The sequence below is a fragment of the Heterodontus francisci genome, chromosome 13 (assembly GCF_036365525.1).
Source record: "Heterodontus francisci isolate sHetFra1 chromosome 13, sHetFra1.hap1, whole genome shotgun sequence".
Lineage (NCBI taxonomy): Eukaryota > Metazoa > Chordata > Chondrichthyes > Heterodontiformes > Heterodontidae > Heterodontus > Heterodontus francisci.
The window spans coordinates 9184154-9297889 of record NC_090383.1 but is presented as its reverse complement, the minus strand read 5'-3'; the positions used below and the strand labels follow the sequence as shown (position 1 = coordinate 9297889).

General features: G+C 43.7%; 1 protein-coding gene and 1 pseudogene across 2 annotated transcripts; one reads left to right on the top strand and one right to left on the bottom strand.

The window, feature by feature from the left end:
• The first annotated feature begins 35403 nt into the window (after positions 1–35403).
• On the top strand, positions 35404–112738 carry LOC137376221 (estradiol 17-beta-dehydrogenase 2-like; annotated as a pseudogene).
• ankef1a (ankyrin repeat and EF-hand domain containing 1a) lies at positions 53613–105585 on the bottom strand. 2 transcript variants are annotated; one of them, XM_068044335.1, is made up of 10 exons: positions 105218–105585; positions 104687–105082; positions 83503–83702; positions 82044–82193; positions 77985–78108; positions 76125–76947; positions 73353–73579; positions 66970–67154; positions 63063–63197; positions 53613–53980 (listed from the first exon to the last, which is right to left on the bottom strand). In XM_068044335.1, the coding sequence occupies exons 2-10, from the start codon at positions 105033–105035 to the stop codon at positions 53822–53824; spliced, it is 2352 nt and encodes a 783-aa protein (XP_067900436.1). In that variant the 5' UTR covers positions 105036–105082; positions 105218–105585; the 3' UTR covers positions 53613–53821. The 2 variants fall into 2 exon arrangements, with proteins under 2 accessions (XP_067900436.1, XP_067900435.1); XM_068044334.1 differs by having other exon boundaries at positions 105315–105584.
• Positions 112739–113736: the final 998 nt, after the last annotated feature.

The following is a 113736-nucleotide window of genomic DNA, read 5'->3' as shown; positions in this document are numbered from 1 at the left end:
CATGTGGAGTGAATCAGATTAGCTGAAGTCTGGCATCTGTGATGCTGGGGGCCTCAGGAGGAGGCCGAGGTGGATCATCAACTCAGCACTTCTGGCGGATGCTTCACTAATATGCTGGTCTCCATCATTGTTGAGGATGGGGATATTTGTGGAGACTCCTCCTCCTGTTAGTTGTTTAATTGTCCAATGCCAGTCACAATGTGGCAGGACTGCAGAGCTTAGATCTGATCAGTTGGTTGTGGGATTGCTTAGCTCTGTCTATCGCATGCTGCTTCTGCTGTTTGGCATGCAAGTAGTCCTGTGCTGTAGTTTCACCAGGCTGATACCTCATTTTTATGTATGCTTGGTGCTGCTCCTGGCATGCCCCCCTGCACTCTTCATTGAACCAGGGTTGGTCCCCCGGCTTGATGGTAATGGTAGAGTGGGGTATATGCCGGGCCATGAGATTGTGGTTGAATACAATTCTGCTGCTGCTGTTGGCCCACAGTGCCTCATGGAAGCCCAGTTTTGAGCTGCTAGATCTGTTTGAAATCTATCCCACTTAGCACGGTGGCAGTGCTACACAACACACTTGCAGGTTGATAGGTAAATTGGCCATTATAAATTGCCCCTAGTATAGGTAGGTGGTAGGGAAATATAAGGACAGGCGGGGATGTGGTAGGAATATGGAATTAGTGTAGGATTAGTATAAGTGGGTGGTTGATGGTCGGCACAGACTCGGTGGGCCAAAGGGCCTGTTTCAGTGCTGTATCTCTAAATCAATAAATAAATAACACGATGGAGTGTATCTTTCAATGTGAAGACAGGACTTCGTCTCCACAAGGACTGTGCGGTGGTCACTCCTACCAATACTGTCATGGAAAGATGCATCTGTGACAGGTAGATTGGTGAGGACGAGGTCAAGTAGGTTTTTTCTTGTTGGTTCCCTCAGACCTAGTCTAACAGCTATGTCCTTTAGGACTCGGCCGGCTTGGTCAGAAGTGGTGCTACCGAGACACTCTTGTTGATGGACATTGAAGTTCCCCAGCCAGAGTACATTCTATGCCTTTGCTACCCTCAGTGCTTCTTCCAAGTTGTGTTCAACATGGAGAAGCACTGATTCATCAGCCGAGGGGTACGGTAGGTGATAATCAGCAGGAGGTTTCCTTGCCTATGTTTGACCTGATGCCATGAGACTTCATGGGGTCCTGCGTCAATGTTGAGAACTCCCAGAGCAACTCCCTCCCTACTGTATACCACCGTGCCACAACCACTGGTGGGTCTGTCCTGCCGGTGGGACAGGACATACCCAGGGATAGTAACAGAGGTGTCTGGGATATTGGCTGTAAGGTATGATTCAGTAAGTATGACTATGTCAGGCTGTTGCTTGACTAGTCTGTGTGACAGCTCTCCCAACTTTGGCACCAGTCCTTAGATTTTCATGAGAACTTTGCAGTGTCGACAGATATGGGACGGTAGTTAAGGAGGACACAAGAGTCGGGGTGGGCTATTTGAGGAGGGGGATGATGACAGCAGTTTTGTTGGAGAGGAGAACAGTGCTTGTGCAAGGAGAGCTGTTAATGCTGTCCAGGAGTATTGAGCAAGTTGTGCATGAATTAAATAATTGTGGAGTGTAGTCTTCAGAATCTGGAGTTTTGTGATATCAATACATGTAAGGGCCAAATATAATTTCATATTTTAGTTCTTTTCGGCAGTGCGTAGCAATGGAACTCAATCTCAGCATGTTGGAGTTAATTTTGTTATATAAGGCAGGAAAGATTAAGTGCCATCTTGCCCAATTTAGGATCATAGGCCTCTCAGGACCTAGTGATAGGAGAGCAAGCTGAGGAATACTAATAAACACTTCTTAAAAATAGGTTCACTTCAGACTAGTCCAATTGACCTTGAATCAAGATAGTAAAGCAACACTTTCTTTCATTTTCTTAGAGGACTGGTTTGACTGACTTTGTTGAATTGGCTAAATTGGAAGAAATGGGCCCAAATTTCATGATTGATGACTCACAAAATATAATTATTTGTAAATTTTCCTGCGGCTAACAGCATTTTCCAAGCAACTTTAAAGATCACTGCCTTGGCCTTATTGTATTCCGAGTTCATCTATCAGCCTGGTTGTCTGCTCTATTCTAATTAGCCTTCAATTTCTCAATAGGATACAATATTTGCTTTTGCCAAGTGATAGTTTCAAGTATTTGTTCTGCCGCCTTACAGAATCAAGGTTTACTGAACAGAGTACTGTTGGGAAGACGAGCCATTTTGAAATTATTTCCAGTGACTGTAAAGCCTAGCCAGCAAATTGTAAGCAGCTCCATTTACAATATTTCTTCCACATTTCCCAGCAGGAAGAATTGGTTAGCTGCGAGCTGCAGCATGCATTAGATTACAGAATTTTTCATTTTAATAAGTGAAATGCATTGCTCTACTATTTCTGTATTTATAGATACGAGATATGATTTGAAGATGATTAATATAGTGTGTAGCAGTATTGAACAATTATCTCTGGGGTTGAAAGCTGAGATTAATATGGGGGGGGGGGCTTTGCTTTTACTATTGGCTCCTTTTTAATAATAGGAACTAGAAAATGTGCTTAGAAATTCAAGGGAATGTAAGATCACACTCATTCTCCATCAGTCTTCCAAGTACTTCGCAATAAGCTTTTATCATTTGGAACATAATTGTATCATGCAACTAACTGGCAATATTTGACATTTTGCAATTGGACACAAGTAGTTGCCCATGGTCTGGCTGTGAAATGAATTAGCCCACAGTCAGCTGTAGCCTGGTGCTTTTACCCTGCACCTCTCTGTACCCCACCCCCTCAGACCCATTCCATGGACAATCCATGGCTGCTGTGCTACTAGACGGCCTCAGTCTTGCACTGCAATGACAAGGAGCCTGTGTGATAACGTTATGCTGTCTCTCTCAGAGCCCGTGGATGGGATAGACGAATTTCACTTGGACTCAAGATACCAAAATAGTCTGCCGCATTCTCTAAATCATAGTTTAAGTGAAGCCAAACAGGACTGACTCGAGAGCAGTCATGAAGGTGAGGAGGACTGGACCTGTGGCGGAATTTCAGAGGTTTGGAGAAAGGATCTTAAGGACCTGCAGAAGGTGGAAGCTGAGCTGTCCCAATAATTCTACACATTGTTTTTAAAAAAATGTTTAAAAATTTGCTAGTCCTGAGAAATGATAGTAAAGTGTATTAGGCCATGACATTACTGAGATCATATTTTTCTCCTTTTTGAAAAAGTGTAGTGGACAATTTCATATGATACGATTTTGTTGGCAGGAATGACAGAAAACCTGCCAATCACACCACAGACTGTGATAACTGTGATTTAACATTTCTCTTGCAGGTAGCAAGCCATTTAACTAATATAATTCAGCTGGAGAATGTCGAATGGGAAGAATTCAGCAAGGCCATGCACCTGGCATGGATTTCCGCTAGCAGCAAGCGCTGGTCAGAGAATGACAGTTGTTGTGTTTATATAGTACTATCTCTTGATCCAGAGTGATGCGCCATGTACAGTTGCCCTGAATTTGACCTAATATTTCACTGGAATGGTTCAGCAATCAGGCCATGAATCCTTATTCCTTAATGGAACCCGCTGGGTGGTTGGGAGGGGAATGAAATCCATAGCAAGGGTATGGAGGTTGTGGTGGAAGCCAAAGACGATGGCTTCGGCTTCCCGATGTCTAGCTGCAAGAAATTTTGTCTCGTCCAGGACTGGATGTTGGACAAGCAGTCTGACAACACAGAGACAGTGGAGGGGGCAAGTGATATAGTGGAGAGGTAGAGTTGGGTGTTGGCAGCATATGCTTGGAACCTGACCACATACCTTTGGATAATGTCGCCAAGGGACAGCATGTCTATGAGGAAGGGGAAGGAACTACCAGAGTTAACAGCACAAAGGTGGAAAGAGAAGCCATTGCTGGCTACACTGTGATGTTGATTAGATAAGTAAGAGTGAAATTAAGTTAGGGTAGTCCCACTGAGCTGAACAAAAGTGGAAAGGAATTAAAAACAGAAAATGCTGGTAACACTCAGCAGGTCAGGAAGCAGCTGTGGAGTGAAAAGCAGAATTAAAACCTTATGATGCTATGATCACTGTCTCCTAAATGTTCCCCTACTGACACTTGATTCACATCTCCCACCTCATTCTCCAGAAACAGATCCAGCAATGCATCCTTCCTTGTTGAATTGGAAACATACTAATGTAGAAAGTTCTCCTGAATGCACTTTAGAAACTCTTCCCCCACTCTGCCCTTTGCACTATTACTACCCCAGTCCAAATTAGACTAATTAAAGTCCCCCATTAATACTACTCGATAGTTTTTGCACCTCTCTGTAATTTCCTTGCAAATGTGTTCCTCTATATCAGGGTTGTCCAACATACGGCCCAGGGGCTAGAATCCGGCTCACCAAATGTTTCCATCCGGCTTGCGGATGTCTTTCAGAGAGGAGAAATTTTCCATTGTCTTCCGGCTTTTTAAAAAAAGTTGCGCTGTCACTTTTTTTAAAACTCTGCCGGAAAACCCTGAATCTGTCTGAATTTGGGAAACCGCTGTTCCCGATGTCAGCACCTGTCAGCTGTGAAACTGACAGTGTGATTTTGTAAAAAAAACTGACCAATCACATAGCTGCTGTGCGGAGTGCTCCCGCTATGTATGAAAAGATTTTGTAATTCCTCAATCTTCCTAACCCTCCTCCACACACAACATTAAAAATAAACCAAGGGTTAACCGGAAAAAATGGATATATTGATTTTACAACTCTTTCTTAGGAATAAAATAACTGGGTTGTAACTTCTGGTAGGATATTTCCGGATCGGTGAGGTGTCCCAGAGTCGAATAGTCGGACGCCACTCGAAGTCTCTCCAGGCAGGTTTGATAAACTGTCTGTGATGGTTAGGTGTTCAAGCCAATTCGTCTGCAGCAGGCATCACACAGATCTTTCAGTAACAGGTTGGAGCAACAGGTATACTTAAGTTTTAAAGTCACAGTCTAACAGTAGAACTTGCTTCAGGATTTTCTAAAAACACAAAAGGCAACAGGACTCACTCTTGAGGTAGAGATTTTCCAGAGACTGGAGGTAATATGGATTTTGCTGCCTTCAATAATGCAGGTTTCCTCTCAGCAACTCCTCTTTCTCTGGGTCTTTCCCTCTCTAGGGGTCTTTTTCCTCTTTCCAGGCAGAGCACAGCCCCAACTCAAATGTAATATTTCTTCCTATGAGATGCAAGGCTTATTTTCAAAGAGAGTAGGTCTTTTTCTCTGGTCTATCAGCAAATCACAGCTACAGTTCATTGCTAGCTGCTCCCAGCACCCTGGTCTCTTTTACACTGCAGAACTGAAACTGAAAGCTTTCAACCACAACCAAGTCACAAGACAGTTGTAAATCTTTCTGTTGCTTGGATATGAGTTTTACAGCCTGCATACTTCAAACACCAAGTCAACATTCAGTCACTGGTCACAGAAAATCTTTTTTCTCAGTGTTAAAGGCACACAGACCCCTTGGTTTAAAAAAAAACAAAACTCTTCTGACACTAATCACTCTTCCCCCTCAGAATGCTCTGCAGCTGCTCAGTGACATCCTTAACCTTGGCATCAGGGAGGCAACATACCATCCTGGATTCATGTCTGCGGCCACCAAAACGCCTGTCTGTTCCTCTAACTACCAAGTCCCCCATCACTATTGCTTTCTTAATCTTCCTTCTGCTCCCCCCATACAGCTGAGACAGCTATGGTGATATGGACTTGGCTCACGCTGCACTCCCCAGGGGCACCATCACCCTCACCAGTATTCAGAACTTAATATGGATTGGTGAGCAAGATGCACTCAGGGAACTCCTGCAATACCTGTCTGGTCCTCCTTGACTGCCTTGCAGTCACGCATTCCCTCTCTTCGTGCACATCCTTAAGCTGCAGGGTGACCACATCCAGAAATGTGCTATCCATGTAGCTCTCAGCCTCCCGGATGCACCATAGTGCAGCTGCTCAGTCTCTGAAACCCAGAGCTCACGCTGCTCCTGCTGATGACATGTAGTTTGACAGGACACGGGAAGCGTGCTGGAGTTCACATGTCACAGGATGTGCATTCCACGGAACTGAGAATCCCTGCCTTGCCTCTATTTGTTAGACGAACTAATCGTAACAGATAAACTAAAGATTTATGAAAGACTTAAAAAGAAATCTTGCATGTCAGCTTGTTTTTTTTTACCTTGCTCCTTGACTCTCACTCCACTATGCTGCTGTGTCCCCAACTCCTTTAGCTATGAACTAAGTAAACTTGGTGGCTGGTCTAATCTGCTCAGTTTTCCGCCACGCATGTTAGTTTAAAACGATCGCCGAAATTCAATTCGGCAGCCTATTCTGTGTTCGCCCCTGCCTCAGAATAGCATGTCAGTAACTATTGTGATGGAGAGCTGGATTGTAAACTGAGTAATGTTGCAGACTACAACTGTGGGGGACTGGAAGAGGTGGGGAACATGAATGTGTAGCACTGTTATGATCTTGCCTGTTAACAAGATACTGAGTGGAGATTGTCTTACGATAATAGGTTAATGATGCACACCACTAAGTTTCTAATTAGACACAGTCCTCACCAGCAGCACTTCTCTGAAATGTCAAGGTAGTTTTGACATGGCCATTACATTCACTGGATGGGCCAGTTTATCTTCGATGCAGCCTGATTTCCTCATCCTCAAGTTGCTCCTGCTGCTGATCTTTTTTCAGCTTGATGACGGGGGAAAATCTATATCTAAAGTTGTACTGCCTGGAGAAAATTTGTCCTTTTAGCCTAGACATTATTGTTGATCATAGCAAACCCATGCTTCACATGTTTATGTGACATTCCCCTATCCACTATTTTAAAACAGGCATTAAATCATTTAAGGTAATTGGGTTAAAGGGTCGGCTACCTGAAAATGTGAAGCATTTTCCTCTCATCAGCAACAGTAATTTCCAGTCTTTACTGCAATGCGCAGTATGTGCATGAAGAAAATGTTTGTGTGTTAGCTACAGAGGATGTGACAGTAGATTAGAGATACAGGAAAGATTCTACATCTCTTTTTAGTTATTGGGGTTATTGTGCTTATCCCTTGCTTTCTTGGATAATTTATTCTTAAATTATCTAATTATCAAAACAGCCCTGATTAAAAAAAAATCTCCGGGTAGTGTTTCTGCCTTGGGTCCAGTTGTTGATCCAGGCGCAATTGCACTAGTTTTAAGCAGTGTTTTGTTTTTTCAAATTTCCCCTCAATCTTATTTGCATATCTTTGAACGTAAACTCCGCCATGAACCACTGCAATCGGGCAGCATTTTAGAATGTGTTTTTTTTTTTGCTTAAAAAAATATCCCTTGGCATGTTTAAGAATGGTAACTTGGTGCAGTTTGATTAGTACAACTGAAAATAGGTTTATCAAAAAAATAAGCATTTTACTTAGTGTCTAGTCCACTACCTGTGAGTAACCCAATTTTAAATCACTGAAAATTACTTTAAAAAATGAAACAGAACAATTTGCTCGTTATATCAGAGTACCGTAGTAATGTTTCTCAGTGTAACGACCTAAGAGAGATCGGCAATGTGAAAAATACCAGACTAACTTAAAGAATTATATGACAAGATTTCATGTTTTAATACTTTAATTATGACAAATAAACTAAAAGAAATCCCCAATTAACTAAATGGTACTTTGCAAGTAGCTGGTACCCCAAATTACAAATAAAGGTATTTTATTTACTTATTCAAACGCTTGAAAACCGCACACCACACTTACACATTACATAGCCCTTTTTGATGACAAAATTCTTTGTGGTTAAAAGTCCCAACTCCACCCAGTTGCAATGGGTTGGATTACCCAGACTTTTCAAAAATAAATATTCTCTTCGCTCGCTTCTCCGCGCACTTTCAACCTGGAGCTCTCTGGATAATGTGATTTCTGGTGATCCTGTGGGTCCTTCACTTCTCTGCAAGCTTCAACTCTCAAAATAGTTTCAAGCCTTCATAGCCATTCGCTGTATATCTTCAGAGAACAGGCATACCCCCCCCCCCCCCCCACCTCCTCTCTCTCCCTCTCCAGCTGCCACCGGCGAGTGTCTTCTCTTGAGGCTGCATCCTGATGGGTTCCCTTCTTACAACCTGTTTGCCTTCAGAAAGTCTGTTAAATTTATCTCGACACAGAAGTCAATAGCTTATTGTTCTGCTCCAAAATGCAAGACCAGAAGTTTGGTTTCACAAAGCCACTTGGGCCTTTCCATTGTTCCCAGGTGTTAACACCTGCCTGGTTCATTTGCAATTTCCCAATTACTGACTCCTCGTTTTATGACCCAAAAGTCTGGGAGGGTAAAACCCATTGTTCTTTAGGTGTTAGTGCTGTAGTTTCTGTTTTTCAGAAGACAATCTTTGATCTGTGTTCACTGTTGTCCTGATAACCTTTTGCAAAGTGGAGGTGAGGCCAACTGACCTTCTGGACTCCATCTTGAACTTTTAAAAATCTCAATTTTTGAGACATAATCATGTTACAAGGTCCAGCATTCATAACACTTAGGAAGTTTAAAAAAAAAACTCAAAGGCTTTTAAAACATATCTATTAGTGTTCTTGTGCCCAAAAGGACCTGCTTAACTTTTGAAACCTCCTCAACATCCCACAAATGAGCACAATTAGCGGCAACAGACCATGATGATTAATCCAGCCTGGGGGATGTGTCCAGTATAGTGGGAGGGGCCAGTTTCTAGCACAATTTTTTTTAAGCCAGTGCAAAAGAGTACTGAAACTTGATTTACTCTGGATGTAAATTGCACTTAAAATTCTGTAATTTCTAGTTTAGCCGATTTTGGGTGAATTGCACTGAAAACATTTCCATAGCCTAGTGGAAACCTCAGGCCCTTATACATTTACTCTGGAGTATTTGTTTAACTGCATGTCATTTACTACACACACTGTATTCCAGGCAAGTGGCTCCACTGTGGCTGCCATCTCAATGCCTAGGAGGATGGCTCAGTTCGAGAAAATAATTTCCTCTATCAAGAAAAGTTACGACAAACATGATCACCGTGGGGTAGATTGTTATCTGCATTAGAACACTGCAGGTGTCCAAGTTGCTCAACAGGGCTTTATGACTGTGGACATGGACTTTCCCAATTGGGGGAGCATGCATTCTGACCAACAATGTGAAAATCTTATTGCAGACCCGCCAAATTGGGCTTCGAACTCAGCCTATGTACAGCCAGAATAAAAGGTAGCTCCTGTGCACAGAGCCAGCAGCCTTTCATGCTGGAGCCATGCGTTTTTTGCTCAAACTAGCTATGCCACTCTGCGAGACCACATGTTTTTCCTCTATCTAGTAGCGCCACTTTGTGGGGCCACATGCTTGTGCTCTAACTAGCTATGCCACTATGCCATCTTAACAAAATTCAAAAACCCAAGTTTATGCTAGAAAATCTAAAAGGCCCATTGGGGATTGTCATTCAGGCACATATAGATGCATAAGTGCTGTTAATAACATCGTGTTCTAGCCATAGTCCCAAAGGACCATAAGCATCTCTCCCCATTAGAGAGAGACAATTGGTGATGTATAGCTTGAGGGTAGCCACTCCTCAAGCATGGGGCAAGACAAGGAGGCAGGCCTTCATGAACGACAACAGCCGGCACGGGGATTGAACTCTAGCTGTTAGTGTCCTTTTGCATCAAACAAGTCAATAACATCTACAAACGTTGGAAATCTTGTTTTCTGTAGAAACTGATAATACCTTTTGTTCATTTGCCCCCATCCAGTACCAAACTTAATAAAGTTGACGGCCCTGGCAATCAAATGCATTATGCTAGTATGGAATGCAATCTGACTTATATGAGAGAATATGACAGAACCCTACAGTCACATCATGGAATGAGCCTGTAGCATAAAAAAGTAAGACTGTGGTCGCCTTCTGTGCAATGATAAGTATGGTCATAGCTCCAGATGTGGACATCAGTTTAGCTGCAACAGGGAGCAAAGCTCTTGCAGGGCTTCAAGATTGCTTCAAAGTTCCTATGCCATAACGCCATAGGCAAATTCAGATGAGAAATAATGAGATACCCACTGGAATCACCATTTTTCAGCCTTCAAACAATGTTCCCCTAACCCCTAGCCTTAAAATCTTTTACAGGTGGTCCTAGCTTTGCAGCTGAAGCCTTTAGATCTGCAGTCAAAGTATGTTCCAGTAAAACGCAGCGAAAGCAAAAGTGTATTTGAAATAAAAATAACTTTTCCCTATCAAGCAACTTGTGCAGTTTGCCTTTAAGACTCCACATCGTCCTCTGGCAGGGATGCCTCCTTTGTGCAGACACAATTGAGAAAGGCATCATCCTGTCCTAAACTCATTATTTGCATGATTGGACTGCTTATTAGCCAGGTGCTTCATTATCATGCCCTCCCAACTTAGGATGCATTGTACATAGAGTGGAAAACCGGTGAATCAAGTTTCTGCTCTAAATACTTGTCATCCCCAACGCATAGAAAGCATCACCATTCTGCCGCTCGTCCCCGCTTATTTTTATGTAGTTGCACCAGTTGGAACCCTCAACTTTGCAGCACTTTATCTGAAGAACAATCAAGGGAACACATTTTAATCCTGGTTTATACTAATATGACGGGTACAAACAAAATAAAGCTGCTGATTATTGGCAAGAGGTCAATTGTGATCCTGTCCAAATTCAATACGAAATAACTTCCAATACACAGGTGACCACAATTAGATTGTCAGTGATGCTAAAGGTGATCACTGGGCAGCAGAGGCATTGGTGTCACAAAGTTGACAATCATTGCAGACAACTGCACTTCACAGCCACCTGTTACCTTGACAAATGCCAAATTCATGTTTCTGCCTTCAAACACAACGCCATGTATACAAGTGTTGGACCAAAGTGTGACTTTAAAAACCTATACACAAGTAGAATGGAGTTTGAGCTTTGGTGATGGAAGTGAATGCACAGGATAACAAATAACCTAACAAATTACTCTCCTTGATGTAACGAGACTCAGAGTATCATGGAAATAGTTTGTAAAATCAAATGTTGTATTTTAGCCCTAAAGTCTGTGTGTTGTTCTTCTCCATATGAGCCACCGAGCCTAATCCCACTCTTCCACTTATTCCCCATAGCTTTTACTATTTTTTTTGTTCACATGCTGATTCTTGCCTGGAGTCCAGTGAAACCTGCATCAGGAAAGAACTTTATTGTCAGAGCTAGTTCTGTATTTGTACTTGATGATACAGCAATGGAAAACATGAAGCTGCCATGCGAATTCTTGCTGAAGAATTTAGTTAACCAAATGGACGTTGGCAGCTCAGTAGAGCATACTGAACATGCCAATGATGCTGACACTTGTCCTTGTTTTCAAATCCCTCCATGGTCTCACCCATCCCCATCTCTGTAATCTCCTCCAGCCCCACAAGTCTCCAAGATCTGTAAATTCTTCCAATTCTGGTCTTCTGGTGCATCCCCGATTACCTTTGCTTCACCATTGGTGGCCATGCCTTCAGCTGCCTAGCCCTAAACTCTTGAATTTCTTTCTAAACCTTTACACCTCCTTAGCTCCCTCTCCTCTTTTAAGGTGCTCATTAAAACTACTTCTTTTCCTGTAATAATATCTTCTATGTGGCTTGGTGTTAAAACTTTGTTTGGTAACGTTCCGGGGAAGCACCTAAGGATGTTTTACTGCGCTAAAGGTGCTATATAGATGCAAGTTGTTATTGATTATTGGTAAAAGTGATATAGAAGTTGAAGAATATGATCAAGGTCAAGATTATCCCCCATCACCTTCAACACTTGCCAGAGTCTACATGGAAGAAAGGGGATCTTACAGCATTCTGCATGTTGGACAATTATTCTAATGACTGTCCAGCAGAATTAAAAGACAGAAAAAAGACTTTATTCATGCAATCACTGCATAACCATCTAGTTTATTTATTTTTTACTGGTTTTACAGCACTGTTCTGTACCTGGTTTGAAATTTTGGACCTTACAAAAAAATCAAAGATATTTCATATATTGAATGATATTGCTTCAAGTGAAATACTTAGAATTCATTTTTCTTATAGTTTTCTAGCAATTATAAATAAACAGATTAAAACTATTTCAACATTTTAAAAAAACATTAAATGTCACGTGATAAAGAATCAAATCATCATAAGCAATGAAATTGATGCGCTGTATAACTGATTCATGAAAACTCATAGGGTCAATATAAACGACTGTGAGAAAAGTAATGTTGAGGATTTGAAATACAAACAGAAAACGCTGGAAAGCATAGCAGGCCAGACAGCATTTGTGGGGAAAAATAACAGGCTATGACTTTGAAATCGACACCCTTCATCAGACTGTCTTAAGAATTCACTGGGCTTTGTAGAATATGTAGATTAATTTTAAAAACAGTTACATTCTCAAGATATTTGCAAACAAATATGTGAATGCCTGCAGGGGAATTAAATGAGTTCACTGCATTTTGTGGTCATGTTGGAATCCCAGTAAGCTCAACATTAGATCATATTGCCAATGCTTACCCTGAATATCCCTCCATTGACTAATGCATGTTGAATATAAAGAATACAGAGCTTCTATCCATACACTGCAGTGAGTAAGATGATCCCACCATTCATATCTGTAATTTCTCAGCTGGTGAGTTCCTAATTTCAAGAGTGGCAATGTGCAGTGGTATTAAATGGAGCCTAGCAGCTTCTTCAGAGGGTCAAGGAAAAGCTGAGTGCAATCCATGCTATTCTTGGATACTTCTCAGCTGCCAACTGTAGTGTGGAATTAGCAGATGCTTGAGAGCAGACGCTCTGTCAATCTTCTCAACTAGGAATTGGTGTGCAGCTCAGGAAGGTAACTTTAGAAGGAGAAAGTAAGCTGGGAGGGGAAAAACTTTGGAACATCTTGGACCTTCTGCTTACATCACATGGCACTACTTGCTCAAGTGCATAAATCTGTACCCCGACAGAAATTACAAAAGCATAAAACAATGCTACTTAACCACCAACACAAATTGTACAAAAGCGTCCTTGTTTCGGTTGGCAATTTAGCAATCAGCATCAAACTGTGTGGTCCCCAAGTCTGTTTTTTAAAAATTAAAATTGCTATTAAACATTGACTAAAGCTCTTATTAGTCTGAAACTGATGTTTTAATACTTTAAAGAAGTTTGCTGCAAACTTCTTGTCTTTAAAAGGATGAAATTATTCTATTTTCTTGTGTCTTCTATTATCATTCAATTGGTCTTCCCAGCTCATGCATTCAGTGGTGAATGTGTGACCTAATCTAATGTTGTCACCTACTGAAACAGTGAAGATCAGATAAAGGCACTGTGAGGGCAGGTAGTATGTGAAACAGGAGACAAGCCAAAGCAATGGAACTGATGTTATTGAATATTCCTCTGTTATGACCAGATGAGGAAGTGGTCTCAGGCTCCCCTTTCACCCCTTCTCTGGTTTGACCGCAACAGGGTTTATTCTTTTAACGCAGTGATTTAGCTTACCACTTTGGTAAACACTTGCTCACTCTTCCCCTAATTATAATTGTAAATTAACCAATCAGACAGGTTTTTTTGAGTTTAAACAAAAAAGATGTAAGTTTATTAACCTTATCACTCTAAAATGGTTAAAATTACCAAAATACATGATGCATCCACACTCACATTCATACGAGAGGCACACACACACAGACACACACAGTGGCGGCACAGTGGTGCAGTGGTTAGCACCACAGCCTCACAGCTCCAGCGACCCGGGTTCAATTCTGGGTACTGCCTGTGTGGAGTTTGCAAGTTCTCCCTGTGACCGCGTGGGTTTTCGCCGGGTGCTCCGATTTCCTCCCACAGCCAAAGACTCGCAGGTTGATAGGTAAATTGGCCATTATAAATTGCCCCTAATGTAGGTAGGTGGTAGGGGAATATAGGGGATGTGGTAGGAATATGGGATTAGTGTAGGATTAGTATAAATGGGTGGTTGATGGTCAGCACAGACTTGGTGGGCCGAAGGGCCTGTTTCAGTGCTGTATCTCTAAATAAATAGATACAGAGGGGAAAAGAGTTGGGAGGTTGAAGTAAAGTCCTTGTCCACCATCTACAAAGCACAAGTCTGTTGTGTTGTGGAATACACTTCACTTGCCTGGATGGGTGCAGCTTCAACAATACCAGGACAAAGCAGCCTGCTTGATTGGCACTCCATCCACAACATTCCCTCCCTCCACCACCAATGCACAGTGGCAGCAGTGTGTACTATCTACAAGATGCAATGCACCAACGCTCCGAAGACAGCACCTTCCAAACCTGCGACCTCTACCACCTAGAAGGACAAGGGCAGCAGATGCATGGGAACACCACTACATGCAACTTCCCCTCTAAGCCACACACATCCTGACTTGGAACTATATCACCGTTCCTTCACTGCCGCTGGGTCAAAATACTGGAACTCCCTTCCTAACAGCACTGTGGGTGTACCTACCTCACATGGACTGCAGCGGTTCAAGACGGCAGCTCACCACCACCTTCTCAAGGGCAATTAGGGATGGGCAATAAAAGCTGGCCTAGCCAGTGATGCCCACATCTTACTAATGAATAAAAAAAAATTCAAATACTGAGTTTCAGTGTCCTTAGTTAAAGTCTTGAAGTCCTTGCTGGGCCACATGCATAATTCGGGCTTGCTTCTCTGGTTCCGGTAGGCGGAGGAGAGGCTTTATCCATCCTCTTGGTTGTTGCCTGTGAGGGTCGCTTGATTTGATATTTCATCACAGCCGAGGCTCCCCTGGGACTTCGCTGGAGAAGGAGAGCGGAGAGGTGTTCCTTCTTGGAGTTCAGTTACTGTCTTTCTTCCTTCTGAGTCACAATTCACAAACTCAGAGTTACACAGGCAGATATGTCATGTGACCACCTCTTTGTTTGAAAACAGAAGTTACTGGAAGTTTTTGAAATTCAAAGTTCTTCTCTCAAGCTGTGCGACCATACTTGGTGGGGTGGGGGTGGGGGGTGGTGGAGGGGGCGCAGTGGGAGCAGGTGTTGGCTCTTTCAAAGTCAATGGGTGTCGAAGGCTTTTGACAAAAATCATTCTTGGTAACTGAATCAGAGCACACCCCTATTGTTCTAGCTGGACTGAATAATTACCTCTGTCTTATAGCCAGCCTTTGGCTTTTCATATGCAAATTGTGCCTGGCCATCTTTAGTTGTTCTCATCTGCTTTTTAAAAGTTATTTGTAATAATGTCCAGTAAAAAGTCTCAGGCAGCATTTCATATGACAAAATTAATATTTTTAAATTTGGCATGTGGGATTTCTGTCACAGCCTGTTTGATTAATATTAATTAGGACCCTATTGCAAGCTATTTGGCAAATATATTCAAACAAAATAAGGGACTGCAACAAATTCACATAAAATGAATTGTATGTTTGCAGTTATTCATGAATGCCATACACTATCCAGACTAATTATTGAAGTGAAAGAATTGATCTGAAGAAATGTATGTGATGGGGCAGGAGGAACATTTCAGTACAGATCTCTGTAGAATGTGCAGAGTGGGAGGGGCCACTTTGACACTAGCAATAGATTTAGACAGGAATCAAGTGTCTGATTGTGACAGAAAACACACATGCCAAATTGAAAATATTAATTGCGTCATACGGAACGCTGCTTGAGACTTTTTTTTACTGGACATTATTTCAAATAACTTTTAAAAAGCAAAACAGGACAACTAAAGATGACCACACACAATTTGCATATGAGAAGCCAAAAGCTAGCTGGGAGATGGAGGTTATTGCCCAGTCTAGCCAGAACAATAGGGGTGTGCTCTGATTCAATCACCTGGAATGATTTTGTCAATGTCGGTCATCAAAAGCCATCTACACCCATTGACTTTGAAAGAGCCAACCTAACCCGTCCCCCCTACCAAGTATGCCTGAAGAACTTTGAATTTCAAAAAACCTTCCAGAAACTTCTGTTTCGAACAATGGGGTGGTCACATCAAATGCCTGTCTGTGTAACTCTGAGTTTGTGAATTGTGCCTGAGAAGAAAGACAGTAACTGAACTACAAGGAAGAAAGCATCTCACTCTCTCTCTCTTTCTCTCTCCAGCAAAGTCCCAGGGAAGCCTCGGTGGCAGCGACTGAGCCTCAAGACTACAGATTGTTACAGGCAACAACCAGGGAATGCAGATAAAGCCTCTCTCCTGCCTTCCAGAACCCGGGCAGCAAGCCTGAATTGTGCACATGGCCCAGCGAGGACTTAAAGACTTTAACTTCAACTAAGGACACTGAAACTCAGTATTTGAATTCCATTTATTATGGACTTTACTTCAACCTCCGAAATCTGTTTTTTCCCCTCTGTATCTATTTTTGTCTGTGTGTGCCTATCATATGAATGTGAGCATGGATGCATCATGTATTTTAGTAATTTTAACCGCTTTAGAGTGATAAGGTTAATAAACTTGCATCTTTCTTGATTAAACTCAAGAAAACCTGTCTGATTGGTTAATTTACAATTATGATTAGAGGAGCAGGAGCAAGTACTCACTGACTTGGCAAGTTAAAGCACTGTGTTAAAAGAATAAACCCTGTTGCAGTCAAACCAGAGAAGGGGCGAAAGAGGAGCCTAAGACCCTTTCCTCACCTGGTCATAACACTGATGCATTCGCTCTGCTCCTGAGTCCAGAAAGACCCCTAAGTGTTCCACTCTATCTGTTTGCTTTCCCTTGATCATTGTTACATCCTTCATCACTCCCTTAATCTTGCATTAAAGAGCATTCAAACCATATGAAACTTCTACATCAATGACATATTAACAATGCAGACTTTGAATTTGTTAGAAAATTGTAGACTAAAGTGCCCAATGTCATTAATCAATTAATTTAACTCCCAACACAATAATTGCTTACAATTCAATTCTCACTCAAGCGTCGACCCATGGTGCCTTTCTCATGTCACTCAAAGGTTAACATGTATACAGAAAATTGTTTAATTGACATTTTACAAACTATGTGCAGAAAATATCAAAGGAAATTTGGTAATGTAAAGATTAAAGTCCTGTCAGAAAGATGTGAAGAATTCTTATCTGAAAAATTCAGAGTTGAATCATACTTAAATGTACGTTCTATAATGTTTACATTTTATTTATGAATCTGTCATTCTCTAAATTGTAGGTGATAGCACAGTAATCTATTTCTGCAACAGGATTTTAATATGAGTTAAATCTAATCCCTCACGTTTCTATTTATAGCAAGTAGTATTCTTTAATATACCCTTCAAATAGTAGAAAATTCACACAATAGAGAAGTCAATATATTTAGTTCAACAGAGATCGACCTATAACTATTCCAAGAACTGTAATCTGCCAGTGTTACTGTTTCCCAACTTGTAGCATGGATATTAACTCAGGTACTTTTTTTTATTCGTTTATGGAGTGTGGTCGTCACAATGTCAGCATTTATTGCCCATCCCTAATTGCCCTTGAGGAGGTGGTAGTGAGCTGCCTTCTTGAACCGTGTGGTTTAGGTGTTGCCACAGTGCTGTTAGCACAGTGCTGACACAAAGATAGGTTGGAAAATAAGTTGTGAAGAGGACATAAGGAGGCTACAAAGGGATATAGATATGGTAAGTGAGTGGGCAAAGATCTGGCAAATGGAGTAGAATGTGAGAAAATGTGAAATTATCCATTTTGGCAGGAAGAACTAAAAAGAAGCATGTTATCTAAATGGTGAGAGATTGCAGAGCTCTGAGCTGCAGAGGGATATGGATGTCCTAGAGCATGAATCGCAAAAGGTTAGTATGCAGGTACAGCACTTAATTAGGGAAGCTAATAGAATGTTATCATTTATTGCGAGGGGAATTGAATACAAAAGTAGGGAGGTTATGCTTCATCTATACAGGGTGTTGGAGAGACAACATCTAGAGTACTGTGAACAGTGTTGGTCTCCATATTTAAGGAAGGATGTAAATATGTTAGAAGCAGTTCAGAGACGGTTTACTAGACTAATACCTGGAATGGGCGGGTTGTTTTATGAGGGGCACTGATAGATTAGATAGGAAGAAACTTTTTCCCTTAGTGGAGGGGTCAATAACCAGGGGGCATAGATTTAAGGTAAGGGGCAGGAGGTTTAGAGGGGATTTGAGGAAAAGTTTTTCACCCAGAGGGTGGTTGGAATCTGGAACGCCCTGCCTGAAGAGGTGGTAGAGGCAGGAACCATCACAACATTTAAGAAGTATGTAGATGAGCACTTGAAACGCCATAGCATACAAGGCTACGGGCCAAGTGCTAGAAAATGGAATTAGAATAGGTAGGTGCTTGATGGTCAGCACAGACATGATGGGCCGAAGGGCCTGTTTCTGTGCTGTATGACTCTATGACTCTATGAAAGGTTGGACAGGCTAGTCTTGTTTCCACTGGAGTTTAGAAGAATAAGAGGCGACTTGATTGAAACATATAAGATCTTCAGGGGTCTTGATAGGATGGATGTGGAAAGGATGTTTCCCCTTGTGGGAGAACCTAGAACTAAGGGTCACTGCTTAAAAATAAGGGTCACCCATTGAAGACAGAGATGAGGAGAACTTTTTTCTCTCAGAGGGTTGTGAGTCTTTGGAACTCTCTCTCAAAAGGCAGTTTAAGCAGTCTTTGAATATTTATAAGGCAGAGATAGATAGATTCTAGTTAAGCAAGGGGGTGAAAAGTTAACGGGGGTAGGCAGGACTGTGGAGTAATCAGTTCAGCCATGAACATATTGAATGGCAGAGCAGGCTCGAGGGGCCGAGTGGCCTACTCCTGCTCCTAATTCGTATGTTCTTATGTTCCCAAATAACTCTGAATGAAAACAAATAGAAAATGATATAAACAACAGCAACTTGCATTTATACAATGCCTTTAACAGAGAAAAATGACCCAAGGTGCATGTAGAATCATAGAATGGTTACACCAGAGAAGGAGGCCATTTGGCCTGTCGTGTCTGTGCCAGTTTGCAAGTTCAACTTACCTAGTCCTACTCCACTGCCTTTTCCCCATAGCCCTGCAAATCTTTTCTCTCCAGATAATTATCCAATTCTCTTTTGAAAGCCACAGGGAGTGCATTCCAGATCCTAACCACTCGCTGCATAAAGAAAGTTTTCCCTCACATCACTGTTGCTTCTTTTGCCATTCACCTTAATCAGTGTCCTCTGGTTCCTGATCCTTCCACCAATGGGAACAGTGTCTCCCTCTCTACTCCAGACTCCCCATGATTTTGAACACCTCTATCACATCTCCTCTCAACCTTTTCTTCTCCGCACAGAGCAGCCCCAGCTTCTGCAATCTATCCATATAACTGAAGTTCCTCATCCCTGGAATCATTCTTGTGAATATTTTCTGCATCCTTTCTAATCCCTTCACCTTCCTCCTAAAGTATGGTGCCCAGAACCAGGCACAATACTCCAGTTGAGGCCAAACCTATGCTTTATACAGGTATAGCATAACCTCTTTGCTTTTGCCCCTACTTATAAAGTTCAGAATCCCATATGCTTTATTGACAATGCTTGGGGGTTGGTTAGCTCAGTTGGCTAGACAGCTAGAGTATATTGCAGATAGATACCAATAGCATGGGTTCAATCCCTGTACTAGCTGTGGTAATTTATTGAGGCCTGCCTCCTCACCTTGCCAGTGGTGACCCTCAAGCTATACATTACCAGCCACCTTTCTCTAATGGAGAGAGATGCCTGTGGTCCTTTGGGACTATGGCTAGAACAATAAAATTAACTGCTCTCTCAACCTGCCTTGCCACCTTCAATGATTTGTGGACATATATCCCCAGATCCCTCTGCTCCTGCACCCCCTTTAGAAATGTACCCTTTAGTTTATATTGCCTCTCCTCATTCTTCCTACCAAAATGAATCACTTCACACTTCTCTGCATCAAATTTCATCTACCACTTGTCAGCCTATTCCACCAGCCTATCAATGTCCTTTTGAAGTTTCACACTATCCTCCTCCACAGCTCACAATAGTTCCAAGTTTTGTGTCATCAGCAAATTTTAAAATATGTATGTATGTGTGTGTGTGTGCATAATCGATGACATACAATTCTATTAGACCAATCCTGCAAGCACATTTGGGAATTATAAATACAGTCACTTCTTCGTCCTACCTATTGCTTATTCAACTGAACTACCTGTACCTGATGGGAACCAAACTGCAGGTTAAAATGGGTTACAAAATAGAGCAAGTTGACATAAAATGCAAATGCTGACTGGATTTAACACAAATGTACAATTAATATGTGAATGAGCTCTTTGCACTTTAAAAGAAGAATATTGTGCAGACCTTTGTGTAGATGTTTTGCTCTTGTTAAGTAAGTCAATCAGTAAATTATATCGTAGTTACACAAATAAGAATGACATTATTTTAAGCACAGAGAACACAGGAAAGTACAAAACATTTTCCTGCAGCAAAGAATTTGCTTTTGATTTTATAGTTTTCAGTATAACTCCTAAAAAAATCCAGAAATGCAGCAAGAATACCAACTTGCACCTTTAATGTTGTAAAACATCCCGAGGCGCTTCACAAGAGCGTTAACAATCAATAGTTTGATACTGAGCCGCAAAAGGAGATATCAGGACAGGTGACTAAAAGCTTAGTCGAAGAGATCGGGTTTAAAAAGCATCTAAAAGAAGGAAAGAGAAATATAGAGGGGGAGAGTTTTAGTGAGGGAGTTTCAGAGTTTAGAGCCTAGGCAAGTGAAAGCATGGCACCAATGGTGGAGCGATTACAATCAGGGATGCACAAGAGGCCAAAATTGGAGAAGATTAGAGATCTCAGAGGGTTGCAGGGTTGGATCAGGAGAAGTGTGGTCATGGAGGGATTTGAAAACAAGGATAAGAAATTTAAAACTTAGGCATTGCAAGGCATCCCCTTTCAAACAAGCAGCTCCACAATTCTTTCACCTTGCAATGAACTGGAATAAGCAAACTATATCCTTGCTCCAGCACAGATATGCAAGAATCAAATCTACTGATTTGTGGTTTTCACAAAAAAAAATGGATGAAGTTGTGGTTCCCAAGACACCACTAAAAATTGAAGAAAATCTTGTAATCCCATGTAATAAAAATTGAACTTGACTTATTCAGTCACCATAAACCACTATTCCTAATTATGAATGTTCAGCATGTGCACAGTATGATCCTCCAACACTGGTAAAAACCCATATCTCTAGTTATGAAAACAGAATTTGACTTATTCAGTCACCATAAATCAGTGGCCTTGATAATAATGATAATCTCATGCTGAAATGAATCCTGTTTTTAAAACTGGAAAGTGTGCAAGAGCAAATAATAGAATTCAAATAGTTTCCACTCAATAAGTACCTTTTTAATAAATATTTCAGAATGGTTTCACATTTCAAGGTCTCAGTCATTTTAATGTATATTTTAACAGCAGTGCTTGCTGTATCTCTTCTAATTTCGGAGTTTCTCACTTATTGTTCTTACCTATAGCAAACCCACTGTGATGCTTGATTTATTTGTCAAGTTTGTTTTCTATCAGATATACTTTACTAAATCCAAAATCTTTGATCTCCAGAAAGCACTTCTATTGCTGGATTTTTCAGAGTACATCTACTTTGTACATGGAAGAAAATACAATCCCAAAATTTCATCCATTTTTGAAAATAAGCAATATCCATTTTTGCTATATGGTTTAGTCAGCTTTTGCAAAAGAAACTATTTATAGATCTGAAATGCTATAGAGATGTAATAGTATGGAATAGTTTTTTGCACATCTCGGTTTGCTGATAAAAGATTAAACTGTCTGTCATGAATTCTTGATGAGAAAATATCCCCAAACCATCAAAGCCTCTTAAATGAAACAAGCTGAATATTTTTCTTCAGTATAAGCAGTGGTAATAATCCATAGTTGCCTAATTTCAAACTAACTAGAATTAGATTCTCAAAATCTCCTAATTACTTATGGATCTTACTCATTGTTATTGAAGAAAAGATAGCGGCATTTGTATCATCCAAATGGAAGTACTTGTTTAGCCATCACTGAAGTTACTAAATAATAAAATTCAAATCTCACAGAGCACTGGCATTTTCATCGCAGGCTTGCTGCTACATTATTCAGTAGTATATTAATTCATCTGCGAAAAGTAATCCAATGAGGTATTCAGATCAGTCTTCTGATTTATAGGAATGTTTCTATTTCAAAATAATTACTTTCAGCTATTGAAATATATATATATATTATATATATATATGTGTGAAGCTTTCTAAATGGCAGCTGCTGAGGCAAAATAAAACAAAACAATAATAGACTAACAAGCATGATATATGCAAACTGTGTGACTTGTTACTTTAATTCTTTGGTGCTGAATTTGCTGTGCACAAATTGCAGGTGTGTACTTTTCATGGAGTTATACAGTACATCAAAATTTAGGCAATTACAATGTTAAGATAACAATCTTGGCATGATAAGCATTATTTTTTAGCACTGATCAATATCAATGTCAAAGGAACACCCGAAAGAAGAAAGGATTGAAAACAGATTCTATTGGCTGCATTGGATACCAGCTTACAAATTTCATGATATAGACGAAATCACTAACAACAACAGCAACTTGTATTAATGTAACACCTTTATCACAGTAAAACATCGCAAGATGCTTCGCAGGAGTGCTATCAAAGAAAATTTAACACCGAGCCACATAAGGTGTTATGAGGGCAGATGACCAAAAACTTGGTCAAACAGGCAAATTTTAAGGAGTGTCTTAAAGAAGGGAAGAGAGATAGAAAAGCAAAGAGGTTTAGGGAACTTAGGGCCATGGCAGCTGAAGGCACGGCCACCAATGATATCAGCGACTAATATCAGGGATGCTCAAGAGGCCAGAATAAGCAGAGCCAAGATATCTTGGAGGGTTGTAAGGCTGGAGGAGGGTACAGAGATAGGGAGGGGCGAGGCCATGGATGGATTTGAAACAAGGATGAGAATTTTAAAATCGAGGTGTTGCCAGAACGGGAGCCAATGTAGGTCAGGGGTGATGGGTGAATGGGACTTGGTCTGAGTTAGGTCAAGGGCAACAGAGTTTTGGATGACCTCCTAAACCACAAGAGCAAAGTTCAAGTGATTTATAAAGTTGTTGGTGCCTTTCAATTCAGCTTTTTAAAAATACTATTTAAACAAGTTGGGGGTAATCTTGAGTTTGACCAATATAATGAAAACAAAAGAAGGGGAGATGTCATTAACAGGCAGCTGAGCCAATATTGCCTGTTTTACATTATTGTCCAAAGTCAAATTTACCCCCATTATTTCATGGTATACAAACACTGCTTGAAAATTATTGTGTAAAAAAAATGGTTATATTGCAAACATTATTTTCCAGATTAAATATACCTGTGTTTTTTAGACGTTTTCTTGATGAAGTTAATTATTATTAGTTAACCACGTATGAAAGTGATTGATGTTAGTACTAGCCAATGTTGTCCATTTTTGTAGGCAAGCACTCCAAGATAATACATAACATAGGCTCCGGGACCACAGTTAGACACATTGCAATTTGTATTTTCCAACAGATGCTTCTATACCATTCCATGGTTTATGACAGACTTATGCATAATATCTGAACAATTTCAAAAATATTTACTGCAGCCAGATTCTGGATTAAGTTCTTGCTACTTTTCCCCAAATATATATGATTTAAGCCCAGACTCAGAAAAGGACCTCCCGATAAATATCCCGTACAGTTTGTTACCTACATTGATCACAAACGACAAGACTCATAAAGCTAAGGAGGACCATTCGACACATCCATCAAGAAAGTCACTCTTCTTTGGCCTCCTTGTCTCGAGAGACAATGGGTAAGTGCCTGGAGGTGGTCAGTGGTGTGTGGAGCAGCGCCTGGAGTGGCTATAAAGGCCAATTCTAGAGTGACAGGCTCTTCCACAGGTGCTGCAGAAAAATTTGTTTGTCGGGGCTGTTACACAGTTGGCTCTCCCCTTGTGCTTTTGTCTTTTTTCCTGCCAACTGCTAAGTCTCTTCGACTCGCCACACTTTAGCCCCGCCTTAATGACTGCCCGCCATCTCTGGCGAACGCTGGCAACTGACTCCCATGACTTGTGATCAATGTCACAGGACTTCATGTCGCGTTTGCAGACGTCTTTGAAGCGGAGACATGGACGGCCGGTGGGTCTGATACCAGTGGCGAGCTCGCTGCACAATGTGTCTTTGGGGATCCTGCCATCTTCCATGCGGCTCACATGGCCAAGCCATCTCAAGCACCACTGACTCAGTAGTGTGTATAAGCTGGGGATGTTGGCCGCCTCGAGGACTTCTGTGTTGGAGATACGGTCCTGCCACCTGATGCCAAGTATTCTCTGGAGGCAGCGAAGATGGAGTGAATTGAGACGTCACTCTTGGCTGACATACGTTGTCCAGGCCTCTCTGCCATAGAGCAAGGTCCCAATATCCTACAAACGAAGCACGAAAGCTCCATAAATCTTGGACACTCTATAAGAGACTCTACGGTTTCTGCCCCTTTTTCCTGACCTTTGTATCCGATGCATTAGGTATTCCCAAGAGTTTGGACCTGGATAATTGTCCCTTAAGTATCTAACTCAGCCTACAATGTAGGGGTATGGCACCCTAACGCCATAGTACTGGACTAACAACCCAAAGGTCATGATATACAATTCTTTTGGGCCTCCTTATCTCGAGAGACAATGGATACGCGCCTGGAGGTGGTCAGTGGTTTGTGAAGCAGCGCCTGGAGTGGCTATAAAGGCCAATTCTGGAGTGACAGGCTCTTCCACAGGTGCTGCAGAGAAATTTGTTTGTTGGGGCTGTTGCACAGTTGGCTCTCCCCTTGCGCCTCTGTCTTTTTTCCTGCCAACTACTAAGTCTCTTCGACTCGCCACAATTTAGCCCTGTCTTTATGGCTGCCCGCCAGCTCTGGCGAATGCTGGCAACTGACTCCCACGACTTGTGATCAATGTCACACGATTTCATGTCGCGTTTGCAGACGTCTTTATAACGGAGACATGGACGGCCGGTGGGTCTGATACCAGTGGCGAGCTCGCTGTACAATGTGTCTTTGGGGATCCTGCCATCTTCCATGCGGCTCACATGGCCAAGCCATCTCAAGCGCCGCTGACTCAGTAGTGTGTATAAGCTGGGGGTGTTGGCCGCTTCAAGGACTTCTGTGTTGGAGATATAGTCCTGCCACCTGATGCCAAGTATTCTCCGAAGGCAGCGAAGATGGAATGAATTGAGACGTCGCTCTTGGCTGGCATACGTTGTCCAGGTCTCGCTGCCGTAGAGCAAGGTACTGAGGACACAGGCCTGATACACTCGGACTTTTGTGTTCCGTGTCAGTGCGCCATTTTCCCACACTCTCTTGGCCAGTCTGGACATAGCAGTGGAAGCCTTACCCATGCGCTTGTTGATTTCTGCATCTAGAGACAGGTTACTGGTGATAGTTGAGCCTAGGTAGGTGAACTCTTGAACCACTTCCAGAGCGTGGTCGCCAATATTGATGGATGGAGCATTTCTGACATCCTTTGATGAAGTTAATTATTATTAGTTAACCACGTATGAAAGTGATTGATGTTAGTACTAGCCAATGTTGTCCATTTTTGTAGGCAAGCACTCCAAGATAATACATAACATAGGCTCCGGGACCACAGTTAGACACATTGCAATTTGTATTTTCCAACAGATGCTTCTATACCATTCCATGGTTTATGACAGACTTATGCATAATATCTGAACAATTTCAAAAATATTTACTGCAGCCAGATTCTGGATTAAGTTCTTGCTACTTTTCCCCAAATATATATGATTTAAGCCCAGACTCAGAAAAGGACCTCCCGATAAATATCCCGTACAGTTTGTTACCTACATTGATCACAAACGACAAGACTCATAAAGCTAAGGAGGACCATTCGACACATCCATCAAGAAAGTCACTCTTCTTTGGCCTCCTTGTCTCGAGAGACAATGGGTAAGTGCCTGGAGGTGGTCAGTGGTGTGTGGAGCAGCGCCTGGAGTGGCTATAAAGGCCAATTCTAGAGTGACAGGCTCTTCCACAGGTGCTGCAGAAAAATTTGTTTGTCGGGGCTGTTACACAGTTGGCTCTCCCCTTGTGCTTTTGTCTTTTTTCCTGCCAACTGCTAAGTCTCTTCGACTCGCCACACTTTAGCCCCGCCTTAATGACTGCCCGCCATCTCTGGCGAACGCTGGCAACTGACTCCCATGACTTGTGATCAATGTCACAGGACTTCATGTCGCGTTTGCAGACGTCTTTGAAGCGGAGACATGGACGGCCGGTGGGTCTGATACCAGTGGCGAGCTCGCTGCACAATGTGTCTTTGGGGATCCTGCCATCTTCCATGCGGCTCACATGGCCAAGCCATCTCAAGCACCACTGACTCAGTAGTGTGTATAAGCTGGGGATGTTGGCCGCCTCGAGGACTTCTGTGTTGGAGATACGGTCCTGCCACCTGATGCCAAGTATTCTCTGGAGGCAGCGAAGATGGAGTGAATTGAGACGTCACTCTTGGCTGACATACGTTGTCCAGGCCTCTCTGCCATAGAGCAAGGTCCCAATATCCTACAAACGAAGCACGAAAGCTCCATAAATCTTGGACACTCTATAAGAGACTCTACGGTTTCTGCCCCTTTTTCCTGACCTTTGTATCCGATGCATTAGGTATTCCCAAGAGTTTGGACCTGGATAATTGTCCCTTAAGTATCTAACTCAGCCTACAATGTAGGGGTATGGCACCCTAACGCCATAGTACTGGACTAACAACCCAAAGGTCATGATATACAATACCACCATACAAATTGTGACGTTAAGTTCCATTAATCTGGTCATTTGTGGCTAGCAGCAGTAAAGTTACCGTGAAAGCTTCTGAATTTTCTTTAAAACCTTAATTGCAATGTTGCAGTGATAATTAGGCTGACTCTATTTGCCGTACACTAATTCACACTTATGTACGTTTATAAAGTGACAACAAAACACCTGCATTTAGGAGAATAGGCTGTGTAGATCTTCCACGATACTCACAAGAAAGAATGCATTTCTTCAGGTAGTCCTGTGGGAGTACAACGAGCCATATGCTTAAAGATGGGAGCAAAATACTGCAGATACTGGAAATACTCAGCAGGTCTGGCAGCATCTGTGGAGAGAGAAACAGAGTTATCGTTTCAAGTCAGATATGACTCTTCTATCCTACTCATAATGTCAACTCTGTTTCTCCCTCCACAGATGCTGCCAGACCTGTTGAGTATTTCCAGCATGTTCTGGCTTAAAGATGGGTTTATATTACCTTAGAGCAGACTTTGATGAGACTTGATAGGGGTACATAAAAATAATGAAAGGCCTGGATTGCATGCCGAGTGATAGATTAGTTCAGTTTGACAGATTGGGGTGCTCCAGCGAACATGCGTTTAAACTATGCAGAAGTAGGAATAGGCTAGATGTTAGGCAGTTCTACTTTTCCCAGAGAGTAATAAGCCTCTGGAATGTGTTGCTGGCTTGTGCAGTGTGTGATAACCCTCCGCGTGCCTTCAAGTGTGAATTGGACCTGTTCTTGGCTAGGGCAGAGATCACATCATATAGAAGGTAAGTAGTTTTACAGATAACGCATAGCCCATGTGATCCTCTGGACTAGTTTCAATCGCCTAGGGGGAGGAAATTTCCAGATTTCCTTTCCCTTATTGTTTTTCTGTTTTAATGTCTCTCCCAGGAAATTACATGCCTACGAGGGGTTAGGAAGGAACTGGCATCATGTGTGGGGCAGACTTGATGGGCCAACTGGTTGTTTGTTGCCCATCATTTTATATATGTATATATGATAAATGACATATACTTAGAATAGATTGTCTAAATTATCTTGCATCTTTATGGATTAAGCACTGACTCAGACAATGAAATATATTGAAGTATATTCTAGTATATCGTTTCTCAGTTTTTCTGCTTTTTCATTTTTGTAAGATTAAGGACTGTACCTATGCTGCCACGTTTGCACTAATGTGAAGCTATTTCAGCCTCTCATTAGACAACAGAAACTTGCATTCATATAGCACCTTAGCACTATCCCAAGGTGCTTCACAGGAGCGTTATCAAACAAAATTTGACTCCGAGCCACGTAAGGAGATATTAGGACAGGTGACCAAAAGCTTGGTCAAAGAGGTAGGTTTTAAGGAGCATCTTATAGGAGGAAAAAGAGGTACAGAGACGGCAAGGTTTAGGGAGGGAATTCCAGAGTTTAGAAGGCACAGCCACCAATAGTGGAGCAAGGAAATTCGGGAAATTGCAAGAGGCCCAGAATTGGAGGTGCGCATAGATCTTGGCAGGTTGGAGGAGGCTAGAGAGATAGGGAGGGGTGAGGTCGTGGAAGGACTTAAAAACAAGAATGATAATTTTAAAGTTGCTGGACCATAAACTAATGTAGGTCAGCCAGCAGAGTATGAACGGGACTTGGTGCGTGTTAAGATATGGGCAGCAGAGTTTGGAAGAGCTCAAGTTTACAGAGGCTGCAGTTAACGCCAGTGTCAGATCCCAATCTGTCTCCAGCACTAAAGCAAGGTGATACAAAGCCACTTCAGAATGTTTCGGGATGACACCATATAAGGACATAAGACATACTGTTAGTATGGAGTATTCATCCAGGGTAGTGTAAAGCAGGATTGACAAGGTGCTCAAATGTTCAGTTGGGCAACTTAGATATTATAAGCACCCTATAAACTTAAATACGTCTTTTTAATGTTACCAGAATATGGTCGCTAATACACATCCTCTGTAAACATTAATAGAACAGTCATCAGGGAGTGAAACGCTGCACATGTGTATATGCATTTGCAGGACTCCTGCAGACAGACAGACAGACAATGAGGGTCAGTCCCATTTTGGGCATGGATTGACTGCCTGTTGGACACCCCACCTGACTATCCTGTTAATGAAAGCAATGGAAAGATTGATCAGGCGAGGTGTATAACATATCGCCAATTGCGAATGCCAGTTATCCCGCTAATGCCCAAGTTGGAAGTTGCCTCCTATATTTCAGAGCCAGGAGTAGCTTGCAATAAACCTCAGGATGTCAGCTGTGTTTCACATCCTAGTGTTACAGATCTCAGATCTTTAATAATGGTTATCTACAACCTGGAAGTTTCTTTTCTATCAGTGGCACCCAGTAGATGGTGCTAAATGCACACAACAACTGCAATTGCTTATGTGTCCTTTTAGTAAATGCAAAAATGCTTTTAAAGATAACCTAGGATACATCATTCTTCAACTTTTTCCGAGCAAAAGCGGAGTAGTTCCAGCCTGCAGGGTTGGAATTTGAGTTGCAAATTACCTACACCTGTTCTAAAATCCAATGGAATGTGCCTGCCTCCGTAGTCTTGCCCATTTTCAAGATAGAGAGGTCGAGACCTGCTGTCCCAGGAATTCTGCCATTTACAGCAGAATTGCATCTGATATAAGCCTGCAGAAAATAGGGGTAAGTTCCTTTCCTGCAATGACATGTCCAACTAGGAAGTGACTGAGTTCACAGGTTTTGACTGTCCAGAGTTTACAGCCATGACTGAAGCAAGTAGAAACATTTTTCCTGAGCTGTGCTAGTAAGAAACAGCACACTGTCTTTCAGCAGGTTTTAGGTGGGGAAATCTGCTGCTTTCCATCCTTCTGTCATGGAGCCCTTACTATAAGGTTCACTATGGATATTCCCACAGCAAACAAGAAGGTGACAAACTAGGAGATAGCCTTCCAAGAGAGTCTATAGGCCACAATGCTCCTTTGGGGACAGAACAACATAGGAAATAGGAGCAGGAGAGGCCATTCAGTTAGATCATGCATGAACTTCTCCATGCTCGGGGGTCAAATGTCTCAGGAGAGATCGACTTCAGGAGGTGTCAGTTCAGTATGGAGGCAGAGAGGAATTCTGTATCCTGTTGCCAAGTGACCCTCAAACATCCTCTCAGGCACATAAACCAAATAAACAGAAACACATTGCAACACTAGGCTTCTTAGGCTGAATTTTCCTTTGTGATCTTGCCTGAAATTGGGATTGTGGCGGAAAGCAGAGAAAGCTTGGACCATGAGCCCTATTGCTGCCTCTTCACTCCGAGCTCCTCTCCCTCCAGCTGCCACTACCTGAGATCACCACCGGCTGCTCCTTCTACACTCACAGCATGTAAATGTTGGCAGGTGGATCATAGATTCACAGAACCACAGAATTGTTACAGCACAGATGGAGGCCATTCAGCCCATCGTGTCTGCACCGCTTTTCTGAGAGGGCAATTCACTTAGTGCCATTCCCCTGCCTTCTCCCCATAACCCTGTGCATTCTTCCTTTTCAGGTAACTATTTAATTCCCTTTTGAATGCCTCGATTGAATCTGCCTCCACCACATTCTCTGTCAGTGCATTCCAGATCCTAACCACTCATTGCATGAAAAAGCTTTTCCTCATGTTGCCATTGCTTCTTTTGCCAATTATCTTAAATCTGTGCCCTCTCATTCTTGATCCTTTCATGATTGGGAACAATTTCTCCCTATCTACTCTGTATTGAATGGCGGAGCAGGCTTGAAGGGCTGAATGGCCTACTCCTGCTACTATTTTTTTCTCTGTCCCGACCCCTCATGCTTTTGAATACCTGCATCAAATCTCCTATCAGCCTTCTCTTCTCCAAAGAAAAACAGTCCCAACTTCTCCAATCTATCTTTGTAAATTAAGTTGCAAATCCTTGGCACCATTCTCTTGAACCTTTTCTGCACTCTTGCCAATGCCTTCACATCTTTCCTTAAATGTGGCACCCAGAACTGGATGCAATACTCCAGCTGAGGCCAACTAGCTCCTTGCTCTTGTACTCTATGTCCCTATTAATAAAGCCTAGGATGCTGTATGCTTTATTAACTGCTCTCTCAACCAGTCCTGCCACCTTCAATGACTTATGCACATATACACCCAGGTTCCTCTGTTCCTGCACCCTTTTAGAGTTATACCCTTTATTCTATATTTTCTCTCACATTCTTCTTACCAAAATGAATCACTTCAGATTTCTCCGCATTGAACTGCATCTGCCACTTGTCTGCCCATTCCACCAGCTTGTTTATGTCCTTCTGAATACTATCCTTCCCACAGTTCACAATGCTTCCAAGTCTCATATCATCCACAAATTTTGAATTGGACCCTGTACACCAATGTCTAGGTCATTAATATATATCAGGAAGAGCAAGTGTCCCAAAATTGACACCTAGGGAGCTCCACTACAAAGTTTCCTCCAGCCCGAAAAACATCCATTAACCATTACTCTCTGTTTCCTGTCACTCAGCCAATTTTGTATCCATGTTACTACTGTTACAACCTGGCGAGAAAGGTGTCTCGGGCTCCCTCTCAGCCTTCACCTGGTCTTTCTGTAACAGAGTTTAATTTTAAACACACTGTGCTTTTAGCTCCCCCTTGGTGAATCCTTGTTCACTGGTTTTCAATTATAAGGCAAACCAGCACAAACAGGTTTTCTTAGGTTTAAGGAAGAAAATTTGACATTTATTAAACTTGAACTTAAACTCTAATTGGGTTGACGCCTACAGATACACAATGCACCCACGCTGGCATGCATATGTGATACACACATGCAAATAGAGATAGAAAAGAGAAGAAAAATAAAGTGGAAAGGTTTGAGGCAATATCTGAAGAACTTTTGTTACAGTTCTTCGAGCTCACTGTAGAGTCCTTGATTGTAGGTAGATCTTGGTTTTTGTTGGGGCCCAGTATTCTTCTTAAACCTTGTTCACGATAGGAGACTTTTCACTCTTGGGGTTCATGTGTCTTCAGTGGATTCAGAGGCTTGTGAGAAAGAGATGGGAGCAGACAGGAAAGATCTTCTCAGTCCAGGAGCAAACAGACACTCTCAGTTCAAACTGTTTGTACAATTCAGAAAACCCCAGGTTGTCAAGCATGCAACTAACTGGTCTGACCACGTCTTGGATTGTATCAACTTAGCCATCTCTGGAATGCTCCTCTTATACACAATACCTGGTGATCAAGGTCCATTGTGGGTTGAATGTGTCAGGTAATGGTCCTTTGTCTTTCCAATCACCGTCTGTTAATATGAAAATGTCTTTTCTAGCCACTGCTGATCTGTTTAACAAGTCCTTTCTTCACTCCAGTAACAGTTTAAAATCAATGTTCATGCCAAAATTAATGTGCTTCATTCTTGGTAGGTGGAGTCCTAGCATGACACCTCCACACCAAGCAGAATGAAATGCGATTTGAGAAAAGGCGCATTTCATTAAAAGGGTCGAGAAAAAATATGATACAGAAAAAAAATGCATTTGTCTCATTCGTTCACAAATCCTAAAGCTTATTCAAACTGCACCCCCAGCTTTTTGGCATCCCAGTAAACATATGGTTCTTTTTTGGGGACGTTTCTCTTCCGTTTGCCCATTTCCATGCTGCCTAGGGTCTTTGTTTCTGATGAGGTAATTTTTTTTCATGAGAGTCAGTAGTGGGCGGGTCTATCCTGAGCTCTCTTTCAGTACTTTTCTGAGACATGCAAAGGCTTTTGACTTTGGGGGATGGGTGGTTCTCTTCAGTTTTGACTGTGGGGGAGGATTCTTCGCTTATCTCCCCTTTGTCCCAGAGGACACTCCTGCCTGCAGATATTTGTGCAGACTCTACTGCACTCCCCTGTGGCACTTTGACTAAGTGAGGCATCACCCTCATGGTTTCTCTGCCCTCTAGAGGTCTTTCTTTGCCTCTGCACGTTCCTGTAAATGTTGCTCGCAACTCTGGTAGAGTGCTTCTTGTGTCTGCATGTAAGTAGGAGGATGTGGTGTCTAATTTTTCACATTTTTCGGGGTTGCCTGACTGGACAGCAGGGGTTTTCATCCGCGATTCCTCCCGGACTTACTTTAACCTGCCCTCTTGGTCACTTTTTCCCTTTATCTTTCTAAACTTTTGCCAGCCATGTACCTGTCTGTCCCTTTTTGATCTTAGCGGGGGTCCCTTACAGTTCACCAGCCCTCTGCTGGTGGGTCCTCCTGACACCGGTACAGGACTTAGGGGTACAGGTTTCACTGTAGGTTGGGGTTTCCCCTCAACCTGGCACATGGGGCAACTCCAGTAGTACTCCACAACAACTTTGTGGAGTTTTGGCCAGTCAAACTGCTATCTTATGCAGGCTTTGGTCTCTCGTATACCGGCATGTACAGCCACTGTAGTCTCGTGGGCCCTTCTTAATATTTCTCTTTGGTACCTCTGAGGCACCATTAACTGGTGAACTACAGTATGTTCTGTGATCGCTTTCTTTAAATAATAGCAATCAGGGACTCCCTCTGCTTCACTTTCAAACTGGGCAGCCTGTGCTAACTCTCGCAATACTGGGGCAGCTCGCTGAGCCTCATCTAGGGAAAATCCATTTAATTCATTCCCTGGGTCTTCTCACTTTCCAAAGAAAGTCTCAGACAGACAGACCTGGTCATCTGCATGCAGTGCCAATGCAATCTCCTCTGGGGGAGCTGGTTTGATCATGGCCTGATCCGCTACACATTCAGGGAAACTGCAGGGGACCATCTCCTGCCACTGCCCTGTCTCTATGACCTCCTGCGGTCTTTCTTTCACTACTGGGGGAGCTCCCACCTTCACCTCCACCAGATCATTACCTAGGAGCAGGTCAACCCCGTCCACAGGCAAACTAGGGACAATCCCTATGGTCACCGGTCCCAAAACTAGGTCGCACTTCAAGTGCACCCGGTGTACAGGTACAGGCATACACTGCCCTCCAATACCATTCACCACCATTCTGGTGTTCACTACACTCTCTGGGGGAAAGGTCAGGCCTTTTCCCAGTAAAAGGGATCTTGTGGCTCCTGTGTCCCTGAGGATTACTATGGGCTTGCTTGCTCCAATTGAGGGGTGTGGGGTTATTTTCCCTTCGGACACAAAACCCTGATAACCTTCAGGAATCCTAATAAATTTTCCTGCACTTGCAGTTGTAAGCTTCCTGGGTCTCACTCTTACTTCAGTTAAAGTCACAGCTTGTTCTGCTGTGCTTTCCATCAGGGTCCCGTTTTCACTGAGCAGGTGTGCCCTGATTAACCCTTTAGTTTCCAGCAGTCAGCGTTTAAATGCCCTGCTTTATTACAATGGAAGCACACAGGTCTCTGGGTCTCACTCTTGCTCACAGCACCCTCTGAGTAAAGAAATTCCTCCTCATCTCGGTCTTGAATGGCCTGCCTCTTATTCTGAGACTGTGTCCCCGGCTCTCGACACACCGGCCAGAGGAAACATCCAATCTACATCCACTCTGTCGAGCCCTGTAAGAATTTAGTAAGTTTCAATGAGATCACCTCTCATTCTTCGAAAGTCTAGGGAACACAGGCCCAGTTTCTGCAATCTCTCCTTACAAGACAATCCCGCCATCCCAGGAATCAGTCTGGTGAACCTTTGCTGCACTCCCTCCATGGCAAGTATCACCTTCCTTAGATAAGGAGACCAAAACTGTACACAATATTCCATGTATGGTCTAACCAAGGCTTAATACAATTGCAGCAAGACATCTTTACTGCTGTGCTCAAATCCCCTTGCAATGAAGGCCAACATACCACTTGCCTTCCTAATTGCTTGCTGCACCTGTATGATAGCTTTTAGTGACTCATGAACAAGGACACCCAGGTCCATTTGGACATCAACACTTTCCAACCTCTCATCATTTAAGAACCAACTAGGTTGAAGGCTCAGCATGATCAGTGCTGAGAAAGCCAATGGGAGAACTAACAACCTATTCCCTGTGGATGCTGATTGGATGCTCCATTTCACGAAGGGAAGTAGGGATATAAACTTCGAACTTACGCCCTGCACAAACAAAGAACAGAAACATTGCATCAATCCTAAAACTGCTGATCCCAATGAGATGGACAATGAAATAAACAGAGCAAGTAACCTTGAGGGATGAAACTGCAGAGATACTAAGGAATATGGAGCCCCTTCCTGTACACTAACCTCCCACAACAAGCCTAGCACCAGGCAGACTTGTTGAGGAGACAGACCCCCACAATACCGATAAGGATGTCTTGATACTGTATATTATTGTAGCACTTAATCTCCGTCCTCATATCTCTTGGCGGTGACACCAAGCATCCTCATTTTAGTGTATAGAACTGCATAACTATGGATGAGACCCACTGTATTTCTCTGAAGTGTTTTGATATGTGTACTGTCAGCTGCACTCTGTACAGAGGCAGATCTAAGTGTAAAGTGTGCAATGTCATCAGTTGGCACTTCTAGCAAGTACCACGCAAAGGAACCCCTTAATGTCCAAAGTTACTGGGAAACTGTTTGTGAAATTGAAGCTCTGGGTGTTGTCATAATTAGATGTCATAGATACAAACATGCACTTCACTTTCATGTAGTGCATGAGTGAGTACAAAGTGCATAACATATTAGAGCGTACACAGCAATTCTGAGAGCCTGACAGAGCCCAGTCGACAATTTCTCATTTGCCCCATCTGTAGAACACTGGAGAATTTCAGTAAAGTCTGAACAACAACAAGTAGACCTGACTCACCAGTTTTCAGATCAACCACCGAAGAAGATGTGTACAGTTGTACTGCTGGTTGGGGTTCTGTATTCATTCGGAGTTGCTGCTTTTGCAGCATGCCTGATCCCTCTGTTAATGTGGATTGCGTCTCAGAAGCAGTCGGTTGTTCACGTTGATCCCAAAGGCAGAGCCGTGCTGATCACAGGCTGTGACACTGGCTTTGGACATCTCCTGGCCAAGCAGCTCGATAAACTGGGGTCCTGTGTGTTTGCTGGCTGCTTGTTCCCAGACAAGACGAGGGGTGCAAAGCCTGAAGAAGGAATGCTCCAATCAGCTGAAGATTCTGAAACTTGATGTTACCCTGGATGATGATGTGGCAAAAGCAAAGGAATTTGTGGAGGTAAATTTACCAGCTGAAGGTATTTACTGCAAACAGTGAGTGTGTGCAATTATGAGACGAAATTTTAATGGAGAACCAGAGAAAGTTAGGGTGCTTTGAGAACACAGGGAGTTGGCAAGGGGGAAGCATTGATGCAAGCAGGGTAGGAAGTTACTGACTGAATAGAATCATAGAATGGTTACAGCACAGATGGAGCCCAGTCAGCCCTTCGTGTCCAAGTTGGCTCTCTTCAAAAGCAACTCAGCCAGTCCCACTCCCCAACCCTTTCCCCCGAAGCCCTGCAAATTATTTTTTTCATCAGGCAATTATCCAATTCCCTTTTGAAAGCCACGATTGATCTGCTTCCACCACACTCTCAGGCAGTGCATTCCAGATCCTAACCACTCGCTGTGTAAAAAAGTTTTTCCTCATATCACCTTTGGTTCTTTTGCCATTCACCTTAAATCAGTGTCCTCTGGTTCTCAACCCTTCCGCCAATGGGAATGGCTTTTCCCTATCTAATCTGTCCAGACCCCTCATGATTTTGAACGCCTCTGCCAAATCTCCTCTCAACCTTCTCTTCAAGGAGAACAGTCTCCGTTTCTCCAATCTTTCTTCATAACTGAAGTCTCTCATCCCTGGAACCATTCTCATATATCTTTTCTGCAGCCTCTCCAATGTCTTCACATCCTTCCTAAAGTGTGGTGCCTAGAATTAGACGCAATACTTCAGTTGAGGCTGAATAAGTGTTTTAGGAAGATTCACCATGATTTCCTTGATCTTGTGTTCTATGCCTCTAGTTATAAAGCCCAGGATTCCCATGTACTTTTTTAACCACTTTCTCAACCTGCCCTGTCACCTTCAATGATTTGTGTACATATATCCCAGGCCCCTGTGCTCTTGTACCTCCTTTAGAATTGTATCCTTTATTTTATACTGCCTCTTCTTGTTTTTTGCTCCCCAATTGTACCTGTTCACACTTTGAAATCAATTTGTTGGGGATCTGGGGAGGCACTAAAGGAGAGGTCAGAGGTGACAGGAGTGTAGGGCTTTGTGTGGGTGAGGACATGGATTACAGCGTTTTGGATGAATTGAAGTTTGGGAAGGGCTGAGACAGGTTAAACAGCAACAGAGAAGTCCAGCCTCGATATACTGAAGGCATGGAATACAGACGTTTGGCAGAGGCTTTTTCTTTATTCGTTTGTGGGATGTGGGCATCACTGACAAGGCCAGCATTTGTTTTGCATCCCTAATTGCCCTTGAGAAGGTGGTGGTGAGCTACCTTCTTGAACCTCTGCAGTCCATGTGGTGTACGTACACCCACAGTGCTCTTTGGAAGGGAGTTCCAGGATTTTGTCCCAGCGACAGTGAAGGAACGGCAATATAGTTCCAAGTTAGGATGGTGTGTGACTTGGAGGGGAACCTGCAGGTGGTGGTGTTCCCATGCAACTGCTGCCCTTGTCCTTCTAGGTGGTGGAGCTTGCAGGTTTGGAAGGTGTTGTTGAAGGAGCCTTTGTGAGTTGCTGCAGTGCATCTTGTGGTCAGTGGTGAAAGAAGTGAATGTTGTCGATGGGGTGCCAATCAAGTGGGCTGCTTTGTCCTGGATGGTCTCGAGCTTCTTGAGTGTTGTTGGAGTTGTACCCATCCAGGCAGGTGGAGAGTTTTCCATCACACTCCTGACTTGTGCCTTGTAAATGGTGGACAGGCTTTGTGAAGTCAGGAGGTGAATTAATCACCAGAGAATTCCTAGTCTCTGACCTGCTCCTGTAGCCACAATATCTATATGGTTACTCCAGTTCAGTTTCTGGTCAATGGTAACCCCTAAGATGCTGATAGTGGGGGATTCAGTGTTCGTAATGCCATTGAATGTCAAGGGGAGATGGTTAGATTCTCTCTTGTTGGAGATGGTCATTGCTTGGCACTTGTGTGATGCAAATGTTACTTGCCACTTATCAGCCCATGCCTGGATATTGTCCAGATCTTGCTGCATTTCTACACGGACTGCTTCAGTATCTGAGGAGTCGCGAATGGTGCTGAACATTGTGCAATCATCAGCGAACATCCCCACTTCTGACCTTATAAGTGAAGGAAAGTGATTGATGAAGCAGCTGAAGATGGTTGGGTCTAGGCCACAACCCTGAGGAGCTCCTGCATTGATATCCTGGAGCTGAGATGATTGACCTCCAACAACCACAACCATCTTCTGTTGCACTAGGTATGACTCCAACCAGTGGAGCGCTTTCTCCCTGATTCCCATTGACTCCAGTTTTGCTAGGGCTCCTTGATGCCATACTCGGTCAAATGCTGCCTTGATGTCAAGGGCAGTGACTCTCACCTCACCTCTGCAGTTCAGCTCTTTTGTCCGTGTTTGAACCAAGGCTGTACTGAGGTCAGGAGCTGAGTGGCCCTGGCGGAACCCAAACTGAGCATCACTAAGCAGGTTATTGCTAAGCAAGTGCCGCTTGATAGCACTGTCAATGACACCTTCCATCACTTTACTGATAATTGAAAGTAGGCTGATGGGGCAGTAATTGGCCGGGTTGGATTTGTTCTGCTTTTTGTGTACAGGACATACCTGAGCAATTTTCCACATTGCCAGGTAGATGTCAGTATTGTAGCTGTACTGGAACAACTTCGCTAGGCATGCAGCTAGTTCTGGAGCACGTGTCTTCAGTCCTATTGCTGGAATGTTGTCGGGGCCCAAAGCCTTGCAGTATCCAGTGCCTTCAGTCATTTCTTGATATCACGCGGAGTGAATCGAATTGGCTGAAGACTAGCATCTGTGATGCTGGGGACCTCAGGAGGAGGCCGAGGTGGATCATCCACTTGGTACTTCTGGCTGAAGATTGTTGCAAATGCTTCAGCCTTGTCTTTTGAACTGATGTGCTGGGTTCCCCCATCATTGAGGATGGGGATATTTGTGGAGCCATCTCCTCCTGTCACTTGTTTAATTGCCCACCACCATTCACAACTGGATGTGGCAAGACTGCAGAGCTTTCATCTGATCTGTTGGTTGTGGGATCACTTGGCTCTATCGCATGTTGCTTCTGCTGTTTGGCATGCACGTAGTCCTGGGTTGAAGTCTCATCAGGTGGACACCTCATTTTCAGGTATGCCTGGTGCTGCTCCTGGCATGCCCTCCTGCATTCTTCATTGAACCAGGGTTGACCCCCGGCTTGATGGTAATGGTAGAGTGGGGAAGATGCTATGCCACTAGATTACAGATTGTGGTTGAGTACAATTCTGCTGCTGCTGATGGCCCACGCCTCATGAATGCAAAGTTTTGCATTGCTAGATCTGTTCAAAATCTATCCCATTTAGCATGGTGGTAGTGCCACACAACACAATGGAGGGTATTCTCAATGTGAAGACGGGACTTGGTCTCCACAAGGACAGCGCGGTGGTCACCCCTACCAATACTGCCATGGACAGATGCATGTGCAACAGGCAGAGGATGAGGTCAAGTATATTTTTCCCTCTTGTTGGTTCCCTCACCACCTGCCGCAGACCCAGTCTAGAAGCTATGCCCTTTAAGACCTGGCCATCTCGGTCAGTGATGGTGCTACCGAGCCACTCTTGGTGATGGGCATTGAAGTCCTCCACCCAGAGTACATTCTGTGCCCTTGCTACCCTCAGTGCTTCCTCCAATTGGTGTTCAACTTGGAGGAGTACTGATCCATGAGCTGAGGGGGGACGGAGGTAGGTGGTAATGAGCAGCAGATTTCCTTGCCCATGTTAGACCTGATGCCATGAGACTTCATGGGGTCCGGAGTCGATGTTGAGGGCTCCCAGAGTAACTCCCTTCCAAGTATATACCATTGTGCCACCACCTCTGGTGGCTTTGTCCTGCTGATGGGACAGGACATATCCAGGGATGGTGAAGGCAGTGTCTGGGACATTGTAAGGTAGAAATGGAGGTGAGTGATGTTATGCAGGGGGGATTAGTAATGGAATAGATGTGTGAGATGAAGTCCTGCTAGGCCAAGTAGTGTACCAGTATTCCACGTACTCTGAGTCCGCTTGGGTTGGCAGTCAGCTAAGCTATTGGAATCAATGTTAGGTGTTGGTGAGAAACAAAAAAATGATAAGAATGAAAACAAAAGAGGTGAGTCAGGACAGAATCTTCTTTGGCCTCCTTATCTCAAGAGACAATGGATACGCGCCTGGAGGTGGTCAGTGGTTTGTGAAGCAGTGCCTGGAGAGGGTACAAAGGCCAATTCTAGAGTGACAGGTTCTTCCACAGCTGCTGCAGAGAAATTTGTTTGTCTGGGCTGTTGCACAGTTGGCTCTCCCCTTGCGCCTCTGTCTTTTTTCCTGCCAACTACTAAGTCTCTTCGACTCACCACATTTTAGCCCCGTCTTTATGGCTGCCCGCCAGCTCTGGCGAACGCTCGCAACTGACTCCCACGACTTGTGATCAATGTCACAGGACTTCATGTCGCATTTGCAGACGTCTTTAAAGCGGAGACATGGACGGCCGGTGGGTCTGATACCAGTGGCCAGCTCGCTGTACAATGTGTCTTTGGGGATCCTGCCATCTTCCATGCGGCTTACATGGCCAAGCCATCTCAAGCGCCGCTGACTCAGTAGTGTGTATAAGCTGGGGATGTTGGCTGCCTCGAGGACTTCTGTGTTGGAGATACGGTCCTGCCACCTGATGCCAAGTATTCTCCGGAGGCAGCGAAGATGGAATGAATTGAGACGTCGCTCTTGGCTGACATACGTTGTCCAGGACAGAATACAATAATTAAAAACTACACTGAATGTTGGGAGTAAAGAGATTTTTGGAGAAAGGAGAGATGTAAAGTTTCTTAACTGTTTCCTACTCTGTTTGAATTTATGAAGTTAGTTAAAGTTTTAGCAACACAAAGCTACACACCATAGTCCATGCGTGACTCATTACTTTGCCATTTTGCTTGTCTGTGAAAGATTTGAGTGATGGTTAATCATTTTGAGCAGTTACTGAAGATGAGCTGTAAACTATATTTGGAGCTGGTATCAATCCAAATAACTCTCGATGAGATTTTTGTGGGATTTTTGCTGTGACCCACTCAGTGGTTGTACCATGGACATCTGGCTACCCTTCCAAATATTTGGGCACCACTGATTTTTAGGGAGCTAAAGGTGACAAACGTTCTATCTTTGAATATCTTTAGACCAAATTTGGTATGACCCTTTGCTATGGATTATTCTTCTTTTTTTTTTGGGCCTCCTTATCTCGAGAGACAATGGATACGCGCCTGGAGGTGGTCATGGATTATAAGAGCACAATATCAGGATTTATTTTTCTTTTTGATGAAGATCTTATCATTCAGATGCTGGGTGATCACCAATCAGTGTGAAATCTTGCTGTTGTCCTGGGCTATGGTCATTCCCAATGTTTTCTCAATGATAAAAAAAAGTCCAAAAGTGCCTGTAAGCTCCAATTATCTGTCCTGAAGAAATCTATAAGGTCATTGATGATAAATTGTTTAATTCCTGTCTACTTGAAGCATAAAGTTCTAATTATTTAGGGGAGCCTTTGCTGACGAGGGCTTTTCTTTTTGGCTAGGCATCTTATTGGGGATAATTTTAACTTGGCTCACTGTGAATGTTGTACCTTGCCAAATCTGGTGAGATCCTTGAATTTTTTCCTGCACTGCTCTGTTGTCTTGGAAATGCAGGAATTGACTCATAGGGTCAATGCCAACTACCTCCAGGCAGCACGGTTGCCAGGCATGGAGCAGCTCTGCCCCAGGCAACTGTCCTTCCTCTCCTCCACCTCATTTCAAAGGGCATCCAGGTCCTCTTTGTAATGCTCAGAGTTCTTTTTCTCCCACCCCTTCTGCTTGCTAGCCCAATGGACACAGGTTCCACATGTATTGTCATCCTGTTGCTGATTGTGAACAAAGATGTGGCTTTTGGAATGGGGGAAATTTGAGCCTATCGGAAAGGGAAAATGCTCCCAGACTTGTGCTGATGTCTGGAGAATGCAGAGTGCTTCCAAACAGTTCCCCGACTAGTGCTCTCAAGTTTACTGGGGTTTGCAGCTCAGACTCGTTTTATGCTTGAATCATGCCAGTCCGTGGACCACTTCATAACGGTAAATAACTTATCAGGAAATTTGAATGTAACTCTTTCCTCTGGTGAATGGTGTAACTGCCTGTCACAATAACAGCATAACTGACATTGCTGTAATTCACTAGCATTTACTTCACCTCTTTGGCTCTCCACTGCAGTGCAGTCCTCCACTGTGGCCTGTCACATCTTCCCAATTTGTTGTATCAAAGTTAAGTTTTCAAGTCCCTCTTGCGAATGTCTTTTAAACCTGAGTCTAAGCTGGCCCAGTGGGCTTGAAGCATCTGCAAGTTCTCCATACAAAATATCTTTTGGAATACAACCATCTTGCATCACAAGCCCCCTGAGGTGTCTGAGTTTGAGAAAAGTTATTTGATTGGCAACTTAGCTTCCTCAAGTACTTTGGTGTCAGGAACTTTGTCTTCAAACTTAATATTTAGAGTAGGGTGAAGGCAGTGGGTGTGGGAGGAGTTTTGTCTTCCCTCATGCCTGCCATACAGCAATGTTTTAAGAACACTGGTACCACAGCATTCAATGTTAATGTCCTATGATAGGAACATGGGAACAGGAAGATGTCAATCAGATGCTTGAGCCTGTTCCACCATTCAATAAGATCATGGCTGATCTGTATCCAAACTCCGTCCATCTACCTTGACTCCATATGCCTGTACACCTTTGCTAGCAAAAATCTATTGATCTCAGATTTAAAATTGTGTTGGCATCTACTGCTTTTTGTGGGAGAGTGTTCCACACTTTCACCACACTTTTGTGTGAAGAACTGGCTCAGTTGGTAGCATGCTTGTCTCTGAGCTACAAGGTTCTGGGCTCAAGCCTCACTGAGGGGGTGCTGCACTATTGGAGATGAGTGTTTAAACTGAGGCGCTGTTTGACCTCAATAAAAACAAGAAATGCTGGAAATACTCAGCAGGTCTGGCAGCATCTGTGGAAAGAGAAGCAGAGTACCTCTCAGCTGGGCGTAAAAGATCCCATGGCACTATTTTGAAGAAAAACAGGAACGTTATCCCTCATGTCCTGTCCAATATCTATCCCTTAATCAACATGACAATAAAACAGATTATCTGGTCATCATCACATTGCTGTTTGTGTGGGAGCTTGCTGTGCACAAAGTACAACAGTGACTACACTTCAAAAAGTACTTCATTGGCTTTAGAGTGCTTTGGGATGTGTAGTGGTCATGAAAAGTGTTCTCTAAATGCAAGTCATTCTTTCTAACTTCTATCCTGAATGGCTTGGCTCTGAGTTTAAGGCCATGTCCTCTTGTCCTGGACTACACACACCAGCAGAGAAAATTTCTCCCTACCTACACCATCAGTTCCTTTCAAAATTCAAAATATTTCAGTCAATCTCTCCCTTGACCTTTTATATTCAAAGGTTGCCATGCACACTTAGTTAACTGGCCGAATGTGCCTTTCATAATTTATTGTTGCCTTAAGTCCTCCAATATGTGTGAGGCTTGGAATCTTGGAAAAATTACCTCTATAGCTTGTAATATTCATTTGCAGTCTGAGCCATTTACCCTGGCTGTGCTCTCGCCTTTTTTAATTTTCTTTCTAAGGTTGCAATCTTTCTCAGGGACACTTTTTATTCCTTTTGTTTCCCTGAATAAATTCCCATATCTATTAACTTTTTTATTGTCTTTCTCTATCTCTCTTCTCAGCAAAGTACTCATTCATTTGTATGTTCTTTCCCAGGGAAAAGAAGTGACATGTTCATTATGAATTCTAATCCTGCCGTACTGTTACAAAATTTGGTGGATAATTTTAATTACTTTATATCCTGACCTACAATATGACTGTGTCCCTTTGAAACAGACTCACACAAGCCCTGAATGAGTTCTTGTTTACAGCCATGTACACTGCATAGAGTCATAGAGTTATACAGCACAGAAACAGGCCCTTTGGCCCATCGTGTCTGTGCCGGCCATCAAGTACCTATCTATTCTAATCCCAATATCCAGCACTTGACTCATAGCCTTGTATGCTATGGCGTGCACATCTAAATACTTCTTAAATGTTGTGAGGGTTCCTGCCTCTACCACCACTTCAGGCAGTGCGTTCCAGATTCTAACCACACTCTGGGTAAAAATGTTGTTCCTCATAATCCTCTCTAAACCTCCTGCCCTTTACCTTAAATCAATGCCCCCTGGATATTGATCCCTCTGCTAAGGGAAAAAGTTTCCTCCTATCTATCCTATCAATGCCCCTCTTAATTTTGTTTACCTCAATCAGGTCCCCCCTCAACCTTCTCTGCTCTAAGGAAAACAACCCTAGCCTATCCAGTCTCTCTTCATAGCTGAAATGCTCCAGCCCAGGCAACATACTCGTGAATCTCCTCTGCACCCTCTCCAGTGCAATCACATCTTTCCTATAGTGTGGTGACCAGAACTGTACACCGTACTCCAGCCTAACTAGCGTTTTTTACAGCTCCGTCATAACCTCCCTGCTCTTACATTCTATGCCTTGGCTAATAAAGGCAAATATCACATATGCCTTCCTGACCAACTTATCTACCTGTGCTGCTGCCTTCTGTGATCTATGGACAAGTACACCAAGGTCCCTCTGACCCTCTGTACTTCCTAGGGTCCTATCATCCATTGTATATTTCCTTGCCTTGATAGTCCGCCCAAAATGCATCACCTCACACTTCTCAGGATTAAATTCCATTTGCCACTGCTCCGCCCATTTTACCAGTCCATCTATATCGTCCTGTAATCTAAGGCTCACTATTTACGACACCACCAATTTTCATGTCATCTGTGAACTTACTGATCATACCTCCTATATTCATGTCTAAATCATTAATGTCCACTACAAATTGCAAGGGTCCCAGCACCGATCCCTGTGGTACACCACTGGTCACAGGATTCCACTTGCAAAAACAACCCTCGACCATCACCCTCTGCCTCCTGCCACTAAGCCAATTTTGGATCCAATTTGCCAAATTGCCCTGGATCCCATGGGCTCTTACCTTCTTAACCAATCTCCCATGCAGGACCTTATCAAAAGCCTTACTGAAGTCCATGTGGACTAAATCAACTGCTTTAACCTCATCTACACATCTAGTCACCTCCTCAAAAAATTCATTCAAGTTTGTTAGATACGATCTCCCCCTGACAAAGCCATGCTGACTATCCCTGCCTCTCCAAGTGGAGATTAATCCTGTCCCTCAGAATTTTTTCCAATAGTTTCCCTACCATTGCTGTTAGACTCACAGGCCTATAATTATCTGGTTTATCCCTGCTACCCTTCTTGAATAATGGCACCACATTCGCCATCCTCCAGTCCTCTGGTACCTCTCCTGTGGCCAGAGAGGATTTGAAAATTTGTGTCAGAGCCCCTGCTATCTCCTCCCTTGCCTCACATAACAGCCTGGGATACATTTCATCTGGGCCTGGGGATTTATCCACTTTTAAGCCCGCTAAAACAGCTAATACTTTCTCCCTTTCAATGCTAATTTGTTCAAGTATATCACAATCCCCCCTCCCTAATCTCTACACCTACATCGTCCTTCTCCATAATGAACACAGATGAAAAGTAATAATTTAAAACCTCACCTATGTCCTCCAGCTCCACATACAGAACGCCACTCTGGTCCCTAATGGGCCCTACTCTATCCCTGGGTATCCTCTTGCCCTTAATATACTTATAAAATGCTTTGGGATTTTCCTTTATCTTTCCCTTCTGTGTTTTTTTATGTCCCCTCTTTGATCACCTAATTACTTTTTGAAGTACCTCCCAACACTTTCTATACTCCTCTAGTGCCTCCGCGCTTTGAATCTGCCATAAGCCTCCCTTTGTTTCCTTATCCAATCCTCTATATCCCTTGACATACAGGGTTCCCTGGACGTGTTGGTCCTACCCTTCACCTTTACGGGAACATGTTGGCCCTGAACTCTCACTATTTCCTTTTTGAATGACTCCCAGTGGTCTGATGTAGACTTTCCTACAAGTAGCTGCTCCCAGTCCACTTTGGCCAGATCCTATTTTATCATATTAAAATCGGCCTTCCTCCAATTCAGTACTTTTATTTCCAGTCCCTCTTTGTCCTTTTCCATAACTACCTGAAATCTTAGAGTTATGGTCACTATCCCCGAAATGCTCCCCCACTGACACTTCTACCACTTGTCCAGCTTCATTTCCCAGGATTAGGTCCAGTACTGCCCCTTCTCTTTTAGGACTTTCCACATGCTGGCTCAAAAAGCTGTCCTGTATGCATTTTGAGAATCCTACCCTCTTTAAGCCTTTGACACTAAGACTATCCCAGTTGATATTGGGGAAGTTGAAATGAGCTACTGTTATTACTCTATTATTTTTACACCTGTCTGAGATTTGCCTACATATCTGCTCCTCTATCTCCCCCTGACTGTTTGGAGGCCTGTAGTACACACCCAGCCAAGTGATTGCCCCCTTTTTGTTTTTATGTTCTACCCATATGGCCTCATTTGAGGAACCTTCTAAGATATCAGCACTAAAATAAAAGCAAAATACTGCAGATGCTGGAAATCTGAAATAAAAACAAGAAATGCTGGTGATACTCAGCAAGTCTGGCAGCATCTGTGGAGACAGAAGCAGAGTTAACGTTTCAGGTCAGTGACTGTTCTTGTTTTTACTTCTAAGATATCATCCCTGCTTACTGCAGTAATTGACTCCTTGATCAACAGTGCAATGCCACCTCCTCTTTTACACCCTCCCCTGTCACACTTGAAGATTCTATACCCTGGAATATTAGGCTGCCAGTCCTGCCCTTCTCTCAACCATGTCTCTGTGATAGCAATAATATCATATTCCCATGTGTTAATCAATGCCCTCAATTCACGTTAAATATTTGCTCTGCCTTCCAGACTGACTCAGTTTCTCTTCTATATTTGACTGTGCATCACCCCCTACTGTACCTCTACTCTGTATCCCATCCCCCTGCCAAATTAGTTTAAACCACCCCCACCCCCGCCCCATCAGCACGAGCAAACATCCCAGCAATGTTGGTCCCGTTCCAGTTCAGGTGCAACCCGTTCAACTTGAACAGGTTCCACCTTCGCCAGAAACAGCCCCAGTGATCCAGGAAACTATAGCCCTCTCTCCTGCACCATGTCTTCAGCCACGCATTCATCTGCTCTATCCTCCTATTCCTATACTCATCAGCATGTGGCACAGGGAGTAATCCAGAGATTACAACCTTTGAGGCCCTGCTTTTTAATCTGCTACCTAGCTCCCTAAATTCTTGTTGCAGGACCTCATCCCTCTTTCTACTTGTGTTGTTGGTACCAATGTGTACCATGACCTCTGACTGTTCACCCTCCCTCTTCAGAATGTCCTGCAGCTGCTCCGAGACATCCTTGACCGTAGCACCAAGGAGGTAACATGCCTTCCTGGAGTCACGTGTGCGGCCGCAAAAATGCCTGTCTGTTCCCCTTATGATTGAATCCCCTATCACTATAATCCTGCCACTCATCTTCCTGCCCTTATGTGCAGCACAGCCACCTATGGTGCCATGAACCTGGCTCTTGCTGCTTTCCCCTGAGCCATCTCCCCCAACAATATCCAAAGCAGTATATCTGTTAGAGAGGGGGACGGCCACAGGGGAGTCCTGCACTACCTGCCTTCCTCTTCTCTACCTGGTGGTCACCCACTCCTCTCCTGCCTTTGCAGCATTTGCCTGCAGTGTGACCACCCTTGCTAAACGTGCTACCCACATCGCGGACGCCTCACAGTGAATCCACCCGCAGCTCCAGTTCCGTAGTGTTGGTAGCTAGTAGCTGCAGATGGATACACTTCCTGCACACATGGTCGTCAGGAACACTGGAAGCATCCCTGATTTCCCACATAGTGCAGGAGACTTATCTTTAGATTACTTCGTTACTCCCTTTAATTAAAAAATACTAATTACACTAGGGGCCTTGTTCTACTCCAAACACTACCCACTCCAATCCAACGTCCTTAATAAATTACACTAATTAAAAAAAAACACTCTTTAGTAGTACTAACGTTATCACTTATTAGGTAGGTTTTAAGGATTTTTCTCCTGATTTTTTAAAGCTATTTCCAGGCTTTAATAGCTATTACTCATCAACCAGCTTGCAGCTTTCCTGTGATGTCACTGTTGACTTTTACTTTCAACACTCCGGCGTGCCGGGACTCCTCTCCACTCTGCTCCCGGAAGGTAACTGCAGAATACTTTGCAAGACTCACTGAACTGTATTGACAAGCTGAGTTTTTATTTCAGGTCTGTAGGGATTACTTAACAATGCTGGAATTTCAGGATAGGGGAGGGGGAATGGAACAACATTCAGGTCTATGAAAGGCAAGCTGACGTTAACCTGTGGGGAAGCATCCGGATGACTATGGCTTTTGCTGCACTTCTTTGACAATCTAAAGGTTGGTTCAGATATGGTAGTCATCTTAATTTCCAAAAAATAACTCTTGTTTAAATTCCCACAGCTTTAATTTGCACCTATAGGACCACTAAGGTAGGTCATGTTAACGATACACCAAATGTTTGAAACTACCACTGCCCCATCCCTATAGCACATTGAAAAGGCTCATTAACCTTATGGGGAAATATCTTCTGCTTGCATGCTGCTGTGTCTGCCAGGAATACATGATAATGTTTAGGACAGAATGTCCAGAAGAGCTGTATTGAAATAAAACTGGAAAAATATTAACAAAGAAGGGACAGTTATATTAGAGAGAATTGCGGGGTGAGGAGGGCTGAGTGGGGTGGAGAAATAGAAGATGAAGGAGAGATGTGCGCATGAAACATGGAGAACTGGCAAAAGCTGGCCATTACCTTCAAAAAGTGCCTCCCAAAATGGGCAGAAATTGGGATAAGGCCTGGTTCTGCCGTGTTTCCACCCTTTTTTTAATGCAGATGTTCCTTGTGCCTCTCCTCCCCCATCCCACCAATGACACGGAGAAGGCAAAACTGGCAGGCAATGCCACTCACCAGGTTTCCAGCCTGTTTAGCCCTTTTTGTCACCAGCGCAAACTCTGACTGCGTTAAGCAGGCGTGCTTGTGTTTCCAGAAAGTCACTACAGTGGTACTGTGCCCACAGCACCTGGTTTCCTGACAGCAGTTGACTGCAAATTGATCGGTACAAGGGAGTACTTCACAGTGCCCTACATGCCTCACTAATGCTTACTTGCACCAAGACAGCTACATCGAGGAGTATTGGGTTTAAATGCTTACCTCATGAGACGTCAGTTCAACATACTATATTAATCAAAGTCTAAACTCAATTAGACACAGCATTAATAGACAGTTATCAAGAGTCTACCAGATCGATTCTAATACAGACAACAATGTAAAATTGATGACAGATAGCTATGGCTGGGACACTTGGCTGGATTTGGAGGATGCATCCCATTCTCCTACAGTGACAGATAGCAAGAGCTTTTCCCCCTCTTAATGGTTATTTCAATGTCTATTTGTGACTTTTACTATTCACAAGTCATCAAGTTTCAGCTTGTGTGACTTATGGGTCATCAGATTGTCTAACGTACAAACATTGCAACCTTATCCTTATCAGATCTTATCTCGTTGTGTAAGATTATCATCCTTTTGACAGGCGTCAACTGTCTTTTATTGTACATGTCTCTGTTGAAATACCTTCCTGCAAAATTATTTCAGATGTTAAACTTCTGCTTCCTGTACGGTTTCACAGAAGGTTTTAATTTGAGTTTTATGAACTTCAGAAAGGCTACACGCAGAAGCACACATTGCTTTCTTAGGTTAGCTTCCTTACCCATATTAGTACACTTTTTCCTGCTCATAATTCTTGCATTAGCCATTTTGCCTTGGCTTCAGTCGCAAACTGCTGAAGTGAGTCTACATTCTCCAACATGGAGAATGAATCCAAGAACAGGAAATCCAACAGGCGCTGGTGACAGAGAGCATTGGTGACCCTACTGTGCTGGCTGCAGTGGGCCTTGTGCTGCATATAGGACTCACTGTGAACTTGAAGCATGTGGAGCCAGTCCACTTATATCACATTGCTATTTGTGGGACCTTGCTGTATGCAAATTGGCTGCCATGTTTCATGCATTATGTTACGAAAGTGCTGACATTTTTTGTTAAATTGTTTTGAGGACTCATATTTAAATGATGGAAGTGGATTCGATTTTGGAAGGCTGAGGATTTCATAGATGCTGGACTTTATTGTTGACAGTTCACTGAAAGGACACTGAGATGTTATGTTTGAAGTTGAAGTTGCTTCCCCACAGCTAGAGGAATGGGAATTATTTCCCCCTGACCAGATCGATGGCCCGTGGAACCACCATCGCAACCAATGCCTGTAGGTGCTGAGGTGCGGAATTCCACACTTCTGCAGCAACAACAGGTCAGCTTTAACCTTGGCGAGGTAGTCCAAGGTTGTAACACATTGTGTAGTGGATTTAACACTTCCCTCTGTTCCTCCTCGAAGACATCACTGCTCCCGACCTCCTGGAGCTGGAGTGCACCAGAAGCATTGCTGCTCTCGGTCTCCCGGAGCAAGGGCGCACTGGGTTTGGCACTTTGGGGTTGGGGCGCGCTGGCCCATCACAGCTTCCAGTGCCCCGGAGCTGGGGGGTTTTCTTTTCCAGCTCCTTTGAGCTCTGCCACTTCTTTTGCAGGTGCCATCTTTCTGGCCCTTCCTCGTCCAATGAGGATTTGCTGCCGTAGTCTGTCTCAAACGATAGCCTCCTTTTGCCATTGGTTTGGGTGGTGACCTGTTCCTTTTTTGGAGGCTTCTTCTTTGTGGTTTTCCTTTTTACCACTTGTCCGTCTGCTGCCTTCTCCTCCATTGATTCTGTCTGTAGAGGAGGAGTTTCCGGAATGGGGTAGGTGTTGGGTCGCTGGTTGCAGCTGTCTCCCCTGTCTTCTCCTTCTCAGATGGACTTTCCTCACTGTGGGGAGGATTGCTTGTCTCCTTCCCAGCACCAGACGCGTTTACCATTCCTTCTCCCGGCCTTTCCTTGAACCTTGCCGCCTGAGCATAACTGAGGCAGCGTTTGGGGCAGGTTTTGTAGAGGTGGGCCTGCCCCACCGTACAGGTTGCAGCACTTACTCTGTTTACAGTCCTTGGTCTGATGGCCTTCCTTCTTGCAGTTCTTGCAGACGACTGTGCTGCAGTTGGCCGCTGCATGACCAGATTTGCCACAGGTACGACAAACTGTGGGCTGCCCCGCGTAGACCAAGAAGCCTCGACGTCCCCCGATAGTGAAGCTGGAGGGGGGATGGATGATGGCTCCGTTGGCATTGACCTTCAAAGTCACCTTGATCTGCCACTTGCTGGTCCAAATCCCAAAGGGGGCCTTGACATCAGTGCTGCTCCTGGCCATCTCGACGTACCTGGCGAGGAACGTGAGCACATCCACGACAGGAACATGGGGTTTATAGAGGTGGATTATCACCACCCGATCGCGTAGCGATGGCAGTGTGAAGAGTGGATTTGAGGAAAATGTTTTTCACTCAGAGGGTGGTTGGAATCTGGAACTCACTGCCTGAAGAGGTGGTAGAGGCAGGAACCCTCACAACAATTAAGAAGTATTTAGATGAGTGCTTGAAACGCCATAACATACATGGCTACGGGCCAAGTGCTGGAAAATGGGATTAGAATAGTTAGGTGTTTGATGGCCGGCACAGACATGATGGGCCGAAGGGCCTGTTTCTGTGCTGTATGACTCTATGAGTGGCTCTGCCGTGAGGACTGACAGCGGCGCCCAGTTTCCTCTCTCCTTGAAGACTTTCAGGATCTTGATGCATCCCGCCACATTCTTGAACGTCACGTCGAAATATCCACTGCTGGGGAAGTCCTGCAGGCAGAAGATGTCTGCAGCTTGGAATCCACAGCAATCAATGAGGATTTTCTTAATGAAGAAGGTACGGTCAACAGCTGCACCTCCTTCATTATCCTTCACCACCACCCGAACGGTGTTACACACTCCCTGGCTTGAAGTTCTAGAATTGGTTACAGCCATTTTGCTCAAAACGTACCTGGAGCAGGATCAAAGGCCACTGATCATGGTCTCTCCCCTGCCAGGTAAGTTAGGCCTGAGTATATGCTATATCAACTGTGGTAGGATCTTGTACAGAACAGCCCCACAAAAATCTCAGCTGCCTCACCATCGTCTCCATTCCTACTTCTGAATGTTCACTCAGGCTGAACCAAATTGTATGCAAGCCTGCTGTCATGTTCAACCTGGGCTGATCTTCCAACCCCAATCACAAAGACAAGCTATTTTTACCTTTGGAGCACTGCCCCGCAACCCCCCACCACCACCCCAACATCCCATTCATGATCACTAAATGCCTTAAACAGGCTTTTCTCACCCTTAAACGCAAATTCTAGAAAGGCCTGTTTGGCAGTCTCTCCATCTCCACCTTCCATAGTCTCCAACCTCTGGAAAACTCCACTGTGAAATCCAGGCCTTCATGAACTCCTGCTTTCCCATTATCCCCCCGTCGATGTCTCTGGCTCCAAATTCCCCCATAGCTTTACTTCTGAAACTTCCTCCCACTTTAGATCCCATCCAGAGCCCTACAATCCTCTGATTCTGGCCTTCTGTGATCTACCACATCTCCCCCACCACTTCCTTCTACTCCACCAGTGGTGGTAGAATCTTCAGATGTTGGTGGGTTACCCCATACCTTTAAAGAAATGGAAAAAGATATTATAATACCATATGAAATTCAAACATTACACATTTAAAGTGAATATTAATCACTTTAGTGCTGGACAAGTTCAGAAATCACTCTGCCCTTAAATACCTCCTCAAAATCAAAATGTTCAAACCATCTCAGTGGCTCTCCTAACTTCCTCACAGTAGCTCGGCACGCACTGTTTTATTCCTCTAGGGCGCACTCTGGGATGTCTTTTGATTTTAAAGATGTTACACAAATGAAAGTTGGTGTAGTAAAAGCTCTACAATCTGTATTAGGGAACAAGGCTGTGGCATTCACATTCAAGTTGGTGGTTGAGGCAGAAACAATGGGCCAGATTTTAGTCCGGTGATAGGGGACTGGCAGCAGGCCGCAGGGTCTGGGGAGACCCCGCCTCGGCCTTCCATCGAACCACGGTTGCAATCTCACAGCGGGCAGCCAATTAACTGCCCATCGTCGGGAACACTGAACACAGAGCTCGCTAGCTGGCCACCAGGTTTTACCTGGCAGCATCTCCATGCAGCATCAGGCCCCTCCATCTTCTAAAAAATTTGAATGGAGGTGGGAAGAAGCCCTTAAGTCGCTCCAGACAAAATGGCAGAGGGCCCAGGCAACCTCGGGCATGGCACCCCTTGCCATTTTGCTTGGCCCTCCCACTTACGTTCCCATCTCCAAGGGCAGGATAAAATCCTGCCCAATGTCAACAGCTAGACTGGATAGGGGGATGAAGTATAAGGGTAAATGAAGGGACATGGCAACAGGGTGGGTGAATGTGATTAGGATTATATTCTTTAATGGGGAATAGCCAATAGCAACTGGTTGGGCAACTGGTCTGTTTATTTGTTGTGAGGTCTATGTTCTGCGTCTCACTGTTTTATTCATAAAGAATCTTCTTTAACATATAAATTACGTAAGCAACATGATCATTATATACTTAAAGGAGAATAACTATCCAAAGTACTTTGTAAGATGTCAAAAAGTGTACTTTTGTAAAAATTCTGTGTGTTATTTATTAATATAGTACCATTAACATTTCGTAAGTTTTCCAACACCTAACAGGCTTTTCCAGTGACATACAAAGAGTTTCACAAACCTATTATAAGTATTTGAAAGACCTTATAACAAAAAACATTTCTGTTGCATTTGCCTTTTATTCACTCGGTTCCCTCTGTCATCTTTACAAATGTCCACAGCTGTTTTGTGTGAAGTCCACCTTACTTGGCACCTGTAGCTTCCAATTCTTCCAACTTCTTTTTCAAATTTTTCCTGAAAGGCATCAGGAAATCACTAAAATCCACTTCATAGGTGAATCGCTCCCGGTTTTCTACCCTCTTTTGAATTAGGTCTTCAGTTGTTGGTGGATTACCCCATATCTTAAAAAAAAAGGAAAATGCTCTTAAACCACATGAAGTTCAAATATAACATATTTACAGTGATAACTGATCATTTTGGTGTGGAACTAGTTCACAGTTCATGGTGTTGCCTTTTTACTCTTCATAGAATAAAAGAAACAAAAGATTTCAAGTTGCACTGCACTTACTTTTTACCCTGATGAAGATCACCTAAACTGAGTACTTATGGAATAGTTGACAGTCTTCAGTAGCTTACTGAACAACAAACCACAGGGTAACATTGGAGGGATTATCTTTGGTTAAATAATCTGCCTAACTCCCTGAATTCAGTTGTATTTGCTACATCTAGTTTATATTACAGAACCACTTTGACTGGATTTGATTTCACAGTATGGGACAGTTTCCATAGTCTTTTATGCTGTGATGCTGATTTGGTAAGAGGAGGACTATGTATATGCAAGATTTGTAAATGTGACACTCAAAAGTTATGAATGTGACTTTAACTCAACTGTATTTGCATTGTTACTATAAAATGGCATCCATGTCTCTCTGGCTGTTGAACTCCCTTGATGTTAGGGCAGTCCAGCAATTTTTTTTATTCATTCATGGGATTTGGGCGTCGCTGGCTTGGCCAGCATGTATTGCCCATCCCTAATTGCCCTTGGGAAAGAGATGGTGAGCTGCCTTTTTGAACCGCTGCAGTCCTTGGGGTGTAGGCACACCAACTGTGCTGTTAGGAAGGGAGTTCCAGGATTTTGACCAAGTGACAGTGAAGGAACAGCAATATAGTTCCAAGTCAGGATGGTGTGTGACCTGGAGGGGAACTTGCAGGTGGTGGTGTTCCCATGCATCTGCTGCCCTTGTCTTTCTAGGTGGTAGACGTCACAGGTTTAGAAGGTGCTATTGAAGGAGCCTTGGTGAGTTGCTGCAGTGCATCTTGTAGATGGTACACACTGCACATAGGTGGCGGAGGGAGTGAATGTTGAAGGTGGTGGATGGGCAGCCAGTCAAGTGGGCTGCTTTGTTCTGGATGGTATTGAGCGTCTTGAGTGTTGTTGTAACTGCATCCATCCAGGCAAGTGGAGACTCTTCCATCACACTCCTGACTTGTACCTCGTAGATGGTGGACAGGCACTTGGGAGACAGGAGGTGAGTTACTTGCCGCAGAATTCCCAGGCTCTGACCCCTGCTCTTGTAGCCACAGCATTTATGTGGCTGGCCCAGTTCTGTTTCTGGTCAATGGTAACCCTCAGGATGTTGATAGCCAGGGGATTCAGTGATGGTAATGCCATTGAACATCAAGGGGAGATGGTCAGATTCTCTCTTGTTGGAGATGGTTATTGCTTGGCTCTTGTGTGGCATGGATGTTACTTGCCACTTTATCAGCCCAAGACCTGGATGTTGTCCAGGTCTTACTGCATCTGGACACGGGCTGTTTCATGAGCTAAGGAGTCACGAATGGTGTTGAATATTGTGCAATCATTAGCGAACATCCCCACTTCTGACCTTATGATGGAGGGAAGGTCATTGATGAAGCAGCTGAAGATGGTTGGATCTAGGACACTAACATGAGGTACCCCTGCAGCGATGTCCTGGACTGAGATGATTGACCTCCGACAATCACACCCATCTTCCTTTGTGCTAGGTATGACTCCAACCAGTGGAGAGTTTTCCCCCAATTCCCATTGACTTCAGTTTTGCTAGGGGTCCTTGATGCCAAGGGCAGTCACTCTCGCCCCACCTCTGGAATTCAGCTCTTTTGTCCATGTTTGGACAAGGCTGTAACGGTGGACCCCAAACTGAGTGTCAGTGAGCAGGGTATTGCTGAGCAAGTACCATTTGATAGCATTGTCAATAACACCTTCCATCACTTTGCTGATGATTGAGAGTAGACTGATAGGGCGGTGACTGGCTGGGTTGGATTTGTGTTCAGGACATACTTGGGCAATTTTCCACATTGTTGTGTAGATGTCAGTGTTGTAGCTGTACTGGAACAGATTGCTAGGTGCGCAGCTAGTTCTGGAGTACAAATCTTCAGTACTGTTGCCGGAATGTTGTCAGGGTCCATAGACTTTTCAGTATCCAGTGCCTTCATTCGTTTCTTGATGTCATGTGGAGTGAATCAAATTGGCTGAAGACTGGAATCTGTGATGCTGGGGCACTCAGGAGGAGGCTGAGATGTATCATCCACTTGGTAATTCTGGCTGAAGATGGATGCAAATGCATCAGCCTTGTCTTTTACACTGATGTGCTGGGCTGCCCCATCGTTGAGGATGGGGATATTTGTGGAGCCTCCTCCTCCTGTTAATTGTTTAATTGTTCCTCATTCACGACTGAATGTGGCAGGATTGCAGAGCTTAGATCTGATCCGTTGGTTATGGGATTGCTTAGCCCTGTCTAATGGATGCTGCTTACGCTGTTTGGCACGCAAGTAAGTAGTCCTGTGTTGTAGAGGGGTCAAAAGAGGTCAATGTGGTACCTATGGTCAGGGATTAGGAGGCACCGGCATTTAACAGATTTTAGAAGTGTGCCAAGGTAGGTTTCTGCTGAAATAATCTGTTTCCACTATTCTGGCATAACACGCCAGCAATATATACGTTTGCCTCAAACAGCTGAATTCTTTGGCCTATGTGATACATCACAAGGCAACCCATATACATGCATGAGATATCTTTCTAGGGAAACCTAGCGTGTAGGGCCACAAAGATTTCCAAGAACAGCTACTTTAACACTACACATTTTCAGAAGCTTACTGACCGATTGCATAGCTTATTTCAAGAGTCAGCACTTCACCAATTTCTTTCTGATGGTAGGACAACTAAATGCACAACAAAGAGGAGAGATTGGCATGGGGTAACAGGTTTCCCTCACATCAAATCCCTAGCCGACTTGGAATATAAAACATTTACGATAGTGAACCACCATTCTGTAGGACACATTGCAGACTGGGATGTATCTTTGCCCAGGCATGAACTTCTCACACGCTTTGGCCTTCTGTTAATTGGTCAATTAGTAGGCTCCACAACATTAAAGTATGGCATGCATTGGCTATTGGAGTGTGTTACAGGGTTCGTTTTGCTAATTGCAATGCATGCTTCCTTCCATTGTGTTTCCATATTGATGACTAAGCCTGCAGAGCCTATGGCTGTGAGCTCATTTACCTGGCAAGGCAAACAGCATTGCTCACTCCATCCGCAGCAAGCAGCAGCCCAGGAAATGGGGAGCAATGTTAACATTTGGCAAGAGGTAAAAAATTGTGGATCAACTGCCTATTATAAACATTGCCCAATTTCCTATGCAATGACTTCAAATGGGCAGGGTGTGTAACAGGCAGCCAATCTAAAATGCTTGTTTTTCACCTCCGCTTTTATGTCGGGGAATTCCGATGCAGGATTATAGGAGGGAACACAAGGTCAAGTGCTCAGCACATGAGGAGGTGACGACAGAGGAGAAGATTTGGCCAGCGATACAGCTGCAGATTCTGAATTCTGGGATTCATGCCATTCAGGGCCTGTATACAAATGAATGCTACTCTCTGAGCACTGACAATTCACCAGTATAAGAAAGAAAACTTGCATTTAAGTAGCACCTTTCATGACCACCAGATGTCTCAAAGTGCTTTACCACCAATGAAGTACTTTTGAAGTGTAGACACTGTTGTAGTGCAGGAAATGCTGCATCCAATTTGTGCACAGCAAGCTCCCACAAACAGCAATGCAATAATGGCCAGATAATCTGTTTTTGTGACATTAATTGAGGGATAAATATTGGCCAGGACACCAAGAAAAACTCCCCTGCTTTTCTTCAGAATATTACCATGGGACCCTTGACATCCACCTGAGAGGGCAGACAGGATCTTGGTTTAACATCTCATCTGAAAGACAGCACCACTGACAGTGCAGCACTCCACCAGTACTGTATTGGAGCATCAGCTGAGGTTTTTGTACTCAAGTCCTGAAGTGGGGCTTGAACGCTCAACCTTCTGACTCAAAGGTGAGAGTGCTACACACTGAGTCACAACTGCAATAGTGCAATGGCTGGAATGGAATAGCCCACGACTGTACCAGCGCTGTGTTGTTTGCCCACTTTACAGAACTGTGGCCCATCCTGAATGTATGGCACCTTCAGAGGCATCTCTTAACAGAGTTCCTAAGCCTAGGGAAACATCACAACTAATGCAATCGAGACCTTGAGCTCTAATGAGAGTTGGTTCCATCTGGATAGACCATAGTTAGATAGGTTAAAATATGAGCGTGAATTTTAACTCCTGGGTGGAAAACCATCAGAATATGCAGGCTGATTGCCCATAAGGACATAAGAAATAGGAGGAGTAGGCCATTCAGCCCCTCAAGCCTGCCCCACCATTCAATAAGATCATGGCTGATCTGTCCGAGGCCTCAACTCCTCTTTCTGGCCTGCTCCGCATACCCCTCGACTCCCCGAGATTTCAAAAATCTATCTACCTCCTCCTTAAATACATTTAGTGACCTCGCCTCCACAACTCGCTGAGGTAGAGAATTCCAGACATTCACCACCCTCTGAGAGAAAAAATTCCTTTGCATCTCAGTTTTAAATGTGTGACCCCTTATTCTGTAACTATGTCACCTAGTTCGAGAATCCCCCATCAGTGGAAACATATTCTCAACATCTACCCTGTGAAGCCCCCTTAAAATCTTATATGTTTCAATTAGATCACCTCTCAGTCTTCTAAACTCCAATGAATAAAGGCCTAACCTGTTTAGTCGTTCTTGATAAGACAACCCCTTTATCCCAGGAATCAGCCTAGTGAACCCTTTCTGAACTGTCTCCAATGCTAGTATATCCTTCCTTAAATACGGGGACCAAAATTGTACGCAGTAATCCAGGTGTGGCCTCACCAACACTCTGTACAGTTGTAACAAGACTTCCCTATTTCTAAACTCTAACCCCCTAGCAATAAAGGCCAAAATTCAATTTGCCTTCCGAATTACTTGCTACACCTGCATGCTAACCTTTTATGTTTCATGTACAAGAACACCCAGATCCCTCTGTACTGCAGTATTTTGTAGTCTTTCTCCATCTAAATAATAATCTGCCTTTTTATTCTTCCTACCAAAGTGGATGACCTCACACTTTCCCACATTGAACACCATCTGCCAAGTTTTTGCCCACTCACTTAACCTATCTATATCCCTTTGCAGATTCTTTGTGTCCTCATCACAACATGCCTTCCCACCTATTTTTGTATCATCAGCAAATTTGGATACACTACATTCTGTCCCTTCCTCCAAGTCATTGATATAGATAGTTGAGGCCCTAGGACCGATCCTTGTGGCACCCCACTAGTTACGGCTTTCCAACCTGAAAAAGACCCATTGATCCCAACTCTCTGCCTTCTGTGTGTTAGCCAATCTTCAATCCATGCAAACACATTACCCCAATACCCTCAGCACTTATTTTGTGCAATAACCTTTTATGTGGCACCTTATCGAACGCCTTCTGAAAATCCAAATACACTACATCTACTGGTTCCCTTTTATCCACTCTGCTTGTTACATCCTCAAAGAACTCTAACAAATTTGTCAAACATGATTTCCCTTTCATAAAACCATGTTGGCTCTGTTTGATTGCATTATGTTTTTCTAAATGTCTATTTCTTCTATTATTTCTACTATTTCTCCCTTAATAATGGACTCTAGCATTTTCTCAATGACAGATGTTAAGCTAACTGGTCTATACTTTCCTGTTTTCTGTCTCCCTCCTTTCTTGAATAGGGGTGTCACATTAGCGGTTTTCCAATCTGCTGGTACCCTACCGGAATCCAGTGAGTTTTTGTATATTATGACCAATGCCTCCACTATCTCTGCATCTACTTCTTTTAAAACACTTGGATACAGGCCATCAGGTCCTGGTGACTTGTCTGCCTTTAGTCCCATCAGTTTGTCCAGCACCTTTTCCCTCGTGATAGAGATTGTAACAAGTTCCTCCCTCCCGTTTACAACTTGCTCATCTATTACTGTTGGGATGTTTATAGTGTCCTCCACTGTGTAGACCAATACAAAGTATTGATTTAAATTATCTGCCATTTCCCTGTTATTAATTCCCCAGTCTCATCTTCTAAGGGTCCCACACTTACTGTAGCTACTCTCTTCCTTTTTATATATCCTTAGAAGCTCTTACTGTTTGTTTTTATATTTCTTGCCAATTTATTTTCTCCCTCTTTTTATTAGTTTTTTAGTCATCCGCTGCTGGTTTCTAAAAAATTCCCAATCCTCTGGCCTAAACTAGCTTTTGCCGCTTTGTACGCCTTTGTTTTTGATTTGATACTCTCCTTTTCCTTTGTTATCCACGGGTGGTTCATCATTCTCAATGAGTCTTTCCATCTGACCGGAATAAATGTTTGCTGAGTGTTATGAAATATCTGCTTAAAAGTCTGCCACTGCTCCTCTACTGACTTTCCCTGTAGTCTATTTTCCCAGCCTGCTTTAGACAACTCTTTCTTCATACCTGTGTAATTGCCCTTGTTTAAGTTGAAGATTCTGGTTTGAGACCCGAGTTGCTCACCCTCAAACTGAATTTGAAATTCTACCATGTTATGATCGCTTCCCCCTAAAGGATCCTTAACTAGGAGATCTCTTATTAATCCTACCTGATTACACATTACCAAATCTAAAATAGCCTGTTCCTGGGTAGGTTCTGCAATGTATTGTTCTGAAAAACAATCCCTGATGCACTCTACAAATTTGTCTTCCATGCTACCCTTGACAATTTGATTTGTCCAGTCTATATGCAGATTAAAATCACCCATGATAATTGCAGTGCCCTTCTTACACACCTCCATTAATTCCTGATTAATATTTTGTCCAACAGAGAGGCAACTGCTCGGGGGCCTATAGACCACTCCCATCCGTGATTTCTTTCCATGCTATTTCTTATTTCCACCCAAACAAACCCAACTGCCCAGGAAGTGTTGTGAGAGGCCATGTTCATTTAAATATAGAAGGTGAATCTGCCTGCTTGAAATACGTGTTCAAAGGCATCTTGCTAATTTTCCAATGGCAAATATTGAGCTACTGAGGGAAGGTGCGGGGGAGCCTGAGGCAGCTGCAACTCTGACTTTCCCTGTGAGGCCCAGAGGAGCACTCCTGCTCTTCCTGACTCCACAACGATCAGTTTTTTGCCGAACTTTCGGGGCCTCTGCTTCTGCTACAACTGTTTCAACTGAGTTCTGCTAAAATGGCTTTTGGGTCCTATCTAAGTGTCAACTGGGCATCTCAACAGTGGTGTAAAAAATGCCAGAGTGGAAACAAAGCGGTAAGTGTACTGCATTCATTTTAACTCCTGTCCAGCCAGTTTCCACTGAGAAGAGGGAGTTAAAATCCCTCCTATGCTAACGACAAAAAAAGATCTACTCTGTTCTGTGTGTTTGTTTCTGAAGTCTAATATACAGTAAGGCAGGCCTAACCTACTGTCGGATTTCCAATTACCTACATACCTCCTGGACCCTTACAGGAAAATGAACTTTCATTATGATATTCTTCATCCCCCATTTTATGGATGAGTGCTTATGATGGAAGTAGTGGGTTTATGCTTCTGCTGTACCCGATAAATATGATCAAGTATGTTGCACTCAATTGTGTCCCACACCACACTGCTCAGATCAACACTATAGACCTCCCCTGATGGGTGGTTTGATATCCTGGATCAGAACACTTACTGGTATTGTGCCATTATCATCACGTTGCTGTTACATCCCACATTTGACTAAACATCCAAAATTGCCTGAAATTCTACATGATATTGAATTATTTTTGGGTCAATGGAAAGAGGTTCTGAATGAGCAATGGTGTGAGTGCAGCAGTCAGATTGCTGATAGGGCTGCTGAGGGAACTGACACCAAGTGGTGTCCAACCATTTCCTGAAACAAAGCCAAGTTTAACAATGGGAACTTGTTAAAACTTAAACTTCAATGTTTTATTGTGAAAAAAGTGGTGATGTTCCAACCTATTGGCAAACAAGGCACCTTTTGTAGCAGAGTACAATGCAGAGCTGACAACAGGGCTTGCTCTGCCTGCTGTGCATCACATTTGACAAGTCCGAGAGTACTACCTTTTGAAGCTCTTTGTCTGAGGAATAGAGCTGAGTTTGGAGTAGGCTTGACCAACAACCAAACTCAAATTGTCTTAAATCTTCCTGTTGATTTTAGTGGAAAAGATTGTGTAACCAGAAAACAGGATTTGTCTTTGCTTTTATCTATACATGTCATGCTTTCTGTAGAATTCAAACACTGTGGCCGGAATTTTATGTCCCCCCCTCCAACACAGGAGCTGGCTGGTTGTGGGGGGGGTGGTGGTGAGGTGTGTAAAATTGAGTGGCGGGGGCCATTTCCGATGCCTTCGCGCCTCCACTGCAATTTTACATGGTGCGGCGGTGGCAAGAAATGGCCCGCCCGCCCGCCCGAGGCCAATCAAGGCCCTTAAGTGGCCAATTAACTGCCACTTAAGGGCCTCCTCCCACCGCCGCTGCTATTTTACCAGAGGCAGTTGGGTGGCAAAGATAAAATCTGGCAGCCTTCTTGCGGGCTCGGTGGGGAGGGCCCTCATGATCGGGCGCCCTGTGCCCCACAGAGGGCCCGCTCCAACTGCCCTACCGCCCCAACTGGTCAGCACTCTCCCTCCTCTCTCCTCAGCCCCCTCCCTTGCCTCATTGGGGCCCAGTCAATTGTCCCCGGCGAGGTCCCGAAAACTTACCTTAGTTCCGGGGCCGTCCTTCGTCTTGCTTCTGTTGGCTGGATATAGTCCCAGCGATGGCCACCGCTCCCAAGTGACGCTGCTGGGACTAAGAGCTGCCAGCCAGCTGATTGGCCAGCAGCTCCAGTAGGCAGGGCTTCCTGCCTCAGGGGTGGAAGTCCTGCCCAAGGCCAATTAAAGGCCTGGGGAGCGAAGAATCCTGGCGTGACTCCCCAAGCCCAGCAGAGGTGGGCTCACCCCCGGCCTATCCACACAATGTAAAATTCTGGCCCATGGCATGCAGGGTTAACTAAATTTGAGCATTTTTTTCAGCTTTTGATTGTCTTATCAGTTTTGTTAAAGAAAAATGTTTTGACTGGAGATCCTGTACTTACATTCGTTGGTACAAAGGTAATGTCAACTTTCTTGGGAATGCCACTGTTTAACATTTCACTTTTCTTTGCTATGCTCTCCTTGTAAACATCTCTCTTTGGTGACCTTAATGGGTGAGGCAGAATTGGAACCAGCGGCTGTTGGAAAAAGTGTGTTAAAGTAAAAAATGAGTATTTATTTTAAGTAGGTTTTCATCTGTGAAAAGGTGAGTGTACAGTGTTCCAGAATTTATTTACACATAAATTTAGGACCAGTAAATCCACAGAATTAAGACACATCTTATCAGGAGCAATGAGCTCCAGGTGTTCTTGCGCTTATGCAAAAGATCATCTTGACTCATGTTATTTGCAGTGCTTACAAGTTATAGGAATAGGAGGAGGCCATTCAGCCCCTCGATCCTGTTCTAACATTCAATGAGATCATGGCTGATCTGCAACCTAACTCCATATACCCGCCTTTGTCCCTTATCCCTTAATATCTTTGGATAACAAAAATCTATCAATCGCAGATTTAAAATTAACAATTGATCCAGCACCAATTGCTGCTTGTGGAAGAGAGTTCCAAATGTCTACCGCCCTTTGGCTGGGATTTTGTGCAGGAGGCGGGGCTCCTGGCACCGGGCTGAAAGGTCGGGGGGAGCCCCACCTCTGCATTTTTTCTGACCCCCGGTCTCTTGGCACCAAAGTTTAAGAAGGCGGGATCCCTGTCCCTTTAAACACTTAATAGGGATGGGGATCCCGCTCCCAAGAGCTGCCGGCCCATCACAGGGCTGGCAGCTCAGCAGTATCGGCAGCACCATTGGGAGTGGTGGCCACTGCTGGTACTGCAGAGGCCTCGGACCAAGGCCCAGTGTTGGAAGCCTGGACAGGAGGTCGGTGAGGCGGGGTCACCAGGGCCAGTCGGGAAGGCCCTGGTGAAGAGGGGTGGGTGGGTGACTGTTCGGTTCATCGCGAGCGGGGTCCCGGAGGGTACATTTGTTCCCTGTGGGAGTCCTCCGTAAGCCACAAATTGCCCACGGCATCCCCCTCGTGTGGTATAGGCACCACCAACCCCCCCCCCCCACCCGCTCCTGGTAAAGTCCCAGAAGTGGCAAGAAGAGACCCTTCTTTGGCCTCTGAGTGGGAAGGCCATAGTTGGCCTATCACGCCCCCAGGAGTATCGGAACTGAGATTTGCAGCGTCGGGTTCCCTGTTTCCTAATTGCACTCCTGAAAGGTCTGGCTCTACTTTCCAGACTCTGCCCCACCACCGCACCCCCCCCCCACCCCACCCCAGTGCTAGACTCCCCAACCAGTGAAAATAGCTTCTCTTTATCTGCCTTATCTGTTCCCATTTAATGTCTTGAAAATTTTGATCAAATCACCCCTTATCCTTCTAGATTCCATGGAATACAACGCTAGTTTGTGTAATCTCTCCTTGTAATTTAACCCTTGGAGTCCAGGTATCATTCCAGTACATCTACGCTGCACTCCCTCCACAGCCAATATATCCTTCCTCAGGTTTGATATCCAAGTTATGGAATGTGTATACTTTGAATGACAATAACTCATTCAGCTTACAAGGTATCAAAAGCATATTTTAGGAAAATACACTGGACCTGATATTACAGTATATGTTTAACTTTTAAAAAAGTGCTGTGATATGTCTGCACGTTTCTATTATCATTGCTAGATTCTTTTCCCTTTCCAATTCCATACCCCAAAAAGGTGTTAATTCCTCCCTGACATAGGAGGCCTATTCCCCAATCATGAGGGCAATGCCCCTGAAAATGCACCATTCCCCCTGTTGATGGAATGCAGTGCTGACCTCAATGAATTCAACATGTTCATGTTGACAGGAATAGTGCCGGAAGACTGGAGGATAGCAAATGTTGTCCCCTTGTTCAAGAAGGGGAGTAGAGACAGCCCTGGTAATTATAGACCTGTGAGCCTTATTTCGGTTGTGGGTAAAATGTTGGAAAAGGTTATAAGAGACAGGATTTATAATCATCTAGAAAAGAATAAGTTCATTAGCGATAGTCAGCACGGTTTTGTGAAGGGTAGGTCATGCCTCACAAACCTTATTGAGTTTTTCGAGAAGGTGACCAAACAGGTGGATGAGGGTAAAGCAGTGGATGTGGTGTATATGGATTTCAGTAAGGCGTTTGATAAGGTTCCCCACGGTAGGCTATTGCAGAAAATACGGAAGTATGGGGTTGAAGGTGATTTAGAGCTTTGGATCAGAAATTGGCTAGCTGAAAGAAGACAGAGGGTGGTGGTTGATGGCAAATGTTCATCCTGGAGTTTAGTTACTAGTGGTGTACCGCAAGGATCTGTTTTGGGGCCACTGCTGTTTGTCATTTTTATAAATGACCTGGAAGAGGGTGTAGAAGGGTGGGTTAGTAAATTTGCGGATGACACTAAGGTCGGTGGAGTTGTGGATAGTGCCGAAGGATGTTGTGTAGGGTACAGAGGGACATAGATAGGCTGCAGAGCTGGGCTGAGAGATGGCAAATGGAGTTTAATGCGGAAAAGTGTGAGGTGATTCACTTTGGAAGGAGTAACAGGAATGCAGAGTACTGGGCTAATGGGAAGATTCTTGGTAGTGTAGATGAACAGAGAGATCTTGGTGTCCAGGTACATAAATCCCTGAAGGTTGCTACCCAGGTTAATAGGGCTGTTAAGAAGGCATATGGTGTGTTAGCTTTTATTAGTAGGGGGATCGAGTTTCGGAGCCACGAGGTCATGCTGCAGCTGTACAAAACTCTGGTGAGACCGCACCTGGAGTATTGCGTGCAGTTCTGGTCACCGCATTATAGGAAGGATGTGGAAGCTATGGAAAGGGTGCAGAGGAGATTTACTAGGATGTTGCCTGGTATGGAGGGAAGGTCTTACGAGGAAAGGCTGAGGGACTTGAGGTTGTTTTCGTTGGAGAGAAGGAGGAGGAGAGGTGACTTAATAGAGACATATAAGATAATCAGAGGGTTAGATAGGGTGGATAGTGAGAGTCTTTTTCCTCGGATGGTGATGGCAAACACAAGGGGACATAGCTTTAAGTTGAGGGGTGATAGATATAGGACAGATGTCAGAGGTAGTTTCTTTACTCAGAGAGTAGTAGGGGCGTGGAACGCCCTGCCTGCAGCAGTAGTAGACTCGCCAACTTTAAGGGCATTTAAGTGGTCATTGGATAGACATATGGATGAAAATGGAATAGTGTAGGTCAGATGGTTTCACAGGTCAGCGCAACATCGAGGGTCGAAGGGCCTGTACTGCGCTGTAATGTTCTAAATTCTAAATTCTAATTCATTAGCATGCTAACCTTTGCCAGGTTTACTACCCATGTGGTGAAGTAAGAAATTTCCCCCTCGGTGTAACTGGATTGTGGCCTAGTTTTTGGTGGCTCTGGTTGGCTTTACTTTGGCAGGAGTCTGTCAAATTGGCCACGACGTTTTCTGTTTCCAGTCTGCTCCAGCTTTAGCAATGGTGGTTCAATAGTGAAGCGCATAAAACCCGAGAGGTGTGGGAGTGGGTCCCAAAGACAGAATGAAGGCCTGAATCATGGCCCGGACCACCAAAGATGATAAGTTAAATTTTTTTACAGGTTTGTAAATGTGACCCCCTTACAAACTTGGAACACCATCCCCTCACCCCCTCAAACCAAGCAGAGAGATTAGATGTCCTGGCAGCTAGTGCCCGAGATGTGCCTATAGTGGCGTGACCCCTGACCTGTCCATGCCAGCGCCGGAAGGCACTGGTGAGTATAATCCCAGTTCAAGTGCCAGGATTGGATTCAGTGGAAATTCAGCCGCAGTGTGTCGTGATCGACTTCTGTTTTCCTTATTTACCAGTTAACAAAGTAGGGTACATTTTCAAAGTACGTTGGGCTATCAAAAAATCCTCAAGAATAAAACATAAAAGGAATTGGTTCCCACCTCTGCAACAGTAGATCCAGCTGCTGTAGTCTGAGGCCTTGAAGAAGCTGCACTCCCTCCTTTTGCTCCTTTTCCTCCTCTGGTTTTAGGTTTCTCCTTTTTCGGAAGGCTGTCCAGCTTTTCTTTGACCACCTGAATTATCCTTAAATCTGCATAGGCATTTGCAAGGTCTAAAGCATTTTGCCCTAGTTTTAATAGAAAAAATATGGCATGTTGTAAAACGTACTGCATAGCGAAAAGTGTCATCAGCTGGTGTCAACCAAATTTCTCCTTTAGCACCAAAGATAATTGAGCAAAAAAGTCCCAGAATTTAATATGACTTTAGAAATAACAAAGAGGCAGTATAAAAAGTGGATACATTTGCATATGTCCCTCGTATCCTTAGGAAGTCCCAAAATACTTCACAACCACTGAAGTACTTTTGAAGTGTAATTACTATTGCAATTTAGGCAAATATGGGAGCTAATTTGTGCACAGAAAGATGCCAACAACAGGAATGAGATAACTTACTAATCAGTTTTTATTGATGTTGGTTGAGGATAAATATTGGTTGAGACTTTGGGTGAACTCCCATGCTCTTTGTTCTGAAAAAGGGTCACTGACCTGAAACGTTAACTCTGCTTCTCTCTCCACAGATGCTGCCAGACCTGTTGAGTATTTCCAAGCATTTCTTGTGTTAACATTCATATTATACTTGCCTTCAGGATTTTAAGGAACTGGATCATGTTCAACAATTTCAATTCTCTCATAAATTGGCAGCTTTTGTTGTAATTTATAATTCAGACAATTTTTTTAACAAAGAGAATAAATGCTGAAATGTTGACATTTGAGTTAAGGTAATATTTTCTAGATACTTTACTCAGTGTGTTTAATTTCAGACTGTAAAACAGTGCAGCTTAATAATTCACATATGTCCTAGTCTTAGCAAAGTGTTGATCAGTTCTCCTTTCAGAAGATTGAGAGAAGCACACATGAGGATATGTGTGGAGGATTTCAGTATCCAGTCCAAAAGCAAGGGGGTCTCAATGTTATATTCCATGGATCATGCTCCTCCTGGCCGCCCAAAGGGCATGTTTTCACTTATAGGATCTCTTCCTATCAGGGGCCAACCTGCTTCACTCTGGTAAGGAACTGATGATGGCTTTCCCTGTTCCCACCGCATCAACCCCGCCCAACCTCCCCTTCGGTTAAAATGCCATTGGAGTGCTAGTGACATCAATCCAATTAGCATTTTTGAATGTTGGTCCCACCTGAGTCTATCAGGCACCTCAGCTGCTGCCAAAACCATTGGTGTTAAAATCAGAAAGGGCAAGAACCGAGCAGGAAATGGAGCCGCTTCATGTTTATCGGAAACTCCTCTTCACTAAAGGTGTGATAAAAATGGACTCTCAGACACAGTGCTGGAGAAGGCTACCCTGGAATCATTTAAGAACCAATTGGATGTTGAAGAGGGAATTTTAGGGTCATCCTGGATGAGTGGACTAAAATTGGCCAAATAGCCTCCCTCATCTGCAATTATCTCGTGCAAATCAATGGGCATTCCTGAAACATATAGATGCCAATTATTTCTTCACACCCTCTCCATTAAGTACTTAGGATAGTGGGGTTCCACTGATGTATGCGCAATGGATCACAATGTGTTAGGTGAATAAATTTTGAATGAGAACCATACAACACAGAAGGAAGTCATTTGGAACATTGTGCCTACACCAGAAGCTGAGCATATAGCCTTGAATTGCTCATTCGAAGTAACCAGGGTGAGATTTACCCATAAGCTTCTTTAATTCAGTTGGATCTCATTAGTTTCTTCAGAAATAACATTTCTTTTTTAAAAGACCAATTTCTCCTCTGATGAGCGGAATGTCTTCTGCCAAGGTATGAGATCCTCACATTGCCATAACTTGGTTCTACTCCTAGCGTGCAGCACATGACATAGTATAAGGGCATTAAGGAAATGGGATGAATTATCAGGCAGGAGCGTTGTGTAAAGGCTGTTTGCTGCTCTGCATGAGAAGATTGGCTTTTTCTTTAAATATTTCTGGGGAAGGCTAGCCCAATTTTCAGTTTGGGCATTGGAGATGATGCACGAGGTCCTGCCATGAAAGATGTAGGAGAGGCCCACCCAGCAAATTTATTCACCTAACACATTGTGATCCATTGCGCATACATCAGAACAGCAACTTTATTACAGACCTTCTCTGATGCTCCCATTGCTAAGACTGCACAGGTATACCAGCCCACATTATGGAATTTTCCAATAATTTACATGCCTTAACAATGGACATAGGAACAGGAGTAGGCCATTCAGCCCATCGAGCCTGCTCCGCCATTCAATACGATCATGGCTTATCATTCACTTCAATGCCTTTTTCCCACACTATCCCCATATCCCTTTATGTCATTATGTTTAGTAATCTGTCAATCTCTACTTTAAACATACTCAATGACTGAGCTTCCACAGCCCTCCAGGGTAGAGAATTCCAAAGATTCACAACCCTCTGAGTAAAGAAATTTCTCCTCATCTCTGTCCTAAGTGGCTTCCCCCTTATTTTGAAATTGTGCCCCCTGGTTCTAGACTCCCGAACCAGGGGAAACATCTTACCTGTATCTACCCTGTCTATCCCTTTTAAATATTTTGTTGTTTTCAATGAAATCACCTCTCATTCTTTGAAACTCTCGTGAATACAGACCAAGTTTCCCCAATCTTTCCTCATAGGTCAGTCCTGCCATCTCGGGAACAAGTCTGGTGAATCTTCGTTGCACTCCCTCTATGGCAACAATATCCTTCCTAAGGTAAGGGGACCAAAACTGTACACAGTACTCCAGGTCGAACCAAGGTTCTATACAATTAAAGCAAGACTTCACTACTCCTGTACTCAAATCCTCTTGTGATAAAGGCTAACATACCATTAGCCTTCCTAATTGTTTGCTGAATCTGCATGTTAGCTTTCAGTGACTTATTGACGAGGACACCCAGGTCCCTTTGTACATCTATACTTTCTAATCTCTTATCATTTAAGAAATATTCTTCACATCTATTCCTCCTACCAAAATGGATAACCTTACATTTTTCCACATTATATTCCATCTGCCACATTCTTGCCCACTTTCTAAGTCTGTCCAAATCCCCTTAAAGCCACTTTGCATCTTCCTCACAGTACACATTCCTACCAAGTTTTGTGTCATCTGCAAACTTGGAAATATTACATTTGGTCCCCACATCCAAATCATTGATATATATTGTGAACAGCTGGGGCCCAAGCACTGATCCCTGTGGTACCCCACTAGTCACAGTTTGCCAACACGAGAATGACCCATTTATTCCTACTCTCTGTTTACTGCCTGTTAACCAATCCTTAATCCATGCCAGTATATTACCTCCTATCCCATGTGCTTTAATTTTGCTAACCAACCTCCTGTGGGGGACTTAATCAAATGCCTTCTGCAAATCCAAGTATACTACATCCACCGACTCCCCTTTATCAATTCTGTTAGTAACATCCTCAAAAAACTCCAACAGGTTCGTCAAACATGATTTCCCATTCATAAATCCATGTTGACTATGCCCAATCAGATCATTATTATCCAAGTGTCCATTTATCACATCCTTTAGAATAGATTCTAACATTTTCCCTACTACTGATGAAAGGCTAACAGGTCTGTAGTTCCCTGTTTTCTCTCTCCCTCCCTTCTTAAATAGTGGGGTGACATTTGCCGCCTTGCAATCTGCAGAAACCATTCCAGAATATATAGAATTTAGGAAGATGATCACCAGTGCATCCACTATCTCTATATCTGCCTCCTTCAACATTCTGGGATGTAGAATATCAGATCCTGGGGTCTTATCAACCTTCAGCCCCATTAATTTCTCCAATACAACCTTCTTACTAATACCAATTTCCTTCAATTCCTCATTCTCCCTAGTCCCTTGGATCGCTAATTCTGGGAGATTTCTTGTACCTTCCTCAGTGAAGACAGACACAAAGTAATCATTTAGCTTTACTGCCATTTCTCTATTCCCCATTATAAATTCTCCTGACTCTGCCTGTAATAGTCTTAGCCAAATCTTTCCTTTTTACGTACCTTATAGAAGCTTTTACAGTCTGTTTTTATGTTTTTTGCTAGTTTATATTCATATTCTATTCTCCCTTTCTTTGTCAGTTTCTTTGTCCTCCTTTGCTGTATTCTAAAATCCTCCCAATCCTCAGGTTTACTACTATTTCTAGCAACTTTATAGGTTTTTTCTTTTAATCTTATACAATTCTTGACTTCCTTTATTAGCCACGGTTGGCTGCCTTTACTTTTGGGGTTTTTGTGCCTTGAAGGAATGTATTGTTGCTGTAAACTAAGTAACAATTCTTTGAAGACCATCCATTGTCTATGCACTGTCATAACTTTTAATGTATTTTCCCAATCCACCTCAACCCCGCATACCTTCATAATTTCCTTTGTTCAAATTTAACATCCTGGCTTCAGAACTACCGCACTTTCAAACATAATGTAAAGTTCTATCATATTATGGTCACTCATCCCTAAAGGTTCTTTTACAACAAGATTATTAATTAGCCCTGTCTCATTACATAATACTAGAACTAAAATAGCCTGTTCTCTAGTCGGTTCCTCAACATACTACTCTAGAAAACCATCCCTAACACACTGCAGAAACTCGTCCTCCACTGTATTAATGCTCATTAGATTTACCCGGTCTATGTGCAGATTGACGTCACCCATAATTACTGCATTACCCATGCTACATGCTTCTCTAATCTCCTGATTAATACCATGCCCCACACTACCACTACTGTTTGTGGCCTATAAACAACTCCTACCAATGTTTGTTGACACTTGCTGTTTTTTAGCTCCACCCAAACAGATTCCACATTTTGTTCTTCCGATCTGTGATCCTACCTTACTAATCCCATCCCTGATTATCAGTGCAACACCACCTCCTTTTCCTTTTTTCCTGTTCTTTCTGAATGTTAAATATCCTTCAATATTAGGTTCCCAGTCTTGGTCACCCTATAGCCACGTTTCCATAATGGCAATTAGTTCATACCCATTTACCTCTATTTATGCCTTTAAATCATCTACCTTGTTGCGAATGCTGCATGAATTCAGGTAGCATGCCCTTAACCTTGCCTTCTTGACATTATTCTGCATTCTAAACCTAGTTGATGCTTGTCTCTTTCACTGGCCTTCTAATGTCGCTTGCTACTTTTCTACCTCCTGTTACCAGCTTTACTTCCTTCCAATTTGAGCTCCCCTTCCGGTTCCCAACCCCCTGACAAGTTAGTTTAAACCCTCCCCAACAGCACTAGCAAATCTCCCTGCGAGGATATTAGTTCCAGTCCTGTTAAGGCATAGCCTATCCATCTTGTACAGGTCCCACCTGCCCCAGAACCAGTCCCAATGCCTCAGAAATCTGATGCCCTCCCTCCTACACAAATTCTCCAGCGACATGTTCAATCGATCAATCCTCCTATTCCTATGCTCACTAGCATTTGGCACTGGGAGTAATCCTGAGATTACTGCTCGAGGTCCTGCTTTTTAATTTCGTCCCTAACTCCCTAAAATCTGCTTTCAGGACCTCATCCTACCTGTGTCATTGGTACCAACGTGGACCACGACCTCTGGCTGTTCACCATCCCCCAGAAGAATATCCTGCAGCCGCTCTGTGACATCCTTGATCCTGGCACCAGGCAGGCAACATACCATCCTGGAGTCACATTTACTGCAGCAAATATGCCTTCTGATCCCCTGACTATTGAATCCCCTATCACTATTGCTCTTCCACTCTTCCTCCCCCACTCCTGTGCAGCTGAGCCACAAGTGGTGCCATGGACATTTCTCTGGACTACGTGGACTACACTTCAAATATACTGCTTGGCTGTAAAGAGCGTGGGAGAATCCCACGGCTGTGAAAGAAACTGTATAGATACAAATCTTTTCTTTTCTTAATGAGCACAGCTTTCTCAGAGCTCTGACAGAGCTTAGGAGCCACTTTCATTTGCTGCTGAACACATACTGCTGCAGGCACCACAAGAGGGCATGGCTGGTGCCTTGGAAATAAAGGTTCTGCCTTTTTGAAATATTAAGGATGTTCTGTTCTTTTATTCATTTGCCTCTTTGATTCTCTTAACATTCTGGAAGTATCAACAAGCAAATTGGGATTCACCGGGGGTTTACTGAATCTTGACATTTTTATCTAGGACACAATGGAACTAAAAATGAGCAGAGTTATAAACCAGGTTGCTGACTCAGCATCACCTGCTTTACATTGCCACTCTGAGTTGAGATCTGCCACCAAGTTCTTTTTATGTGAATTTTTTTTTTCAATTTTGGTTTATAATGGTTGCAAAGCATGTCACACAGTGCAAACATACCTTTATTGTTTTCCATGTCAACATTGGCCCCATGGCTAATCAGATATGTTACACAGTCCAATCTGCAGCTTTCTATTGCTCTCATTAAAGGTGTGGCTCCATTTATGGAAACTGCATTTACCGATGCACCGGCCTTTATTAGCAATTCCACAATGTCCTGTTGTCCAGAATGGCATGCATGATGAAGGGGGGTCCACAGTAAATTATCATAGGCATTTACATTAGCCCTAGGAATATATAAAACATTATATCATAACTGCATTGATTATAATGATTAGTTTCTAATGCAGCTGTTCACTTTATTTGAGTGTGCTTATTCTAAGTGGTAATATTTAATTTGAGTTTAATATGCTTTCTTAGCTGCCTCAAAGGGAAATAACGTGCAATGTGACACCTACTCAGAAGAATATTGCTGTAATAATATACAAGTGATTTTCCTGAAAAATCTTAGTTAAAGATAACATGGTAGTACTGTATAACTTACATCCATTCAAGTACAACACAACTCAATATTACCTCAATCCAGAGTTACCTGTCATGATAAAACAACCAAAACAAAATGTAACAATGGTAAGTAAGACTAAGAAATCTAAAACAAATCCCTATCATTAAGCCTTCAGGTTTGAACCTCATAAACGACTCACTGAATAATAAATTCCAAGACTGGGATTAAAAGTTGATTAAAACCCAAAAGTGTCAAATTAGAATAGCACAGTTCTGCTGAGAGATAAGCCCTGCTTCCTGTTTCCCATGGGAACTTTCAGCCTAAATATTTGACAGCGTCCATTTTTGGGTGCTTCACCTGCAGAGTGCTAACAGCCTGCACTCAAATTGGGAGGTCTAAGGATCCTCAGGCGCAAGCCAAAGTTGCCCAATGGAGCTGAAGCAGGTGTTAGGTCCCTAATTTGCATATGTTAATGGTCTAAGGTGGGTAAAGAATGCCTCTTGTTTGGCCCTTACCAAAATGGCATCCAACGCGGCCCAAATTGTGCATGCGCGGTGGGGACGCCATTTCGTGCACCTGTAGCACAGAATACACGGCTGCTATAGAGCCCAATTTCTATCCCCTCACCTTTTCTCTATAGCATTAGAATGTAATGATGCAGAGTGCATCTTCAGTTAGCTGCATCACGTGCAGACAGCTGAATAATGATACATATGGAACGAGCAATCAAGGATACGGATAATAATGCATGCCAATGGCATTTACTGCTTTACTTTGTGAAGACAAATGTAAGTGTTTAACAACTACTTGAAGTTCTTTATTGTTCCTTTTAAGGAAGATTTGCTGACTAAAGTCAAAAACATTGACCCCAGAAGTCACCTTATTTGCTCCCAACTGATTTCACCTGATTTCTGGTCCCAAATTGAGAATAATAAAAGCTGAAAATCAGAAAGCCTTATCATCATGGACAAAGGCTTATCATGGGTAAATGTTAAGAAATGCAACTGAAATGAGTTCATATGATTTCCTGGAGTCAGCTTCATTAATATGATCTTGGCGGGCTCCCAGTATACTTTCCACTCCTGGTGAGTTACCCATTTCAATTGGAGATGGGGAAAGGAAGTGGCCACTGTCCTTTGCCCAGTGTAGCCTGGCTGGTGATCCCAGCAGAAGAAAACAAATTAAATTTTTAAATACATTTTTTGCATCTTCCACTTTACCTAATGCAATCAATTAATTGTTTTACAGTTAGGTTAGTACAGACCTCTAGGGTTCAAAACCTGCCCGCTATGGCATTGCTAACCCATGGGTGCCCAAATCACCTGATTACTATGGTGCAAATGACAGAAAATATGGGGCTAAATTTACAGCCCCCTCGACGTCGGGGGTCATGGCGGGGGGGCCGAAAAATGCCTGTGGGAGAGGCCCACCATAGGCCTCAACGTTGGGAAGGCCCGGCCTGATATTGCTTGCGGCAGTGAGGCCTCAAGACAGCACCCCCGCTGCTTGGCGACGGGACCGAAAATCACATAGGCAAATTTATTAAAATTAACTAATTAATGACTTACCCGCTCCCATTGTCCATTCCACTCCAATATTGTTGCTTGTGGCCAGCACTCCCACGTCTTTGGATCTCCGTCTGGAGATCCGACGCATAATACTGGTGGGGAGGGGGGAGCAGGTAAGTATTTCAGTGCAGAAGGCGGGGAGCAGGGTCAAACTAACATGATTGGTGTCGGGGATAGTGGGAAGGGATGAAGTTACAAGTTTGTGAACTTTGGTGGGGTGGGGGGGGGGGAGGGGGTCAGGTACACGAGGTAAGTATTTTGGGGACGGGGGGAGAGGAGATGGCAAGGAATCAGGGTATGGTTACTGGGGGGGGGGGGGTGGGTGGGAGTGGGGCTAGAAACATGTATTTAATTTTTTAAAAAATAAATTTTAATGCACTATCGCTTTAAAACTTCAAATTGTAATATAAGGCTCAAAGCCCTTTAAAAATACCATCTGTACCTGCGCAGTGGCACCTGATGCCTTTGCTGGGGAATGACTGCCTGCCCCCTCCAAATCATCGGCAAGCTCATAAATTCCAGCCCATGTGGTCGGGTATATCTTATTATTTGCATCTCATTACAATATGCCTGCCCATTTGGACATGCTGTACTCCTAATGTTATGTCCAGCTACAGACTGTAAATGCGACATCAGATAACGGAGAGTCCAAATCACCCAAATCACCAAATTCACAAGTTTGGATAAAAATATATATAGCATTTACAAAAATAAATTCCAGATGAGTTTAACATCAGCCAGAAACGAGTCAGGACTTACTTTGATTCCACAAGGTATTTGGCAAGTGTGAAATTTCCATCGGCACATGCTGCCATAAGTGGTGTTGTAAAAAATTTGTCCTGCACGTTGACTGGTACTCCCTGAAAAAATGCTTTCTTTAAAGATTGCATATCTTCTGCTTTTGCTGCGTAATTAATATTTGTATACACTTTTTCAGGTTTCTCTAAGTACCATGCAGAGTCATCCTGCAGTGGATGCTCTGGTGGGTGATCACGGCTAAACCGATTTCCATCTGTAAGATGTTTGTGCATTTCAATCATAAACTCTGGTGGTCCTCCATCTTCACGCCGAGCGATATATTCTTCTGGAAGAGTGCAAATTGGTATTGGAATAACTAATTTGCCCTTCTTGCCTCGTCTACCTCTCCTTCCTTTTTTCTTCTTGGGTGCATATGAAGACATAAGATAAACCTTTTCAAGGTATTTGGTGCCTTTGAAGAACTCATTGATGTCAATAACTCCAGTGCGAGCCTTGTCATGGGCGGTCATTAGCGCAGTTATTTCCTCTTCCTTCATTGGTGCATTCTTTTCCATAAGAACCGCGGCAAAATCCTCCTTTGTAAGTGTGCCGTCGCCCCTGTCCATTGTGGCAAATGCATTCCGAAGGGCAAGCTCGTGATACAGGGACCAGTCATAGAGCCGGATAGCCCAGGGTGCGTTGGGGTTTTTTACGTGAGGTTTGGCATATTTAGCGAAGAGACGTTCAGCCTTGCGCAGTTCTTTCGAGACGGCTTTGTGACCATTGGCTTTGGCTGCAGCTCCTGGTGTTTTTTGCTGCAAGTTTTTCATTTTGGGGTTGCTCCCTAAGAGAAAAGCCAAGAAATCAAATGAGAAAGGAATTACGAGCTGTGCATTGCAAGAAACATCCACGCATCCCTTTTTTCAGTATCCTCTCCTTCCTGCTCTGCCTTCACACTGAAGATCAATAGGTTATATCTTCCTTCTTGACAACCAATGCAACTGATTCTGTTAGATGTGTTCTAGAAATTTTTACTTGATGACACTCTCGCACATAAGTTTGTGGGCGGATTTTTCAACCATAATAATCCATAAAGCTACAACTAAGCCACTTTACTGCTCAGCACAATCTTCTGGCAGGCCTTTTAGACTGGCCTAAAATAGTCTTGCTGAAAATGAGCTACAGAGGTCAATTTTAATCTCACCCGGCAGGAACTGAGCATGGGAGAGGTTAAAATAGGTTGCTTACTGGCCTGAGATTAGACTGGATATCTTCATGTAAAGGAAACATTTGCAGGGCTGTGAGGAAATAGCAGGGAAGTGGGACTAATTCGACAGCTCTTTCAAAGAGCTAGCAAAAGCACGATGGGCTGAAAAGCCTCCTTTTTATGAAGCTATGTTCTCACCCGGCAGCATTTTAACTTTGTCAACTTTGAAGCTGCCTAATTTAAATCTAAAAATTAGAACATCCACACCTCTGGGGTCAGGAATTGGACATGCTCACCACCCACCTCACCCGGGGTCAGGAATTGGTCATGCCCCCAGGGTCAGGGGTTGGACATGCCTGCCCCTCAACCCTCCCCCCCCTCCCGGGGTCAGTGAGCGGACACATCCTCCGGGGTGGGGGGAGGGTCAGAGATCAGGCATGCCCTCGGGGTCGGACCTACCTGGTCCTCCAGACCCTTCTCCGGTGTTCCCGCCTGAATAGAAGCCAAGCTGATCAATCATTTAAAACTCCACTGCCTGTGGGGAATTGCAGACTTTTGGGTTTCCAGCGTGCCATCGAGCCTGTTCCTGGCACATCAAAAAGTTAAAGATCCCCCTCAAGAGCAGAAGATTCTGTGTGCAGCACTTCCTTGACTCAGGAACTTTATAACTGTACCTCTTTGTGCCAAAAACTTGGCAGTGCCAACAAAGCCTCCCAATGCAGCCAGATGTAAAGCCGTGTTTCCATCCATGTTAATAACATCAATTTCACAATCATGAGCAACCAAGGCTCGGATGACCTAAAAGGACACATGTGTCAGCAAACATCAGTCAACCTCATCCTAGTTCCTTCCCTACTTTTTTATTCACTTTGAATTCTTTGCATCATTAATATATTATATGTGATGGCACCATCGAAGTTTATTACAAGTACACGTTGAAAGCAGGGGTCTCTAACTGGACTAACACATAGGTGAATTATTCGATCCCTTCTCATGCCCGTGAAAATGATTTGACACAGGGGAAGGGTGACATAAATCAAGGTGGGGCAGCACCTGGACAAAGTATTCGTTTCTACATTGAGATTGATTCCAGCTAACAAATCCTACGCAATATTATTTGCGCAGTGCAGTTAAATAGATTTTTGACGCTTTAGCCACAAGTTGGGCGATTAAGTGTAAGCTCTACACCCACAACGGTTTCAGAGTCGAATCAGCTGCACCATGATTGCTGTTTGCCAGCCGAATTATTTTTAGAGAACAGGAGTAGGATTTTGCTCTTTCCAGCAGGGTAATGACAGGGCAGGACTTCTGCTGAGCCCTTGCATGCACCCCACCATGATTCTGTCATCAGAGCAGAATTTGCCAACGTTCTCTCTGGAGTTTAGAAAAACGAGGGCTGATTTTAACGGCTCACTGCCGTTCTCGGCGGAGAGTTTGAAAAACAGTGCGGCGCACGCACGGGACGTGTGCCGCGAAGCCACCGCGATATTACGCACGGCAGCTCATCAGCGTGGAGTTGATGGAGCCCCTGCGCCGATGACATAAAGGTGGCGGGTGCTCCGTCCCCGGCAACGGTGTCTGGCGCCACTGCGCAGATGCGGCGCTATTTTTGAAGGGCTTCAGGCCTTCAGTTTCATTTACATTTTTAAAGGTTCCGTTTTAACAAAAACTGCAGAAATATTATGATTTAATTTTGAATCCCCTCTCTCACCGTCCCCCCACTGAGTCCTCATTTAATAAATTGACATATCCCCCCAAAAAAGCACCTTTTGATATTATAAACTTTCCTTCTAACTTCAACACCTCTGACCCTCAACCGCTTCCCAACATCCCCACAACTAATAGGAGTAGTTCTCCTCACTTCCCACCCTACTCGCCCTGAGAATTTCACTCCTCCCCTCTCCCCACCAGTGTCACGCCTCGGATCTCCAAACAGAGATCCGAAGGCGTGGGAGTTCCGGCCACCGGCTGGAATATTGGCGTGGGATGGCCATCGTTACCAGGTAAGTGTTTATTCATTCATTTTAATTTCATTTGAATATGTAGATTAAGGCTCCACCGCCGAGCGGCGGGGCAGCTGCTCCAAGGCCTCACTACCGCCGGTAAAATGCGTTGAGGTCCGTGGCCGCCCCCCGCCACGACCCTCGACGTCGGAGGGCTGGTAGAGTTCAGCCCACAAGATTTTGAGAGGGTTTGACAAGATAGATTGGAGAGGCTGTTTGTCCTGGTTGGAGAGTCTAAAATTAGAGGTCATTGCCTCAACATAAGAAGTTGGCCATTTAGGAGTGAAATGAGCAGAAATATCTTCACTCGGAAGGTTGTGAATCTTTGGAATTCTCTACCCCAGAGAGCTGTGGATGTTCAGTCATTGAATATATTCCAGAATGAGATCAATAGATTTTTGCACACTAAGGGAATTAAGGGATATGGGGATAGGACAAGAAATTGAAGTTGAGGTAGAAGATCAGCCATCACCTTATTGAATAGCGGAGCAGACTCGAGGGGCCGTATGGTCCACTCCTGCTCCTATTTCTCATGTTATGTTCTCATAACTCCTAGCAATTTATCTGAATCCGGGTCAGTTATTATGCAGGGCAGGCTCCTGGAGGGATTCCTGCCAGCAAGAGGCAGCCCGTTCCTGCAAGTAGGAAAATATTGGCGGTGATGTAGAGGGGCCGTATCCATATAACCTGAAAAGACAACAGAATATTTAAGGGACAGCAGAGTCAGAAAGTGGAATTCAGTTGAAAAGTTAATACTGGTATGGATGGGGCCTCAGTGGGAGATTTTTTTTAAAGAAAATTTCATTCTCGGGATGTGGGCAAGGCTAGCATATATTATCTATCCCTAGATGCCCTGCTTGTAATGGTTGGATGCAACTAAGTGACTTGCTGGGGCACTTCAGAGGGTAGTTAAGAGTCAAAGACATGGATGGGAGGGGTCCCAAAAGTCAAATCACCTTTTCAAGAGTCTCAGAGTACAGCCGAGTTTATAGCAAATCAAAGCATTCCACAGTAAAAACACCAAAATAATTTTTCTAACCTTGCTTTTCATTCTTTTTGCACTGATCTTAAATAAACATCCTCTTACTACCACCCCGTTGGCCAGTGGAAGTAATCTATCATTTAATTTGCCATAGCTCTTCATGATCTTGAAAACCTTTACAAGTCACCTCTTAACCCCTTCAGTTCTACTGAAAAGATCTCAAACTTGTCAAGCCTATTTTCATAACATTAACCCTCATTCTCGTTAACATCCTACTAAATCTACACTACAGCGTAAATGCTACCTGCAATGTGGTAACCAAAACTGCGCACACCACATTGCTCTATCAAAGCAGGGTTAATAGATTTAGAAAGGGAATTAGATAGTTGTTTGGAAAGAGCAATATTAATGATTGTGGGTAGCTAGTAGGAGTGTAAGAGTAGACTAGGTGGTTCATGTGAAGAATGTCAAGTTCCTGTGCTACAGGATTTTGATGATTCAGCGCCATATAGCATGAATTACGTTCAACTTCCTGGGCTGTTCAATCTTGTTACAAAAGGAAAATGGCACACATTTATTACTAAATATAGAAGAAAGCACCAATTTGAAAAGATTGGGCTGGATTTTGTGGTCAGCAGCAAAGCAAAGGCTGACCTCAAAGAAAGCTTTTCAGAAAGATCTAGTAATCACTGTGGTGTGGATTTCCCCTTTCCCAATATCAGTCTGAATCTGGCGTCAAGTCAAAGGGATCTCCAGGCGCCCAGCAGCAATGATGTCATCAAGCAGGGTAAGCAACAAATCACACTGAAGTATTCTCACAGGCAGCAAACCAGGAAGTTAAAAACACTTTATCCGATTCACTTTTAATTTTAAATTTTACAGATAGCGAAAATAAATGATTGGGATGTACACATGGGATTAAGGTAGAAGTTGAAATATCATAAACTTTAAAAAAAAATGATTATTTAAAAATGTGGAATTTCGTATAATAGAAAAATTTGACATTCAACAACTAGAAAATTACTCTTCCAGGGCCAGTGAGACTTTTCTGCAGTAATTGTGAACTTAGCATGCTGTTAAAAACCCAGTTACTGTTCAACTGGCAGATATGTATCCACCAAAATCAGGAAGCAGGAGACAGTCTCTGATCTACAACTGTTTTATTCCCAATCCACAATTCAGTACAAATATCAGTTCCCACTCTTCCCTTCTGAACTAACTCTCTGTCCAGAAGTAACTCCCCGAGTGGGGAAAAACCCAGCCCTTAAATACAAACTGCAATGAGCATCACCTGCTCTCGATTAACACTGAAGTATGTCCTGGTTAATTAAAGGGATCAGCATTTTCAATATAGTCAGTTGCACTTCATTTTACAAGGTGGAACATTTTCAAGGATTTATACAGTTAGACTAAGAGTGTTGGAGTGTAAGTTGTCACCAGTTCAATGATTTCTAATTCATTGCAATCTAGGAAAACCTCAACAGCTCCCCCTCTGGAGAAGCATCGAATCACTGACAGCTATTTCTGAATTTCCACATTTAACTGTGCATGTGCGGATTGCAGAAGTTGCTGTCAGCTTCAGATGGGGAACGATGGTGAACACTGAGAATTTCGCCAACATTACTGCCACAAAATCGAGGCAATTGTTTTTGCAATTTAATGTAGGTGCCTTGAAAGACACGATGACAGAGTTAATTCAATGACTAAAATAACATCAGTGAGTATTTGTCATGTTTGAATTTTTGTACCTCGAAGTGACCCCCTTGAGCAGCAAAATGTGCAGCGTTGAACCGCTCGTTTTGTAGAACATTAATCTCACATCCTCTCTCCAGTATAGCACACACAACCTCGATTGCCCCTTCTCTGGAAGCTTCCATTAAAGCAGTGTGACCTGTTAGCTGCAAAAGTAATGAAAAAATGAAAAGGTTTATCAAGCTGAAATCAGCAAAGGAGTTTAGCTTTGTTACCTGTGGTCAATAATCAGGTGAAAGTATTACACAGTAGGGGGAACTTAACTGCTGATTGCAAGGTAGAATAGTGTTTGGCAACCAATGTAAAATGCCAGATTTTCCCAAATGCTGTGGAGTTTTAACCCATGTATGGTTTTATTTTAACAGGATCGCTGTGCGTATGCCAGCCTGATTGAATGGTTTGGGCGGGGAATGCTGCAGGAAAGGCAACAGCCTGGGAGCAGGTAGGGAGCTTGTAGCTGGGATAGAGATTGCGAGGGGGGAGAGGGTGCGTGCATGCGTACAGCATTGCTTAGAGGGCCAGGGTATCAGAGATGGATTGGTGGGGAGGAGGGGGGGTGGGGGGCGCGGGATTGTGGGGGAACCAATGCTGGAGGAGGGGTCAGTAACAGTAAGAGGGTTGGCGACAGCCGTGGGGGTGGTTGCTGTTAGTGATGGGTGTGTTAGTGTTCGCACAATGGGGGGGGGGGGGTGCTCATGGGGAAGCAGGTTAGCTTGGGCACTTAAACGTCACTTTTTCATTGATACATGTTTAATCTTTATAGTGAGACCTGGTAAAACAAGATTCTCCCTCCTTTTGTCCTTCTGAATCCAGGATGATGGGAACGCCTCAGAGATAAGGGTCAGTAGAACTGACCTTATTGTTTATCATCTGAGACTCAGTTGATCCTGGTCGACCTAGTGACAGATTCGTCATGCTAGCTAACCGTTTAAAAAAGACAATTTACGTTTTTGGCTATGTATTCCATTTGTTCACCTAATTTATGTTTAAGGAGAAACTGTTTCCAGTGGATTTAAGGACACAGATTTAAGGCAATTGGCAAAAGAACCAGATGCGACATAAGGAATTTTTTTTTACACAGTGAGCTGTGATCTGGAATAGACTGTATGAAGGGTGAAGGAAGCAGACTCAATAGTAACATTCAAAAGAGAATAGGAGAAATACTTGAAGGGGATTTCTTTTTTACAGGGCTGGGAGCAGGTAGGGAACCTGTAGCTGGGATAGAGATCGCGAGGGGGGAGAGGGTGCGTGCATGCGTACAGCATTGCTTACAGGGCTACAAGGAAAGAGCAGGGGCGTGGGATTAATTGGATAGCTCGAAAGAGCTAGCACAGGAACTATAGGCTGAATGGCCTTCTTTTCTGCTGTATTATTGTGTGATTCTATGATTCCATGTTGTTATCTAGCAGCATTCTTCGGCAGGTTGCTTTATCGGTCCATGCAGGACATCCTTACCTCAAACCTGGAATTTGGATCAGCACCTTTCTCTAGTATCTGTAGACACATTTCGCTGCATGCTGCAGCCTGTTCACAGGCTAGCAAGAAGATTGGCTTTCCTTCATTTGCGCAGTTGTTAACATCAGCTCCATGTGCTAGCGCAATCTCCAAACAACGAAGGTGGCGACTAGTGGGAGCGATGCAGTAATAGAGAATGCCTGCATAAAATTGGTTTAAAAGGAAAGTTAAGAGACAAAGTATTCATAGACCAAAACAATTCTGTTGCTGACATACGTCTGTATGATACCTAGAAACTGGTTTGCTTTATCTATGGCCTCACGGCAATGGGCGTGAGCCTTTAGAGAGTGAAGCACTGTAACATATAGATCTTTTTCTTTCACCAGTGCCTTCAATGCTGATCCCTATAGGGTGTAGACATTATCATCATAAAACTACCATTTATTTATTGATACAGCACTGAAACAGGCCCTTCGGCCCACCGAGTCTGTGCCGACCAACAAATCCTACATTAACCCCATATTCTCTACCACATCCCCACCATTCTCCTCCCACCTACCTACACTAGGGGCAATTTATAATGGCCAATTTACCTATCAACCTGCAAGTCTTTGGCTGTGGGAGGAAACCGGAGCACCTGGTGGAAACCCACGCAGACACAGGGAGAACTTGCAAACTCCGCACAGGCAGTACCCAGAATTGAACCCGGGTTGCTAGAGCTGTGAGGCTGCGGTGCTAACCACTGCGTCACTGTGCCGCCCAATTTTCTAAGTTAAATGTCATTTCCAAACATCCGACACATCGAGATCCACTTACAGCAGTTAAGCACCCTCTGTAGTTCAAACCCAGGAACATAACTTGGTATTGTCTGCAAATTTATGGACGATTCTGTCAAAACCTACGTATAGGTCATTAATGAAAATAGTGAAAATTTCTGTTGTTATGACCAGGTGAGAGGGGTCAATGGTTCTCTCTCAGCCTTCACTTGGTCTTGCCGTAACAGGGTTTTATTTTTAACACAATGTGGTTTTAGCTCCCCCTCAGTGACTCCTTGTTCACTAACTTCCAATTATAAGGCAAAAAAACTAGCCAAACAGGTTTTCTTAGGTTTAAAGAAAAAAGGTTGAACTTTATTTAAACTTAAATTTAAACTCTAATTCAATTAACGCCGACAGATACACGACACGCCCCCGCTAGCATGCATACGTGATACACACATGCAGATAGAGAAAGAAAAGAGCAGAAGAAAATAAAGTGGAAAAGTTTGAGGCAACATCTGAAGAGTTTTTGTTTCGGTTCTTCGAGCTCTATGTAGAGTCCTTGATTGTAGAAAGATCTTGCTTTTCGTTGGGGCCCAGTATTCTCCTTAAACCTTGTTCACTGTAGGAGACATTTCTCTCTTGGGCTTCATGTGTCTTCAGTGGATTTGGAGTTCCGTGAGAAATAGAGGGAGAGCCAGACCCGAGAGGTCTTCTTCAGTCCAGGAACATACTGCAATCTCTCTGTTCAAAACTCTTTGTACAATTCAGAAAAAACAGCTTGTCAAGCAGTCTAGTCACATGACCAGCTGGTCTGACCACGTCTGTTTGTGGATTCGGCCATCCCAGCAGTCATCCTGAAATTTGAGCTCCCTCACCTTCAATGTCTGGTGCTCAAAGTCCATTGTGGGTTAAATTGGATGAGGGAAGTAACCCCTTTGTCTCCACAAGCACTGTCTGTTAATATGCAAATGTATCTCCAGCCAAGGGCCTGGTGATTTCTTTTTTAAACAAGTCCTTCCTTCACCTCAGCAACAGTTTTCAAATCAATGTTCATATGACAAAATTCTTGGCAGGTGGGGGGTCTGCATGACACTGTTATCAGTCAAAAACAGAAATATGCAATTTTGATATTAATAAATCATCTTGCCTTTCACTAATACAGAATGAATGAACCAAAGGAACAAGGCTGATTTTTCTGTTATTTGACACATGGCAATGTCTCAATGTGTCAGTACCATGCAATAAAGGAAAAAGTTATATTAATAGATTTTACTGATTTATAACAAAATTGATAATAATATTGTTTTAAATGCAATCAACAGTGTGCATTCAAAATGACTGCCACCATTATAATCTTCAGAAACTCCTATTTACAAACCAGTACTTTAGATGATTATCATCACAGCAAGTTAGGGCATGTTTACTCTTTGTTACAGTGAAATACCCAGGAGGTACTTCCTAGGTATGGTAGCCACAACATGATCAAAAGACTATATTGTCTTTTGAATTGAAGTCTATTATGTTACTGCCAGATTACTACTCTAATGGCAGTCAATACAAATGCAACTGTTTTAATTACAGTTTTCAAGTTAGGTGTATATACCTCATGCTGTGTTTATAGTAGAGAATTGCTGTAATAATTGCTTCTGCAATAATGCTGCAAAATGTGGATGTTTTGGAAACTGTTTTGTTGGTGTCACTGGACAGTCAGAAAACTGGTCCTGTCTGCCACAGAACTGGACTCAATGCCCCAGAAATCTGAAGCCCTCCCTCCTGTACCGTGCCTATAGCCATTAACCTGCCATATCTTCCTATTTCTACTTTCCATTTTAAAATTATCATCCAGGTTTCCAAATCCCACGGACCTCGCCCCTCCCTATCTCTGTAACTTCAGCCCAACAACTCTCCGACATATTTGCACAGCTCCAATTCTGTCCTGTTGTGCCTCCCCGACATTCAGTGCTGCACCATTGGTGGCTGTGTCTTCAGCTGCCTAGGCCCTAAGCTCTGGAATCCCCTCCCTTATCTTCCCTGCCTCTCCAGCCCTCTCTCTCCTCCTTTAAGATGCTCCATAAAACCTACCAACCTATCCTAAAATCTCCATATGCAGCTCAGTGGCAAATTTTGTTTTATAATGCTCCTGTGAAATGCCATGGGACGTTTTATTACATTAAAAGTGCTTTGTAACATAAAAAGGAATCCAAAGGTGCTCTATTGGCATATTAAGGGTAAAATGGTTGTCAGAGGAGCCAAACAACAAAACTTGCATTTATATAGCACCTTTAATATAGTAAAATGTCCCAAGGCACTTCACAGGAGCATTATCAAACAAAATCTGACACTGGGTCACCTAAGGAGCTATGAGAACAGATAAGTTTTAAGGAGCGTCTTAAAGGGAGAAAGAGAGGTAGAAAGGTGGAGATGTTTATGGAGAGAATTCCAGAGCTTAGGGCCTTGACAACTGAAGGCACAGGTAATGGTGGAGCAATTAAAATTGGGGATGCTCAAGAGGCCAGAATTGGAGGACGACAGATATCTCTGGGGATTGTGGTGCTGGAGGAGATTATAGGGAGGGGCTGAGGCTATGGAGGGATCTGAAAACAAGGATGAGAATTTGAAAATGGAGGCATTGCTGGACCAGGAACCAATGTAGGTCAACGAGCACAGGGGTGACGGGTGAACAGGACTTGATTCGACCAAGGATATGGGCAGCAGAATTTTGGATGAGCTCAAGTTTAAGGAAGGTTCATGTGGCATCCACTTTCTACAGTAATATCCTTTAGGCTTGATATTACAATCAGGCCCTGAGAGTTTCTCCAGTTAATTGACAGGTTGGGGATCAGAAAATGGGGCAGAACTCAGGTCTGCACAACAATGTCAATGTGTTACGAAAGTGTAAGTTTTGTTTCAGAATTGTAACGACAGGTTGGAAGAATGCACTGTCTTTCTCTAGTTCCAATACTCCACTGGTCACAACCTAAGTTTAAATGTTTTATCCAGTTACCGATACAGCCAATTAGATACTTTATCTATATTAGTTTCATAATAAAAAAATGCCAACCAGATTTCTTTTTAAAAAATGACAAAATTATTAATTTATTATAAAACAAGACTTATTCAATAAAGGTGCAAAGCTTATTAACACACAGTTTGAAATATGAAAGTATAAATATATACCCTTCTAAAATAACCTAACACGCACGCACGAGCACACACACTGGTTAAAGAAAAAGAAAAAAATGAAAAAACTGTTTCTGTGAGACCAACTTTTTAAAAAAATATTTTGGTCAAGTTGTCAATTCTTGAAGAAAAAGGATAAGATTGGGAATGTTCCAGATGGCCTTTGGTCTGAAATCTGAGTACACGTGTGGCTGTCACTGGGATCTTTCTGGAGCAGTTCAGTTCAGGAGACATCGAGCAGTAGTCTTGCAGGCTTTTCGGGAGAATTACTGCATCAGTGGTTTCAGCTTTCACACTGGATTCTGAGAAGATTTTTCAAAAAGAGGTGGAAAAGGATGAGTTGGGTGGCTTCTCTCATAGCAGGCTACACACCAACTGAGCATTCAAACAATCCACATCCAAATCAAAAAGCCAAAACTCCTGACAACCATAAACCTAGGCGTGACTTCTCTGTAAACAACTCCAGTAATCAGCAAGACTCCTTATGTTTATTTTAGCACTTCATTGTCTCTTCCAATAAGTGTTTTTTTTAAAAAATCCAGTGTCCTTTCAGTAACCCTTTAAAAAAAAGCAAATCCAGGCATCTCCTCTGTCTTTCATATGAACCAATTTTCACAATCTTTTAAACTCGAGTCCTCAAAAAATATTAATCATGGAAGCACCTTCATGACAGAATGAAAACTAAAACCACGGGGTGACTGAACAGCCTTACTCAGCTCTTAATTGAAGGCTTGTTAACTACAGAAATGCAGGATGGAGAGCAGGAAATAATCCCATCTAGAATCAAGCTGAGGCGGTCACTGGCATTTGTATATTTAACTATACTGGGCATATGTGGTCGCCTGGATACCAATGTTGTTGCCCAGTCATTTTGGCTGCAGATCTATGAAGTCCAACGATTACAGAAAAGAAGTAAACCTGTATAAAATACTCCCATAACTTAGTGAAATGAGGACTTCCTTTTAAAAAATGGTGTTGCAGCTGATACAAGTTATTTGAACTTGCAGCCTTCATGAACTTTGTTATTCGGAGATTTATTTCACCACTTTTTACCACATATTCCTCTATGAATCACCTTCCTCACTTTTTTTTGCTCTGTAATTGTCTACTGTTTTCTTTTTACAACTGCACTCAATGTACCATTTTCCGTCACTGTCAGATGTCCCAGAATGATAATCTTGGCTTCTAAGCATCGTAAATCTGAGATTACGGGTGGCACAGTGGCGCAATGGTTAGCACCACAGCCTCACAGCTCCAGCGACCCGGGTTCAGTTCTGGGTACTGCCTGTGCGGAGTTTGCAAGTTCTCCCTGTGACCGTGTGGGTTTCCGCTGGGTGCTCTGGTTTCCTCCTATAGTCAAAGACTTGCAGGTTTATAGGTAAATTGGCCATTATAAATTGCCCCTAGTGTAGGTAGGAGAATGGTGGGAATATGGGATTAATGTAGGATTAGTATAAATGGGTGGTTGTTGGTCGGCACAGACTCGAAGGGCCTGTTTCAGTGCTGTATCTCTAAAAACAAAAAGCATGTTTCCTGTTCTGCTTTGGATTATTGAGTGTTCCCCTCACATGTAGAGATTGAACTTAAATCATTTCGATAATTAGATGCCCATATTTTGTTAGGGATACGGGGAGCACAATGAACAAAGGGCTCAGAGAATCCGCAAAGCAGCAGCTCTTTAAAGGGTGTTGCTCCCGAAAATCATTGGTGTTTTGCAGCTGCGTTAGCCAGCAGGAATGCACATTAAGTGGGCCGAAAACTGTCCTCCTTGGTGAGGAGACTGTAGTAGATAGTGTCTACAGTCCGAATCCATTGTAAGGTATAATGCCAGGACAGTCCTCCTTGTGAAACATAGATAGTGAAGGCATGTTTATTCAAATGTGTCTAAGTAGTACATATGTCAGAAATCTTGGCTTCTAAGCATCACAGGTCTGAGATGCAGTCACACCTGCCTTTGTTCTCCCTGCAATCCGCTTCCTCCTCCAATGAAGTACAGCAATCGTAATGCCCAATGGAGTTCCCAGATTTAACACTGCAGTTATTACTAATGTAAAAAGATGAAAGAACTTGTATTTATATAGTGACTTTCATGACTTCAGGATGTACAAACGCACTTTGCAGCAAATGAATTACTTTTGATTTTTTATCAAACTGCATGAAACTGACTGCAGAGCTCCTCGCTATTTTCATTAATGGCCTACATGCAGGTGTCGAGAGAAACATCTGCAAGTTTGCAGACGATGCCAAGTTACGTGTGAGTGTTTGGACTATGTTGCATGTTTGTTTGGTACACTTTCACCTTAATATGCTTAGCTAGTCAAGCTAGAGATTCCTTAGTCTGAACTAATTAGAACAATAACCTTTATTGCATTATAACTATGTACAGTCTTCCCACCAGGAGGGAGGTGATGGCGTAGTAGTAATAGCACTGGACTAGTAATCTAGAGCCCAGGCTAATGCTCTGGGGACATAGGTTCGAATCCCACCAGGGCAGATAGTGAAATTTGAATTCAATTAATAAATCTGGAATTTAAAAAAGTTAGTCTAATGATGACCATAAAACCATTGTCAATTGTTGTAAAAATCCATCTGCTTCACTAATGTCCTTTAGGGAAGGAAATCTGCAGTCCTTACCTGTAGCAATGTGGTTGACTCTTAAAAATCCCCTCTGAAATGGCCTAGCAAGTCACTCAGTTCAAGGGCAAATTAAGGATGGGCAATGAATGCTGGCCTATCCAGCAACACTGATATCCCACAAAATGAAAAACTTTGAGTTCAACCCCTCCTGGGCCATTCAACTGAGTTTCTGTCAGTTGCAGAATATGTGCTCTCTGTCTGATAAGACTGTTAAGACTTGCTCCAGTGTCCAATTTAAAAGTAGTGACACGTCCATTGACATATATATCAGCAGACCAAAATGCCTGATTAGGATCATTGATCTCAACAAGAAAGTGTTTTGGTTGCTCTCCTGAAGGAAGTTATTTAACTTCGTTAACCACTCTATGTTTGAATGTTTTTTCTTTTGAACTTGTGGTAATAGAGATTTTAATTTGACACAATCTACCAAAAGCACTACCTAGAACTGTACTCCAGGGATAATGTTGTCACTGAGACTGCCCTCAATGCAGCCCAGCCTCTGCCAGTCATGGATGAGCTGGACATACAGCCAACCAAATCGGAACTCAGTGATGCCATTGATTCTCTAGCCAGCGGAAAAGCCCCCGGGAAGGACAACATTACCCCTGAAATAATCAAGAGTGCCAAGCCTGCTATACTCTCAGCACTACATGAACTGCTGTGCCTGTGCTGGGACGAGGGAGCAGTACCTCAGGACATGCGCGATGCCAATATCATCACCCTCTATAAAAACAAAGGTGACCGAGGTGACTGCAACAACTACCGTGGAATCTCCCTGCTCAGCATAGTGGGGAAAGTCTTTGCTCAAGTCGCTTTAAACAGGCTCCAGAAGCTGGCCGAGCGCGTCTACCCTGAGGCACAGTGTGGCTCTCGTGCAGAGAGATCGACCGTTGACATGCTGTTCTCCCTTCATCAGATACAGGAGAAATGCCGCGAACAACAGATGTCCCTCTACATTGCTTTCATTGATCTCACCAAAACCTTTGACCTCGTCAGCAGACGTGGTCTCTTCAGACTACTAGAAAAGATTGGATGCCCACCAAAGCTACTAAGTATCATCACCTCATTCCATGACAATATGAAAGGCACAATTCAACATGGTGGCTCCTCATCAGAGCCCTTTCCTATCCTGAGTGGCGTGAAACAGGGCTGCGTTCTCGCACTCACACTTTTTGGGATTTTCTTCTCCCTACTGCTTTCACATGCGTTCAAGTCCTCGGAAGAATGAATTTTCCTCCACACAAGATCAGGGGGCAGGTTGTTCAACCTTGCCCGTCTAAGAGCGAAGTCCAAAGTACGGAAAGTCCTCATCAGGGAACTCCTCTTTGCTGACGATGCTTCTTTAACATCTCACACTGAAGAGTGCCTGCAGAGTCTTATCGACAGGTTTGTGGCTGTCTGCAATGTATTTGGCCTAACCATCAGCCTCAAGAAAACGAACATCATGGGGCAGGACGTCAGAAATGCTCCATCCATCAATATTGGCGACCACGCTCTGGAAGTGGTTCAAGAGTTCACCTACCTAGGCTCAACTATCACCAGTAACCTGTCTCTAGATGCAGAAATCAATAAGCGCATGGGAAAGGCTTCCACTGCTATGTCCAGACTGGCCAAGAGAGTGTGGGAAAATGGCGCACTTGCACGGAACACAAAAGTCCGAGTGTATCAAGCCTGTGTCCTCAGTACCTTGCTCTATGGCAGCGAGGCCTGGACAACGTATGTCAGCCAAGAGCGACGTCTCAATTCATTCCATCTTTGCTGCCTCCGGAGAATACTTGGCATCAGGTGGCAGGACCGTATCTCCAACACAGAAGTCCTCAAGGTGGCCAACATCCCCAGCTTATACACCCTACTGAGTCAGCGGCGCTTGAGATGGCTTGGCCATGTGAGCCACATGGAAGATGGCAGGATCCCCAAAGGCACATTGTACAGCGAGCTCGCCACTGGTATCAGACCCATCGGCCGCCCATGTCTCCGCTTTAAAGACGTCTGCAAATGCAACATGAAATCCTGTGACACTGATCACAAGTCATGGGAGTCAGTTGCCAGCGATTGCCAGAGCTGGCGGGCAGCCATAAAGGCGGGGCTAAAGTGTGGCGAGTCGAAGAGACTTAGCAGTTGGCAGGAAAAAAGACAGAAGCACAAGGGGAGAGCCAACTGTGTAACAGCCCCGACAATCAATTTTATCTGCAGCACCTGTGGAAGAGTCTGTCACTCTAGAATTGGCCTTTATAGCCACTCCAGGCGCTTACCCATTGTCTCTCGAGATACGGAGGCCAAAGATGTGATAAAAGAGATTTTACTTTGGCACAATCTACCAAAATGCCCTATTTTCTTACAGCAGAAGCATTCTGCTTTGTTTGCAGGACACTGTTCATGCCTGTGGGTACTTTTGGTGCCACATCGCTGGCTGTTTTAATGGCATCTTTCATTTCCCCCACCTTGTGTACTTTTTTTTTCTGGTGCTTCTTTTACAGCACTCTGGTTAAGGAACGGTATGGTTGCTGGAGGTTTCCTGAACCAAGGTCTTTCTTCACTTCTCAGGATTGCTCTGTTGTTCTTGCAGACCTCTTCTTGTCTTACCAGCTGAATAGCATTGTCCAGGGCGAGGTCTTCTTTAAACTGCAATAAATCTAATAGGGATTCATCAGCGATACCTACTACAATGCGGTCTCTGATTAATTCTGCTTTAAAGTCTTCATATTCACATACTTCAGCTAGCCTGTAAAGATCATTGATAAAAGTATCAACTGCTCCGCCTAGTTTCTGGACCCTTCTGTTGAATTTTGCTCTTCCTAAAACCTTATTGCTCCACAAGCTGAAATAAGAATCAAATGCTTTCAAAACTTCATCAAATTTGGAAGATGTCTCATTCATGCTTTGTCTTGCAATATCATCTGCTATAGCCCCAATAGAATACAACAATGTCTTAACATGCTCTGCTTCAGACTGGCTGTCTAATTTGGAAGCAATTCTGTATCTCAGAAATCTTTTTCGCCAGAGTGAGCACATTTGGGTTTGATTTGGTCCTTCCATGTGTCCAAACCTCTCTATTTTGAATTTTAGTTCCATAGATTTAATTTGTTTAAATTTCACTTTTGAGTTTTTCTCTCCAGTATCGGAAGTTTCCCACAGTCCCACTCTGAATCCAGCTATGGCCAACATTTTAGCCTTTGAAATCTCGCCGCTAGACCGAGGATTAATTTGATCCTGTATTAAACTCAGTTTTATAGTGCTACTGCTATACTCCTTTAACTCCTTCTCACAGAGAATCGAATATTTGCAGTCTCATTTTTTTCCCGTTCCATGTGTAAGGCACCAACCTCGGATCAGCCCTTGCTAAGGACTTTCCCAATGCTGCCTGCTTAGTGCCGTTAGGGACAAAAATGTTTTAATCCCTTTTCAGGTTGCTCAACAGATCCTCGATTGTTGCTTCATTCTCCAACTTGAAGCCTTTGATCTCTGCACTGGATTTCTACCGCCGATTCCCCTCTCTGTGTCTGGAGCTCTGGAACTTTTCCACACCCTCTTCTCGAGTTCTGCAGTTTTGGCACTTTTTCCAGGTCAGTCCTCTTCGAAATTTCTTCAAATTCTGGGTGTAGCATGGTAAGAGCCACCGTTGTTTCCGATCTCACTGCTGATCACCATATTGTATGTTTGTTTGGTCTGCTGCCATCTTAATATGCTTAGTTAGTCTAGCTTAGAGAGATTCCTTAGTCTGGAGTAATTAGAACATTAACCTTTATTACATCATAACTATGTACAGTTTCATACCAGTCTGTGTGACTCCTCCAAAGCCATGCTGCATCTAACTACAAGTCTCTCTCACATGTAATCTCTCACATCATCATGGTAGGAGGTATTCGTTACACTCTCTAGCCATTAACCCTTTCAGACCCTTACACTACAGACAACAGAGGATGTTTAACTACTGCAAGCAGATCTCGATGTGTTGGGTAAATGGGCTCGTGTAAGGCAAGCTTTTGTGTCCACTGTTGTAATTTAGGGAGAGACAGCAGCCAAAATGCATATAGCAAGAGTCCACAAACAGCACTGAGATAAGTGAACTTGGGTGTGCTCTGGGTGCAGCAAGTACTGCACACGTCCACTGGCAAGGCCAGGAAATTGGCCCACCATTTGCATAATACTGATGAGCTATGGGCATCAGTTGTGGCCCCAGAGTCAGCTGACCAGTTTTAGGGAGAGCAGCAGTTGTCCTGGGGGGGGGTCAGGAGTGAGGCAACTGAGAGGAATTAGGGGTGGGTGTGGTGCAAGCGTAGACCAGCAGCAACCCACAGTTAGAATGTGGATCCATGGGAAGGACTCCTGTTCCTCCTAGCTACAGAGTCTGGTAAGTTTAAAATATTATATTTACCTTTCTAGTGGCATAGTTCCTTTAAGAACCACTGGTTTGACTGCTCTGCTGCTAAAAAAAACTGACATGGCACAATCAAATTTCTAGGCCTGCTTCTCTTCTTCAAATAGTACCAGATGGGATGTTTTATGATCTTAGCAGGGAGGTAGGACCTTGGTTTAATATCTCATTCAAAAGAAGGCACCTTTGACAATGCAGCACTCCCACAATAGTGTCAGCCAGGATTATGTGCGCAAGACCCAGGAGTCAAGCTAGGACCCATGATCTTGCCACTCAGAGGAGTGTTATCATTGTGACAAACCGATAGTTGAGGCAGCTACAGTAAGCAAATGTGTTGTGGGAACACCTGCTGACCTTGTTCTTCTAGGTAATAAAAATCATGGGTTTGGAAGATGCTGTTGAAGGAGCCTTGGCAACTTGCTGAAGTGCATCTTGTTTGCCGGTGGTGGAGGGAGTGAATATTTAAGGTGATGGATGGGGTGTCACTCAAGTGGGTTGCTTTGTCCTAGATAGTGTTGAGCTTCCTGAGTATTGTTGGACCTGCATTCATAAAAGCAAGTGAGCAGTATTCCATCACATTCCTGGCTTGTGCCTTGTAGATGTTGGACAGGCTTTTGGGGAGTCAAAAGGTGTGTTACTCGCTGCAGAATTCCCAGTCTCTGACCTCCTTTTGTAGCCACCTGTGGCTCATGCTTAACCGGGAGTCAATGTAGGTCAGCGAGCACAAGGGTGATAGGTGAAAGGGCCTTGGTACAAGTTAGGACAAGGCATCAGAGATTTGGATGACCTCAAGTTTAGGGAGGGTAAAACATGAGAGGCCAACCAGAAGTGTGTTGGAATAGTCAAGTGAATTTGTTCTATTAATTTCTGGCGTTGCCTCTGTGTCAGTGTCTTGCTATGCCTACTGTGTCTGCCTATCCATATTTTTGTGTATGGTTCTGTGATACGTTTTGGACATATCTGGATCTTACTGCAGGTCTATGAGTGTAACTATTGACCTGTGTCTGTGCTAACTTGGTCACTGACTATGTAAATGTTTTGTGCCCATCTCTATGTCAATACGAGTTCTGTGATTATGGCCATCTATTTTAGTGTTTATTCTTTGGTTAATAATACAGAAAAGATCCCTGAAAAGTTCCTGCCATTGTTTGTGCCTTTGTATGTGCATCTGTTGGTTTGTCCAAAATCTGTAACTGAGTAAGGGACCCAAGATACACAATTAGAGGGCACAGCCAACATCGAGAATGAATGACGGTATAACGGCCGGTTAGGTGGGAGATGCAGTTCAATGTAGTGAAGTATGAAGTAGCACATTTTGGGATAAACAGTGAAAGGAGATATACTCCAGTAAGATTCTTAATAGACGGAGGAACAGAGAGAACTTGAAATACAGAAACATGGATATTTAGGATGAGTTAGTTAGAAAAGTCCAGACATATGGGAAACTAGGTTTTATATAGAAAGACAAGTTAATGGAGTGGACAATAGGACGCACATACAATTCATTGCAGAGAAATGAAGTAGTACAGTTTTAGGAGGAAAAGGGAAGTATATTCTAAACTGTGAGATCCTCAACTGTGTGAAGGAACATAGTGACCTCAGCGTGCACAGAAACAGATCTTCAATGGTGGGGTTACAGGTAAAGATGACTATAAAAAGGCATTTTTGTTTTTTTTACATACAGTCATTGCATATAAAAGAAAATAGTATTGAATTAGTATAATATATTGCTTAGGCCACAATGTAATATTGAATGCAGCTTTGTGCACTCCCTTATTGCTGCCAACTGTGGTAGCACTCTTGCCTCAGCATCTCGACAGTTGTGGGATCAAATCCCACTTCAGACACTTGAGCACAAAAATTAGGCATCCAGTACTGAGGGAGTGCTGTACTGACACAGGTACTGCTTTTGGATGAGAGGTTAAACTAAAGCGCCACCTGCTCATGAAGGTAGATGTAAAAGATCCCATTTCGAAGAAGAGCAGGAGAGTTATCCCTGGTGTCCGACCCAATATTTATCCCTCAATCAATATCACCATCAACATCAAAACAGGTTATCTGTTCATTATCACAGTGCTGTTTGTGGGAGCTTGCTGTGCGCAAATTGGCTGTTGCGTTTCCTACATTACAACAGCGACTACACTTCAAAAGGTACTTCAGTGGCTGTAAAGCACTTTGAGACATCCTGACGTTGTGAAAAATGCTATATATACATGCAAGTCTTTGTTTTATAGGAAGGATATTAGGACCTCTGATAAGGTACATCAAAGTTTCACTAGAATGATGCCAGAAATAGAAGGTTATAGTTAATGAGGAATGATCAAAGGGGATCTAATAGAGGCTTTCAAAATTGTGAAAGGATTTCCATAGAGAAATAATCAAATATTGTTTCCATTTCCTGTCAAATTGGTAACAAGAGAGCAAAGACTAAAGATTATCAAATAAATTTCAATATAGTTTCTGACAAGTCAACCGCTGCAATAACACTACTAGATCCAAGAATATCAATCACAAGTAGAAGATAAGTGGTGCTGTCTGTCTTTGCAGCATCAACAAAAAATACATTTAAATTGAAAATCAGAGGACTGAGTTGCATAATGCATACTCACTGCATGCAACTGCCATATTCTTCCTCGACGACACGCACAAATGTAGGACAGTTAAATCTTAGAAAACAAAGTAGTTACTTCACCCCATTACAAAAACAGAACACCACATGGACCCCAGTTTGATTCCACTTTGAATAACTTGTGCTCCAGAGTGGATATTACACACTTGAAATGTTGCCCCTCATGTATTGTGTCATTCAGTGGGGTCCATTAGTGGCTAGTTGTGGTATCGTACCTTCACATCTCAGATAGGCTGCAGCCTTATAACACACTCATATTACTGTAATGTTCAGAGTTCAGAGTGTGCACGGCTGGCGAAGAAGCCCACCCACTGGCAGTGTAAGCTGGCAAACTGTGGACGCGGTGCCATGACTTTCTGTCTATTAAGCAGGCTTTGTGCCAGTGAGGTGAACTCAGCAAAGGAGACACTAAAGGCTGAATTTTAAAGTGGCAGCATGGCTCTCGGTGGTGGCACCAGAAGTGGGTGTGGTCGCCGCATGAGCGAAATGCGACCGGCTGACCGTGATCACGCAGCAGCCAACCAATTAAGGATGGGAGGTGTGGGGCCCACGCAATCAAGTGCCTGAGACAGGGTAGGAGATGCCAATGGCCCCATCATCTCGCACAATGCCAGGTGCTGACACCATATTTAAAGGGCTGAAAGCCCTGCATTTACTCCTGCCTGGATGGAAATAAAGCCTCCCTGAGTGCCCACTGTTTCCTCTGGACCATGTCTGCTGTCTGCACAGCCCCTGGACCGTGTCTGCTGTCCGCACAGCCCCTGGACCGTGTCTGCTGTCCGCACAGCCCCTGGACCGTGTCTGCTGTCCGCACAGCCCCTGGACCGTGTCTGCTGTCCGCACAGCCCCTGGACCGTGTCTGCTGTCCGCACAGCCCCTGGACCGTGTCTGCTGTCCGCACAGCCCCTGGACCGTGTCTGCTGTCCGCACAGCCCCTGGACCGTGTCTGCTGTCCGCACAGCCCCTGGACCGTGTCTGCTGTCCGCACAGCCCTTGGACCGTGTCTGCTGTCCGCACAGCCCCTGGACCGTGTCTGCTGTCCGCACAGCCTCTGGACCGTGTCTGCTGTCCGCACAGCCCCTGGACCGTGTCTGCTGTTCGCACAGCCCTTGGACCGTGTCTGCTGTCCGCACAGCCCCTGGACCGTGTCTGCTGTCCGCACAGCCCCTGGACCGTGTCTGCTGTCCGCACAGCCTCTGGACCGTGTCTGCTGTCCGCACAGCCCCTGGACCGTGTCTGCTGTCCGCACAGCCCCTGGACCGTGTCTGCTGTCCGCACAGCCCCTGGACCGTGTCTGCTGTCCGCACAGCCCCTGGACCGTGTCTGCTGTCCGCACAGCCCCTGGACCGTGTCTGCTGTCCGCACAGCCCTTGGACCGTGTCTGCTGCCTTTACAGCTTCTGGACTGTGTCTGCTGCCTGTGCTGCATAACAGGCAAGGTGCTGATCACGGGTCTGCTGAAGGAAGACCACGGGTGGCTCCACGGTTTGGTGATGCCTCCCTGCAGGCTGCAAGGGCAAGGCAGGAGGAGGAGACATGCCGGCCTGACCAAGCAAGCCTGGACGTAGATTGTGGAGGAGGTCAGCAGCCATGCAGTTGCCCTCAGGACATGGATTCAGTGCAGGAAGTAGGTCAATCACCTCATCTGGGCAACTAAGGTGAGAACTCCAAACACTTTGGACACTTTGGGCATGGCATGTGGCTCAGCGAGAGGGAGCAGTTGTATTTAAGGGATTGGCTACCAGTCACATTCATTGGGGAAGGGCAGGACATGATGCCTGTGGCTGGGCTGCATCTCAGTGAGGGGGGCATGCCAGTCATTGTTAAACCCTACATAGTGCCTCAAGAGGACCCGCATGCAGGAGGCATAAGTGTGCCCATTGTAGTCCACTGGCGAGCTCGCTGTACAATGTGCCTTTGGGGATCCTGCCATCTTCCATGTGGCTCACATGGCCAAGCCATCTCAAGCGCCGCTGACTCAGAAGTGTGTATAAGCTGGGGATGTTGAGCACCTCGAGGACTTCTGTGTTGGAGATACGGTCCTGCCACCTGATGCCAAGTATTCTCCAGAGGCAGCGAAGATGGAATGAATTGAGACGTCACTCTTGGCTGACATACGTTGTCCAGGCCTCGCTGCCAAGGTCATTCCAAGCCCGGGGACAGCAAGGTCAGCAGCCTGTCTCCACCTCAGCTGACAGCGCAGGGGGAGAACCATGTAGGAGCACCGGGAAAAGATTTAAGAACACCTAGATGCACTTAGACCATCACGGGTGAAGATGCAGTCGAGATAGGTATTAGTGCATTTGGTGTAATGCAGAATAAACAAATGATGTTCACTATGTCTCCTTTCTGTTGTTGATGCCCTTTGGGACTTCATTTCGACCCTTCCTCCCAAGGAGCTGGAAGCAAGGGTCCAAGCCCCAAGCGCTCAATGCTTCAGCCCTGCCACTGTGCAAAGTGCACTTGGGTGCTGCAATGCGGAAGGAAGGAGGCGACAACAGGGCTTCTTAAAGCTAAGGCTTTATTGCTGTGGTTCCAGAAGGTGGTAAGGCTCAAAGGAAGTGTGAATGTATAAGGCCATCTTGTGCGTCCCTTGTGCTTATCTCATGGCACATTTCCTGCTGTGCCTGGGGCCCTTCATCTGGCACTGCCTGGGCAGCATCCTCCTCCTCATCCTCATCCTCAGAGGAGAAACTGCACTCTACGATATCCTTACTGGTCAACACCTTGCCCCTCTGTAGCGCCAGGTAGTCCAGTGCACAGCAGATCACTATGATATGTGAGACCCTCGCCAAGGCTTACTGCAGGGCTCCACCGGATCGACCTAGGCACCTGAATCTCATCTTCAACAGCCCAATAGCCTGCTCGATGGTCACTCAGGTTGACCGATGGCAAGTGTATCTCTCCTCTGCATCCGTGGCATGAGTAGCCACGTACTCAGTGGGTGGCCCTTGTCTCCAAGGATCCATCCCCGAAGGTGCGAGGGGGCACAGAAAAAGTCTGGCACCCGGGACTGCCTTAGTATGTAGGCATTGTGACTGCTTCCTGGGAATTGTGCACAAACCTGTAAGATCCGTTTGCAGTGTTTGCAGACCAGTTGCAAACTGAGCGAGTGGAAGCCCTTCTGGTTAATGTAGGCAGAAGGCTGGTCAGTGGGAGCCTTTGATTAGGGTGGGTCCGATTCTGGGGTGGGCATTTCGATCCCGGCGGTTGATGGTTCTGATCCTGGAAGCACGTTGGAAGTAGGTTCGCTTCCAGGGTTAGGAGGAAACATTCCTGCTCCTGCAAGCCCACAAGCAGTGCTGGAAAATTACTTATCTCCTCCACACAACTATTCTCACCTCCCTCTAGCTTTCCCTGGGAAATTTGGCTGGCCCAGGTTTGATGCTAGAAGACAGATATAATTTGAGGCATGCAGCCTTATTATAATATTTGATGACGATCCTGCTTCCTGGGAGCAAGTTGGTTGCCTGCCACCTGCCTCACCTCTGTTAAAATTGGCAGTGAGCGGGTTGGAGGAGGGTTGGGATCAGGAATGAGATTTTTTTATATTTTCACATCACACCTGACCCAAGACTACCCATTCTTTGGGGGGGTTGCAATTTCCTCCATGCTGTGAGTTGCAATCGCCAGAAACGGCTGGTCCATTTATGCCACTTTGCCATTTGTTTCACACAAATGGCATCTCACCCTTAACCTCCCTGTTATTTTTAAGAACTTTCTAGATTTTCACATTAATTGCCCATTAAACTCGCCGTGGAAAGCTAAGTCTGGTAACTAATAGCATAGGTAGTTTAACAACGTGATAATTGTTAATGCAATTCCAATCAATCTTGCTGGCCCAATAAGTGAACAATGCAAACTACTCAGTCTTATTCCGGAATGTAGTCAATTGCAGCAGTGAGTTGAATGATAGATTAATGTGTTTTAGTGATGTTGAGGGAGGAATGTTGGCTGGAAGAATCTCCCAGCTCCTCTTTGAAGTAGTGTTCACAGGACCTTTAACAGCAGCCTGACGGGGCCTCGTTTTAGCATCTCATCTGAGAGACTCTCTCAGCATTGCAGCAAAGCGTCAGCGTAGATTTATGTGCTGATGTCTTTGGAGTGGGGCTTGTTTCCAAAACTGTCTGATTCCGAGGCAAAAGAGCTACCTACCCACTGAGCCAAGATAACAGGAATCAGTTGTTGGCTTGCAAATGAGTGGAGATTCTGAGATTGAAACCCCAATGACGAGACTGTGGCCATCTCCGAGAGGATCCGAACACCAACGGTTAGTAAGGTCATGGGTCACTGGAATAGTCCACAGTGGATGAATTTCACCAAAGAGAAGGACTTGGTGAATGATGAGTCTAGGGAAGGGAGTGTAGATAGTCTGGGTCATGTCGATATCAAAAAGGAGCTGTTGGGCGTCTTGAAAAACATTAAGGTAGGTAAGTCCCCAGGGCCTGATGGGATCTACGCCAGAATACTGAGGGAGGCAAGGGAGGAAATTGCTGGGGCCTTGACAGAAATCTTTGTATCCTCATTGGCTACAGGTGAGGTCCCAGAGGACTGGAGAATAGCCAATGTTGTTCCTTTGTTTAAGAAGGGTAGCAAGGATAATCCAGGAAATTACAGGCCGGTGAGCCTTACGTCAGTGGTAGGGAAATTATTGGAGAAGATTCTTCAGGATAGGATTTACTCCCATTTGGAAACAAATGGACTTATTAGCGAGAGGCAGCATGGTTTTGTGAAGGGGAGGTTGTGTCTCACTAATTTGATTGGGTTTTTTGAGGATGTGACAAAGATGATTAATGAAGGAAAGGCAATGGATCTTGTCTACATGGACTTCAGTAAAGCCTTTGACAAGGTCCCTCATGGCAGACTGGTACAAAAGGTGAAGTCACACGGGATTAGAGGTGAGCTGGCAAGATGGATACAGAACTGGCTCGGTCATAGAAGACAGAGGGTATAAGTGGAAGGGTGCTTTTCTGAATGGAGGGCTGTGACTAGTGGTGTTCCGCAGGGATCAGTGCTGGGACCTTTCCTGTTTGTATTATATATAAATGATTTGGAGGAAAATGTAGCTGGTCTGATTAGTAAGTTTGCGGACGACACAAAGGTTGGTGGAGTTGCGGATAGTGATGAGGATTGTCAGAGGATACAGCAGGATATAGATCGGTTGGAGACTTGGGCGGAGAAATGGCAGATGGAGTTTAATCTGGACAAATGTGAGGTAATGCATTTTGGAAAGTCTAATGCAGGTGGGAAGTACACAGTGAATGGCAGAACCCTTAGGAGTATTGACAGGCAGAGAGATCTGGACGTACAGGTCCACAGATCACTGAAAGTAGCAACGCAGGTGGATAAGGTAGTCAAGAAGGCATACGGCATGCTTGCCTTCATCGGTCGGGGCATAGAGTATAAAAATAGGCAAGTCATGCTGCAGCTGTACAGAACCTTAGTTCGGCCACACTTGGAATATTGCGTACAATTCTGTTCGCCACACTACCAGAAGGATGTGGAGGGTTTGGAGAGGGTACAGAAGAGGTTTACCAGGATGTTGCCTGGTCTGGAGGGTATTAGCTATGAGGAGAGGTTAGATAAACCCGGATTGTTTTCACTGGAACGACGGAGGTGGAGGGGCGACATGATAGAGGTTTACAAAGTTATGAGTGGCATGGACAGAATGGATAGTCAGAAGCTTTTTCCCAGGGTGGAAGAGTCAGTTACTAGGGGACATAGGTTTAAGATGCGAGGGGCAAAGTTTAGAGGGGATGTGCGAGACAAGTTTTTTACACAGAGGGTGGTGAGTGCCTGGAACTTGCTGCTGGGGGAGGTGGTGGAAGCAGGTACAATAGCGACGTTTAAGAGGCATCTTGACAAATTCATGAATAGGATGGGAATAGAGGGATACGGTTCCCGGAAGTGCAGAGGTTTTAGTTTAGACAGGCATCAAGATCGGCGCAGGCTTGGAGGGCCGAATGGCCTGTTCCTGTGCTGGACTGTTCTTTGTTGTTAGAGATTTTAAAAATTACAAATTTTAGGTTTTTACATTTTTTTCTTACCTTTCCATTTGGCCTGTTTTTTTTCTCTCTTAATCCAATCTTTCTTTCAATCTCTTTCTGCACCTGATTTAACTCAAATTCAATCTCCTTTTCAGCCCTTCCTCTGTTTATTTATCAATCCTTAAATCTCAACAGTTATGGAGATACACTGTTTGTCACACTGCTTCCAGATGGCCCTTTATAAGCTTGCACTCCCAGCAAGTTATGGCACAAACATATTCTGAGTGAAAAAGTGCAGGAAAAAGTCTAACTAACATTGAGATGCCTAGCTCCAACAAGACCTGCCCATTGTTCTGGGGTTTTGGTGCCTCTTCTGCTGCAGTTACAGTGGATGAACGGAGTAAACTCCTTGCAACTATTCATCCCAATGTGTTTACTACATATTTTATTCATTTGAGGGATTTAAAAAAATGTTGTGGGTTCAAGTAACAAAATGAGAAGCAGAATATAGAAGTAATTAGGCCACAGTTTTTAAGTTACAGATACTGCGACCGGAAATCCACAGGTACGGACATCCCAGTGTAAATTCTGAGCTGCGCCCACTCAGGATTTCTGCTGCTGACTCTGCCAAAGTTCGCAGGGCTAACGAGAAGTCCACTGATTAGCATGTGAATTGTGTGCATCTATATCTCAACGGTGGCATCTTGGGCCTCCAAATGCTCCAGGTTTCTAATCACTGCAAGTCGCAGTGTAAAAGACCGCTGAAAGTCCGTGGGCAAGTGTAAATATAATGAATGGTGAGCACGTTCAACCTTCTTTGAAATAGTGCCATGACATTTTTTGCATCCATCTGAGAGGGCTGACAGGGCCTCGGTTTAACGTCTCATCTGAAGGACAGCACCTCTGACAGTGCAGCACTCCCTCGGTACTGCACTGAAGTGTCAGCCTAGATGTTTGTGTTTCTGGAGTGGGGCTTAAACGCACAACCCTCTGACTCAGAGGTGAAAGTGCTACCAACTGAGCAGCTATGGAACAAGGAGCAAAAGAAACAGAATGAGACTAACTGGAAATGTCAGGGATATGGATTTAGACATCCCACTGGGGAGATCCAAATGCTTTGAAAACCACATTTTGTGGATCCCATAAGCTGCTGTTGGGCCTCACTTGCACCTCAATGTTAGTTTATTTTAGGAATGCTGGTCTACCATTCAAGATAGCCAGGTGCTATATTGCTCTCTGCTCACTCCAGCCCCTAATTAAATGTAAAAATGCTTGGAGAGAAACGGGAGAGGATTAAGAGAAATATCATAAAATAAAGTTGTTCCGTTAACACATCTATGACTTTTCATGATCCTGACTCTGATTTTTGTAACTTCTGTTATTTTTGCAATGATTAAAAACATGATTTCCTAAGAAATTGCCACGATAAATTTGCAGCCCCCATTAAGGTACAGTGCACACTCCACACAAATTAAAGATTTGCTGCCACATAAATATTCTCCTTTTAGGTAATCCGCCAAGTTCTGGTACAAATTGGTAATTTACAGGAGTGAATAATCTGAGGGAGAGGAAGCATCCTCGGAGAGACTGGCTGCATGTTAAATGTCACACTCTACCTTTGCCGTCCTTGTCTACAATTGACATATCGGCGTCAGCCTCTGCCAGGACCTCCAATGTTGTGTCGTGCCCTGCTTCTGCCGCGATCATCGCTGCTGTCCGTCCATCTTTATCCACCACGTTCGGTAGAGCTCCCAGTGAGAGGAGCAATTTGCAGATTTCAACATCATTTGCAACGGCAGCCAAGTGTAGGGCGTATTCCCCCTGGCTGGGCTCGCCCAAATTCACCAAGTGTGGGACTCCCATGGTCAACAACTTCTCTATCTCGGCTTTGTCCCGCTGCCTGACATACTGGATGAGTTTATAAACTTGCAAAACTTGCAGCCGTCCTTGTGCTAGGTGGGTCATCTCGCCATTGCAAGGTCCATTTCCCTCCTCTTCACATTCGGGGTATTCTAATTTAAAAAAAATAAAGCAATGAAATGTTTAGTGATCTGAATCGAACTGTACCCCCTCACGTCTTTTACTCAAATTGTTTTGGACTTAATTAGCTTCCCACGCACTTTCCCCACTCAGGAGGAATTCTGTACCTGTTGATGTTTAAGTCACCATCTGAGTTAAGCCGAAGCGGCGCAACTTGAGCCCATGTCGATAATCACACGTTAAAATGCAGAGCGGGTAACTTACCCCGTTCCGGGAAAAGCTTTATCGCAGGGCTAATAGTTAAGCGAGCCTCTCGTGTTAATTAAAACACTTTCACCATATCCGAAAAGGGGGAAGGGAAAGAAATAGAATCAGATAAAACGGGGCAAAAATTCACACTGTCTTCATGGTTTTATTTCCACCCCCACAGTTTCCACACTCAACTACAGACACCAGAGAGAGAAGTACAAAAGACTTGAAAGAGCTTGAACCAAAGCACTCTGCTGCCATGGCAACAAAATGCAACCACATCACAAAGAATGCCGAGTAATAAGGAAATGGAAAGGGTTCCATGCCACGTGGGAGCAGCAGAGAAGCGATTAAAAGGACTCGACTCTGGACGACAAAGCAACTGGTACAATAGAAAAGACATATGTTGCAGGAGGTTTTTTTTTTACTAATGACCTGAGACCGTAATAAAACTGCTGGGCTGAGCCCCTCAGCAGGTCTCAGGTGCACTGTTGTAACAGTTTCCCTTCTGGGATAAGAACCTGTGGAGAGAGCAACACAGTTAACTTTCCAGGCTAATGACCTTTCATCAGAACTGGAAGTGAGGAGATTTAACAGGTTAGAGCAAGGGCAGAGCCAGGGAAAAGTGGGCGCTGGGGGCTTGGATCAAAGGGGTGGGTCTGAGACAGTGGGCAGAATCTTAGCAGCCCCCAGGAGGCAGATTTGGAGGTGGTCACGATTTCTGTGTGTGTGTGGGCTTTATTCAAGACAGCTGCCCTGATCTGTCTTAGTTTGACTATTGGAAACGCGCCCCCTCATGGTTGACTGACAGCATAGTGAGCAGTCTTACCAACACATCATAGAGCAATCAAACACACGGGTGGCACAGTGGCGCAGTGGTTAGCACCACAGCCTCACAGCTCCAGCAACCGGGTTCAATTCTAGGTACTGCCTGTGTGGAGTTTGCAAGTTCTCCCTGTGTCTGTGTAGGTTTCCTCCGGGTGCTCCAGTTTCCTCCCACCACCAAAAGACTTGCGGGTTGATAGGTAAATTGGCTGTTATAAATTGCCCCTAGTATAGGTGGGTGGCAGGGAAATATAGGGACAGGTGGGGATGTTATAGGAATATGGGATTAGTGTAGGATTAGTATAAGTTGATGGTTGGCACAGACTCGGTGGGCTGAAGGGCCTGTTTCAGTGCTGTGTCTCTAAATAAAAATAAATGAAATAAACAACAGCGAGAGTTAGTTTGGAAAGTTGCGCATCGGATCAGCTCCCCGATGCGTACCCGCCTCCATGTGCTTTTGCCGGATGATACGATCAGGTGAGGAGGGGTCACAAGGTTCCCCTCTTGCCCTTCCTTTTGTTTGACTAGAACAGGATTTTATTCCTTTTTAAACAGTGGTTGTGCTTACCACTTCAGTGAGCATTGTGATCGTAAAGAACCAATCGGAGAGGTTTATTTGAGTTTAAACAAGAAAGAGGTGAATTTATGGTACTTAAAAAACTAAACCCAATCTAGATAAAATAATAAAATCACTCACACATGCACATGAGAATCATACACACAAATATAGTATCGAGTGTTAAGAAATAGTTTAGTTTGGATTAGAGACCAGAACAGGTAAAAATTAATACACAGTCAGTGAGGTTGGATGACTCCATTGTTTTCTGGCTGAAGTTGTGATCTTGAAGTCTGTGGCTGGTAGCAGTGCACTTTGTGGTTGGCCCACCTGGCTCAGGAATTTCTTGGAGACAGAATTGTAGGTGGCTTTCTTCCCCTGGGGTATCTGTCTGTAGTAATCTGTAGGCTTGGATGGTCCACAGTTGCAGGCGGCTTTTAAACTTGTGATGTTATCTGGAGAGAGAGAGACACACACATACAGTCCCATGGGGATTCTGCCTGGTTAGCACGTGAAACCTATCTGCTTCAAGGTCTCAGTAGCTTGTCTACTGTGTGTAACAAAACTCCCAGTTTTACACAGCCTGGGGAGACGGCCACATAGTTCTTACAATCCTCCTTTGTTTTTAATGATGTCCAAAGTCTAAAACCCAAAACCTCTCTCAGGTGGTATTGTTGTTGTTCACCCGCTGGAGGGACATCTCCACTCATGAATGCCTCAAGATGGCTTTGAATGTCTTGTTAATGAAAGAAATCTCGGGCAGTTCATTCAATAGGGCAAACCATTGTGTTGGGTAAAGGCTAATCAGACATGTGTCTCCCTTTGATGCCTTGGAATGTGAAAGGTATTCAAATGCAAATGGTGGTGGCCATTTTTAGCTGTGGCAAAGTCCTTGTAAAAGTTGAAAATAATATTCCAGCTTTCTTTTTTTTAATTCAATGTGGGTTTCCTATTGATGAATTAAAAAACCTTCCTTTGGTATAGTAGGTTTTCTTGACACGGAGGTGGGCTGAAAGCAGCAGTGTCTGCCCGTCCAGCGGCAGAGGGCAAATAATTAGGCTAATTTAAATACAATTTGGAGCAGTTGATCAGAGTGCCAGGTGATCTTGTAAACAGGGCTCAAGCCCCCTCTGCCCCCCCCCCCCCCACCACTGCTGTGCCAGACCCCCGGCAGGTGCGAAGAGGGGGCCTCACAGCAGGAGGTCAGAGCATCATTAATGTTCAGACTGTGTAGGGGCTCAGTGGCAGCAAATGGTGTATTTAATTGTAGCTAAAGTATAAATTCTGAGCAATAATGATTCGGCGGTTGCCATAGCATCACGTAGTGTGAGATTGTTATTTTAAACCCTTAAGTTATATGTGGAAGAAAGTTAATCTTGTATGAGTGTGTGGCTAGTGTGACAAGAAAGACAAAGGATCAGTTCCTTAAGTCTTGTTCATTTCTAAAAGCCAATGGCTATTAGTTACAGTTTTGTTGCTACAGTAAAATCATCTTCCATAATATTAGAGCCTCATTTATGAGTTATGTTGTCACATTCCTCTAAAAGGAACATAATAGTTAAATACTTTTGATTACTTTTAATACGACGTCATTTTACATTTAACTCTCTTTCAATTACATTCCAGCTAATCATGTAAGAAAAAAGTCTTGTACAATACATAACACCAAATATTTATATTTTCTCAGTTTAATAGAAAAGGTAAATTTGTAATTCAATTCAATTCAGTTTTAATTTATCATGCATATGGGAATTAATTTTGAGTATATTGCTCATTCATTAATATATTACACGTGAATAATAAGAATAAAAATACCTTATAACAAAAAGTCTAACATGATTAAAATATATATGTTAAAAACTAATTCCAGTGCATTAAAATAAGGCTGTGTTTGCTGACAATGCAACCACTAGGTGGCACAGTACTTTCACATGCGCAAATGCAGGCTCTTCAACTGGAACGTCAGTGTCTGCGACGTTCAGGCAGCTGCCAGGATTAAAGATGGCACTGCTCAATTTATCACAGGAAATGCTTATGGGGACTGGATACCCGATGGCACGTTATTTTGCACGCGCGAAGATGGACCAGGCACGAATACGTGATGACGTTGATGCTGCGCGATGATGTCATCCCACGCACGCGCCACTTAGTCCTGGCAAGATGTAACTGCACATGTGCGCATTTGGCGCACTCTGATGATGTCAGTGGGCTGCTGCATTGTCAGGAATTACTTTGTTAAAATAATCAATCAATGAGTCCCATCATGAGTGCATATCCTCATCTATTCATCAAGCTCCTGTTATAAGTTCTTATAGAGAAAGGCACAAATGAGTTCAAGAACCAATTTGTCCTACATCTAAGGGATTGTAGCCTTTTCCCTGAACGCATCCAGCAGTAATACTGAGACAAGGGGTGATTCCCAAAGTTCATAACACTCTTTACTTTTGTCAAAATTATTTGACAGAAGATTTCGTCAAGCAAGATCTGCATGCCAAATACCCTTCCTGCCTGGTTCAACAATCTCTATACCCTTAAAGAATCTCCATTCCTAAGTCAACAGTACCAGGAGAGACATCCAAAAAATTGTATATCATGTCATGAAGACCCCTACCTGCCAAGAGTAAGGCAGATTGGTTTTGTCACATGAACATTAATTTTAAACTGTTGCTGGAGTGAAGAAATGACTTGTTTAAAGAGATCACCAGATGTTTGGCTGGAAGATATTTGCATACTAAGAGACGGTGCTTGTGGAGACAAAGCAACTACTCCCTGGTCCAATTAACCCAAATGGATTGTGATCACCAGACATTGAAGGTGTAAGGAAGCTCGCATTCCAGTGTCTGCTAAGGTGATAGAATCCATAAAGGCAGGAGTGGTTAAACCAGCTGGTTACATGACTAACTTACTGGTCCAGGCTTTTTGAACTAGACACAGGACAGTTTGAAGACAGATTACAACTGAACCTGGAACAAGAGAGCCTCTCTCCTGGCTGGCTGTCGTTCGCTTTCTCACAAACCTCTGGACCCACTTAAGTCGCTTAAACCTCAAGAGAAAAGACTCCTACATCGAAACAAGTTAAAGCATGCACTGGGCCCCAACGAACAGCAAGACTTACCGGCAACCAAAGACGCCACATCAAATTCAAAGGGCCGTAATTACAGCCCAGCTATTGCCTCAAACTTTTCCCCTTCATTCTTTCTACCTTTTCTGTCTCTATCTGCGTGTGTGTTTATCGCGTATGCATACTAGGTCAAGTCGCATATTAGTAGTCGTTAACTGAATTAGAGTTTAAGATTAATAAACTTACACCTTTCTTGTTTAAATCTAAGAAAACCTGTCTAATTGATTTCTTTGCCTTACAATTGGAAAGCGGTGAACAAGAATTCACTGAAGGGGGTCTTAAAACATGGTGTTTTAAAAATTAAACCTTGTTATGTTTAAACCAGGCGAAGGCTGAGAGGGAACCCTTAGACCCCTTTCTCACCTGGTTGTAACAATTGTTACAGTCTACTTGTCTTACCACATTTTTTGAATTATTATCCTTTTTGGCTGTAAATTCTTGCTTCTCTCTGTTATTTGCATTGCTTAATTTAAAATTCTGGATCACTTTGATTTTTTTTTATTTGCAAAAAGTAACAGAGTTATCAGGAGTAGACTGCATTTATAAATCTTTATAAATACCTAGTTGAACTCCAAGCAGATTGTTTCTTTAAATTCAAAACAGTTCAGTTATCTTTCATAAGACTGAATGCAGCAAGATAATTAGCAACCACAAGCAGGTAACTAACCAATTGCGGCTGAACGAGTGGATTACAGACTGTGATAAGGACTGTATTGGTTTTGTTAAGTTTCACACAATCAGCACTTTTTTCACATAATATTCTACAGCATGTGGCGAAAATAAATTGGCTGTTTTCAAGAAGGTTAACAAGGATGCCTGCTGTAGGAAGTGATAAGCGTCTGGTGGAGCATTGGCCGGTGCTCTTTTGAGTTTAGGGTTAAGGCAGGCCAAAGGAAGTTTTAGTCTGTATCAACATCTGATATTTCAGTGCTGCCAGTGGATGCCAAAGTAGTGCAAAAGGTGCTCCACTTGATACATGTCAGTGACTATGTATTGAGCAGTATGTTGGTATTGCTTCCAGTAAAAAGTGAATTGATTCAATGCTATAACCAGATTACACAGACTTACAAAGAATATTCAACACAGGAAAAGGCCATTCGGCCCAACAAGTCTGTGTTCTCCAGTAACCTGAAATTTGAAAGATGATTTGATCAGTTTGCAAGCTATGCTAGCAACTGCTTCTGAATCATATCAGCATCCCCCCTCATTGATCTAACTTTGCCTTTTATTCCTCTGGAATGTTATTTGAGAAGGTATTTAAACACGATCTGTAACATCATTTTCCAACGCTGTATTCTTCTGCTCATCGATATGTAGAATTCATTTATAAATTATAAATCATTCTTCAGCTTACAGTGCCCATGATAGTTTTTTACTGGAATGGATACTACCCAGGACTGTACTTAGGGACCAATGGATATATATGGCATATACACGCATGCCTCAATTTATAATGCTGTAATAATTTTGTAAAATCAATGACATTGCAATATTCCTGATTATTGGCTAATAATTGAGTTTTTTAAGATTAACCTTTTTCTATGTTATTGTCAATATTAAGCATAAAGTTACAACTATAACTGTAAAATGTTACATTGATATTTTTGCCCTTGGAATGGCATTTCATCCCAGGACAGTAAACGTTAAGGTCTTCTATCAAAGGAATTAAATGATAAGATATCCATTATTAAATCTCAAATAGTTGGTAATATTTATTAGTTATTAAAGTATTTGAAACTGTTTAGATCTATTATTGAAGTTGCCTGAAAACTTCACAAATGTTCATTGAAAATATTTTTTTAACGGTTTAATGGCCCTTTTCCTTCAACTGTGTTCTCTTTTTTTCTGCTGAAGCCAATGACTCATACTTGGGTACAGTTCCATGAGTGCCGGACACTTCCTGATACTTCACTCATCTAGCGACCTTCAGACTTTGGAATGTATTGCAGTCAAGCCTGATCTTGTCCATAACAATAATCAAGCATGCGAAACCTGGCCGATTTCTGTTCACATCCCAATCTCTAGTTTGTGTTGGTGGCAGACAAATTTAACTCCTGTTATGAGAGTCCATATGTTTTTGTTAAAACTTGAGAATCGATATTTTTTTTTAAAACTGAAAAGGATTTCAGTGGACATTGAGACATCTGGAGATATCTGAACCTTATGGATGACATTGGAAGGAAGGCAGGGTCAACATGAGGTTCCTGGTTTTGATAAGTAAACAAATACTGGAAACCAGTTAATTTCAAGGAAACCATCAAGGGGGTTGACCAAAGAGCTACACTTTGCGTGACAGGGGAGAATTTATGACTTGGCATGTGACATGTTTCGGGAAGGTTTTGGTTAAAAGCCAGTGGGTTTGGACTAAAGCTGGCAATAGGAATTTGATGTGGACTTTCCAGGAGATCAGAAGAAGAACTAGACAAGTATTACCTCTCTGTAAAGAATCTTTGCTCTTGAAAAGAAAAAGCTTTTATGAAGTGGTACTGTTGTCTCCTGCATTTTTGAAGAAACCCTGAATTTGCAGAAACCTTGCATCTTTAAAAGGACTTTTGCATCGAATGTGAGAACTGACACCTTTTGCTACACCCCTAATGGAAGACCTATGTGAAGCCTTCAACAGTTGAATTTCTTTGAATGCCTACCCAACACAGACTGTTCATCAACCTCGCCTGGAAAGACTTTGAGTGGCATCCAACTATTTGACTTTGGGACACCTCACCAAATCAAAGAACCTCCTTCCAGATCATTGCAGTCTAAGTTTTTTTCAATTCCTTTTATTCCCTTGCAACAGCTGTAAACCAAAATCCTTTTTCCCAGTTAACTGTTTTTTTGATGTATGTGTGTGTGAATGAGGGCTCGCGAAAAAATAAGGAGCTTTAATATCTCAATTTGTATATATATTTACTTCATTATTGGTTAAGACTTTGTTTTATAATAAATGGGTTAATTTTGTTGTTTATTTAAAAAAAACCTGGTTGGTGTGCTTTATTCTGGGGACAAATAGGGTATCTAATTGGCTGTTTCGGTAAGTGGGAAAATATATTGATATGCTGTGACCTGTGGAGGAGTGGGACTCAATTAACAGTGCACTCCTCCTGCCTCAGTTGTAACACATTCCATTACCACCCCAATTAACCTGGTACAAAACTGAAATCTTCCTGGACTATATGGCTTGGTATTATGAAAGTAACCCTGTCATGGAGCCAGAGTTCCATTTTTTTTAAATTCATTCACGGGATGTGGGCATCGCTGGCCAGGCCAGCATTTATTGCCCATCCCTAATTACCCTTGCGAAGGTGGTGGTGAGCTGCCTTCTTGAACCGCTGCAGTCCATGTAGGGTAGGTACACCCACGGTGCTGTTAGGAAGGGAGTTCCAGGATTTTGACCCAGTGACAGTGAAGGAACGGTGATATAGTTCCATGTCAGGATGGTGTGTGACTTGGAGGGGAACTTGCAGGTGGTGGTGTTCCCATGTATCTGCTGCCCTTGTCCTTCTAGTTGGTAGAGGTCGCGGGTTTGGAAGGTGCTGTCTGAGGAGCCTTGGTGCATTTCTGCAGTGCATCGTGTAGATGGTACACACTACTGCCACTGTGCATCGGTGGCGGAGGGAGTGAATGATTGTAGATGGTGTGCCAATCAAGCGGGCTGCTTTGTCCTGGATGGCATCGAGCTTCTTGAGTGTTGTTGGAGCTGCACCCATCCAGTCAAGTGGAGAGTATTCCATCACACTCCTGACTTGTGCCTTGTAGATGGTGGACAGGCTTTGGGGAGTCAGGAGGTGAGTTACTCGCCTCAGGATTCCTAGCCTCTGACCTGCTCTTGTAGCCACAGTATTTATATGGCTACTCCAGTTCAGTTTCTACTCAATGGTAGCCACTAGGATGTTGATAGTGGGGGATTCAGCGATGATAATGCCGTTGAATGTCAAGGG

Coding starts and splice junctions, on each gene's coding strand:
- ankef1a (XM_068044335.1), bottom strand. CDS start 105,035: ATGACCCACCTAGCACAAGGACGGCTGCAAGTTTTGCAAGTTTATAAA. Junction 83,703..104,686: donor TGTAGACAAGGACGGCAAAG/GTAGAGTGTGAC, acceptor AATTTTATGCAG/GCATTCTCTATTACTGCATC. Junction 82,194..83,502: donor ATCCAAATTCCAGGTTTGAG/GTAAGGATGTCC, acceptor TTACTTTTGCAG/CTAACAGGTCACACTGCTTT.